This window comes from Pseudophryne corroboree, chromosome 11 (genome assembly GCF_028390025.1).
Source record: "Pseudophryne corroboree isolate aPseCor3 chromosome 11, aPseCor3.hap2, whole genome shotgun sequence".
In the NCBI taxonomy this organism is placed as follows: Eukaryota; Metazoa; Chordata; class Amphibia; order Anura; family Myobatrachidae; genus Pseudophryne; species Pseudophryne corroboree.
The window spans coordinates 353,031,911-353,176,089 of record NC_086454.1 but is presented as its reverse complement, the minus strand read 5'-3'; the positions used below and the strand labels follow the sequence as shown (position 1 = coordinate 353,176,089).

Sequence of the window (144,179 nt, the reverse complement as noted above, 5' to 3'; positions counted from 1 at the left end):
ACCCCAGCATCCACTTAGGACGATAGAGAAATATACTTTCTTTCTAGGAGCTCAGGAGAGCCCCTAGTGTGCATCCAGCTCGGCCGGGCACAAGATTCTAACTGAGGTCTGGAGGAGGGTCATAGTGGGAGGAGCCAGTGCACACCAGGTAGTCCTAAAGCTTTCTTTAGTTGTGCCCAGTCTCCTGCGGAGCCGCTATCCCCCATGGTCCTTACGGAGTTCCCAGCATCCACTAAGACGTCAGAGAAAAGTATATAAATTGTTGTAAGAAGAAAAGACAACTCTTTTTTTAGCCATGTAACATAATGACAATGTGACACTCCCTTCAGATCAACAAATAATATCAATTCTTTTCAGGAGATATTTTTACAGTCGACCTCTAGAACAACATTGTTGCCAAATGTATACTGTATCTCTGCCCTGCGTGGAAAAGAATGATTGTTTCGTGATAACTTATAAGGCTAAAATTCTTTAATGGTAATTACAGTGTAAATTAGCTGCAATCAACTATGGACAGTATAGGATAATATATCTTCTTCCTAAATTGTAAGATTCTAATCCAAATAATTCAAATCATAAAATTAAAGAGAGGACAGAGAAAAAGAGTTAGAAGGAAGTGGGGCACAATATGTAACATATGCCGGGTTTCTGCTTTTGACAATCTGCTACAAGAGCATCGAATTTTCAATGAGAGAACCTCCTGGAGCATATGTACTGGTCCCAAGACCTGTATCTGCTGTTAACCCTCAGTATACCCTGTGTTGGGCATGAGATAATGAGAGTACAGGGGAGAGGTCCCTAAATGAAGATAGATTTATCACCTTAATATGCTCAAAATCAGTATGCCCAAAATTAAAAATAATCATAAAAATGAATAATAAGTAAAAAAATCACCATAGTTGATAAATGTGAAGCAATTGCCACAATTGAAGTGGTATATCGATGGATAGTATTTAGATGTTAATCATTCCATGCTGATGGTGATGCATATCACAAACAAAGAATATCAGAGTGGAAAATCTAGGAAAAATAGAATTCACAAGCGCTAAGCATCCTGGGTTTCTAATGTCCTTAATCGCAGTGGCGTGCGGTGAGGTCAGTGGCTGGAGAGGCACTACAGCCATAATGTCCACCGAATCTGCCGATGACCCCTACCGCCGCCGAGTAAATGCCCGCTACTGACCCTGAGTCGATGCCCTGTTCCACCGCCAATGGCTTACAAACTCACCCACCATCAACTGACCCAGCCCTCCGCCACTAATTTGCATCTCAGTCCGATGCCGCCAATGCCCGCTGCCTGCTCATCATACTTGTGATATATTGTAAATTTTTATAGAAAAAAAAATAGTGGGAGGAGGACATGAATGCAATTTTGTTGTCCAGGGCTTCCATTAACTTAATGGAAAAGGGTCTGAATGGGTTAAAAAAAAATGTGTGAGGTCCCCCCTCCTGAGTATAACCAGCCTCGGGCTCTTTGAGCCGGTCCTGATTGTTTAAATACTGGGGAAAAATTGGACAGGGGATCCCCCGTATTTAGACAACCAGCACCGGGCTCTTAGTCCGGTCCTGGTTCCAAAAAATACGGAGGACAAAAGACGTAGGGGTCCCGCGTATTTTTGAATCCAGCTCCGGGCTCCACTAGCCAGGGACATAATGCCACAGCCGGGGGACACATTTACGTAGGTCCCTGCGGCCGTGGCATTACCCCCCCCAACTAGTCACCCCTGGCCGGGATTCCCTGGAGGTGTGGAGACCCCTTAAATGAAGGGGTCCCCCCCTCCAGGCACCCAAGGGCCAGGGGTGAAGCCCGAGGCTGTCCCCAGCACCCCTAGGTGGTGGGTGCCAGGCTGATAGCCATAAGTGTGTAAAAAAAAAGAGTATTGTTTTTTGTTGTGGAACTACAAGGCCTAGCAAGCCTCCCCCGCTTGCTGGTACTTGGAGTACCTCGAGTACCAGCATGCAGGGGAAATAACGGGCCCGCTGGTACCTGTAGTTCTACAACAACAAAAAATACCCAAATAAAAACACAACTCGCACACCGTGACAGTAAAAGTTTATTAAAAACACACTTACACACTCACACATACTTACCTACATCCCACGCCGAGAATCACGTCCACTTGTCCAGTAGAATCCAAAAGGTGGTTCCTGTAAAAATAAGAGAAAGATTACTTACCTACATTACATCCCACATCGGTCACGTCCACTTGTCCAGTAGAATCCAATAGGTGGTTCCTGTAAAAATAAGAGAGAGATTACTTACCTACATCCCACGCTGGTCACGTAGAATCCAATGGAAAGAGAGAGAGAGTGGAAAGAGAGAGAGAGAGAAGAGAGAGAGATCCCGGGCTCACTCTCACTCACAGACAGCTCCCGCGCCTGGCAACACAAGTCACAGGCAGGAAGGAGGCGGCAGCGGCTGGAGGCGGAGGGCCAGGAGGAGAGGTGAGCACTACGGGGACAAGACAACACAAACATAGAACTCACCCCTCACTCCTGCTTCAGGCCCGTCGCTCCAACGCCAGTCACAGCCGCCGGGTCCCGCCGCCTCTTCCCCCTCCAGCGTCGTGTTGGTGATTGGTCAGCGGATACAGGATCCGCTGCCCAATCACAGGTGCCTCGCTGACATGGGGGTGGTGTCCCTGTCAGCGAGGCACTTGTTTCAGTGTCGCTTTCCTGCTTTGTTTCAATGGGCTTTTACAACCCTGTGTTTGGCCCCACCACCCGCTCTGCCCCGTTCCCATTATCCACGGGAGGCACTGCTATCAGTGCCTCCCAAAGTCATTTAAATGCATAAAATTATTAGAATTAAATAAAGAAGTATCTTCTTTGTATGATTTTAATAATTATTCACAGGGGAGGCACTGCCTCCCCTGACTGCACGTCCCTGCTCAATCGTATCTTAAGACATAGAAAAGAAGATGAGAGGACCCTCAGATGTTTGTGCAGGAGTGAAAATGGTGCAAGAAGTGCGCTTCTGCTGGTGGTATTATATTGAAATAATCCGATGAGAGAGCACAGAATTCTAGGGTGAAAGAATAATATTAACCTTGATATTTATTAATCTCTCATAATAGATTGTATTTATTTATGTATTTTGTGAGGGAAAAAATGAGATTTATGGTAAGAATTTACCGCTGTTAAATCTCTTTCTGCGAGGTATACTGGGCTCCACAAGGATTAAAATCGGGGTGTAGAGTAGGATCTTGATCCGAGTCACCAACAGGCTGAAAGCTTTGACTGTTCCCAAGATGCACAGCACCGCCTCCTCTATAACCCCGCCTCCGTGCACAGGAGCTCAGTTTCGTTAACCAGCCCAATGCAGTAGCAGGTACTAGAGATGACAATCGCTTGTAGCCAATTACACCAAACACCACAGGAGAGGGTGTCAGCGGGCAATTCCACACCAACCCAAAGAAGCTAAGTGTGTCAGGATGGGTGCCTTGTGGAGCCCAGTGTACCTCGCAGAAAGAGATTTAACAACGGTAAGTTCTTACCATAAATCTCGTTTTCTGCTGCGGGGTACACCGGGCTCCACAAGGATTAGCATCGGGGATGTCCTAAAGCAGTTCCTTTTGGGAGGGGACGCACTGTAGCGGGCACAAGAACCCGGAGTTCAAAGGAAGCATCCTGGGAGGCGGAAGCATCGAAGGCATAGAACCTAATAAACATTTTCACTGAGGAACACGTGGCCGCCTTGCACAACTGTTTAAGGGTCACACCACGGTGGGCCGCCCAAGAAGGTCCAACCGACCGAGTAGAATGGGCTGTGATGGTAGCAGAAGCCGGACTACAAGCCTGTACATAAGCATGTGCAATCACCATTCTAATCCATCTGGCCAAAGTCTGCTTGGAATCAGGCCAGCCACGTTTGTGAAAACCAAACAGCACAAAAAGAGAATCAGATTTCCTAACAGAGGATGTTCTCTTCCCATAGATACGGAGAGTCCGTACCACATCCAAAGACCGCTCTTTGGAAGACAACTCAGGAGAATTAAAGGCCGGAACCACAATCTCCTGGTTAAGGTGGAAGGAAGACACCACCTTAGGTAAATAACCTGGCCGCATTTTAAGAACCGCCCGGTCACGGTGAAAAATCAAATGGGGAGACTTACAGGATAAGGCACCCAAGTCCAAGACCCTTCTAGCTGAAGCAATAGCCAGCAAAAACAGCACCTTAAGGGAAAGCCACTTAAGGTCAGCAGAGACAAGAGGTTCAAACGGAGACTCTTGCAAGGCCTCCAAAACCTCCGACAGATCCCAAGGGGCCACAGGTGGCACATAAGGAGGCTGAATCTGCAACACACCCTGAGTAAAAGTATGAACATCAGGTAGGGCAGCAATCTTTCTCTGAAACCAAACCGACAAGGCAGAAATGTGAACCTTGAGGGAGGCCAGATGCAGGCCTAAGTCCAGGCCCTGTTGTAGAAAGGCCAACAGTTTGGCCGTACTAAACTTGAAAACGTCATGATTGTGAGACGCACACCAAGTAAAGTAAGCATTCCAGGCCCCATGGTAAATCCGAGCAGAAGCCAGGTAACGGGCATTCAACATAGTTTGAACGACTGCCTCAGAAAAACCCTTAGCCCTCAGGACAGAAGCTTCAAGAGCCATGCCGTCAAAACCAGATGGGCCAAGTCCTGGTAAACACAAGGGCCCTGAATGAGGAGGGCTGGTCGTTGTGGAAGTAGAAGGGGACGATAGCGATAGGCCATGTAGATCGGAGAACCAGTGCTGCCTGAGCCACGCGGGTGCGATTAGAAGTAGGTTTCCTCCTTCTTGCTTGAACTTCTGTATTACTCTGGGCAGTAATGACACCGGAGGGAACACATACGGCAGCCGAAAGTTCCATGGGATTGACAGAGCATCCACGAATGCCGCTTGAGGATTTCTTGTCCTTGCTCCGAAGACCGGAACCTTGTGATTGTGTTGAGACGCCATCAGGTCCACAGCTGGAAGGCCCCACTTGTCCACGAGAAGTTGAAACACTTCGGGATGGAGACTCCATTCTCCGGCGTGTACGTCCGCTTACCAGTTTAGGACCCCCGGAATGAACACTGCGGATATGGCCGGCAGATGGCTTTCTGCCCACTGAAGAATCCTTGATACTTCCCTCATTGCCAGGGCCGCCTTGATGATTGATGTACGCCACCGTGGTGGCGTTGTCTGATTGTACTTGAACAGGTCTGTTCTGTATCAAATGCTGGACCATTGTCAACGCATTGAACACTTCCCGCAGTTCCAGAATATTTATCGGGAGTAGAGACTCCTCCTTGGTCCACCGACTCTGAAGGGAGTGTTGTTCCAACACCGCGCTCCAACCTCCCAGACTGGCATCCGTCGACAACAGGACCCAGTTGGATATCCAGAAGGGACGGCCCCTGCTCAATCGCTGGTCTTGAAGCCACCAGCTCAGTGACAGGTGGACCCCTGGAGACAAGGAGATCATTTGAGATCTGATCCGGTGAGGCAGGCCGTCCCACTTGGTCAGAATTAACTTCTGTAGAGGGCGAGAATGGAATTGAGCATACTCCACCATGTCGAAAGCCGTCACCATGAGACCTAGCACTTGCATTGCCGAATGAATCGACACTTGCGGACGAGATAGGAAGCATCGAATCCTGTCCTGAAGTTTCAGGACCTTCTCCTGAGACAAGAACAACCGCTGCCTGTGAGAGTCCAATAACGCTCCCAGGTGTACCATGCTCTTGTATTGGGGCTGTTACGTACCTTTATGACCGACAAGGCCAACCCAGACCCCTAGACTTGGGGTTATATGTGGAAGGAAACGTGACCTTCTTGGAGTCTGTTTCTGACTCAGGAATAACTGTTAACTCAAACAGAAAACTTCCAGCCAAGGCAAAAAATTTCCAGAACCTTCTTAGATTCTGAATCAGCTTCCCATGTATGTGAACCAAACTGTTCTTGAACAGCGATTGTTATGCTGATGCCCTAGAACATTAGTGTCCATATGAGCTATATGGGATTCTTACTCCCTTGCAGGCGCTGAAACCTGTCTTCCAGTACCTCAGCCCAATGCACCTGGTATTTCAAGGTGGTCTCCCCTCCAAGAACTAACCAGGCCGAACACTGCTTAGCTTCCAAAATCTAGTGAGATTGGGCCTATCCAGTGTGGTGTAGCCGTAGATTTCAAGGTGAAGTCCTGGCTGGCCTTATGACTGCCCCAGACAAAGACAATATGGTCTTATTCTTTTGATGGCAGAAGCCCTATAGATTTTTGCATTATCAAATGATATGCATATCTATTTTGGGAGGCACTTCCCTATTTTAAACAGTCCCTATCTTGAAAAATATATTGGAATCCCATTTACCGGGCATTCTGCTTTATTGGGTGTAACCCAAACCTTTTTCCTGAATTCTGCCCTCTTGCAGAGGCTGTTTTTGACCCAGGTTGGTCTTCTGGGATGTTTTAAACAGAAGTACCTTATTTTTTTACCCCAGGCTCTGCTGCCTCTATTGACAGACTAGCCTATTTTTGCTCTCATTTATTCAGCTTATTTATTTAGCTGATATCTTTTACCTGTTCTTCGTATGCTGAAGTAGAGTATATAGAGCTTTCATCGTCTGATGATTATCATGTGTAACCTGTGAAGTCGATGATTTATCTACATTTGGTCATCAGCTTGTCTTATTCGAGATGCTGTTGGGGATATACCACAATCAGTGAGCAGTATGTGTTAATGATATAAGAATTAACATTTCAGCTAAACTGTACAAGGTCTGTGCAAACATCGCCTCAATGGGTCTATCTATACCTGATATAGGGGGTAATTCCAAGTTGATCGCAGCAGGAAATTTTTTAGCAGTTGGGCAAAACCATGTGCACTGCAGGGGGGGCAGATATAACATGTGCAGAGAGAGTTAGATTTGGTGAGTTATTTTGTTTCTGTGCAGGGCAAATACTGGCTGCTTTATTTTTACACTGCAATTTAGATTGCAGATTGAACTCACCACACCCAAATCTATCTCTCTCTACACATGTTATATCTGCCTCCCCTGCAGTGCACATGGGCCCTCATTCCGAGTTGTTCGCTCGGTAAAAATCTTCGCATCGCAGCGATTTTCCGCTTAATGCGCATGCGCAATGTCCGCACTGCGACTGCGCCAAGTAAATTTGCTATGCACTTAGTAATTTTACTCACGGCTTTTTCATCGGTCTGGCGATCGTAATGTGATTGACAGGAAATGGGTGTTACTGGGCGGAAACAGGCCGTTTTATGGGCGTGTGGGGAAAAACGCTACCGTTTCCGGAAAAAACGCAGGAGTGGCCGGAGAAACGGAGGAGTGTCTGGGCGAAACGCTGGGAGTGTTTGTGACGTCAAACCAGGAACGACAAGCACTGAACTGATCGCAGATGCCGAGTAAGTCTGAAGCTACTCAGAAACTGCTACGAGGTGTGTAATCGCAATATTGCGAATACATCGTTCGCAATTTTAAGATGCTAAGATTCACTCCCAGTAGGCGGCGGCTTAGCGTGAGCAACTCTGCTAAAATCGCCTTGCGAGCGAACAACTCGGAATGACCCCCCATGGTTTTGCCCAACTGCTAACAAAAATCCTGCTGCGATCAACTCAGAATTACCCCCCTAATCAGGAATGTATTATGCTAAACAGCAAATCATTTTTACACATAACCATCCTGTACCAGATCATAGAGGATAATACAGTTTTTGCTAACAACAACATGAGTGTTTTTGTCAGTATATGCCGCCCTTAGACATGATAAATACTCAGCACTTTCACAGTGTACTACACAATTTGTGACTGTAATCACTTTTCCCTAAAGTGATATGTGTGACCCTTCCCATGCACCTGCATTAAGGATCAGAAGTATCAACCGACAATCATTTTTATTTTTTTTTTAAACACATTTTATTAGATGGATCATTAATGAATTACATTTAACAACGTAGTATAGCACCCGGACAATTTGGGTGTTTAAATAACAAATGTAATTACAGAAGATTACAATGATAACAGAATGGATCCTTTTTTTTTTTTTCCCTTTAATCAATTTTCCCTTATCAAGGGGTTAAAGTTAAGGCATATATAGTGTGGGAGACTCTCGGCAACGGAGTAGCTTTCCGTCATAGAGAGTCAGCAAAAGAAGTCAGAAAAGAAGGGTACTCATAGAGTGAGTAGAAAGGTATAGATAAGTGTGGAAGGCTGAGTGCCTCCAATCGGAAAAGAGAGAGGGGGAATAGATAGGGAGTGGGGGGGGGGTGGCCTTCAGGGGCGGGTGGTGGATCAGATTGTGGCTTACCGTGTCAGGATATGAATGGGGAGGAGGCCCGTTGTAGGTTTAGCCACGGGGACCATACTTTGTCGAATTGTTTTGAGGTGTTACGTATGACCGCGGTCATGTATTCCATTTTGTGGACATACCATATCCGGGATATTATCGCTGGCATTGGTGAGGGGGTCGGGCTCTTCCAGTCCGTAGCTATTTGGCATGTCATTGCCGAGACTACGTGTCGGAACAGTTTGTTTTGGTGTCTATTGAGGGTTGGGAGGGTCATGGGGAGCAAAAAGTATTGGGGGTCAGGGAGAATTGGGGTGTCAAATAAGCGTGAGAGTAAAGTAATGAGTTCACTCCAAATTTTGGAGAGTTTGGGGCATGTCCACCAGATATGTAAGAACGAACCGGTATCTGAACAGCCTCTCCAGCATCTATCTGAGGTGTCTGGGAACATAGTGTGTAAACGAGAGGGGACATAGTACCATCTATATAGTAACTTATAGATATTTTCTTTGATTCTCACACATATAGAGCTAGAGGTCGCGTTGTCCCATATATCTACCCAATCTTCATTATCTATGGTAATTCCCAGTTCCCTCTCCCATGCCGCTTCGTGGGGGGCTCGGAGTGTGATGGGGTGGTCGTCCAGTAGTGTGTATATGTCTGAGATGAGGCCTCTGGTGTTGGTGCGTTTCCAACTAATATATTCAAAGGGAGTTAGATTTCTGTGGAGTAGGGTATCGGAGTTGGTGGAGTGGAAGTGTCTAATTTGCAGGTAGCGAAAGAAGTCTGAAGAGGGGATTACTGTTCCTTCACGGATATCTACGAATTGTGGGAAGGTGGCATTGGATGTGATATCGTTGATGTATAGAATACCAGCCGAACGCCAAGATGTGTGTGTGGTTCTACTCATTCCTGGAGGGAAGGCTGGGTTGTGAAACAACGGGATTAAGGGGGATGGGTGTGGTGCCATACTGAACCTTCTATTTGTCAGGTCCCATATCGCTAGTGAGCGGCTTACTATAGGGTGTGATAGGGCCGCACGCGGGCGTTGGTTCCGGTGGAGCCACAGTAAAGAGGATAGTGTAGCTAGGCCCGTTTCTTCTGCCTCTATCCCCACCCAGACCTTCCGTGTCCCACCCTCATTACACCATTGTGCACATTGCGCAAGTTGCGCGGCGTAGTAGTACTTTCTAAAGTCCGGGATACCCAGGCCTCCGTTTCTAGAGGGGCGTTGAAGCAGTTTAAGTCTGACACGGGGACATTTGTGATTCCATATAAAGAGGGAGGATTGGCGTTGTAGGGATTTGAAGACAAAGGTAGGGACATAAATCGGGAGGGTCTGGAATAAGTACAAGAGTCGGGGGAGCATGCTCATCTTGACGGAATTAATTCTGCCTATCCATGATATAAAGTAGCTAGACCATTCTGCCAGATTCTCCTTTATTGTCTGTAGTAAGCGGGGGTAGTTTGCTTGGAAAAGTTGGTGGTGATGGTGGGTCAAGTACACACCGAGATATTTGATTTTCTTCGTGTGCCAGTTACAGGGGAGAATATTTTGGAGGTCTTGTTTGAGAGTTGCCGGGATATAAAAATTGAGGGCCTCTGTTTTGTTAACGTTTATCTTGTATCCGGAGAGCTGGGAGTATGAGCTGATCTCAGATAAGAGAGCGGGGAGAGATTGGGCTGGGTCTGTGAGGGAGATTAGGATGTCGTCGGCGTATAACGCTATCTTATGTTCGGATAGGCCCGTGGGTATTCCATGAATGCTACTGTTATTGCGGATCTTTGCTGCTAGGGGCTCCATAACTAGTGCAAAGATTAAAGGGGAGAGGGGGCACCCCTGCCTGGTACCATTGGCTATCTTGAAGCTGGAGGAGGAGACACCGTTAACCATAACCCGGGCCGATGGGGAGCGGTAGAGTGCTTTGATCCCTTCTAGAAATTTTCGGGAGAATCCCATTTTGCCAAGGACTTCGAAGGCGAAAGGCCATGATATACGGTCGAAGGCTTTCTCTGCATCGAGAGCCAATATAAGAGAGGGAGATTTCCGTTTCTGAATTGAATGTATTAGATCTATGGCCCTTCTGGTGTTGTCTGACGCCTGGCGTCCAGGGATAAATCCGACCTGGTCTGGGTGGACCAGGCCGGGCATCAAGGGACCCAGACGGTTGGCTAGTATTTTTGCGTATATCTTCAGGTCAATATTCAGCAGTGAAATTGGTCTGTAGTTCAAGCAACTAGTCGGGTCCTTGTCAGGTTTTGGGATTACCACTATGTCGGCTTGGGTTGTCTCTGGCAGAAAGGAGGCGCCCTCGAGGATACCATTAAATAGGGAGGTTAAGTGTGGGGCCAATTCCTTCGCATAGAGTTTATAATATTGAGCTGTGAAGCCGTCCGGACCCGGGGCGGCCGATGAGCGCATAGATCGTATAGCTGCTATTGTCTCCTCCTCCGAGATTCGACTATTGAGAGCCTCTATCTGGTTACCAGAGAGAGTCGGGAGGGGGATGTCAGACAGATATGGGCGTATCCCCCCAGGTTCGTCGGGAGGTGTCGGGGACAGGTCAGGAAGGTTATAGAGGGAGCTGTAAAAAAGACGGAAATCTTCGGCCATCACTTCAGGGTCGTATGTGTAGGTTCCCCTTTGTGATGAATACAGTTTGTCTATTGCACCCAACGCTTGTTTACAACGTAATTTGTTGGCCAATAGGGTGTCTATTTTGTCCATTTTGTCATAGAAACGTTGCTGCAGTTTTCGAAGGATTAGTGCCGCGCGGTTGGAAAGAAGGGTATTGAGTTGTCCCTGGAGGGAATCTATCTGGGTGAGTAGGGGCGTGTTGGGGGATGCTTTATGTTTGGCTAGTAAGATGGCTATTTCTGATTCGAGGGAGGATATCTCCTGTGCAGCTTTTTTCTTAATTGCCGACGATTTTGCTAGTAAGGTGCCGCGAATCGTGGCTTTGTGGGCTTCCCAAAGTATGTTAAATGGAATGTCGGGGGACACATTTTCGGTGAAATAGTGTGTGATCGCCAGTCTAGTTTCCTCTAGTGCTGAGGGGTGTTGTAGTAGCGAGTCGTCAAGGCGCCATTTGTATGTCCTACGAGGTGAGCGATATATGTCTATAAGGAGGTAGACCCCAGCGTGGTCCGTCCAGGTTAGTGGAGTGATGCCTGTATCAGAGATCAGTGGTATAAGAGCCGAGGAGATGTGGATCATGTCGATCCTGGAGTAGTGTTGGTGTGGAGCTGAGAAGTGTGTATAGTCTTTGGTATGGGGGTGTTGGGAGCGCCAAGTGTCACAGAGGCCGTGATGTTTCATGATGGCGGTGAGTGTGCGGGAGGCCCGGGGAAGGGCTGTCACAGAGACGTGAGGTGGGGGGCCAGATCTATCGAGCAGTGGGTCGGTTATGGTGTTAAAGTCGCCACCCATGATTATACTGCCCCGTGCTTCTCGTGAGAGGCGTTTAGAGAGAGAGTCGAAAAACAAAGACTGGTCTTGGTTGGGGGCGTAGACAGAGACCAGAGTAAGGGCCGTAGAGCGGAGAGTACCCATTACCATGAGGAACCTTCCGTCTGGGTCTGTCACCGTCCTAGAATGGATAAACGGGATGTTACGATGGATCATAATGGCCACGCCTCGTTTTTTGCAGTCTGCTGAGGCAAAGTAGGACTGGGAGAACCATTTGCCCTTAAATTGAGAGTGGTGACTGGTGAGGTGTGTTTCCTGAAGGAATGCTATATCGATTTTCTCACGTCTGCAAGCACTCAGGAACACGGTGCGCTTTCTTGGGGAGTTCAGGCCATTTACATTGACCGAGAAAATGTTAAGGGGCATTGTCATTTACGAGGGGGGATATGGTAAGTTGCCAAGTATGGTCCATTAACGTACAGTTTGTATCGGGTAAAGGCCACCCCTCTGAGTCCGATAAGAAGAGGAGAGTTAGGCAGAGGCCAGAAGAGAAAGAAGGAAGGAAAGAACATGGAGAAAGAGAAGAAATACCCCGAAAGGGGAAACGTCCCTGAGGTTGTGGGTCCCACTCTGGGGCCGCTAAGAAAAAACACTGCTTAAGTAACATTGTAAACAACAGTAAGGGATTGCGGGGGGGTAACCAGGCTACCATGCGAGTGAGCGCGAGTCACCCGGGCCATAGAGGTAGAAAGTAGTTATGGCCATTTTCCGTCTGTGTCTAGCATAGTACAATTTGGGACACTGAGATCCGCGTCCAGATTACAAAAGAATAAAGAAAAATTCAAACATATAAACTTAGGATAAAAAAGGGGGGGGGGGAGGGAGGGGAGAGGGAGGAGGCGGGGGGATTGGCGTGGTGGGGGAAAAAAATAAAAGGGAGGGGGGTGGGTGGGGGGGGGAATACCACAGGGGTGCAAGCAATTGTAACTTAATTATAACAACAATAACAGAAGATAATTACGGCTTTGGTGTATGGACTGAAGTCGGTTCTTTCGTTGTCTTCAGGTATGAAGGCCCTACACCAAAAGTTTGTGTACTTTTCCATATCAGGAGGTTTCTCCAGATCAGGGGGGGTCTTTATCCACGTTGCGTTGTCGAGTCACCCGTGTCCAGTCAGGAAGAGGGGATTGAGGATGTGGCGGTTTGGATGCTGAGGCCGCTATGTCAGAGACAGAGGATGCTGGGAGAAGATCTAGTTTTGCCAGTAGTTCTTGTCCTTGGGTCAATGTCTTAATTGAGTGAACCGAGTTGTTGATCGAAACGTGCAATTGGAAGGGGAATCCCCATCTATATCTGATCTGGTGCTGGCGCAGGACTCGGGTGATCGGCTGGAGGTCTCGCCGCTTTTGAATTGTGGATGGTGCCAGGTCCTGAAAGATCTGTATCTGCATGCCTTTGAACAGTATCTCCGGTGAGTCTCGAACGGAGGACAGGATCTTCTCCTTTGTGCGGAAGTAGTGGAAGCGGACAATAATATCCCTGGGTGGTTGGGCGGAGGACGGTTTTGCACGAAGTGCTCTATGGGCCCTGTCACAGTGACACTCTTCGTCCGTGAGGTCTGTTATTAGATGTTTGAAGAATTCTTTCAAGAATAGTGACAGTGATGGGCCGAGGACCGATTCTGGCGCGCCGCGTATGCGTAGGTTATTTCTACGCGAGCGATTTTCTTGGTCTTCTTGTCGCTCTTTGAGGGTCTCCAATTCCTCGCACATTCTAGTGAGCTCACTGTCAAGGCGGTGTTGAGAGCGACAGATGTCGTCCGTCTTTGTTTCTAGTTCGTCCGTTCGGTTGCCGAGAGCTGTGAGGTCCGATTTAAATTCAGCCATAGCATTCGCAAGTTCCTGTTTGAATGCGGACTGCACTCCCTCTAGTAGGCTCAACATAACCGCCTGTATCTGAGGGTCGATGCCCGTTTCCGACGAACACGGAGAGGGGGGGGAGCTTGTGGCCATGGTGGGGTTCTGCGGGCCCTTAGATTTTGAGCCAAAGAAGTTGGACGGGGCTTGCGGTGTTTTTTTGTTTTTGGACATAGCGGCATATATCAGAAAAAGAGGGGTGAATGAAGGTGGGGGTGGGAAAAAAGAAAAAAAAAAAGAGGGAAGATAAAATTTTGATGTTAGGACACAGGTCAAGGTCCGTCTAGGGTGCGGGAAGTCCAGACGGGTCAAGTGTTTCGACCGCGGAGTTGAGGATAATAAGCCAGAGCGTTATATATGAGGTCTGACCATTAAGCTATGGCATGTGTGGTATTGTATTATTTTGCGTTAGATCATCCTGAGCGCCATTTTGAGAGCGAGTCGGAGATGTGTGGGTCCGAGTGTCATAACGCTGAGGCCATGATTCTTCTAGGCGCCAATTCCGCAGTTGGGGTAGCTCATAGCTTGATCCCTCGTTCAATGGCCCGGGTGCACATGGTTGGTATTAGAACACTTTCATGGTCTCCACCAGTGTGGGCAGAAGTGCGAACAAATTCTGTCTTCCTGCCGGTGAGGTATAAGTGATGTAGTGCAACTTGTGCTGTTCCTGGATGGACGCCAACTAGCAGGATGGAGGTTCTAGTGTGTTGTCGCAGGGTTCTGTGGCACTGGGGTGCATATAGGAGAAGGTCGTTGCTTTCTTCACTCCTTTTGTCTCCTGCGGGGCTGTGAGAGATTTAGGGGTCCTCTATACGAGTTTGTGTCAGGGGACTTTCGTGAATCCTCCCCGGGATGGATATACTTCTTTGGTGAAGTGGCCACCAGGGGGAGTGCTCGGTATGAATAATGTCTCTGGGTCCGTGGCCGAATCTCTTTCAGGGCCTCCTGAACGTATATGGGAGTGGAAATTGAGATCCTGGTTTCAAAGGTGGGACCAGGCCGCCGTTTGCTGGGAGGTTTTGAGGCCTCCTCTCGGCACCCCGGGGTCAGTTCCAGTCACCTATGTGATGCCCTTTATCAGGGGATGGAGTAGAAGGGAGGACTGGGTGAGTTTAGGGGTATGGGTGTTTGTCTCCGAGCAGGTGATGGTAGGCCCAGGAGGGGCGAGAAACTCCCAGAGAGCAGGGGGGCACCGGAGACCACCCGTGCAGGGGGCAGCTCGGGCTGTTGGGGCTGCGGTGCTGTGCTGCAGGAGCGTGGGAAGGGCGCTGCTGGCTCGTGTCTATTATGAGTGGGGAGACAGGTCTGTCCGACACCTTTCAATCTTTTAGATTAGGGTTTTAGCCTCCCAGTAATCAGCCGAGGTGCCGGGGGTCAGGGCGGAACAGCGCTTACCTCAGCCGCCGGCCCGTCGCGTACGTCCGTTCCCGGGGGTGGCGGTTCGGGTCTCCTCCGGCTCCAGGCCCTGGCCCTCGTATGGGGAGAGGCCACAGTCGGCTAACGACGGAGGGTGCCACCCGGTCTTCTCCCGCTGTGCGCCGTCCACGGCCGCGTACGGGTTCCAGCGGGAGCAGGGGTATCGCGGGGCCTCCGGATGTTCAGAGGCAGCAGGCAGGAGCACTCGCCAGCCGTCCGGATCCGTCGTCGGTTTCTTGGCCTCCGCGCCACTGCCGCCTGGTCCCGGGTGAGGCAGAGTTGCAGGCTTTGCTTCAGGTGTCTCCAAGGGGGTGAGCTGTTCGGCGTCTCGCTGTTCCGCCGTCCGGGAAGAGAGATCCAGAGTCCGGGGGGGGAGATCCACTCCAGTCCCCGGCTTCAAGGTGGGGGGTAGGCCGCAACCTGCAGGGACCCTTAAAAGGATCCCCCGGCTCCGCAGCAACAGCCCCTCACTCACTGGTGTTATTGGGTGGTATCTGGAGATGATGGGGGGTTGTGGGGATCCCCAAAAGGGTCGATAATTAAGCCCAAGGTGCAGGATTTACAGGAGCTCCCAGGAATCACGTCTCCTCAGCCTGGTGCCTAGGCCACGCCTCCCCGACAATCATTTATTATTATTAAGTCAGCATCACACTAGCAGTCAGTCACATATTATACACATATATATATATATATATATATATATATATATATTTATTTATACACACCTCAAATGAGCAGATTATCAACTACGAACACATCTCAAAGCATGTGGAGTATATATAACTGAATTCTGTTCTATACAGATCTTTAAAGTATTCAGACGCATTGCGAAGAAAACCACAGTAATGTGCATAAAACTCATAAGCAATAGGCACTAAACTTAACTATTCATACTAACAAAAGTAGATAGAATTTTAGTGCTGTATAACCCGTACTCAGTAGAGTGGGATACAGGGAGACTCACCCCACTTCCAGGATCGATCAATACGTTAGCAAACGCTGAGTGGATCCAGACGCTACTAGTGTACACTGCCGCTCCGGCCATTATTTGTGGACACAGATGCTCAGTGAACGTTAGTGCATGCAGAAGCTCATGTCTGCGACCCAGCCTCTTAGCGTTAAACCTTAGTGTATACAGACGCAGAAGTGAGGCAATCAGTTCATGGCGGGAGACGCACGGTAACTGGTCATGAACTGGGGGGAGGGGCGACCAGGAGAGCGTCTGACTCCCGACTGCTGACATCAACCCTAGGGATCGCGGCCTCAAACTAATCCTGGCGCCTTATGATTCCTGGAGCCTAGCGTTATAGCACCCGTGGTGATCGTGCGCCAGCTACTGTTTGGTAGTCTCCTCCCAAATCAGTGTGCCTGTGTCCATATTCGGTGATCGTGCGCCAGCTACTGTTTGGTAGTCTCCTCCCAAATCAGTGTGCCTGTGTCCATATTCCCTTTCTAAGCGGAACCGATGCCTTACCTTCTCCCCGTGCTCCGGCCACAGCCTGGTAACGTCTGTTGGACCTGCTACTAATATCCGACACAGACGCCCGTCGAGACAGCATTTGTACCGTGGGTAAGCGCTGTTGCGACTCGGTGGAGAGTTGTTGGAGCGACTCTTCCCAATATGCATGTAAGACGCTGTTAGGAAAGATCTTTTAAAAAACATAGTAAGACTATAAAAATAAATCAAATAAAACTTAGGGCTGCAAACACAGCAGCCCTGTGACCATGGTCCGGCTCCTGCCGCACCAAACAAAAAACTGATTTGACTGAGTCAGTGGGCGGGATTATATGGATGAGCCCGGTGCATTCTGGGAGGCCAGAAAGCTTGTGATCGTTTGGTGCCAATCTGCTGTCGCTCCATCATATCCCAATGTTATCCTGTGGATAATCTGTGGACCCTGTCGGAGAAACTAGGGGAGTGGCTAGATGACAATAGGGGCATGGCCACATTATGCCAAACACTGTAATGCCCATTACACATTATGCCACACACCGTAATGCTTATTACACATTATGCCACACACTGTAATGCTCATTACACATTATGCGGCACACCGTAATGCTTATTACACATAGGTGGTCATTCCGAGTTGTTCGCTCGTTATTATTTTTTTCGCAACGGAGCGATTAGTCGCTAATGCGCATGCGCAATGTCCGCACTGCGACTGCGCCAAGTAAATTTGCTATTAAGTTAGGTATTTTACTCACGGCATTACAAGGTTTTTTCTTCGTTCTGGTGATCGTAATGTGATTGACAGGAAGTGGGTGTTTCTGGGCGGAAACTGGACGTTTTATGGGTGTGTGCGAAAAAACGCTGCCGTTCCTCGGAAAAACGCGGGAGTGTCTGAAGAAACGGGGGAGTGTCTGGGCGAACGCTGGGAGTGTTTGTGACGTCAAACCAGGAACGAAACTGACTGAACTGATCGCAGTGGCAGAGTAAGTTTGGAGCTACTCAGAAACTGCTAAGAAGTATCTATTCGCAAATCTGCTAATCTTTCGTTCGCAATTCTACTATGCTAAGATACACTCCAAGTAGGCGGCGGCTTAGCGTGTGTAAAGCTGCTAAAAGCAGCCTGCGAGCGAACAACTCGGAATGAGGGCCATTATGCCACACACTGTAATGCTTATTACACATTATGCCAGACACTATAATGCTCATTACACATTATGCCACACACTGTAATGTGTCACAACTGAGGGCCTGAGCTGACGGGAGGCAGCCTCAGTTGTAGGGGCTGAGATGTACCGGAACCTGGGAGGTTGTATCAGACCCCTGGACATGTAAGTAACATGAATAATAACTGCCCGAAGGCGTGACCACGACAACTTGGATAAAAGTCAATGATGTTTATTATGACAACTCCGCAACACAGCAGCAGTAAAAGAAAACGTAAAAGTCAGCAAAGAATAAATACAGTTCCTGGGTACTACAGGATGGCAGGAGCCACAGGGCACTGGTAGTGTGAGATAGTTCTTATGATCTTCTAGATGGAAAGTCCTTACCAGGCCCGACTGTAGCAATGGAGATAACCCAGGATTGTGCCAGCTGGTGTTCCAGGAAAAGCTGGGTTGCTGAAGATAAAACAGCTGCTGTGGATACTGGCTGGAACCAGACTGTTGTTAGCACGGAGTGGATACTGGCTGGAACCAGTTAAATAATAAATGAACTTGGGAGCGATGAAATATGAACTGAAATGTAGAACTTGAGAGCGGAGAAATAATAATACCGGTGGAGAGTGGTAAAGTGTAGAAAGGACACCGGCCCTTTAAGGGAAGCTGTACTCTGCTGGAAGCTGAGCTGGAAGCAGGTAATGTTGTAGCTGGAAACAGATGAATCCACAATGGATTGGAGAGTCAGGCTACACCGCAGGTGGAATGCTGGTGCGGGTCTCTATGGTGGAAGTCTTGAGACAGGAGCTGGAACCTGGAAGACAATCACAGGAGAGAGACAAACAGGAACTAGGTTTGACAACCAAAGCACTGACGCCTTCCTTGCTCAGGCACAGTGTATTTATACCTGCAGCAAGGAAGGGATTGGCTAGGCAATTATGCAGATTATCAATACTAAGAACAGATTGGTGGAAATGATCAGCTGACAGAATCCAAGATGGCTGCGAACATGCAGACACTTGGAGGGAAGTTTGGTTTGTAATCCATGTGGTAATGAAAACAGTAATGGCGGCGCCGGCCACCGGAGACAGGAGGCGCCAGGCTGACAGATGCACATCCAACCACGCGGACACAGCGGAGGCCGCGGCTGACGTAATCGCCACTCAGACACTCTGCATGCAGAAGTTCAGGGACGGCGGCGGAGGCCACGGGAGACGCCATGCCAGGTGTAATATGGCGTTTACTGTGACAGCGTCCCAGAGTGACAGGAGAGGATACAGGAATGTACACATCAGGATAACAGATGGGATCCGGTCCTGGAGCGCTGAGCCAACCTTAGGAGGCATCTGATGGGTAAGAAATGGCGTCCAGATACCCGGATCGTGACAGCACCCCCCCCTTTAGGAGTGGCCCCAGGACACTTCTTTGGCTTTTGAGGAAACTTGGAATGGAATCTCCGGACCAAGGCAGGAGCATGGACATCAGAAGCATTGGTCCATGAACGTTCCACAGGACCATAACCCTTCCAGTCAATAAGATATTGTAGTTGACCGTAACGGTGACGTGAGTCCAGGATCTTGGCCACTTCATACTCAACGCCTCGTTGAGTTTGGACTTTCGGAGTTGGAGGAAGTGAGGAATGAAACCGATTCAAGATCAGCGGTTTCAACAGGGAAACATGGAATGTCCTGGGTATTTTTAAGAAGGGAGGCAACTGGAGTCTGTAAGCAACAGGATTGATGACTTGTTCAATCTTGAAAGGACCGATATAGCGAGGTGCAAACTTCATACTGGGAACTCTTAACCTCAAATTCTTCGTGGATAACCATACCCGATCACCCACCTTGAGAGCAGGAACTGCTCGACGCTTCTTATCCGCAAACTTCTTGTACCTGAACGATGCCTTGAGCAGAGCTGATCGTACGCTCTTCCAGATATTGGCAAACTGATGCAAGGTGATATCCACTGCGGGAACAGAAGTTGCTGGAAGCGGTTGGAACTCAGGGACTTTAGGGTGGAATCCAAAGTTAGTGAAGAATGGTGTTGAAGCAGATGAAGAATGATACTGGTTGTTATGACAGAACTCGGCCCAGGGAAGTAATTGAACCCAGTCATCTTGAGAGGAGGACACATAGATGCGGAGGAAGGCCTCCAAGTCCTGATTCACCCTCTCGGTTTGACCATTGGTCTGAGGATGGTAAGCCGTGGAAAACTTTAGCTTGACTTGGAGGACTTGACATAAACTTCGCCAGAATTTGGCTGTGAATTGAACTCCTCAATCTGAGATAATTTCTTCAGGAAGACCGTGGAGTCGGAAGATCTCTTGTATGAATACTTGAGCCAACTTGGAAGCTGACGGAAGACCGGTGAGAGGAATGAAGTGTGCCATCTTGGTGAACCGGTCAACTACCACCCAGATGGTATTGAACTTGTTACACATGGGTAAGTCTGTAATGAAATCCATCGACAAGTGGGTCCATGGTCGACGGGGAACGGATAGTGGAACCAGTTGCCCCGCAGGCGACTGGCGGGATACTTTATGTTGGGCACACTTTGGGCAAGATGCAATAAACTCCAAGACGTCCTTTTTCAGAGTTGGCCACCAATAGGACCTAGAGATAAACTCCAGGGTTTTTTGGATACCTGTATGTCCGGCAAAACGGGAAGCATGGGCCCAATGCATGAGCTTCTTCCTTAGCATCGGCTTCACAAAACTTTTCCCTGATGGGGGCGTAGAGTCCATCCCTACCGTGGAGAATGCCAACGGATTTATAATAGGATGCTTGTCTGAAGACTCTGACTCATTTTCTTGCTCCCATGAGCGGGAAAGGGCATCGGCCTTGCGATTCTGAGAGCCCGGACAGAACTGGAGTTTAAAGTCGAACCTGGAAAAGAAAAGTGCCCATCTGGCCTGACGAGGGTTGAGACATTGTGCGCCCTTCAGGTATAAAAGGTTCTTGTGGTCTGTAAGTATGGTGATTGAATGAGAAGCTCCCTCCAACAGATACCTCCACTCTTCTAGAGCGAGCTTGATGGCTAGCAACTCCTGGTCGCCAATGGCATAGTTGCGCTCAGCTGGGGAGAACTTCCGGGAGAAGAAACTGCAAGGGTGTAAATGGCCATCTTTAGCCCTCTGAGATAACACCGCTCCTACTCCAACGGAGGAGGCATCCACCTCTAAGATGAAAGGAGAGTCGATGTCAGGCTGTTTCAGAACAGGCGCAGAGATGAACCTTTGTTTTAAAAGATGAAATGCTTGCATGGCTTCTTCAGACCACTTGGACGGGTTAGCACCCTTCTTAGTGAAAGCAGTAATAGGCGCCACAATGGTGGAAAAGTCTCGTATAAACTTTCGGTAATAGTTGGCGAACCCTAAGAACCTCTGGACCCCTTTGAGGGTTAAGGGTACCGGCCAATTTTGGATTGCTTGTAGTTTCTCAGGATCCATCTCTAGTCCGGAACCGGACACAATGTACCCTAGAAACGGAATGGACTTGACTTCAAAGACGCATTTTTCTAATTTGCAATAGAGATGATTGACACGGAGACGGGACAGAACCTCTTTAACCCAAAAACGATGTTCCTCTAAATCGTTGGCAAAAATGAGGATATCGTCTAGATAGACCACGACATGACGGTATAGAATGTCTCTGAAGATCTCATTGACAAAATGCTGGAAGACAGCTGGAGCATTGCTCAATCCGAAGGGCATGACGAGGTACTCATAATGTCCGTCACGGGTGTTAAAGGCGGTCTTCCACTCGTCACCCTCACGGATCCGGATGAGATTGTATGCACCTCGCAAGTCCAGCTTTGTAAAGATGGTAGCTCCGCTAACTCTGTCAAAGAGCTCAGTAATCAGGGGTAAAGGATAACGGTTCTTGATGGTAATGTCGTTCAAACCTCTGTAGTCGATGCACGGCCGCAGACCACCATCTTTCTTTTTTACAAAAAAGAAGCCTGCGCCGGCTGGAGAAGAAGAAGGTCGAATGAACCCCTTTGCTAGGTTCTCTTTAATATATTCCTCCATAGAATGCGTCTCAGGCAGAGACAACGGATAAGTTCGGCCTCGAGGTGGAACCTTCCCTGGAACGAGATCAATCGGACAGTCCCATTCTCTATGAGGAGGAAGGATATCAGCAGAAGCTTTACTGAACACATCCGTGAAATCTTGATATGGAGGAGGTGGAACATCAGACGACCTGGGGGAGGAAGAACAGACAGGCAATACTTTAAACAAACATGTCTCAGCACAGGAGGAACCCCATGCCAGGATTTGCGTAGTCGTCCAATCAATTGTAGGATTGTGAAGACGGAGCCATGGAAGGCCCAGGACCACAGGATGTGTGGCTCTTGGAATCACTAAAAAAGAAATAAGTTCGGAATGAAGAACTCCCACTCTCAGACGAACTGGTAGAGTCCTTAAAGAAATAACTGCATCAAAAATTTTGCTGCCATCCACGGCAGTTAAAGAAATGGACGAAGAAAGTCTCTCGGTGGGTAGGGACCACCGTTTAACATAGGCTTCGGTAATAAAGTTCCCAGCTGCTCCGGAATCAAGGAGGGCAATGACGTTCCGATAACGTTGAGCAACTTGAAGCGAGACTGGGAGACTACAATCTTGAGGAGATGGAGAGGAGATCATTACTCCTAGCCGGCCCTCTCCTTGGCGAGCTAGGATTTGGAGTTTCCCGGACGTTTGGGACAGGCATTAATGGTGTGAGACGGAGCTGCACAATAGAGACAGAGAAACTCGGAGAGACGTCTTCGGCGCTCAGTAGGAGTTAAACGGGAACGGCCAAGTTGCATGGGCTCATCTTTAGATGGTGACAGTTGACGAGGAGGAGGAGCAGAAGATTTTGGAGCAGATGATCTTCCACGCTCAGTTGCTCTCTCTCTGAAACGTAAATCAACTTTCGTGCAGAGTGAGATTAGCTCATCTAACTTAGAAGGTAAGTCTCTGGTAGCTAACTCATCTTTAATACGCTCAGATAAACCATGCCAGAATGCAGCATACAGGGCCTCGTCGTTCCATGCCAGTTCGGATGCCAGGATCTGGAACTGTATCAGATATTGTCCTACAGTACGTGACCCCTGGCGTAAACGGAGAATCTCGGATGAAGCTGAGGTTACCCGGCCTGGCTCGTCGAAGATGCGCCTGAATGTTGACACGAAGGCAGTGTAGGAAGATAGCAGGGTGTCGGACCTCTCCCATAACGGTGATGCCCAATCAAGGGCTGAGCCACTGAGAAGAGAAATAATGTAGGCAATTTTTGTACGGTCACTGGGAAAATTGCCAGGTTGTAGCTCAAACTGAATCTCACACTGGTTGAGAAATCCCCTGCAGAATCTTGGAGATCCGTCAAATTTTGCTGGCGTTGGAAGATGAAGACGTGGAGCAGAAATGGGTAAGGTGTGTGGGGTTATAGCTGGCGTCACTGTGGTTGACGCACCAGACGCGCCTGATCCACGGAGAGTTGTCTGAATCCCATCCAGCCGAGTAGAGAGATCCTGGAGACAGCGGATGATGTGGCCCTGTGCAGCCTCCTGATGTTCTAGTCGGGCTGCCAGTTCTTGCATCGGCCTGGCCGCTTGATCCTGGTCTCCGGCTGGATTCATTAGGTCAGTGCTTACTGTCACAACTGAGGGCCTGAGCTGACGGGAGGCAGCCTCAGTTGTAGGGGCTGAGATGTACCGGAACCTGGGAGGTTGTATCAGACCCCTGGACATGTAAGTAACATAAATAATAACTGCCCGAAGGCGTGACCACGACAACTTGGATAAAAGTCAATGATGTTTATTATGACAACTCCGCAACACAGCAGCAGTAAAAGAAAACGTAAAAGTCAGCAAAGAATAAATACAGTTCCTGGGTACTACAGGATGGCAGGAGCCACAGGGCACTGGTAGTGTGAGATAGTTCTTATGATCTTCTAGATGGAAAGTCCTTACCAGGCCCGACTGTAGCAATGGAGATAACCCAGGATTGTGCCAGCTGGTGTTCCAGGAAAAGCTGGGTTGCTGAAGATAAAACAGCTGCTGTGGATACTGGCTGGAACCAGACTGTTGTTAGCACGGAGTGAATACTGGCTGGAACCAGTTAAATAATAAATGAACTTGGGAGCGATGAAATATGAACTGAAATGTAGAACTTGAGAGCGGAGAAATAATAATACCGGTGGAGAGTGGTAAAGTGTAGAAAGGACACCGGCCCTTTAAGGGAAGCTGTACTCTGCTGGAAGCTGAGCTGGAAGCAGGTAATGTTATAGCTGGAAACAGATGAATCCACAATGGATTGGAGAGTCAGGCTACACCGCAGGTGGAATGCTGGTGCGGGTCTCTATGGAGGAAGTCTTGAGACAGGAGCTGGAACCTGGAAGACAATCACAGGAGAGAGACAAACAGGAACTAGGTTTGACAACCAAAGCACTGACGCCTTCCTTGCTCAGGCACAGTGTATTTATACCTGCAGCAAGGAAGGGATTGGCTAGGCAATTATGCAGATTATCAATACTGAGAACAGATTGGTGGAAATGATCAGCTGACAGAATCCAAGATGGCTGCGCCCATGCAGACACTTGGAGGGAAGTTTGGTTTGTAATCCATGTGGTAATGAAAACAGTAATGGCGGCGCCGGCCACCGGAGACAGGAGGCGCCAGGCTGACAGATGCACATCCAACCACGCGGACACAGCGGAGGCCGCGGCTGACGTAATCGCCACTCAGACACTCTGCATGCAGAAGTTCAGGGACGGCGGCGGAGGCCGCGGGAGACGCCATGCCAGGTGTAATATGGCGTTCACTGTGACAGCGTCCCAGAGTGACAGGAGAGGATACAGGAATGTACACATCAGGATAACAGATGGGATCCGGTCCTGGAGCGCTGAGCCAACCTTAGGAGGCATCTGATGGGTAAGAAATGGCGTCCAGATACCCGGATCGTGACATAATGCTTATTACACATTATGCCACACATCGTAATGCTTATTACACATTATGCCACACATCGTAATGCTTATTACACATTATGCCACACACTGTAATGCCCATTACACATTATGCCACACACGTAATGCACATTACACATTATGCCACACACCTTAATGCCAATTACACATTATGCCACTCACCATAATGCCCATTACACATGCCACACACCATAATGCTCATTACATATTATGCTACACACTTTAGGGCCTATTACATATCATACCACACACTGTAATGCTTATTACACATTATGCCACACACCGTAATGCTTATTACACATTATGCCAGACACTGTAATGCCCATTACACATTATGCCAGACACGTAATGCCCATTACACATTATGTCACACACCATAATGCCCATTACACATGCCACACACCATAATGCTTATTACACATTATGCCACACACCGTAATGCTTATTACACATTATGCCAGACACCGTAATGCCCCTTACACATTATGCCAGACACGTAATGCCCATTACACATTATGGCACACACCATAATGCCCATTACACATGCCACACACCATAATGCTTATTACACATTATGCCACACACCGTAATGCCCATTACACATTATGCCAGACACATAATGCCCATTACACATTATGCCAGACACGTAATGCCCATTACACATTATGCCACACCGTAATTCTTATTACATATTATACTACACACTGTAATGCCTATTACACATTATGCCACACACAGTTATGCCACTGACAACATTTTATGTCCCACACACAAAAATGCCCCTTACAAATCACGCCCCACACTAAGGCTTCTATTTACTTGCTGCCAGGGGTTTCACAGCTTTCTGCATCCTCTCCTGGTGGCAACAGCGTTTCCGGCACTTCTGGGGAACGCTATACATGCAGTGGCGTAATTATACATTTTGCGCCCCCCCCCCCCATGGCATTTTAGTGCTGCTTACACGCATAATGCCCCCTGTAGTGCCGCTTATTATTATTTTATTACTAATACCATGTATTGATATGGCGCCACATGGGATCCGCAGCGCCCAAATACAGAGTAAACAAATAAGCAAAACATGAAGACAGTGAGTTACAGTTCAATACAATATAGGATAAGTACAGGGAATATAAACATGGCTGCGTCAGTGAACCGCACTGAAATAAGTATCAGGTGGCAGAAAACAGAAGGATTTGGGGGCTAATTCAGACCAGATTGCTGCTGTGCGTTTTCACACAGCGGGCGATCAGGTCTGAACTGCACATGTGCATGCTAGAGATGCTATCGGCATCACAGCCCAGCGTTCGCCTCTGAATGACTGACAGGCAGAGGGGTTCGCTGGGCAGGAGGGGGCGGGCCAGCGGCATTTGGCTGCCGTTTTGGGGGGCGTGGTCCGGGAATGCAGGCATGCCTGGACCATGCGGAGGACGGGCCGCGGCAGCTGCGTGACATCACACGCAGCTCCCTGCCAGTGCGCAGATGATTTATTTCATCGTCTTCAGGCATAAAAAGTGTAATACAAACATCTCACCTTATATCCGTTCATCCCCCCCGCGCTGGCAGCGGCCGGAACCGGAAGACTGACGCCCACGCATGATGACGTCACCATCCGTCCGTAACCACAGCAACCAGATACAATACAAATAAAATACATATATGGCTGAAAAGAGAAGAACAGTCAATCAATATAAAGAAACATCAATAAAATAATGTTACCGTTATGCAGCGGACAATCAGAAACAACATCTAGTACCGTAATGATATCGTACAAAAAAAAGGTATCATAAAAACGCCCGTAATCCCAAATGGTCATTCAGACCCTTAGGCACTAGCGTCCCCAATCTGAAGACCACCTCTGATATTCTGTGGAATGTGGTCTATGACCATATAACGCAATGTCGCTAAACTATGTCCAGCAAAATGTTGTATGTGGACTCCTAGCAAAGTGGGAGTACCAGCGGAGGGCACCGGCTTGTTTGGAATTTAGTTATGGGAGTGCTGCCCACTCTGGACATTATATATATATATATATATATATATATATATATATATATGAAAACTACAGAGACATACTATTTCATGCATTATACCAGTGATTTCCAAACTTTTTTTAGATTGTGTTTATATGTCATCCTTAGGGTCAGTTGTGTGGTGAGGGTGAGGGACAAGATTTGCTTCTGTTTGGCCACATATTTTATGACTGGCAGCAGGGCCGTAACTACGTGTGTGCCAAGTGGGCTTGGCACATAGCGCAGTTGCCCTGAGGGCGCACGGCCAGCGGCATGTAATGAGTCAAATTGACTAATTACAAGCCGCCTCTGAAGTCTGTGCCGTGCGCCGCCGCCGCGCTGTGAAGGAGAGAGCAGCGCCGGGCAGGTGAGAAGGAGGAAGGGGGACTGGAGCCGCAGCAGCGCTATTTCATTGGTAGTAAGCAACACTGCAGCATCCCCCTCTCCTTCCGTATAGGCTGCCCGGCGCTGCTGTGGATGCTGGGATGCGGTTCCTCCATCCCAGCATCCACAGCAGCGCCGGGCAGCCTATACGGAAGGAGAGGGGGATGCTGCAGCGGCGCTTACTACCAATGAAATAGCGCTGCTGCGGCTCCAGTCCCCCTCCCTCCTCTTCCTTCTCACCTGCCTGCACCGAGGGAGCTGCACGAGGAGCCTATTAGCGGGGAGATTGTAAGTATGTATCTCTCTCTCTCTCTGGGGGACACCGTCTGCCATAATGTGTAAAAAGGGGGCCTGGCTGCTGCAATGTGTAAAAAGGGGGCCTGGCTGCTGCAATGTGTATAAAAAGGGGCCTGGCTGCCGCAATGTGTAAAAAGGGGGACTGGCTGCTGCAATGTGTAAAAAGGGGGCCTGGCTGCCGCAACATGTAAAAAGGGGGCCTGGCTGCCGCAATGTGTAAAAAGGGGGACTGGCTGCCGCAATGTGTAAAAAGGGGGTCTGGCTGCCGTAATGTGTAAAAAGGGGGACTGGCTGCCGTAATGTGTAAAAAGGGGGCCTGGCTGCCGCAATGTGTAAAAATGGGGACTAGCTGCCGCAATGTGTAAAGAGGGGGCCTGGCTGCCGCAATGTGTAAAAAAGGGGACTGTCTGCCGCAATGTGTAAAAAGTGGGACTGGCTGCCGTAATGTGTAAAAAGGGGGACTGGCTGCCGTAAGTGTAAAAAGGGGGACTGGCTGCCGTAATGTGTAAAAAGGGGGCCTGGCTGCCGTAATGTGTAAAAACGGGGACGCTGTCTGCTGTAATGTGTAAAAAGGGGGACTGGCTGCCGCAATGTGTAAAAAGGGGTCCTGGCTGCCGCAATGTGTAAAAAGGGGGACTGGCTGCTGCAATGTGTAAAAAGGGGGCCTGGCTGCCGCAATGTGTAAAAAGGAGGACTGGCTGCCGCAATGTGTAAAAAGGGGGTCTGGCTGCCGTAATGTGTAAAAAGGGGGACTGGCTGCCGTAATGTGTAAAAAGGGGGCCTGGCTGCCGCAATGTGTAAAAATGGGGACTGGCTGCCGCAATGTGTAAAGAGGGGGCCTGGCTGACGCAATGTGTAAAAAAGGGGACTGGCTGCCGCAATGTGTAAAAAGTGGGACTGGCTGCCGTAATGTGTAAAAAGGGGGACTGGCTGCCGTAAGTGTAAAAAGGGGGACTGGCTGCCGTAATGTGTAAAAAGGGGGCCTGGCTGCCGTAATGTGTAAAAACGGGGACGCTGTCTGCTGTAATGTGTAAAAAGGGGGCCTGGCTGTCGTAATGTGTAAAAAAGGGGACGCTGTCTGCTGTAATGTGTAAAAAAGGGGGCCTGGCTGCCGCAATGTGTAAAAAGGGGGACTGGCTGCCGCAATGTGTAAAACAGGTGGACTGGCTGCCGCAATGTGTAAAAATAAGAATTTACTTACCGATAATTCTATTTCTCGTAGTCCGTAGTGGATGCTGGGGACTCCGTCAGGACCATGGGGAATAGCGGCTCCGCAGGAGACAGGGCACAAAAGTAAAAGCTTTAGGATCAGGTGGTGTGCACTGGCTCCTCCCCCTATGACCCTCCTCCAAGCCTCAGTTAGGATACTGTGCCCGGACGAGCGTACACAATAAGGAAGGATTTTGAATCCCGGGTAAGACTCACACCAGCCACACCAATCACACTGTACAACCTGTGATCTGAACCCAGTTATTAACAGCATGATAACAGCGGAGCCTCTGAAAAGATGGCTCACAACAATAATAACCCGATTTTTGTAACAATAACTATGTACAAGTATTGCAGACAATCCGCACTTGGGATGGGCGCCCAGCATCCACTACGGACTACGAGAAATAGAATTATCGGTAAGTAAATTCTTATTTTCTCTGACGTCCTAAGTGGATGCTGGGGACTCCGTCAGGACCATGGGGATTATACCAAAGCTCCCAAACGGGCGGGAGAGTGCGGATGACTCTGCAGCACCGAGTGAGAGAACTCCAGGTCCTCCTCAGCCAGGGTGTGCCCCTGACCAAGTAGCTGCTCGGCAAAGTTGTAAAGCCGAGACCCCTCGGGCAGCCGCCCAAGATGAGCCCACCTTCCTTGTGGAATGGGCATTTACATATTTTGGCTGTGGCAGGCCTGCCACAGCATGTGCAAGCTGAATTGTACTACACATCCAACTAGCAATCGTCTGCTTAGAATCAAGAGCACCCAGTTTATTGGGTGCATACAGGATAACAGCAAGCCAGTTTTCCTGACTCCAGCCGTCCTGGAAACCTATATTTTCAGGGCCCTGACAACATCTAGCAACTTGGAGTCCTCCAAGTCCCTAGTAGCCGCAGGTACCACAATAAGCTGGTTCAGGTGAAACACTGACACCACCTTAGGGAGAAACTGGGGACGAGTCCGCAGCTCTGCCCTGTCCGAATGGACAATCAGATATGGGCTTTTGTGAGACAAAGCCGCCAATTCTGACACTCGCCTGGCCGAGGCCAGGGCCAGCAGCATGGTCACTTTCCATGTGAGATATTTCAAATCCACAGATTTGAGCGGTTTAAACCAATGTGATTTGAGGAATCCCAGAACTACGTTGAGATCCCACAGTGCCACTGGAGGCACAAAAGGGGGTTGTATATGCAGTACTCCCTTGACAAACTTCTGGACTTCAGGAACTGAAGCCAATTCTTTCTGGAAGAAAATCGACAGGGCCGAAATTTGAACCTTAATGGACCCCAATTTGAGGCCCATAGACACTCCTGTTTGCAGGAAATGCAGGAATCGACCGAGTTGAAATTTCTTCGTGGGGCCTTCCTGGCCTCACACCACGCAACATATTTTCGCCACATGTGGTGATAATGTTGTGCGGTCACCTACTTCCTGGCTTTGACCAGGGTAGGAATGACCTCTTCCGGAATGCCTTTTTCCCTTAGGATCCGGCGTTCAACCGCCATGCCGTCAAACGCAGCCGCGGTAAGTCTTGGAACAGACATGGTACTTGCTGAAGCAAGTCCCTTCTTAGCGGCAGAGGCCATGAGTCCTCTGTGAGCATCTCTTGAAGTTCCAGGTACCAAGTCCTTCTTGGCCAATCCGGAGCCACGAGTATAGTTCTTACTCCTCTACGTCTTATAATTCTCAGTACCTTGGGTATGAGAAGCAGAGGAGGGAACACATACACTGACTGGTACACCCACGGTGTTACCAGAGCGTCCACAGCTATTGCCTGAGGGTCGCTTGACCTGGCGCAATACCTGTCCAGTTTTTTGTTCAGGCGGGACGCCATCATGTCCACCTTTGGTCTTTCCCAATGGTTCACAATCAAGTGGAAGACTTCCAGATGAAATCCCCACTCTCCCGGGCGTCGGAATGAACACTGCTGACAGTGCTATCACCTGATTTTCCGCCCAGCGAAGAATCCTTGCAGTTTCTGCTATTGCCCTTCTGCTTCTTGTGCCGCCCTGTCTGTTTACGTGGGCGACTGCCGTGATGTTGTCCCACTGGATCAATACCGGCTGACCTTGAAGCAGAGGTCTTGCTAAGCTTAGAGCATTGTAACTTGCCCTTAGCTCCAGTATATTTATGTGGAGAGAATTCTCCAGACTTGATCACACTCCCTCTCAGGCTGGCATCCCTGGTCACCAGGACCCTTCCTGAATGCCGAATCTGCGGCCCATTAGTAGATGAGTACTTTGCAGCCACCGCAGAAGAAACACCCTTGTCCTTGGAGACAGGGTTATCCGCTGATGCATCTGAAGATGCGATCCGGACCATTTTTCCAGCAGATCCCACTGAAAAGTTCTTGCGTGAAAACTGCCGAATGGAATCGCTTCGTAAGAAGCCACCATTTTTCCCAGGACCCTTGTGCAATGATGCACTGACACTTTTCCTGGTTTTAGGAGGTTCCTGACTAGCTCGGATAACTCCCTGGCTTTCTTCTCCGGGAGAAACACCCTTTTCTGGACTGTGTCCAGAATCATCCCTAGGAACAGCCGATGTGTCGTCGGAAACAACTGCGGTTTTGGAATATTTAGAATCCACCCGTGCTGTCGTAGAACTACTTGAGATAGTGCTACTCCGACCTCCAACTGTTCTCTGGACCTTGCTCTTATCAGGAGGTCGTCCATTTTCTTTGAAGAAGAATCATCATTTCGGCCATTACCTTGGTAAAGACCCGGGGTGCCGTGGACAATCCAAATGGCAGCGTCTGAAACTGATAGTGACAGTTCTGTACCACGAACCTGAGGTACCCTTGGTGAGAAGGGCAAATTGGGACATGGAGGTAAGTATCCCTGATCTCGACTTTCCAATCTGTACCCCTGGGATCCTACTTGTAGGATCCAGGGGTCCTGTACGGCCCCAGCGTCATGCTGAGAAACTTGGCAGAAGCGGTGGAGGCTTCTGTTCCTGGGAATGGGCTGCCTGCTGCAGTCTTCTTCCCTTTCCTCTATCCCTGGGCAGATATGACTCTTATGGGGACGAAAGGACTGAGGCTGAAAAGACGGTGTCTTTTTCTGCAGAGATGTGACTTAGGGTAAAAACTGTGGATTTTCCAGCAGTTGCCGTGGCCACCAGGTCCGATGGACCGACCCCAAATAACTCCTCCCCTTTATACGGCAATACTTCTTTGTGCCGTTTGGAATCTGCATCACCTGACCACTGTCGTGTCCATAAACATCTTCTGGCAGATATGGACATCGCACTTACTCTTGATGCCAGAGTGCAAATATCCCTCTGTGCATCTCGTATATATAGAAATGCATCCTTTAAATGCTCTATAGTCAATAAAATACTGTCCCTGTCAAGGGTATCAATATTTTTAGTCAGGGAATCCGACCAAGCCACCCCAGCTCTGCACATCCAGGCTGAGGCGATCGCTGGTCGCAGTATAACACCAGTATGTGTGTATATACTTCTTAGGATATTTTCCAGCCTCCTATCAGTTGGCTCCTTGAGGACGGCCCTATCTGGAGACGGTACCGCCACTTGTTTTGATAAGCGTGTGAGCGCCTTATCCACCCTAAGGGGTGTTTCCCAACGCGCCCTAACTTCTGGCGGGAAAGGGTATACCGCCAATAATTTTCTATCGGGGGAAACCCACGCATCATCACACACTTCATTTAATTTATCTGATTCAGGAAAAACTACAGGTAGTTTTTTCACACCCCACATAATACCCTTTTTTGTGGTACTTGTAGTATCAGAAATATGTAACACCTCCTTCATTGCCCTTAACAAGTAACGTGTGGCCCTAAAGGAAAATACGTTTGTTTCTTCACCGTCGACACTGAAATCAGTGTCCGTGTCTGTGTTTGTGTCGACCGACTGAGGTAAATGGGCGTTTTAAAGCCCCTGACGGTGTTTGAGACGCCTGGACAGGTACTATTTTTTTGCCGGCCGTCTCTGTTGACATCACGTAATTCCTTGAATAAGCCATCCATTCCGGTGTCGACTCCCTAGAGAGTGACATCACCATTACAGGCAATTGCTCCGCCTCCTCACCAACATCGTCCTCATACATGTCGACACACACGTACCGACACACAGCACACACACAGGGAATGCTCTGATAGAGGACAGGACCCCACTAGCCCTTTGGGGAGACAGAGGGAGAGTTTGCCAGCACACACCAAAAACGCTATAATTATACAGGGACAACCTTTATATAAGTGTTTTTCCCTTATAGCATTTTAATATATATAGTCATATCGCCAAATAAGTGCCCCCCCTCTCTGTTTTAACCCTGTTTCTGTAGTGCAGTGCAGGGGAGAGCCTGGGAGCCTTCCCACCAGCATTTCTGTGAGGGAAAATGGCGCTGTGTGCTGAGGAGAATAGGCCCCGCCCCCTTTTCGGCGGGCTTCTTCTCCCGTTTTTCTGAGACCTGGCAGGGGTTAAATACATCCATATAGCCCCCAGGGGCTATATGTGATGTATTTTTAGCCAGAATAAGGTACTATCATTGCTGCCCAGGGCGCCCCCCCCAGCGCCCTGCACCCTCAGTGACCGCTGCTATGAAGTGTGCTGACAACAATGGCGCACAGCTGCAGTGCTGTGCGCTACCTTATGAAGACTGAAAAGTCTTCTGCCGCCGGTTTCTGGACCTCTTCACTTTTCGGCATCTGCAAGGGGGTCGGCGGCGCGGCTCCGGGACGAACCCCAGGGTGAGACCTGTGTTCCGACTCCCTCTGGAGCTAATGGTGTCCAGTAGCCTAAGAAGCCAATCCATCCTGCACGCAGGTGAGTTCACTTCTCTCCCCTAAGTCCCTCGATGCAGTGAGCCTGTTGCCAGCAGGACTCACTGAAAATAAAAAACCTAACAAAACTTTTACTCTAAGCAGCTCTTTAGGAGAGCCACCTAGATTGCACCCTTCTCGGCCGGGCACAAAAATCTAACTGAGGCTTGGAGGAGGGTCATAGGGGGAGGAGCCAGTGCACACCACCTGATCCTAAAGCTTTTACTTTTGTGCCCAGTCTCCTGCGGAGCCGCTATTCCCCATGGTCCTGACGGAGTCCCCAGCATCCACTTAGGACGTCAGAGAAAAGGGGGACTGTCTTCTGTAATGTGTAAAAAGGGGGACGCTGTCTGCTGTAATGTATAAAAGGGGCTCTACCTGGTGTAGTGGCGCTACTGTGCAGCGTAATTTGAATAATGGAGACTACTGTGCACCGTTGTATGAATTGCTATTATTTTGTGGCCACGCCCCTTCCCCATGAAGCCATGCCCCTATCTTACATGGGGGGGGGGGGGCAATGTCGATTCTTGCACACAGCTCTAAAATGCCTAGTTACGGCACTGACTGGCAGCCACCAGCACTGGTTTTGCCTATTATATTGACCATGAATAATTTGAATTGGTCCTGGACCACCAACCCAGGGCACCCTTGCAAGTGTCCCAAGGCACCCCAGGGAGCCACGGCACACAGTTTGGGAACCTCTGCATTATACTACAGACTAATTATAGGCTGGAGATGTCTGGCTGCAGCAGAACTACAAGTCCCAGCATGCCAGGAGCTCTCAGGCCGGCTTGTGCAGTGAGAAACCCTTCCCTGAGCCAGGAGTGAGCAGCATGTGCTGCCGGGCGGTTACCATGGAGACCGTCCTCCACCTCCAGGCTCCTGCCCAGCTCGCGTCACGTGGCCGACCTTTGGCACCGCCCGGCCGCCGTAGCCGTCTGGGAGCACAAAGATGGCGGCGCCCGAGAGTGATGGGGAAGAAGATTTGGTCAGCTATGGGAAGCCCCTGGAGCCGTACGAAGAGGGTAAGCGGGGAGTTGTGATGTGCCCCTGCCCTGTGTCAGCGCCTCCTGCCGGCGGTGGGGAGATAATATCAGGCGGTAACTCGGTAGTTTGTGGGCCTCGATTTTACGTGGGACTGCAAGTCCCAGCATGCATTGGCTGATATTGCTTAAACTTTAGCTGGCAGGGCATGCTGGGACTTGTAGTTCTGCCTCTAGTTTAAGTACAGCTTGCATGTTTTTTGTTATTCCTCCCCTGTCCTGTATTGTGTAATAATTGGAGTTTTGCTAACACCTAATACACGTGGTGGGGGGATCAGTACGAGATCCCGGCGGTCAGGAGCCCGACAGCTGGGATCCCGGCATGAGCGCAGCGTGTCCCCTCGTGGGCTCGCTGCGCTCGCCACGCTTCGGGTTCGGTGGCGACCAAAACTATTCCCCTCTGGGTGGTGGCATGGACCACCACCCAAGAGGGGTAACCAGCCGGCAGCCAGGACTCCAACTGCAGGTATTTTAGCTGGTGTCGGTATTCCGGCGTCGGTATCCTGACCGCCGGGATCCCAACAGGCGGTCAATTGACTGCCTCCCGTGGTGGGAGCCCTCAGTGACTGGTGCTAGTGACATTGGCTGATGGCGCTGCGCTTCTCTGAGCCTCCCACAGCGCGTCCCGTCGTATGAGCATAAGCTTGCGCTGCTTTCTAAAATAGTTGTAAATATTTACTATTACCAGTTATTTATATAGCGCACACATATCCCGCAGCGCTGTACAGAGAGTATATCATTTACGTCAGTCTCTGCCACAGTGCAGCTTACAGTACAATCAATAAAAACACAGGTCACGTCTGTAAGCAGAAAAAACTGTATTTATTCAGCGTTTTCAGTCTTTCGGCAACATTGACAGACCCAAATTGTGTTAGGAGTCTATTCATGTAGAAAATGAACTGTTCCTTATCACTATACATCACATCAGTTCGATGCACTATATAGTATTGATAAGGGGCAATTCACGTATACTCGCCTTTATGGCGACGGAATCCGGTATTCAGGGCTCCGGTGGTGACGTCTTCAGCAGCCGGGTCGGTGGGTTCCCAGCACATGCGCCGCTTGCTGAGCTCCCAAGACGCTGCATGGGTTGCTGGGAGGTCAGGGGGCGGACCTAGTGCAACTGTTCAGATTGCGCAATCCCAAGAGGGCGAATCTGAACTCCACGGAGAAGCGCAAAGCGGCTTCGTGAATCGCACTCGCCATACAGACGTCTGATCTCCAAGTGCCGCCTCCGCACGCGTCAGAGGTGACATCACCAACCCGCCATATTGCTGGGTCGGGCTGCCTGTCTGAAAGGTCTCTCGCAAAGTCGCACCCAGGAATGACCCGTGCACAAATCCTGGGTGCGAGACTGAATTTTAGTATAAGAGCGGTATTAGACATAGTAAAAGCTACATTTATATTTTCTTTGATGTTTTAGTTCTAGCTGTATTGGAACTGAAAAAAAAAATCTTGTTTTAATTTCCTAATGCGGTCACACAAGGAGAACGTGGGTGTCTAGTCCTCGCACATTCAGGTGCGTGCTTGTACGCATATTATCGGTGCCATGACTCTGGCAACAGACGCAAGAGCGGACAGCGCACACTCCACCTCTGAATCGCCCCCTCTCTGCTTTTTTCCCCACCCAATAAATTTGTCAACAGGGACTGCTGGTGTGGCAACGAATGAAAGTTTAGGGAGAATACTCATCAATGTAGCAGACACTTTCCCCAGCCACAAGATCTTGTAATCTGCAAACTTTTATACTCTAGGCGGTAAATCTGCTGAGCAGAGGCTTTAACTCCAACATTTAAAACAATCATATTTTTCATTTAATATCATTGCCATTTCAAATTTTGGGGTCAAACCCACGAGAAGCAAGCCGCTGCTAAATACATTTACCCCTAGCCCAGGCATGTCCAAACTGCGGCCCTACATATCCCAGCATGCCCTGACACAGTTTTGCTGTCCGTGAATGCTAAGGCTGTGTCAGGGCATGCTGGGATGTGTAGTTTCTCAACAGCTGGAGGGCCGCAGTTTGGACATGCATGCCCTAGCCGTTTACAGAGAACTCAAATGTTTAGGTTGCGTTTTTCTTACCGTGAGTCAGCCCATTCATCACCCCTCATTGGGGGTCATTCAGACCTGATCGCATGCTAGATTTTTTCGCTGCGATCAGGTCAGAAATGCATATGCGCTGCAATACGCAGTCGCGTCGTACGGGTGCAAAGCGAATCGTTGCTGTGCGGTAGATTTAACAAAGAATCCATTCGCACAGCCGATCGCCAGGAGATTGACAGGAAGAGGGCGTTTGTGGGTGGCAACTGACTGTTTTCTGGGAGTGGTTGGAAAAACGCAGGCGTGTCCAAGCGTTTGCTGGGCGGGTGTGTGACGTAATAGGGCTCGAATAGGCTGATGTGATCGCGGCGGCTGAGTAAGTTCAGACCTACTCAGAAACTGCACAAACTGTTTTTGTACCGCTCGGCTGCACATGCGGTCGCATGCTTGCAAAGCAAAAAAACACTCCCCCATAGGGGGCGACTATCTGATCGCAGCACCGCAGAAAATAGCTAGTGTGCGCTCAGGTCTGAATTAGGCCCATTGTGCGGCGTCGGGAGAGCACCGTGAAAAATGCACCACTTGAAAGATCATTTTCCATTCTTTGGTGTGTCCTGGATGAAGTATGTCTGCATCAGTGAATGTGTTTTATAAGATATGATGCAGTTTTATATGTAGTGGTTTATTGGGCTATAAAATGCACAATGTATGCATATAAAATCTAACAGTATGTCAAGGCATCATCTGAATATATTCAGAAACATACTTGTCATTTTTTCCATACCTTTATAGATCTTGGGACTTCTATCTCAAGTGTAAGTTAATGCTCTGCTGTTTATGCTGTTTCGGGTTCCCACCGTCTGTGCCCTCCTATAGGGATAGATAGGAAGCGTCGCTAGATTTGCAGTATTATCTGGAATGCATACAGTTCTCATAAATACCTGAATGTTTTCCTAGGAATCTGGTCTTTAGGTCGACACTCATTTGGTCGACATGCTCTATATGTTGACATGTCACCAGGTCGACACGGACACATGAAAAGGTTGATATGAGTTTTTCACTTTTTTATTTTTTTATTTTACTTTTTCATACTTTATGATCCACGTGGACTACAGTTGGGAATAGTAACATATGCCGAGCTCAGCGTGCCATGCGAGGGGACACGGTGCACTAATTGGGGTTCCCGGTCACTTTACAAAGAAAACGACACCAGAAAAATGTAAAACAACTCATGTCAACCTTGTTCATGTCGACCTATTCCAGGTGCCGACCTAGTCACTGTCGACCAATAGTGGACGACCTAATGACTGTCGACCTTAGTTACTGTCGACCCAATGATCCACACCTGTTTTCCTATAATGTATATCTGTAGACATAAATAGATGAGTATATTGAGGGCCGCTTGTATTTTAGATTTCATTGCCATTTTAATCATTTTTGTTGTTGTTGTTGAAGAGAAACGTTCCGGTATATTTTGTTGACATTGAGACTGTTGACATGGACAGCGAGTCGCCACTGATGTCGACAAGCACCTTTTAGGCTAATGCTCAAACTCTGTCCCCAGGACCCCACACAGTGCATGTTTTGCAGGTAACCCAGCAGGTGCACAGGTGTATTCATTACTTACAGACACATTTTAAAAGGTCCACAGGTGGCGCTAATTATTTTACTTGGGATTCTGTGAGGAGACCTGCAAAACATGCACTGTGTGGGGTCCTGAGGACCGAGTTTGAGAACCTGTAGGCTAATGCTACCCTAACCCTAGTGTTGACATTTTCACTATGTCAGCATTTTGCAGATGTCTGTATTTTAAATGTGGGCACAGTGAATGGCCGGTCTGACTGCCTATCCTGTTATAAACGTGTAGTTCATATAACATAGCAATACGTATTATTTTGTTAGGTGAACGTCCCAAGAAGCCAATTCCTCTACAAGATCAGACAGTGCGAGATGAGAAAGGGAGGTATAAACGTTTCCATGGAGCCTTCATGGGGGGATTTTCTGCCGGATACTTCAACACCGTGGGCTCTAAGGAAGGTAAATCTTCTATCTTCATAGATCGTTTGTATTCACTAACATTTAAATACTGATACACCAATCACAATTCCGAAAAATTATTTATGAATTACGATCTAAAGGGGGGTACACACGGAGAGATCCGTGCTTAAAATCTAAGCAATCTTGCTAGATTGCTTAGATTTTAAGCACGGATCTGTCGTGTGTATGCCCTCCAGCGATAGCCGCGCATCGTTATTGCCGATGCTAGATTGAGCTGCATGCAGGCTCAATCTAGCGGGTCGCTCACTTCACCGTTGTGTGAAGTGAGCGGCCCCCCGTCGGCTTTCCCCCTCGCTCAGCACATCGCGCTGTGCTGAGCGGGGTGAGAGATGTGTGCTGAGCGGTCTGTGTTAAGATCGCTCAGCACACATCTCTCCCGTGAGTACCCTCCTTAACACTTTGCAGCTTAATTTGTGTGTTGCTTTTGTGTCATCCTGTACACATTTTTGATAGACCCTGTTGGAGATAAGGCTACTTTTATCAATCTCCTTCAATTGTCTGTTCGTTACCCTATGTTTACCAATTGATTGGGAATCCCAGGAAACTGACACCACACAAAGTTATGTCCGTTAAAATGAGACTCCCTTCACTTTATTTAGCATGACATTATATAGAGAAAAAGCTACTTGCATGAACACCTCTCAGGCTGACATCCCGCTACGTGTCCTTCAGAGAAGTCTAAACACACAGAGACTGTCTAACATATTTTCAAGAATTCTAGCTACGACCTTGCTTCGCACAGAATGTACTAACTATGAAATGTCAGCATTATTATGATTAACTAAGCAAAGCATACTTCTACTTCACTACATCATGGCTGCTACATAACAAAATGGCTGACATTGCTTAAGCTAAATTCATCTATCTTCCTCAACCCTGACACCAACCACAAATAATTTTTATTATCTCGTCTCATAGCTGTGTTTCGCCATATTGCTTCATAATTGATGTTTTAAAATAAAAAACTTTTTTTTAAAGAATTTCCTCACCTGCTTTTACGTATAACTTGAAATATTACATTTGATTATTATGAGCGGTTTCGCTGGCTTTGTAGGCTGGACGCCGTCCACCTTCGTGTCCTCTCGCCAAGACAAGTCTGAAAGACAAGGCAGCAGGCCGGAGGATTTCATGGATGATGAGGTAAAAGTTCATGTTAAAGTTTCCGTTTTCCTCTCACACTGCGGTACCCAATAAGCCCTGTTAAATATCGGGCTCATTTTGCGATTTTAGCCTGACGGGGAGTATCGGCCTATCTTATTATAGCCTGCTTTTTACGATCGAAAAAATTGCGGCCTGAGGCACCCGAAGCACAATCACAGATAAGTGTCGGCATCGCAGGATAACAGCTCCAGAATTGGGGCTAATAGGATAGCCCCGGGGGAATCCATTAGCATCAGTAAATTGCAGCTGCTAATTGGATATTCCCCAAAGTATTTTTTAAAGTGTTAATGATTACAGTAATCTGGCATCTACATATAATATGCTGCAACGTGTCTTTATGCTGTGACCAGGGTTGCATGGAATTAGTGCGGGCCTGGGTGCTCGACAAATAGCTGCGATGAATGAATACTAAACTGGGAGCATCCCTCCTCCGTCCTCACTCCTCTTCCTCTTCTTCCTCTTCCGTCCTCTTCCGCCCTATTCCGTCCTCCTCCTCTTCCGTCCTCCTCCTCTTCTTCCTCTTCCGTCCTCCTCCTCTTCTTCCTCTTCCGTCCTCCTCCTCCTCTTCCTCTTCCGTCCTCCTGCTCCTCCTCCTCCTCTTCCGTGGTTGGCCCCAGCGATCCCTCTAGACAAATCCAGACTGAAATAATCACACTTGCCCCTTCCCTGCACCCCTTGCATTAATCAGTGGTGAATAAGAGGCTGTAGATGGGGATCGCTGGCACACTCCACTATACATTAGAGATGGCTACTGACGCAGACGAGGCCGGACCGTGCCGGGGGCGGGCCGTGGCGGCTATATGACGTCACACGCAGCTGCTGCGACCCGGGCAGCAACGAGTAGCTTCCGGCCAGACAGACTAAATAAAAAGGGTGGAGGGGTGTGTCTTTACGTAAAGCCGTTTTTAAAACCTGATATTCAGGAGGATATTCAGGAGATATTCACGAGGGGACTGTAGACACTGTCGAGACGTTATGGGTAGAAATTGCATGCTGGGAAAAAGGAATAAAAAAGTTAGTATTGGGTGTATGCTATAGGCCGCCTGGTATCAACGCATCTGATGAGGAATTGTTACTAAAGCAAATTGAAAGAGCAGCAGGAGTAGGAGACATAGTAGTGATGGGAGATTTTAACTATCCAGAGATAAACTGGAAAAACGATTCATGTGAAACTGCTAGGGGCAATATGTTTTTAAACACACTTAATGATAACTACTTAGTCCAACTAATTGAGGAACCAACTAGGTACAATGCAATCTTAGACCTGGTATTAACAAACAATGGGCATTTGGTATCAGGTATTATAGTAGGGGAACCCATAGGAAACAGCGACCACAATATGGTCACATTCAATATCGGTTTTCATAAACAGCCCTATACTGGCTCAACTAGGACTCTAAACTTTAGCAAAGCGAATTTTGAAAAGATGAGGGTATTTTTCAGGGATATTGAATGGGAAGGTTTGTTTTTAGGAAAAAATACTACGGAGAAATGGGAGGTACTAAAATTCCTGCTAGCAAAAAATACACTCAAATTTATTCCTACGAGCAGCAAAAAAAGGAATAAAAATCATAAACCGATGTGGCTTAACAAAAAGATAAAGAAACTTATGGGCAAGAAAAGGCGAGCATTTAAAAAATACAAATCTGACGGGGAAGCAGAGTCATTTCAGCACTATAAGGAATGTAACGAAATACGCAAAAAGGAAGTAAGAGCGGCTAAAGTAGAAACTGAAAACTAGTAGCAAAGGAAAGCAAAGCGAATCCCCAAAAATTCTTTAAATACATTAATAGCAAGAGATTAAAGAAGGAGAGTATAGGCCCTTTAAAAGACAAGTTGGGAGTCTTAAGCAAAAATGATAATGACATAGCGGACATACTAAATGAGTTTTTTTCAACAGTATTTACTACAGAGGACCCAATTCAGGGACTAACACATAGGGGTATATGCAATTGCAGTCGAATTCCCGAAAATGTCGAAAAATGGGACATTTTCGCCAAAATTTTTTTTTCGACAATGCAATACAGTACTTTTCGCCAAAAAAACAGCCATTCCAAATTCGACTTTTTGAAATTCGACATTTGTCAAATTCAACATTTATGCAATGGTACAAATGCGGCAATTCGACAAAAGTATATTCAATTGAAGATTGTAAATTTGACAACAGTGCTTTTAGACAGTAAATTCGTCATTTTCAATCCGCCACACTTTGCTGGCGGAATCTAATAAAATTTTTTTATTTATTTTTGTGTGTTTTTTTTATTGGTAATAGCATATCTATTTATATTAGAAGGGATTAGGTACTTGGTTTGTCTATTTAGGAGGCACAAGTATTATTTATATATTTAAAAAAAAATATATATATATTTTTTATGTAATGAGGTAAAATTCAGAAAAAAAAATGCGTGGGGTCCCCCCTCCTAAGCATAACCAGCCTCGGGCTCTTTGAGCCGGTCCTGGTTGCCAAAATACGGGGGGAAAAATTACAGGGGATCCCCTGTATTTTAACAACCAGCACCGGGCTCTGCGCCTGGTCCTGGTGCAAAAAATACGTGGGGACAAAAAGAGTAGGGGTCCCCCGTATTTTTTGTACCAGCACCGGACTCCACTAGCTGGACAGATAATGCCACAGCCGGGGGTCACTTTTATACAGCACCCTGCGGCCGTGGCATTAAATATCCAACTAGTCACCCCTGGCCGGGGTACCCTGGGGGAGTGAGGACCCCTTCAATCAAGGGGTCCCCCCCCCAGCCACCCAAGGGCCAGGGGTGAAGCCCGAGGCTGTCCCCCCCCCCCCCCCCAATCCAAGGGCTGCGGATGGGGGGCTGATAGCCTTGAGTAAAATGTAAGAATATTGGTTTTTTTTGCAGAAGAACTACAAGTCCCAGCAAGCCTCCCCCGCAAGCCGGTACTTGGAGAACCACAAGTACCAGCATGCGGGGGGGGGGGGGGGAATGGGCCCGCCGGTACCTGTAGTTGTACTGCAAAAAAAATACCCAAATAAAAACAGGACACAGACACCTTGAAAGTATAACTTATTACATACATGCAGACACACATACTTACCTATGTTGACACGCCGACTCAGAGACCCCCCGTGACTCCTGTCACAGAAAGGTCCCTTCAGCCAATCAGGAAGCGCCACTTCGTGGCACTCTCCTGATTGGCTTTGCGCGTCTGAGCTGGCAGACAGCGCATCGCACAGCTCCCTCCTTTATCTTCAATGGTGGGAACTTTGCGGTCAGAGGTGGGGTTACTCGCGGTCAGCCGCTGACCGCGGGTGACCTCACCGCTGACCGCAAAGTTCCCACCATTGAAGATGAAGGAGGGGGCTGTGCAATGCGCATCTGACAGCTCCGACGCGCATACAGCCAATCAGGAGAGTGCCACGACGTGGCGCTACCTGATTGGCTGAAGAGACTCTCTGTGACAGGAGTCACGGGGGGTCTCTGCATTCAGGGAAAGGGGTCCTATGTGTAAATATGGGACCCCTTTCAGTCCGTCTGGTTCGGGTTAATGCGGTTTGTTGTTTTGCCAACTACGTGGATTATAATAAAAGACCAGGACACTGGATCAGGTGAGTATAATTTTATTTTCAGGTACCCCGGACGTCGACATTAGAGACGAGGCCAGAGACGGCGTGTCAACATAGGTAAGTATGTATGTGTCGGCATGTGTGAAATAAAGTTGTATTTTCACGGTGTCTGTGTCCTGTTTTTATTTGGGTATTTTTTTTGCAGTAGAACAACAGGTACCAGCGGGCCCGTTTCCCCCCCGCATGCTGGTACTTGTGGTTCTCCAAGTACCGGCTTGCGGGGGAGGCTTACTGGGACTTGTAGTTCTTCTGCAAAAAACAATATTCTTACATTTTACTCAAGGCTATCAGCCCCCCATCCGCAGCCCTTGGATGTGGGGGACAGCCTCGGGCTTCACCCCTGGCCCTTGGGTGGCTGGGGGGGGGGCCCCTTGATTAAAGGGGTCTCCACTCCTCCAGGGTACCCCGGCCAGGGGTGACTAGTTGGATATTTAATGCCACGGCCGCAGGGCGCTGTATAAAAGTGACCCCCGGCTGTGGCATTATCTGTCCAGCTAGTGGAGCCCGGTGCTGGTACAAAAAATACGGGGGACCCCTACTCTTTTTGTCCCCCGTATTTTTTGCACCAGGACCAAGCGCAGAGCCCGGTGCTTGTTGTTAAAATACGGGGGATCCCTTGTAATTCCCCCCCCCCCCGTATTTTGGCAACCAGGACCGGCTCAAAGAGCCCGAGGCTGGTTATGCTTAGGAGAGGGGACTCCACGCAATTTTTTTTCGTTTTTTTTAGCGTTTTTTGACCATTTTTTAAAAATCGGATCAAAATCCGTCAAATCGGTCGTTTTTCGACAGCGGGACTGTCGAATCTGTTTTTTATTGAATATATCGAATTCCGGCACCCACCTGCCGGAATTCGACGGTCGAATTGTGTCGAATTAAAAAACGGGCGAAAAATTGCTGTAATTCGCCCGCAATTGCATATACCCCTTAATCTCAATAATGAGAATATCCCACTGATAGGTACTTATTTATGCGAGGAAGTAGTCTGTGACCGATTAAAACATTTAAAGATTAATAAGTCACCAGGTCCCGATGGTATTCACCCAAGGGTTCTAATGGAGCTTCACTCTGAACTTGCAAAACCGCTATTTTTGATCTTTAAGGATTCAGTAATATCAGGTATGGTTCCCAAAGACTGGCGTATAGCGGAAGTAGTGCCTATATTCAAAAAGGGAAGTAAAGCTGAACCAGGTAATTATAGACCAGTTAGTCTTACATCTATAGTGGGGAAAGTATTGGAAGGTATTCTAAGAGATAGTATTCAGAAGTTCCTTGAAGTCAATAAGGTCATTAAAAGGAATCAACATGGGTTTATGAAGGACAGATCCTGTCAAACCAATATACTTGGCTTTTATGAAACTGTAAGTGCAAACCTAGATCAGTGTAAAGAGGTGGATGTAATCTTTTTAGATTTTGCCAAAGCATTCGACACTGTACCACACATGAGACTTATCTACAAGAATCAGGGCTAGGAAGCACAATATGCACTTGGGTCAAAAACTGTTTAGATAGTAGGGAGCAGCGCGTAGATAGTAGGGAGCAGCGCGTTGTGGTTAATGGATCTTTTTCAACTTGGACTGAAGTGCTAAGTGGTGTGCCTCAAGGCTCAGTATTAGGACCGCTATTGTTCAATATTTTCATTAACGACCTAACAGAAGGTCTAGAGAGCATGGTGTCAATTTTTGCAGATGATACCAAATTGTGTAAAGTTATAAATGCGGAGGGGGATGCTGAGTCGCTTCAGAACGACTTAGTTAAATTAGAAGCTTGGGCAGCGAAATGGAGAATGCGCTTCAATACAGACAAGTGTAAGGTAATGCACTGTGGTAACAAGAACAAAAATGACACCTACCTACTAAATGGGGTAAAATTAGGGGATTCTGTACTGGAAAAGGACTTGTGTGTCCTCATAGATAGCAAACTAAGCAGTAGGACTGCAGCAAAGAAGGCTAATAAGATATTAGCATGCATAAAACGGGGAATTGATGCTAGGGACGAGAGTATTATACTCCCGTTATATAAATCACTTGTGAGGCCACACCTTGAATACTGTGTACAATTCTGGGCACCTTACTACAAAAAGGATATCCTGGAGCTAGAAAAGGTTCAGAGGCGGGCGACCAAAACACTTAAGGGCATGGAGACGCTGGAATATGAGGAAAGGCTTGCAAGACTAGGCATGTTTACACTGGAAAAGAGGAGATTAAGAGGGGACATGATCAACATTTACAAATATATAAGGGGACATTATACAGATCTTGCGCAGGACCTGTTTTTGGTTAGATCAACACAGAGAACTCGTGGACACTCGCTCAGGTTAGAGTAGAGGAGATTCCGCTCAGTAAAGGCTTTTTCACGGTAAGGACGATACGTGTTTGGAATTCCCTGCCTGAGGGAGTTGTAATGGCAGACTCAGTCAACACGTTTAAGAATGGGTTAGATAAATTCCTAATGGATAAGGATATCCAGGGTTACGGGGCATAGTCACGCACTATGGTTATTATAAAAAAGAGGGGTAAAACGTAACGACCGTCATCAACTTCAGTCAAAATTTTCTACAAAATAATCGTGCATAGGAGACCACAAATGGGTTGAACTCGATGGACAATTGTCTTTTTTCAACCTTAGATACTATGTTACTATGTTACCCGTGCAACGCGCCTGCGTATTGTGGTGCATACGCATGCGCAGTTTGTGCCTAATTGCACACTGTTTGAAAACACACGGCAGCAACAGGTCTGAATCGTTCCCATAATGCTTTCCAGAGACCGTCCCAGGTTTAAAGATTTGTTCCCAGAAATTTCCCTATTTTGACCAGTTGCACAATAGCGTTTCGGCACCTTTGACGCTATATGGGGTGTAGCTGTAACGTGTTCTTCTCTGGTTGCAGCTCCCTGCAAATATAATGAGGCATTGCCAACTACTTCCCTGAATATTTATAGGTATAAACTACAAGAGAAAAGAAATAACGCCATTTAATGGATGCATAGAAACGCTAATGGTTGTCATTACAATGAATCCACTCTATGTTGCAGGATCTTGGTGAATTCGGGATCGCACCAAAGGAGATCATGCCTACAGATGACTTTGCTTCGAAAACCAAAGACAAAGTTCGGGAAAAGGCCAGAGAGCTCGCGTCAGTCACCGCACCTATCCCCGGAGCTACCATCCTGGAGGATTTAATAGCTCCTGCAAAGTAAGAGTCCTGCTTACAATATGTTCCTTGTGATGAGTTGTGGTCATTGTGTGTTGTCTTGTTCTAGCCCGCAGATGTCAGAGATGTTAGTGTATCTTGCGCTGTTAGTGTCTTATGTGATTTGCTTAAGATGTGAATATTATAAGTTTGATGTAATAAGCACAGATACCTGTGACTCTGCGTATTACGCAAGCTGTGTATTTTATATGGAAATGATTTACAGCACTGCGTGAACCCCTTCACTTTTAGTGTTTTTTAACTCTTCTATGTTCCTCCTGTGTCTTTCCCCTGCTCCTGAGTATGTGTGGAAGTATGATTCCCGTTGACACCGTAAAAAATTCCTTTTCTCTTACGTCCTAGAGGATACTGGGGACTCCGCAAGGACCATGGGGTATAGACGGGCTGCGCAGGAGACATGGGCACTCCAAAGACTTTAGATGGGTGTGCACTGGCTCCTCCCTCTATGCCCCTCCTCCAGACCTCAGTTAGATACTGTGCCCAGAGGAGACTGGATGCACTGCAGGAGAGCTCTACTGAGTTTCTCTGAAAAATACTTTTTGTTAGGTTTTTTATTTTCAGGGAGCACTGCTGGCAACAGGCTCCCTGCATCGTGGGACTGAGGGGAGAGAAGCAGACCTACTTAAATGATAGGCTCTGCTTCTTAGGCTACTGGACACCATTAGCTCCAGAGGATCGGAACTCAGGTCTCACCCTCGCCGTTCGTCCCGGAGCCGCGCCGCCGTCCTCCTCACAGAGCCGGAATTTAGAAGCCGGGTGAGTATGAGAAGAAAGAAGACTTCAAAGACTGCAGAAGACTTCAGATCACACACACACACTATACTGTATGGGTGCAGGGCGCAGGGGGGGCACCCTGGGCAGCAATTATGAAACCTCTAGGGACACTGGCATAGATCTATACTGCGGAGGCAGTATATTACAAAAAAAACCCGCCAGTATAAAGATTTGAGCGGGACCGAAGCCCGCCGTTGAGGGGGCGGAGCTTGATTCCCCAGCACTAACCAGCGCCATTTTCTCCACAGCACGCTGCAGAGAAGCTGGCTGCCCGGACTCTCCCCTGCTGAATACATGTACAGAGGGCAAAAAAGAGGGGGGGGGGGGGGGGCACATTTATTTGACGCAGTGAGTATATTTATATAAAAGCGCTGTACTGACTAGGATTTTATTCCAGTGTCCGGTGGTGCTGGGTGTGTGCTGGCATACCCTCTCTTTGTCTCTCCAAAGGGCCTTTTTGGGGGACTATATATATATAGTCCGTATTTCGGAATATTCCGTATTTCGGAATATTTGGAATATATATATATATATATATATATATATATATATATATATATATATATATATATATATATATATTCCAAATATTCCGAAATACGGAATATTCCGAAATACGGACTTTTTGAGTGAGAGTGAGATAGTGAAACCTTTGTTTTTTGATGACTCAATGTACACAAACTTTGTTTAATACACAAAGTTATTAAAAACATTGTATTAAATTACCTTCAGGCTGTGTTTATAAAGTGTATATGAAACATAAATGAAATGTGTGAATGTAGACGCACTTTGTTTAATGTACAAAGTTATAAAAAATATTGGCTAAAATGACCTTCAGGCTGTGTGTATAAGGTGTATATGAAACATAAATGCATTCTGTGCTTAGATTTAGGTCCCATCACCATGATATCTCATTATGGTATGCAATTATTCCAAAATACGGAAAAATCCGATATCCAAAATACCTCTGGTCCCAAGCATTTTGGATAAGGGAGACTCAACCTGTATATATATATATATATATATATATATATATATATATATATATATATAAATGCGGTTCAATCCGGCACTCAGTATATTATGGTCTCCTTATATGCTCGCTCTGGTGCCCTCCCTGGGTTAGCAACCCTATTATAGTAGGCAAGAAGGATGGGCGGCACTCTCCAGACTTTAAAGTTTCAAATAATGTCCTTTAATCCTACGTTTCGGGCTCGCGCCCGTCGTCAGGGACAATCATACACCAAGTAACATACATGAATACAAACATTTATACCCTATCTAACATGTACACAGATTGCATAAGTTACCTCACCTGTTCCACGCCGCTCGGTGCAGCCGGGTCCGTGCGCTCATGATTGACGTCACTGGTTCCCGACGTCACCAGGCGGCGCCGAGTCGCGGTCTCACATATTCTCAGTTGCCTAGCAACCTGACAACACAACAAAGTACGAACATTTAAAAAGCAATCCGCATGATAAAAACTGGAAATATTCATCACATATAGGATGTAGGGATGATTTATGATCTTTCTTTGATTAGTATTAGGTGCAATATTCTTTTTTCTACCGCGTAACATTACCAACATATAGGGAACTAGATCACTACGTTTGTCCCGTATAATAAGGCAGTCCATATGTTATGTATCCAAGTATTGTCTTATACCACTTTACTATATTATTGCACTGGTTATTATTTACCCCCCTACAAGTAGCACTGTAAGCCCAAATTTTCGTTTAACCCCTTAGGTGCCAGCGTATTCAGCATGAAGATCCACCTACATTCCCTTCTAAGTAAGATTTTAGCGCGGTTACCACCCCTGGGTAGTGCTGGTATGTGGTCAATGATGATGCTCCTCAGTGTTGCCATGCTATGTTTCGCTAAGGCAAAGTGCCTGGCCACAGGCTGATCGCTATTACCTGATTCTATTGCCTGTCTTATTGCCATACGGTGCATCGCCATGCGCTCCCGAAATTGGCGCTGTGTTTTGCCCACATATGATAGCCCACAAGGGCACGTTAGAAGGTAAATTACATATGTGGTCGTACACGTGACCGCATGCCTTATCTGGAATTTCTTTCCAGTGTGTGGATGAGGGAATGTGGGGCTAGCTACCATGGATCTGCATGTTGTACAACCGAGGCATCTAAAACACCCCGGTTTCCTGGTCAAGAAGTGTGTTGGCTTTTTCTTGTCCATGCCCGTTATGTCTAACTTGACAACCTTGTCTTTTAGATTACGGTTCCTCATATAACTGGGCATGAGTTTTGAACCCTGAAGTGTTGGCAGGTCTTTATCAGAATTAATAATGGGCCACCAATTCTTGGCCCTTTTTGTGAGATTCTCACTATGTATATTATACCGATTGGGCCATGGTATGTTTGTCCCACTTTGTATTTGTTTGGGCTTAGGTTGTAATAGTGTGGATCTGGGGATGTCCATCACTCTATTTTTAATTTGTGTTAGTTGATCTTTATTATATCCCCTCTGTCTGAACCTCTCAACCAATAAGACAGGCAATAGAATCAGGTAATAGCGATCAGCCTGTGGCCAGGCACTTTGCCTTAGCGAAACATAGCATGGCAACACTGAGGAGCATCATCATTGACCACATACCAGCACTACCCAGGGGTGGTAACCGCGCTAAAATCTTACTTAGAAGGGAATGTAGGTGGATCTTCATGCTGAATACGCTGGCACCTAAGGGGTTAAACGAAAATTTGGGCTTACAGTGCTACTTGTAGGGGGGTAAATAATAACCAGTGCAATAATATAGTAAAGTGGTATAAGACAATACTTGGATACATAACATATGGACTGCCTTATTATACGGGACAAACGTAGTGATCTAGTTCCCTATATGTTGGTAATGTTACGCGGTAGAAAAAAGAATATTGCACCTAATACTAATCAAAGAAAGATCATAAATCATCCCTACATCCTATATGTGATGAATATTTCCAGTTTTTATCATGCGGATTGCTTTTTAAATGTTCGTACTTTGTTGTGTTGTCAGGTTGCTAGGCAACTGAGAATATGTGAGACCGCGACTCGGCGCCGCCTGGTGACGTCGGGAACCAGTGACGTCAATCATGAGCGCACGGACCCGGCTGCACCGAGCGACGTGGAACAGGTGAGGTAACTTATGCAATCTGTGTACATGTTAGATAGGGTATAAATGTTTGTATTCATGTATGTTACTTGGTGTATGATTGTCCCTGACGACGGGCGCGAGCCCGAAACGTAGGATTAAAGGACATTATTTGAAACTTTAAAGTCTGGAGAGTGCCGCCCATCCTTCTTGCCTACTATAATAGGGTTGCTAACCCAGGGAGGGCACCAGAGCGAGCATATAAGGAGACCATAATATACTGAGTGCCGGATTGAACCGCATTTGTATTACTAGCAGTGTCCACTACGGCTGTGCAACGGTGGACACAAAGCTGAATCAAGGCACCGGTGGTAAATATTACCTTATTTGGGACATGTCACAGCTTCTATTTTAAAGATACTGGAATATATCATCACGTGTGTGGACTGTTTGGATACACCTCCTTTTGGTGTTGCTGCATTAACACTCCAACACAGACATGGCAGCCTCTAGCAGTGAAATAGAACAAGTGGTGGATTTAACTTACTTGGATGCGAAAGAAACATTCAGCTATTCAGATGCTGAGGCAGAATCTATCCTATATAAGGAGGGCTTGGACGATGACCCTCTAGCAACGGACCCTGACACGCTATACCGCCATTGGTTGAAACTTAAACAAAAGGAATGCGATTTCCTATACCACGGCATCAGTCTGTCAGACTATTATAAGAATAAATGGATACCTAGGGGATTTCGCATCCATAACACCCCCACTATAGGGAGACACGACATAGCCTTCTGCCGGAAATGGGTATCTATATTAAATAAATGCTCGTTGGACTTACTTCTATTGGTAATAGAAGAATCCACTAAGGAGCTGGCATCAATTAAGCAAAAGATCGCCGCATTTGAGGAGACCCACAAGACCACATTATTGGCAGAATCGGATAATACATGGCGCACCAAGATGACGGCACAAATGGAAAAATATAGGAAAGACCTTATAGCATTTAAAAAGGAGAAGCTTTACAAAGTCCAGCAGGACTATGAGCTCAGACGTGTATACCCGTGGGCAAGTAATAACAAACCCTACAGGGAAAGAATTAAATACTTCAGGAAGCGAGGACAACCGTTCAGACAAGGAGAGTCAGAGGACTCTAGTGCCTCACAGAATGAGAATGAGCAACAACCAACTAATGAGGAGGGCCGCCCTTTAGGGCTACAGACCCGAACCACTCTATATGCCCCACCGACAAAAGGAAGAGGCCGACAAGGAGGGCGAGGCAGAACGAGAGGGGCCACAAGCAGGCGACCGCCACGCCGGTAGAGAATCTGGTTTTCAACCTATCCACAACTCCATTGACAGAGATTGAAAATAAAGTACTATCAAGAGGTCTGACTTTTGTACCTACAGCTAAAATGGATGCCTTCCAATGGAAGCTGGATGTCTATAAATTAAACAGGACATTGAGATTAAAAGATCATTTCTCTAGAACCCCGCATGTCCCTGGAACAAGGGGTGAAGATATACCGGAACAGCTTAAAAGAATTTTACCTAGGTCAAAGTTTGACCCTATTACACAAAATCCATCAATAAAGACATTCACCAGATTATTGGAGAATGAAGGTGCACGAGTGGCAAATGTAAAAACCACACATAATAACCTTTCTTACGAAGAAAGACAGGCACTCAAATCCCTGTCGCAACGCTCGGACATCATAATTCGCCCAGCGGATAAGGGGGGAGCGGTGGTGTTACAGGACCTGGCGGACTATAAAACCGAATGTGAACGCCAACTGAGGGATAACGTAACATATGAACCACTACCCCGAGACCCAACAGAAATATACAAGCGGGAAGTGGATGAGGTGTTAACAGATGCTCAACAGCAGGACATTATCTCCACAGAATTACAAAGAGCATTAATGGTGGAATTCCCCATTGCCCCCCTCTATTATGTGGTCCCAAAGATCCACAAGAGCCTACAAACCCCCCCAGGGAGGCCGATAATATCGGCATGTGGATCCCTCTTTGAACCGATATCTATTTATCTGGACTCACTGATTAACCCATGCATACAGGGCATACCGTCCTACTTGAAGGACACTAATATGTTGTTGCTTACCTTGAATTCTTTAGCATTGCCAACTGAAGAAATTATCATGTGTAGTGCAGATGTGACAAGCCTCTACACCTGCATCCCCCATGATGCAGGTGTGCAGGCGGTCAGGGATCTTATATCTGATAACCCTTTATACAAAGGACCGTCTGTTCAATTTGTGCTGCAACTCCTAAAATTGGTACTGACAAAAAACTATTTTTATTATAATGGTCAATTCTTCTTACAACGCACTGGCTGTGCGATGGGGTCCTCAGTGGCCCCATCGTACGCCAATGCGTATATGTACGCAGTGGAGAAATTATTGTTTAATGTTGGGAATGAGTTAAATCCTCAGATACTAATGTATCGTAGATTCATAGATGATTTAATAATCTTCTGGATAGGTTCTGAGGAGAACTTAAAGGAGTTGTTAGATTTACATAACAACTCTCCAAGTAATGTTAAATTCACGTATAAAACAAGCACCACTGAAATTCAATATTTAGATGTGGATATACACATTGTGGGGAAAGAACTCACCACGTCCCTTTATAGAAAAAGCACTGATAGAAATACTCTCCTGCAATATGAGAGTTTTCACCCTTTGCCTTTAAGAAAAAGCCTGCCCTATTCGCAGCTACTGAGAGCAAAAAGAATAACATCTAAACCCGAGCATGTGGAACCAGCACTCAACACAATGGTTGAGAGGTTCAGACAGAGGGGATATAATAAAGATCAACTAACACAAATTAAAAATAGAGTGATGGACATCCCCAGATCCACACTATTACAACCTAAGCCCAAACAAATACAAAGTGGGACAAACATACCATGGCCCAATCGGTATAATATACATAGTGAGAATCTCACAAAAAGGGCCAAGAATTGGTGGCCCATTATTAATTCTGATAAAGACCTGCCAACACTTCAGGGTTCAAAACTCATGCCCAGTTATATGAGGAACCGTAATCTAAAAGACAAGGTTGTCAAGTTAGACATAACGGGCATGGACAAGAAAAAGCCAACACACTTCTTGACCAGGAAACCGGGGTGTTTTAGATGCCTCGGTTGTACAACATGCAGATCCATGGTAGCTAGCCCCACATTCCCTCATCCACACACTGGAAAGAAATTCCAGATAAGGCATGCGGTCACGTGTACGACCACATATGTAATTTACCTTCTAACGTGCCCTTGTGGGCTATCATATGTGGGCAAAACACAGCGCCAATTTCGGGAGCGCATGGCGATGCACCGTATGGCAATAAGACAGGCAATAGAATCAGGTAATAGCGATCAGCCTGTGGCCAGGCACTTTGCCTTAGCGAAACATAGCATGGCAACACTGAGGAGCATCATCATTGACCACATACCAGCACTACCCAGGGGTGGTAACCGCGCTAAAATCTTACTTAGAAGGGAATGTAGGTGGATCTTCATGCTGAATACGCTGGCACCTAAGGGGTTAAACGAAAATTTGGGCTTACAGTGCTACTTGTAGGGGGGTAAATAATAACCAGTGCAATAATATAGTAAAGTGGTATAAGACAATACTTGGATACATAACATATGGACTGCCTTATTATACGGGACAAACGTAGTGATCTAGTTCCCTATATGTTGGTAATGTTACGCGGTAGAAAAAAGAATATTGCACCTAATACTAATCAAAGAAAGATCATAAATCATCCCTACATCCTATATGTGATGAATATTTCCAGTTTTTATCATGCGGATTGCTTTTTAAATGTTCGTACTTTGTTGTGTTGTCAGGTTGCTAGGCAACTGAGAATATGTGAGACCGCGACTCGGCGCCGCCTGGTGACGTCGGGAACCAGTGACGTCAATCATGAGCGCACGGACCCGGCTGCACCGAGCGGCGTGGAACAGGTGAGGTAACTTATGCAATCTGTGTACATGTTAGATAGGGTATAAATGTTTGTATTCATGTATGTTACTTGGTGTATGATTGTCCCTGACGACGGGCGCGAGCCCGAAACGTAGGATTAAAGGACATTATTTGAAACTTTAAAGTCTGGAGAGTGCCGCCCATCCTTCTTGCCTACTATATATATATATATATATATATATATATATATATATATATATTATCCCTGAGTGTGTGGGGGTGTCGGTACGTGTGTGTCGGCATGTCTGAAGCGGAAGGCTCATCTAAGGAGGAGGTGGAGCAGATGATTGTGGTGTCTCCGTCGGCGACGCCGACACCTGATTGGTTGGATATGTGGAATGTTTTAAATGCAAATGTGTCTTTATTACATAAGAGAATGGACAAAGCAGAGTCCAGGGAAAAAACAGGGAGTCAATCCATGGCTTTGGCTGTATCACAGGGCCCTTCAGGGTCTCAGAAACGTCCCCTGTCCCAAGTAGCAGACACTGATACCGACACGGATTCTGACTCCATTGTCGACTACGATGATGTGAGGTTACACCCAAGGGTGGCCAAAAGTATTCATTATATGATTATTGCAATAAAAGATGTTTTGCATATCACAGAGGATCCCTCAGTCCCTGATACGAGGGTATGCATGTTTAAGGAAAAGAAACCTGAGGTAACCTTTCCCCCATCTCATGAGCTGAACGTGTTTGAAAAAGCTTGGGAAACTCCAGACAAGAAACTGCAGATTCCCAAGAGAATTATTATGGCGTATCCTTTCCCCTCAAAGGACAGGATACGGTGGGAATCTTCGCCCAGGGTGGACAAGGCTTTGACACGCTTGTCCAAAAAGGTGGCGCTACCGTCTCCAGACACTGCGGCCCTAAGGGATCCTGCGGATCGCAGACAGGAAACTGCCTTAAAATCAATTTATGCACATACGGGTGCCTTGCTCAGACCGGCAATAGCGTTGGCTTGGGTATGTAGCGCAGTAGCAGCATGGGCAGATAACTTGTCAGCTGACATTGATACCCTAGATAGGGATAGCATTTTATTGACCTTGGGTCACATTAAAGACGCAGCCTTATACATGAGAGACGCTGCTGGAGACGTTGGCCTGTTAGGTTCAAGAGCCAATGCCATGGCAATTTCTGCTAGGCGAGCCCTGTGGACCCGCCTTTGGACGGGTGATGCCGACTCAAAGAGACATATGGAAGATTTGCCTTACAAGGGTGAGGTTTTATTTGGGGAGGGTCTCGCGGACCTGGTTTCCACAGCTACCGCGGGTAAATCTACTTTCTCTGACGTCCTAGTGGATGCTGGGAACTCCGTAAGGACCATGGGGAATAGCGGCTCCGCAGGAGTCTGGGCACAACTAAAAGAAAGCTTTTAGACTACCTGGTGTGCACTGGCTCCTCCCACTATGACCCTCCTCCAAGCCTCAGTTAGATTTTTGTGCCCGGCCGAGCTGGATGCACACTAGAGGCTCTCCTGAGCTCTTAGAAAGAAAGTATAATTTAGGTTTTTTATTTTACAGTGAGACCTGCTGGCAACAGGCTCACTGCAACGAGGGACTAAGGGGAGAAGAAGCGAACCTACCTGCTTGCAGCTAGCTTGGGCTTCTTAGGCTACTGGACACCATTAGCTCCAGAGGGATCGACCGCATGGAACTGGCCTTGGTGTTCGGTCCCGGAGCCGCGCCGCCGTCCCCCTTACAGAGCCAGAAGCAAGAAGAAGTCCGGAAAATCGGCGGCATGATGACTTCTGTCTTCACCAAGGTAGCGCACAGCACTGCAGCTGTGCGCCATTGCTCCTCATACACACTTCACACTCCGGTCACTGAGGGTGCAGGGCGCTGGGGGGGGGGGCGCCCTGAGCAGCAATAAAAACACCTTGGCTGGCAAAACAATCACAATATATAGCACCAGAGGCTATATATGTGATAATTACCCCTGCCAGAATCCTTAAAAAAGCGGGAGAAAAGTCTGCGAAAAAGGGGCGGAGCTATCTCTCTCAGCACACTGGCGCCATTTCTCCCTCACAGTTCCGCTGGAAGGAAGCTCCCTGGCTCTCCCCTGCAGTCTACACTACGGAAAAGGGTAAAAAAGAGAGGGGGGGGGGCACTAAATTCAGGCGCAGTAAATATTATAGCAGCTATAGGGGGCATAATTCAGTTAGTCCCTGCATTTTATAGCGCTCTGGTGTGTGCTGGCATACTCTCTCTCTGTCTCCCCAAAGGGCTTCTGTGGGGTCCTGTCCTCTATTAGAGCATTCCCGGTGTGTGTGCGGTGTGTCGGTACGGCTGTGTCGACATGTTTGATGAGGAAAATTATGTGGAGGCGGAGCAGATGCCCATAGAAGTGATGTCACCCCCTGCGGGGCAGACACCTGAGTGGATGGTTTTATGGAAGGAATTACGTGCAAGTGTCGACTCCTTACACACAAAATTTGACGACATGCCAAATGCGGGACAACCGGCTTCTCAGCTCGTGCCTGCCCAGGTGTCTCAAAGGCCATCAGGGGCTTTAAAACGCCCGCTACCTCAGATGTCGACACGGATACTGATACCAGTGTCGACGACGATGAGTCAAATCTAATGTCCACTAGGGCCATTCGTTGCATGATTGAGGCAATGAAGGAGGTATTACACATTTCGGATATAAACCCTGGTACCACTAAAAAGGGTATTATGTTTGGGGAGAAAAACTACCCGTAGTTTTTCCCCCATCTGAAGAATTAAATGAAGTGTGTGAAGAAGCGTGGGCTTTCCCCGATAAAAGATTGGTAATCCCTAAAAAATTACTAATGGCGTTCCCTTTCCCGCCAGAGGATAGGGCACGTTGGGAAACACCTCCTAGGGTGGATAAAGCGCTCACACGTTTGTCTAAAAAGGTGGCACTTCCGTCTCCGGATACGGCCGCCCTAAAGGAGCCTGCGGATAGAAAGCAGGAGGCGATCCTGAAGTCTGTATATACACACTCAGGCATTATACTTAGACCAGCTATTGCATCAGCATGGATGTGCAGTGCTGCCGCTGCATGGTCAGATTCCCTGTCAGAAAATATTGACACCCTAGACAGGGACACTGTTCTCCTAACCATAGAGCATATAAAAGACTCAGTCTTGTACATGAGAGATGCACAGAGGGAGATCTGCCGGCTGGCATCTAAAATAAGTGCATTGTCCATTTCTGCTAGGAGAGGCTTATGGACTCGGCAGTGGACAGGGGATGCAGATTCCAAAAGGCACATGGAAGTTTTGCCTTATAAGGGTGAGGAGTTATTCGGGGATGGTCTCTCAGACCTAGTTTCCACAGCGACAGCTGGGAAATCAGCATTTTTACCCCAGGTTCCCTCACAGCCTAAAAAAGCGCCGTTTTATCAAGTACAGTCCTTTCGGACCCAGAGAAACAGGCGAGGAAAAGGCGGGTCCTTTCTGTCCAGAGGCAGAGGTAGGGGAAAAAGGCTGCAACAAACAGCAGGTTCCCAGGAGCAAAAGTCCTCCCCCGCTTCTTCCAAGTCCACCGCATGACGGTGGGGCTCCACAGGCGGAGCCAGGTACGGTGGGGGGCCGCCTCAAAAATTTCAGCCATCAGTGGGCCTGCTCACAGGTGGATCCCTGGATCTTGCAAGTAGTATCTCAGGGGTACAAACTGGAATTCGAGGCGTCTCCCCCCCGCCGTTTCCTCAAATCTGCCTTGCCAACGACTCCCTCAGGCAGGGAGGCTGTGCTGGAGGCAATTCACAAGCTGTATTCCCAGCAGGTGATAGTCGAGGTGCCCCTACTTCAACAAGGACGGGGTTACTATTCCACACTGTTTGTGGTACCGAAACCGGACGGTTCGGTGAGACCCATTTTAAATTTGAAATCCTTGAACACATACATAAAAAAAGTTCAAGTTCAAGATGGAATCGCTCAGGGCGGTTATTGCAAGCCTGGACGAGGGGGATTACATGGTATCCCTGGACATCAATGATGCTTACCTGCATGTCCCCATTTATCATCCTCACCAGGAGTACCTCAGATTTGCGGTACAAAATTGCCATTACCAATTCCAGACGCTGCCGTTTGGACTGTCCACGGCACCGAGGGTGTTTACCAAGGTAATGGCGGAAATGATGATACTCCTTCGAAAAAAGGGAGTTTTAATTATCCCGTACTTGGACGATCTCCTAATAAAGGCGAGATCCAGGGAGCAGTTGTTGGTAGGAGTAGCACTATCTCATGAGGTGCTACACCAGCACGGTTGGATTCTGAATATTCCAAAGTCACAGCTGGTTCCGACGACACGTCTACTGTTCCTGGGAATGATTTTGGACACAGTCCAGAAAAAAGTGTTTCTCCCGGAGGAGAAAGCCAAGGAGCTGTCATCTCTAGTCAGAGACCTCCTGAAACCAAAACAGGTGTCGGTGCATCACTGCACGCGAGTCCTGGGAAAGATGGTGGCTTCTTACGAAGCAATTCCTTTCGGCAGGTTCCATGCCAGAATCTTTCAGTGGGACCTGTTGGACCAATGGTCCGGATCGCATCTTCAGATGCATCGGCTAATAACCCTGTCTCCAAGAACCAGGGTGTCTCTGCTGTGGTGGCTGCAGAGTGCTCATCTTCTAGAGGGCCGCAGATTCGGCATACAGGACTGGGTCCTGGTGACCACGGATGCCAGCCTTCGAGGCTGGGGGGCAGTCACTCAGGGAAGAAACTTCCAAGGACTATGGTCGAGTCAGGAGACTTCCTTGCACATAAATATTCTAGAACTAAGGGCCATTTACAATGCCCTAAGTCAGGCAAAACCCCTGCTTCAAAACCAGCCGGTACTGATCCAGTCAGACAACATCACGGCGGTCGCCCATGTAAACCGACAGGGCGGCACAAGAAGCAGGACGGCAATGGCAGAAGCCACAAGGATTCTCCGATGGGCGGAAAATCACGTGCTAGCACTGTCAGCAGTGTTCATTCCGGGAGTGGACAACTGGGAAGCAGACTTCCTCAGCAGGCACGACCTCCACCCGGGAGAGTGGGGACTTCATCCAGAAGTCTTCACACTGATTGTAAATCGTTGGGAACGGCCACAGGTGGACATGATGGCGTCCCGCCTAAACAAAAAACTGGAGAGATATTGCGCCAGGTCAAGGGACCCTCAGGCGATAGCGGTGGACGCTCTAGTGACACCGTGGGTGTACCAGTCAGTTTGTGTTCCCTCCTCTGCCTCTCATACCAAAGGTACTGAGAATAATAAGAAAACGAGGAGTAAGGACAATACTCGTGGTTCCGGATTGGCCAAGAAGAGCTTGGTACCCGGAACTTCAAGAGATGATCTCAGAGGACCCATGGCCTCTGCCGCTCAGACAGGACCTGCTTCAGCAGGGGCCCTGTCTGTTCCAAGACTTACCGCGGCTGCGTTTGACGGCATGGCGGTTGAACGCCGGATCCTAAAGGAAAAGGGCATTCCGGAGGATGTCATTCCTACGCTGATTAAAGCCAGGAAAGATGTAACGGTTAAACATTATCACCGCATATGGCGGAAATATGTTGCTTGGTGTGAGGCCAATAAGGCCCCAACAGAGGAATTTCAGCTGGGTCGATTTCTGCACTTTCTACAGGCAGGAGTGACTATGGGCCTAAAATTAGGCTCCATTAAGGTACAGATATCGGCTCTGTCGATTTTTTTTCCAAAAAGAACTAGCTTCACTACCTGAAGTTCAGACATTTGTAAAAGGAGTGCTGCATATTCAGCCCCCCTTTGTGTCTCCAGTGGCACCCTGGGATCTCAACGTGGTGTTGAATTTCCTAAAATCACATTGGTTTGAGCCACTAAAGACCGTGGATCTAAAATATCTCACGTGGAAAGTGGTCATGTTATTGGCCTTGGCTTCGGCTAGGCGTGTATCAGAATTGGCGGCTTTGTCATTTAAAAGTCCTTATCTGATTTTCCATATGGATAGGGCAGAATTGAGGACTCGTCCCCAGTTTCTCCCTAAGGTGGTATCTGCTTTTCACTTGAACCAACCTATTGTAGTGCCTGCGGCTACTAGCGACTTGGAGGATTCCAAGTTACTGGACGTAGTCAGGGCCTTGAAAATTTATGTTTCCAGGACGGCTGGAGTCAGGAAAACTGACTCGCTATTTATCCTGTATGCACCCAACAAACTGGGTGCTCCTGCTTCTAAGCAGACTATTGCTCGCTGGATTTGTAGCACAATTCAGCTGGCGCATTCTGCGGCTGGACTGCCGCATCCTAAATCAGTAAAAGCCCATTCTACAAGTAAGGTGGGCTCATCTTGGGCGGCTGCCCGAGGGGTCTCGGCTTTACAACTTTGCCGAGCTGCTACTTGGTCAGGGGCAAACACGTTTGCAAAATTCTACAAATTTGATACCTTGGCTGAGGAGGACCTTGAGTTCTCTCATTCGGTGCTGCAGAGTCATCCGCACTCTCCCGCCCGTTTGGGAGCTTTGGTATAATCCCCATGGTCCTTACGGAGTTCCCAGCATCCACTAGGACGTCAGAGAAAATAAGAATTTACTCACCGGTAATTCTATTTCTCGTAGTCCGTAGTGGATGCTGGGCGCCCATCCCAAGTGCGGATTGTCTGCAATACTTGTACATAGTTGTTGTTCACAAAAGGGTTATTGTTATGAGCCATCTGTTGAGAGGCTCAGTTAAATTTCATACTGTTAACTGGATATGGTATCACGAGTTATACGGTGTGATTGGTGTGGCTGGTATGAGTCTTACCCGGGATTCAAAATCCTTCCTTATTGTGTCAGCTCTTCCGGGCACAGTATCCTAACTGAGGCTTGGAGGAGGGTCTTAGTGGGAGGAGCCAGTGCACACCAGGTAGTCTAAAAGCTTTCTTTTAGTTGTGCCCAGACTCCTGCGGAGCCGCTATTCCCCATGGTCCTTACGGAGTTCCCAGCATCCACTACGGACTACGAGAAATAGAATTACCGGTGAGTAAATTTCTTATTTTTTTACCTTATGTTCCCCCACAGCAAAAGAAAACGCCTCAATATCAGATGCAGTCCTTTCGGTCGCATAAGTCCAGAAGAGGTCGGGGCTCTTCCTTCCTCGCCAGAGGTAAAGGTAGAGGGAAAGAATGCCTGCTACGGCTAGTTCCCAGGAGCAGAAGTCCTCCCCGGCTTCTTCTAAATCCACCGCATGACGCTAAGGCTCCACTGAGGGAGTCCGCGCCGGTGGGGGCACGTCTTCGACTCTTCAGCCAGGTCTGGGTTCAGTCAGACGTGGATCCTTGGGCGATGGAAATTGTATCCCAAGGCTACAAACTGGAATTCGAAGAGGTGCCTCCTCGCCGATTTTTCAAATCGGCTTTACCAGCTTCTCCACCAGAGAGGGAAATAGTTTTAGCTGCAATTCAAAAGCTGTGTCAACAGCAAGTGATTATCAAGGTTCCCCTAGTCCAACAGGGGAAGGGGTACTATTCAACCCTGTTTGTGGTCCCGATACCGGATGGTTCGGTCAGACCAATTCTGAATCTAAAATCCCTAAACCTGTACTTGAAAAAGTTCAAATTCAAGATGGAATCGCTCCGGGCAGTTATCTCCAGCCTGGAAGGGGGGGATTTTATGGTGTCACTAGACATAAAGGATGCATACCTTCATGTCCCCATATATCCCGCTCATCAGGCGTACCTGAGATTCGCTGTACAGGACTGTCATTTACAGTTTCAGACGTTGCCGTTTGGGCTTTCCACAGCACCGAGGATTTTCACCAAGGTAATTGCGGAAATGATGGTGCTCCTGCGCATGCAGGGAGTCACAATTATCCCGTACTTGGACGATCTCCTGATAAAAGCGAGATCGAGAGATCAATTGCTGAAAAGCGTGTCGCTCTCCCTGAGAGTGCTGCAGCAGCATGGCTAGATTCTAATCTACCAAAGTCACAGTTGGTTCCGACGACTCGGCTATCTTTCTTAGGCATGATTCTGGACACGGAACAGAAGAGGATTTTACTCCCGATGGAAAAAGCCCAGGAACTCCAGAACATGGTCAGAGACCTGCTAAAACCAAAAAGAGTGTCAGTCCATCAATGCACTCGAGTACTGGGAAAAATGGTGGCGACCTACGAGGCCATCCCCTTCGGCAGGTGCCATACGAGGATGTTTCAGTGTGACCTTCTGGACAAGTGGTCGGGGTCCCATCTACAAATACATCGGAAAATAAGCCTGTCCCCCAGGGCCAGGGTGTCTCTCCTGTGGTGGCTGCAGAGTGCTCACCTTCTCGAGGGTCGCAGGTTCGGCATTCAAGACTGGGTTCTGGTGACCACGGACGCGAGCCTCCGAGGATGGGGAGCAGTCACACAAGGAAGAAATTTTCAGGGACTGTGGTCAAGCCAAGAGGCTTGTCTACACATCAATGTGCTGGAATTGAGGGCCATATACAACGGCCTATGACAGGCGGAGAATCTTCTTCGCGACCTACCGGTTCTGATTCAATCAGACAACGTCACAGCTGTGGCTCATGTAAACCGCCAAGGCGGGACAAGGAGCAGAGTAGCAATGGCGGAAGCCTCCAGGATTCTTCGCTGGGCGGAAAATCACGTAAGCGCTCTGTCAGCAGTCTTCATTCCGGGAGTGGACAACTGGGAAGCAGACTTCCTCAGCAGACACGATCTCCATCCAGGAGAGTGGGGACTTCATCAAGAAGTTTTTACAGAGATAACAAGTCATTGGGGACATCCTCAAATAGACATGATGGCGTCACGCCTCAACAAAAAGCTTTGGAGGTATTGTGCCAGGTCAAGGGACCCTCAGGCAGTAGCGGTGGACGCCCTGCTGACACCATGGGTGTTTCAGTCGGTCTATGTGTTCCCTCCTCTTCTGCTCATCTCAAAAATATTGAGAATCATAAGACGAAAAAGAGTGCAGACAATACTCATTGTTCCAGATTGGCCTCGAAGGGCCTGGTATTCAGATCTTCAGGAAATGCTCACAGAAGATCCGTGGCCTCTTCCTCTCAGGGAAGACATGTTCCAGCAGGGGCCCTGCGTGTTCCAAGACTTACCGCGGTTACGTTTGACGGCATGGAGGTTAAACACCAAATCCTAGCTGGGAAAGGTATTCCGGAGGAAGTCATCCCTACTCTGATAAAGGCTAGGAAGGAGGTGACGGCGAAACATTATCTTCGTATCTGGAGGAAGTATGTATCTTGGTGTTAAGCCAAGAATGCTCCTACGGAAGATTTCCATCTGGGCCGTTTTCTCCACTTTCTACAGACAGGATTGGATATGGGCCTAAAGTTAGGCTCCATTAAGGTACAGATTTCGGCCCTATCAATCTTCTTTCAGAAGGAATTGGCTTCTCTCCCAGAAGTCAAGACTTTTGTAAAGGGAGTGCTGCATATCCAGCCTCCTTTTGTGCCCCCAGTGGCACCATGGGACCTTAACGTGTTGTTACAGTTCCTAAAATCTCACTGGTTTGAACCTCTTCAAACAGTTGAATTAAAATTTCTCACTTGGAAGGTGGTCATGTTGTTGGCCTTGGCATCTGCAAGGCGGGTGTCCGAATTTGGCGGCTTTGTCTCACAAAAGCCCCTATCTGATTTTCCATGTGGATAGAGCAGAATTGAGGACTCGTCCTCAATTTCTGCCTAAGGTAGTTTCATCGTTTCATATGAACCAACCTTTTGTGGTGCCTGTGGCTACAGGGGACTTGGAGGATTCCAAGTCTCTGGATGTAGTCAGGGCCTTAAAAATTTATGTAATCAGGACGGCTCGGGTTAGGAAAACAGAGGCACTGTTTGTCCTGTATGCAGCCAACAAGGTTGGCGCCCCTGCTTCTAAGCAGACTATTGCCTGCTGGATCTGTAACACGATTCAGCAGGCTCATTCTACGGCTGGATTGCTGGTATCAAATTCGGTAAAGGCCCATTCCACTAGGAAGGTGGGCTCTTCTTGGGCGGCTGCTTACTACTTTGCCGAGCAGCTACTTGGTCGGGTTCAAACACTTTTGCTAAATTCTACAAGTTTGATGCCTTGGCTGAGGAGGACCTCGTGTTTGCTCAATCGGTGCTGCAGAGTCATCCGCACTCTCCCGCCCGGTCTGGAGCTTTGGTATAATCCCCATGGTCCTTACGGAGTCCCCAGCATCCTCTAGGACGTAGGAGAAAATAAGATTTTAAACCTACCGGTAAATCTTTTTTTCCTAGTCCGTAGAGGATGCTGGGCGCCCTTCCCAGTGCGGACTAAATTCTGCAAGGCTTGTATATAGTTATTGCTTACATAAGGGTTATGTTACAGTTTTGATCAGTCTCTGACTGATGCTGTTTTGTTCATACTGTTGACTGGTTCGTATCTTCCAAGTTGTACGTTGTGGATGGTGTGGGCTGGTATGTATCTTGCCCTTAGATTACAAAAATCCTTTCCTCGTACTGTCTGTCTCCTCTGGGCATAGTTTCTCTAACTGAGGTCTGGAGGAGGGGCATAGAGGGAGGAGCCAGTGCACACCCATCTAAAGTCTTTGGAGTGCCCATGTCTCCTGCGGAGCCCGTCTATACCCCATGGTCCTTACGGAGTCCCTAGCATCCTTTATGGACTAGGAGAAAAAGATTTACCGGTAGGTTTAAAATCTTATTTTTAATAAACTGTTTTCCTCTAATTTTCCACAGGATCACCATCGGGGTGCAGTTATTGCGGCAGATGGGCTGGAAGGAGGGGCAAGGAGTGGGTCCTAGGACAAAGAGGGCTGCGCGGAAACAGAAGTCTGGTAGGTGGAAATGTGTTGTACAATAAGCCTGAAATTAAAAGGAGTGATGACTGTAGCGGGTGTGCCGGGAGACTGTAGCGGGTGTGCCGGGAGACTGTAGCGGGTGTGCCGGGAGACTGTAGCGGGTGTGCCGGGAGACTCTAGGCGTTGTGACCGTAGGGGGTGTGACGGGAGACTGTATGGGGTGTGACGGGAGACTCTAGGGGTTGTGACTGTAGGGGGTGTGACGGGAGACTGTAGGGGGTGTGACGGATTATTTAAGGAGGTGAGGTAGAAACTGAAGATTCCCCTGTGCGGTATAGTTGTATTCAGTTCCAGCACTTATCATATATCATCCAAATCTCATACAACTGAATAACGTTGGACCGGGATTGATGGAAAACCAGGTAAAATGATGATTTGTTTTCAGATTGGGTTTGTTCAGCTGGTCCAACACAACACTAACAACCACAGTGATGCAGGTTTCTCTAGCATCCATAAGGGATATTGGGGGAATCTAGTACGATGGGGTATAGACGGGGTCCAAAGGAGCCGGTTCACTTTAAATTTCTTCACTGGGTGTGCTGGCTCCTCCCCTCTATGCCCCTCCCACAGCCAGTTTAGAAAACCGTGCCCTCAGGAGAGGATGCACACTCTGCAGCTCCAGAGACTTTTCTTCAGTTTCTTTTAAATTTTTATTTTCAGTACGCTGTTTGGGCAACAGTATACCTGCACCGTGGGAGTTGGTAGGGAGGGGGCAGTCACCGACCTTGCGAGGTGTCGGAGCCGCTTCCCCGCTGCAGGACCACCGTCCTGAGAGGTTGTTGTACAGCGGGACACTGCGCCTTAGCGGTCACAATCGCTGCACGCCGCACACCCCTAACATTGTCTGAAGGTGACGACAGTTGTGAGTACAAACCGGGGGCCCCGCTAGGGGGGTCCCCCGGTTATTGGTGCGGCAAAAACGCAGGGGCGGCGTACGGGGCCCTCCTGGAGGGGACCTGCTATAACCCCCCTGTGTACACTGGCAAGCGGTTGTGAAAACAGGTATTTATTTTATGTTTTACACCAAAAGGAGACATTTGCCAGTATAAATAAGTGTATAGCTCCGGCGCCATTGCAGGGGGCGGAGCTGCCTCAGAGCGGGACCAGCGGCTTCTTGGCGCCTTACTCTGCTTCCAGTAGCAGCAGGCACACAGCTCCTCCAACACTCCAGGTACATTTATGGGTGTTAGAAAGGGGTAGAGCAGCTATTATACTGGTAAATAGAGTCCTGATAAGGACAAAACACCGGTGTTCCACTGAGTCACAGTATAAAGTTACAGCCTGCAGTCTCCCTGAGTCTGCTAGGCTTGGTGTGCTGCTCATTTCTCTGGGTCTCCTACTCGCATACCAAGGGCAGGCTTGCTTGTACAGTGTCTGTGTGAGAGCTTGTCTCCTGTGAATATGGTAAACACCATTTATGCACATGCAGATTCTCCCCCCTTCTCATGAACAATGTTACAAGTCCTCACAGGCTTGTGAGGAGGCGGGGGGGAGGAGGTGCAGCAGCCATCCTGGTTAAACCCCCTGGATGGTGGACATGTTCTCTCAGCCCTCTGCAAATAGTCATAAGACACAGCGACTGCAGCAGGCTGTAGCGGACCTGGCTGCAAGAGGCAGAGGGCAGAGCCTTCTCCCTAGCTCTGGTCCACATACACGTGGGCTGCCTGCTTACTCTCAGTAACAGATGAAGAGGGACAGAAGGGGGGGGGAGCTGGACCCTATTATTGAGGATTCATCTCCTGCACAAGGACTTGAGCCCCTCATTATTACTATCAGGGATGTGATAAAACTCCCAGTAGAAGACGATGCAGTAAAGCAGTCATCTTTCTCCTCACAGAAAAAAGGTTAGCGTCACTTTCCCTAATTCTAAGGAATTAGACGATATGTTTAAAGTTGACCTGGAAAAATCCTGATAAAAAATTCCAGGTGGCCAGATGCTACTTAACACTTTCCCAATTTCTCCTGAAGGCATGAAAAACTGGGAAGATCCCCCGGCTGTTGACGTCTCTGGCTCACGCCTGTCTAAAGAGGTGGTGTTACCGGTCCCTGGCTCCCCTGGGCATAGAAAGCTAGAAGACTACACTGAAGTCTATTCCACAGCAGCTGGTATATCACAAAGACTTGTGACAGCGGGTTGCTGGTTGACACGTGTCATTCACACTTGGGCGGGCCATTTCAAGAGTGCCTCGCGTGGGATATGTCTCTGATGAGTATGGTCACTCTGATCACACACATTCAGGATACTGCACTCGTCCTGCGTGTGACTCTATTAAAGAGATGGGCGCTATTAATGTGAGTACTACTGCCATGGCAGTGTCGGGTATGGCTGCGCCAGAGGATAGCGGACGCAGATTCCAAGCGTAGTGTGGGGTTTCTCCCTTTGTCAGGGGAGTGGTTGTTCGGGGTTGAGTTGGTTTCATGGATTTCCAAAGCTACTACGTGGAATTCTACGTTCCTCCCCTCTGGGGCCCCACCGGCTAGGCGCTCCTACTCGGACCGCTGTGTTTCGATCTTGAACCAGAGGCACCTCAAACGCTGCACGAGGCACCAGAGGTAAGGCAAAAAAGCCAGCAGCTGCAGGTTCCCAGGAACTCAGCACCAGTTCAGCTTCCACTAAGGCCTCAGCATGACTGTGCCCGTCCACCCCGAGGGGATGTTGTGGTGGGAGCTCGGCTGCGTCACTTCAGCCACATCTGGGAAAGTTCCTGCCAGGATACCTGGGTACAGGTCCTCATTTCTCAGGGCTACAATCTGGAGTTTGACGATGCTCCTTCCCACCGATTTTTCAAATCAAGTTTAACAGCTTTGGAGGATACGCGTGTTATGCTGCAACAGGCCATCCTAAGATTGGTCCAGTTCCAATTCAGTGTTCCAGTGCCACTGCAACAACAGGGAAAGGGTTATTACTCCAACCTGTTAGTGGTACCGAAACCGGGTTGTTCGGTAAGACCCATTTTGAATCTGGAATCCTTGAACCCTTACTAAAGGTTTTCGGGTTCAAGATGGAATCCTTGCGAGCAGTGATTGCGGTTCTGGAATAACAGGAGTTCATGGTCTCCATGGGTATCAGGGACGCCTATCTCCAAAGCCTGACTTGGCCTCCTCATCAGGCTTACCTGAGGTTTGCCCTGCTGAACGATCACTACCAGTTCCATGCGCTACTCTTCAGCCTGTCCACAGCTCAGAGGGTGTTTTCACGAAGGTGATGCGGGAGATGATGTTCCAAATGTGGGTCCAGGGGGTCAATATTGTCCCTTACCTGGACGATCTGCTGATAAAAGTAAGATCCAGGGAGCTTTTATTGCTGCATATAGACCGCACTATCCAACTTCTGTCACACCATGGGTAGATCCTCAATTTACAGAAGTCCCATCTGGAGCCAACTCAGCGGCTTCTGTTCCTGGGAATGTTGCTGGATACTGTGGCCCAGAAAGTGTTCCTCCCAGAAGACAGAGCGAGAACACTTCAGGAGATGGTCCGCATGGTGCTCCGACCTGCTCGAGTGTCCATCCATCTTTGCATAAGATTGTTGGGGAAGAAGGTTGCCTCGTACGAGGCGATCCAGTATGGAAGGTTCCATTCCAGAACATTTTGATTGGATCTCCTGAGCAAGTGGTCCAGATCACATTTTCAGATGCACCGGATAATACGGCTGTCACCTCAGGCCAGGATTTCCTTCCTGTGGTGGCTGCAGTCCTCCAACCTACTGGAAGGCTGAAGTTTCGGGATTCAGGATTGGATCCTCCTCATGACTGATGCGAGTTTGAGAGGATGGGGAGCTGTCACCCAGGTGGCTCAGTTCCAGGGCAGGTGGTCAGCCCACGAAGCCCTCCTTCCGATCAACATTCTGGAACTTCGGGTGATCTACAATGCTCTGATTCAGGCCTCTCCTCTGCTCATGGATCACGCTATCGAAGTACAGTCGGACAACGCCACGGCAGTAGCTTACATAAATCGACCAGGAGGAACAAAAACAGGGCCTACATGCAAGAGGTGTCAAAGATACTCCTCTGGGAAGAAAGAAATGCAAGAGCACTGTCCGCAATCTTCATTCCGGGAGTATCTTCATACTGGGAAGCGGACTTCCTGAGTTGTCACAATCTCCACCCGGGAGAGTGGGAGCTTCACCATCAGGGGTTTCAGCAGATCATCGACCGGTGGGGCTGCCCACAAATAGACATGATGGCTTCTCGACTCAACAAGAAGCTTCCTTGGTATTGCTCACGAACCAGGGACCATGAGGGGAGGGCAGTGAATGCACTACCTGTTTCCTCCGATTCCATTGCTCCCAAGGGGTGCTCAAGCGAATCAGGAATCAAGGAGTCCAGGCAATTCTGATTGCCCAGATTGGCCTCGGAGGAAATGGTACGCGGATCTTCTGAGACATGTCCGTCGGAGACCCTTGGCCTCTGCCACTGAGAAGAGATCTTCTTCAACAAGGTCCGTTCGTCTACCCGGACTTACGGCGACTTCATTTGACAGGATGGAGGTTGAGTGGAACATCCTAGCTCACAAGGGCCTTTCCAAAAAGATCATTGCTACCATGGTTCACGCCAGGAAACCTGTGACGTCAAAACACTATCATCATATCTGGTGAAGCTATGTCTCTTGGTGCGAGGAACGCACGTGTCCGCCTGCGGAGTTCCACTTGGGACGTTTCCTCCGTTTCCTGTAGCCTGGTGTGGATAAGGGCTTACGTCTGGGTTCCATTAAGGTCCAGATTTCAGCTCTCTCAATTTTCTTCCAGAAGAAATTGGTAGTATTGCTAGAAGTTCAGACCTTCTTGCAAGGGGTGCGTCACATTCAACCTCCTTTTGTGCCGCCCACGTCACCCTGGGATTTGAATGTAGTGTTGGACTTTCTACAGTCCTCCTGGTTTGAACCTCTGATGACGGTAGAAGACCAGTACATCCGTGGAAGACGGTGGTATTCTTGGCCCTGGCTTCTGCTAGACGTGTCTCAGAATTGGAGGGGCCTTATCGTGTAAAAGCCCTTACTTGGTCTTTTATGAGGACAGAGCGGAGCTCAGGACTAGGCAGCAGTTCCTGACGAATGTCGTCTCTGCGTTCCACTTTGCGTATGTGAGGATGGGCCATTCCTTTTATATCACTGAAACGGAATCCTTCCTGCTGACCATGTTCACTTAGAGAACTCACAGGGACTTTGCATGCAATACCGGTGTTATAACAGTGGTTGGTAGATGTGATCCCATTATCCCTTATCACCCAGACAGAGACGTACATCAGCCTGTATAATGTTACTCCCAGTTACAGTAATCAGTGCTAGTAAAAGTAAGATAGTACTTGATAAATGTCTGTAGATGAAGGGGTTAATTTGTAAACATGTACAGCATGTAGATTGTAGACTTTAAGGAGGGTACTTGACAGCCGATTATTAATATAAGGGGAGCGTCTGGTAAATACGTGGAGACATAGCAGGGTGTCGGGAAATACTGTAGAAGCTCCTTTGTGCATAGTGAAACCCATTGTACCACTACGTGTGACGGATCTCGCAGCTGCTTGTAAAGCCAAATCTCATTCTTCCGTTTACGTTCACAAGAGGCACTGACCAATTGGGCTCTGTGTCTTATATTATAACACTAACTAAACAAAAAAATCAGTGTTTAGCGGCGTTTAATGGTCTATGCTATCATACAGAATGCTACTTACCTGCTGTCTGGCATTGCACCCGATCGGTCGGCTTCGCCATTACCTGTATCGGTTAAACCGTCCTTTCTGTGATCTCGCTGACACTTTGCTATATTACACATTTAGTAGTCTGGTCAGTGCCCCTCCCATGTGAAAGACGCTTCCTGTATTCTGGTATCATACAGTATTCTGGGGCTACCGGGATCTTGTTGCAGTATAGAGGCAGTAAATGGCATGCCTGTATATCATATGTATATCCTATGTACATGTGTCAGGGGTGGCGTTCCTGTGACCATGTGATCACTCGGCTTAATGATGTCACATGACGTTTCCCAGCCACTCACTGAGCATGCTCCTGCCAGAACACGAACTGTTCATACTACAAAGTTATGTAACCATGGGGGTAATTCAGATCTGATCGCTAGCAGGCGATTTTTGCAGCCGTGCGATCAGATAGTCGCCACCTACAGGGGAGTGTATTTTAGCTGTGCAAGTGTGCGATCGCATGTGTAGCAGAGCTGTACAAACTGATCTTGTTCAGTCTCTGCGCAGCCCAGGACTTACTCAGCCGCTGCGATCACATCAGCCTGCCCGGGGCCGGAATTGACGTCAGACGCACGCCCTGCAAACGCCTGGACACGCCTGCGTTTTTTCAGACACTCCCTGAAAACGGTCAGTTGCCACCCACAAACGCCTTCTTCCTGTCACTCTCCTTGCGAACACCCATGCGATCGGATTCTTCGCACAAACCCTGAACAGCGATCCCCGTTTCTGCGGTCCGTCGCGCCTGCGTATTGCGGTACATGTGCAGTTCAGGCCTGTGCGAAAAATCAGTCTAGCGATCGGGTCTGAATTACCCCCCCATATGTCTAGTTATATTATGGGAAACAGGAGTGTGAATATGTTCCCTGTAAGTGTGAGATGCGTTCTATTGGGATGTAGAATATGTTCCCTGCAAGTGTGAGATGCGTTCTATTGGGATGTAGAATATGTTCCCTGCAAGTGTGAGATGCGTTCTATTGGGATGTAGAATATGTTCCCTGCAAGTGTGAGATGCGTTCTATTGGGATGAAGAATATGTTCCCTGCAAGTGTGAGATGCGTTCTATTGGGATGTAGAATATGTTCCCTGCAAGTGTGAGATGCGTTCTATTGGGATGTAGAATATGTTCCCTGCAAGTGTGAGATGCGTTCTATTGGGATGTAGAATATGTTCCCTGCAAGTGTGAGATGCGTTCTATTGGGATGTAGAATATGTTCCCTGCAAGTGTGAGATGCGTTCTATTGGGATGTAGAATATGTTCCCTGCAAGTGTGAGATGCGTTCTATTGGGATGTAGAATATGTTCCCTGCAAGTGTGAGATGCGTTCTATTGGGATGTAGAATATGTTCCCTGCAAGTGTGAGATGCGTTCTATTGGGATGTAGAATATGTTCCCTGCAAGTGTGAGATGCGTTCTATTGGGATGTAGAATATGTTCCCTGCAAGTGTGAGATGCGTTCTATTGGGATGTAGAATATGTTCCCTGCAAGTGTGAGATGCGTTCTATTGGGATGTAGAATATGTTCCCTGCAAGTGTGAGATGCGTTCTATTGGGATGTAGAATATGTTCCCTGCAAGTGTGAGATGCGTTCTATTGGGATGTAGAATATGTTCCCTGCAAGTGTGAGATGCGTTCTATTGGGATGTAGAATATGTTCCCTGCAAGTGTGAGATGCGTTCTATTGGGATGCAGAATATGTTCCCTGCAAGTGTGAGATGCGTTCTATTGGGATGCAGAATATGTTCCCTGCAAGTGTGAGATGCGTTCTATTGGGATGCAGAATATGTTCCCTGCAAGTGTGAGATGCGTTCTATTGGGATGCAGAATATGTTCCCTGCAAGTGTGAGATGCGTTCTATTGGGATGCAGAATATGTTCCCTGCAAGTGTGAGATGCGTTCTATTGGGATGCAGAATATGTTCCCTGCAAGTGTGAGATGCGTTCTATTGGGATGTAGAATATGTTCCCTGCAAGTGTGAGATGCGTTCTATTGGGATGTAGAATATGTTCCCTGCAAGTGTGAGATGCGTTCTATTGGGATGTAGAATATGTTCCCTGCAAGTGTGAGATGCGTTCTATTGGGATGTAGAATATGTTCCCTGCAAGTGTGAGATGCGTTCTATTGGGATGTAGAATATGTTCCCTGCAAGTGTGAGATGCGTTCTATTGGGATGTAGAATATGTTCCCTGCAAGTGTGAGATGCGTTCTATTGGGATGTAGAATATGTTCCCTGCAAGTGTGAGATGCGTTCTATTGGGATGTAGAATATGTTCCCTGCAAGTGTGAGATGCGTTCTATTGGGATGTAGAATATGTTCCCTGCAAGTGTGAGATGCGTTCTATTGGGATGAAGAATATGTTCCCTGCAAGTGTGAGATGCGTTCTATTGGGATGTAGAATATGTTCCCTGCAAGTGTGAGATGCGTTCTATTGGGATGTAGAATATGTTCCCTGCAAGTGTGAGATGCGTTCTATTGGGATGTAGAATATGTTCCCTGCAAGTGTGAGATGCGTTCTATTGGGATGTAGAATATGTTCCCTGCAAGTGTGAGATGCGTTCTATTGGGATGTAGAATATGTTCCCTGCAAGTGTGAGATGCGTTCTATTGGGATGTAGAATATGTTCCCTGCAAGTGTGAGATGCGTTCTATTGGGATGTAGAATATGTTCCCTGCAAGTGTGAGATGCGTTCTATTGGGATGTAGAATATGTTCCCTGCAAGTGTGAGATGCGTTCTATTGGGATGTAGAATATGTTCCCTGCAAGTGTGAGATGCGTTCTATTGGGATGTAGAATATGTTCCCTGCAAGTGTGAGATGCGTTCTATTGGGATGTAGAATATGTTCCCTGCAAGTGTGAGATGCGTTCTATTGGGATGTAGAATATGTTCCCTGCAAGTGTGAGATGCGTTCTATTGGGATGTAGAATATGTTCCCTGCAAGTGTGAGATGCGTTCTATTGGGATGTAGAATATGTTCCCTGTAAGTGTGAGATGCGTTCTATTGGGATGAAGAATATGTTCCCTGCAAGTGTGAGATGCGTTCTATTGGGATGAAGAATATGTTCCCTGCAAGTGTGAGATGCGTTCTATTGGGATGAAGAATATGTTCCCTGCAAGTGTGAGATGCGTTCTATTGGGATGTAGAATATGTTCCCTGCAAGTGTGAGATGCGTTCTATTGGGATGTAGAATATGTTCCCTGCAAGTGTGAGATGCGTTCTATTGGGATGTAGAATATGTTCCCTGCAAGTGTGAGATGCGTTCTATTGGGATGTAGAATATGTTCCCTGCAAGTGTGAGATGCGTTCTATTGGGATGTAGAATATGTTCCCTGCAAGTGTGAGATGCGTTCTATTGGGATGTAGAATATGTTCCCTGCAAGTGTGAGATGCGTTCTATTGGGATGTAGAATATGTTCCCTGCAAGTGTGAGATGCGTTCTATTGGGATGTAGAATATGTTCCCTGCAAGTGTGAGATGCGTTCTATTGGGATGCAGAATATGTTCCCTGCAAGTGTGAGATGCGTTCTATTGGGATGCAGAATATGTTCCCTGCAAGTGTGAGATGCGTTCTATTGGGATGCAGAATATGTTCCCTGCAAGTGTGAGATGCGTTCTATTGGGATGCAGAATATGTTCCCTGCAAGTGTGAGATGCGTTCTATTGGGATGTAGAATATGTTCCCTGCAAGTGTGAGATGCGTTCTATTGGGATGTAGAATATGTTCCCTGCAAGTGTGAGATGCGTTCTATTGGGATGTAGAATATGTTCCCTGCAAGTGTGAGATGCGTTCTATTGGGATGCAGAATATGTTCCCTGCAAGTGTGAGATGCGTTCTATTGGGATGCAGAATATGTTCCCTGCAAGTGTGAGATGCGTTCTATTGGGATGCAGAATATGTTCCCTGCAAGTGTGAGATGCGTTCTATTGGGATGCAGAATATGTTCCCTGCAAGTGTGAGATGCGTTCTATTGGGATGTAGAATATGTTCCCTGCAAGTGTGAGATGCGTTCTATTGGGATGTAGAATATGTTCCCTGCAAGTGTGAGATGCGTTCTATTGGGATGTAGAATATGTTCCCTGCAAGTGTGAGATGCGTTCTATTGGGATGTAGAATATGTTCCCTGCAAGTGTGAGATGCGTTCTATTGGGATGTAGAATATGTTCCCTGCAAGTGTGAGATGCGTTCTATTGGGATGTAGAATATGTTCCCTGCAAGTGTGAGATGCGTTCTATTGGGATGTAGAATATGTTCCCTGCAAGTGTGAGATGCGTTCTATTGGGATGTAGAATATGTTCCCTGCAAGTGTGAGATGCGTTCTATTGGGATGTAGAATATGTTCCCTGCAAGTGTGAGATGCGTTCTATTGGGATGTAGAATATGTTCCCTGCAAGTGTGAGATGCGTTCTATTGGGATGCAGAATATGTTCCCTGCAAGTGTGAGATGCGTTCTATTGGGATGCAGAATATGTTCCCTGCAAGTGTGAGATGCGTTCTATTGGGATGCAGAATATGTTCCCTGCAAGTGTGAGATGCGTTCTATTGGGATGCAGAATATGTTCCCTGCAAGTGTGAGATGCGTTCTATTGGGATGCAGAATATGTTCCCTGCAAGTGTGAGATGCGTTCTATTGGGATGCAGAATATGTTCCCTGCAAGTGTGAGATGCGTTCTATTGGGATGTAGAATATGTTCCCTGCAAGTGTGAGATGCGTTCTATTGGGATGTAGAATATGTTCCCTGCAAGTGTGAGATGCGTTCTATTGGGATGTAGAATATGTTCCCTGCAAGTGTGAGATGCGTTCTATTGGGATGTAGAATATGTTCCCTGCAAGTGTGAGATGCGTTCTATTGGGATGTAGAATATGTTCCCTGCAAGTGTGAGATGCGTTCTATTGGGATGTAGAATATGTTCCCTGCAAGTGTGAGATGCGTTCTATTGGGATGTAGAATATGTTCCCTGCAAGTGTGAGATGCGTTCTATTGGGATGTAGAATATGTTCCCTGCAAGTGTGAGATGCGTTCTATTGGGATGTAGAATATGTTCCCTGCAAGTGTGAGATGCGTTCTATTGGGATGTAGAATATGTTCCCTGCAAGTGTGAGATGCGTTCTATTGGGATGTAGAATATGTTCCCTGCAAGTGTGAGATGCGTTCTATTGGGATGTAGAATATGTTCCCTGCAAGTGTGAGATGCGTTCTATTGGGATGTAGAATATGTTCCCTGCAAGTGTGAGATGCGTTCTATTGGGATGTAGAATATGTTCCCTGCAAGTGTGAGATGCGTTCTATTGGGATGTAGAATATGTTCCCTGCAAGTGTGAGATGCGTTCTATTGGGATGTAGAATATGTTCCCTGCAAGTGTGAGATGCGTTCTATTGGGATGTAGAATATGTTCCCTGCAAGTGTGAGATGCGTTCTATTGGGATGTAGAATATGTTCCCTGCAAGTGTGAGATGCGTTCTATTGGGATGTAGAATATGTTCCCTGCAAGTGTGAGATGCGTTCTATTGGGATGTAGAATATGTTCCCTGCAAGTGTGAGATGCGTTCTATTGGGATGTAGAATATGTTCCCTGCAAGTGTGAGATGCGTTCTATTGGGATGTAGAATATGTTCCCTGCAAGTGTGAGATGCGTTCTATTGGGATGTAGAATATGTTCCCTGCAAGTGTGAGATGCGTTCTATTGGGATGTAGAATATGTTCCCTGCAAGTGTGAGATGCGTTCTATTGGGATGTAGAATATGTTCCCTGCAAGTGTGAGATGCGTTCTATTGGGATGTAGAATATGTTCCCTGCAAGTGTGAGATGCGTTCTATTGGGATGTAGAATATGTTCCCTGCAAGTGTGAGATGCGTTCTATTGGGATGTAGAATATGTTCCCTGCAAGTGTGAGATGCGTTCTATTGGGATGTAGAATATGTTCCCTGCAAGTGTGAGATGCGTTCTATTGGGATGTAGAATATGTTCCCTGCAAGTGTGAGATGCGTTCTATTGGGATGTAGAATATGTTCCCTGCAAGTGTGAGATGCGTTCTATTGGGATGTAGAATATGTTCCCTGCAAGTGTGAGATGCGTTCTATTGGGATGAAGAATATGTTCCCTGCAAGTGTGAGATGCGTTCTATTGGGATGTAGAATATGTTCCCTGCAAGTGTGAGATGCGTTCTATTGGGATGAAGAATATGTTCCCTGCAAGTGTGAGATGCGTTCTATTGGGATGAAGAATATGTTCCCTGCAAGTGTGAGATGCGTTCTATTGGGATGTAGAATATGTTCCCTGCAAGTGTGAGATGCGTTCTATTGGGATGAAGAATATGTTCCCTGCAAGTGTGAGATGCGTTCTATTGGGATGAAGAATATGTTCCCTGCAAGTGTGAGATGCGTTCTATTGGGATGTAGAATATGTTCCCTGCAAGTGTGAGATGCGTTCTATTGGGATGTAGAATATGTTCCCTGCAAGTGTGAGATGCGTTCTATTGGGATGTAGAATATGTTCCCTGCAAGTGTGAGATGCGTTCTATTGGGATGTAGAATATGTTCCCTGCAAGTGTGAGATGCGTTCTATTGGGATGTAGAATATGTTCCCTGCAAGTGTGAGATGCGTTCTATTGGGATGTAGAATATGTTCCCTGCAAGTGTGAGATGCGTTCTATTGGGATGTAGAATATGTTCCCTGCAAGTGTGAGATGCGTTCTATTGGGATGTAGAATATGTTCCCTGCAAGTGTGAGATGCGTTCTATTGGGATGTAGAATATGTTCCCTGCAAGTGTGAGATGCGTTCTATTGGGATGTAGAATATGTTCCCTGCAAGTGTGAGATGCGTTCTATTGGGATGTAGAATATGTTCCCTGCAAGTGTGAGATGCGTTCTATTGGGATGTAGAATATGTTCCCTGCAAGTGTGAGATGCGTTCTATTGGGATGTAGAATATGTTCCCTGCAAGTGTGAGATGCGTTCTATTGGGATGTAGAATATGTTCCCTGCAAGTGTGAGATGCGTTCTATTGGGATGTAGAATATGTTCCCTGCAAGTGTGAGATGCGTTCTATTGGGATGTAGAATATGTTCCCTGCAAGTGTGAGATGCGTTCTATTGGGATGTAGAATATGTTCCCTGCAAGTGTGAGATGCGTTCTATTGGGATGTAGAATATGTTCCCTGCAAGTGTGAGATGCGTTCTATTGGGATGTAGAATATGTTCCCTGCAAGTGTGAGATGCGTTCTATTGGGATGTAGAATATGTTCCCTGCAAGTGTGAGATGCGTTCTATTGGGATGAAGAATATGTTCCCTGCAAGTGTGAGATGCGTTCTATTGGGATGAAGAATATGTTCCCTGCAAGTGTGAGATGCGTTCTATTGGGATGTAGAATATGTTCCCTGCAAGTGTGAGATGCGTTCTATTGGGATGTAGAATATGTTCCCTGCAAGTGTGAGATGCGTTCTATTGGGATGTAGTCTCTATCCCGGCCGGCAGTCCCACTTGTGGATGTCCACGACACCAATAGAGTTAGAATAGAACCTGAGTCCGCAGAGTGGTGAGCGCATCGTGCCTGCAAGAGGTTTCGTTGCGCTCAGCCCACTGCCGGCATTCTGGTGAATGGGATTACGGCGTCAGTATGCTGACCGCTACGTTCCCATACCCAAACCATTCTAGTGACTTGGAGTGAAACTGGTAACGTAGATAGACAGGAATTCCTGGGCTCGGTCATGCTGTGAACACTCCGCCATCTGCAGCTGCTGCACTGACACTATTCATCTACAGCAAGCAGCCCATCCTAAGAGAAAGTACCTGGCTATAACACCTATCCTATACAATAAAAGGCTAACACGGCTCCTCACCTCCTGTGGGGGGAATTCAAGTGTTTTGCTAGATGGCGCTCTGCGGAGCAATTCAAGTGCTCCGTTCAGCCGCAGGTGCTGATATTACGTTTATGATGTTCCATCATGTTGACAGGCTGGGTACTAGTGATTAATAATCTCTGTTTAATCTAAGTAAGTAATTCCAGGTGACTTGCTGTCCGTCATACATGTATTTGTGTATCGCATGAAACGGCCAAATGGAACCAGTTTATCCGGATGGCCGCAAACTCTCCAGCAGTTACTGTTGCGGCATTACATTTACTCTGTTTATATATAATATTTGCTATTTCTAGTGTATTACAGATAGTGGGTTAAAGGTTACTTGTATTTCCATGCTGAATTCTGGACGTTCCAAGGCTGAGATATTATTTTCTGTAACCAGCTATTTTACTCTGTGACTGGTTATCTCTGAAAGCCATACATACAAATATGTACATTTGTGTGGGTTTAAATTATATATACAGGGTGATTCAAAAGTCGCAGTACACCCTTATGTTTCACAAACTGTGCAGGAAATGGGAAAACTGAATACTCCAGTAAGGTACGGGTGAGGTGGGCGATCTTTTAGGGTGTGTACCGAACATGGGCGCCATCTTCGATCTAAGTCCGTTTTCCTGTTTCCAGCACAGTTTTTGGAAGAAAAGGGTGTACTGCGACTTTTGAATCACCCTGTATAATATATGTGTGTTTATGTAATAAATAAATAAATATATATATATATATATATATATATATATTGTAATATCTGATGTAAAGCTCGTCTCTGTTCTTTCTCCTGGTCTCTGGGAAGGTGGCGGTATGAAGATGTACGGCTGTGCGCAGCTCCCTGCCGGCTCGGAGGAATCGGAGGTAGGTGTAACAAGGTTCCGGTACATTAGTTGGATCAGTGGATAAGGGCCGGTTGCTGCGTGTTCCAGGGGGTCAGGCTTTATCTTTGCTCAGATACTTGATCACTGTAGTTGCACGTAAGTCTACTCTGTGGATGGATCTCACGAGTTTTAGCAACTGCACGTGTGTGGAAGCCTGCATACACACCTATGAGTAACTATGGGCAATTCAGAGTCTTACGCATTCTCCCCTTGTGGCCTATTGGGAGGCAGCTGAGCGATAGCTTGTAGGATAAGTGTTCCGTGGATGTGTGCTATAGTCGGGGCGAGCGCATGCAGAGAGCTGTCTAATTTCAGTCGTATCCCCTTGCACTAAGGATAGGGTCAGTGACATCTGTCTTTGATGACGACAGGTGGACGGGGGCAGCGCAGAATACAGACGATTATCTTCCATTATGTCCGAGCAGCAGTGCAGCTGCAGTGGGTGCTTTCTGAACCAGGCCCTGGCCATCTGCTGTAGCTTCCTATCTCAAAGTCCTCTTCTCATACCCACTGATATTATATTGTACACGTAGGTGAAGACCTCATTCTGTCCACTCTGTGTTCTTTTATTGATTAGGGGCGAGGCCGCCCACCCACCCTCCAAAGAATTCAGATATCAATGGATTGTTGGGAATCGGGACAAGTTCCCGTCATTCTGCCAGTCCTTAAGTAGAGGCTAGGGGGAAAAAAAAGTTACAGACAACATTCTGCACGTGTCTTTTATCCTAGGATGAAGAAGAGGAGTATATGCCGGAGAACGTAACGTTTGCGCCCAAAGATGTGATTCCCGTAGACTTCTCCGTGAAGGACAATGTGCATGGTCTTGGTTACCGGGGGCTGGATCCTCATCGGGCATTGTTTGGCAATACGGCCTCCCATATTAATCTGTTCGGTGATGCCTCTGACAGGACAAGCAATATACTTGGTGATGTACGGCACAGCAAAGGGAGGAAGGTCGGGATCTCCGGCCAAGTGAGTGTTGTTACTGATATAAAGGACCTTATACAGTACTGCTAGTGCGCTCGCAGGTAACCTGCGCCTGTGTAGTAATACTCGTGTCCGCTGCATGCACCGCTGGTTCTCCTCCTGTACTAGGAAGCTGCATGTTCCGATGAGAGCTGAGCGCGTTGTGTTTCCTCTGCAGGCGTTTGGTGTGGGAGCCATGGAGGATGACGATGATGATATATACGGCACAGACTCTTTGTCTAAGTACGATACCGTCCTGCGAGAGGAGGAGAGCGGAGACGGACTGTTTGGATGGACGGCACCAAAAGAATATAAAAACAAGAAAGGTGATTAATGAGGAAATGTTGTAGGTGAAGATCAGGCTGCTTATGCTCTCTACATAACTAATGGCGCCTCTGACGACGCAGAAAGTCGGCAAGAATAACTGATTCTTCAATCCTGCCCCCAAATAAACTTCTGTGATATTTATTCTCCTTCCTTATCACAATTGCAGCAGCGCTACGGTCCCCCATAGTTCCCAATATAAATATTAATTACAAAAACAGGCTACAACAGTGTGGCCGTGTGAAAAGTACCCGTTGCCTACAGAGGGGGCAGCCATTCACAGGATCTCGGGGGTCTGATTCAGCGATTGACGTAACGTCTGTGTTGTACGCTGTGGACAATTGTGTGACGGTTGCAGTGAGAATTTTTATGCAAATGTGTGTTAGGCAGGGGAGCATTTGTCAGAGGTAACGGGGGAATGGCCACTCAAATGCAGGCATATCGTGACCGTTTCGGGGGCGTGACACAGCGATCCTGTACGCAGTTACAGTGGCTCCGATGTCTTATTTCTGGCGGCCATGCTGCATGACCATAGAGTTACACCAATGTGCGTCTGCTGTCTTCATACACAAGCGGCGGATGTGAGACCCCTCAGTGGTGGGCGTCTCAATACAAATCCCAGCAGCTGCATCATTTGCATATTGACACACAGCCGCTGCGTACTGAATTGCGGCGGCGTTTGTGTACATCTCCGGACAGGCTCTCGAGCATCCAGCACGTGGTTCCTTTAGAATTGTATAGGCTACGTTCTCAGTAACAGAATAGTGACGCTGTCTTGGTATAATTGTATAATTTAGGAGCGCATCATAAATTCCATTTATGTAATACCAGAAATGAACCATTATTTCTCTAACGTCCTAGTGGATGCTGGGAACTCCGAAAGGACCATGGGGAATAGCGGCTCCGCAGGAGACTGGGCACAACTAAAGAAAGCTTTAGGTCACCTGGTGTGCACTGGCTCCTCCCACTATGACCCTCCTCCAAGCCTCAGTTAGATCTTTGTGCCCGGCCGAGCTGGATGCACACTAGGGGCTCTCCTGAGCTTCTAGAAAGAAAGTATATGTTAGGTTTTTTATTTTACAGTGAGACCTGCTGGCAACAGGCTCACTGCACCGAGGGACTAAGGGGAGAAGAAGCAAACCTACCTGCTTGCAGCTAGCTTGGGCTTCTTAGGCTACTGAACACCATTCTACTGAACACCATTAGCTCCAGAGGGATCGACCGCAGGACCCGTCCTTGGTGTTCGATCCCGGAGCCGCGCCGCCGTCCCCCTTACAGAGCCAGAAGCAAGAAGAGGTCCGGAAAATCGGCGGCAGAAGACATCAGTCTTCACCAAGGTAGCGCACAGCACTGCAGCTGTGCGCCATTGCTCCTCATACACACTTCACACTCCGGTCACTGAGGGTGCAGGGCGCTGGGGGGGGCGCCCTGAGCAGCAATAATAAGACCTTGGCTGGCAAAATAATCACAATATATAGTCCCAGAGGCTATATATGTGATAAATACCCCTGCCAGAATCCATAAAAAAGCGGGAGAAAAGTCCGCGAAAAAGGGGCGGGGCTATCTCCCTCAGCACACTGGCGCCATTTTCTCTTCACAGTGCAGCTGGAAGACAGCTCCCCAGGCTCTCCCCTGTAGTTTTCAGGCTCAAAGGGTTAAAAAGAGAGGGGGGGCACTAAATTTAGGCGCAATATTGTATATACAAGCAGCTATTGGGGAAAATTCACTCAGTTATAGTGTTAATCCCCACATTATATAGCGCTCTGGTGTGTGCTGGCATACTCTCTCTCTGTCTCCCCAAAGGGCTTTGTGGGGTCCTGTCCTCAGTCAGAGCATTCCCTGTGTGTGTGCGGTGTGTCGGTACGGCTGTGTCGACATGTTTGATGAGGAGGCTTATGTGGTGACGGAGCAGATGCCGATAAATGTGATGTCGCCCCCTGTGGGGCCGACACCAGAGTGGATGGATAGGTGGAAGGTATTAACCGACAGTGTCAACTCCTTACATAAAAGGCTGGATGACGTAACAGCTGTGGGACAGACGGCTTCTCAGCCCGCGCCTGCCCAGGCGTCTCAAAGGCCATCAGGGGCTCAAAAACGCCCGCTCCCTCAGATGGCAGACACAGATGTCGATACGGAGTCTGACTCCAGTGTCGACAAGGTTGAGACATATACACAATCTACTAGGAACATCCGTGACTTGATCCCGGCAATAAAAAAAAAAATGTGTTACACATTTCTGACATTAACCCAAGTACCTCTAAATATGGGTTTTATGTTTGGGGAGAAAAAGCAGGCAGTGTTTTGTTCCCCCATCAGATGAGTGAATGAAGTGTGTGAAAAAGCGTGGGTTCCCCCGATAAGAAACTGGTAATTTCTAAAAAGTTACTGATGGCGTACCCTTTCCCGCCAGAGGATAAGTTACGCTGGGAGATATCCCCTAGGGTGGATAAGGCGCTCACACGGTTGTCAAAAAAGGTGGCACTGCCGTATTAGGATACGGCCACTTTGAAGGTACCTGTTGATAAAAAGCAGGAGGCTATCCTGAAGTCTGTATTTACACACTCAGGTACTAGACTGAGACCTGCAGATCGTGCTGCTGCAGCGTGGTCGGTGACCCTGTCAAACAGGGATACTAGTTTGTTAACATATGAACATATTAAAGACGTCGTCTTATATATGAGGGATGCACAGAGGGATATTTTGCCGGCTAGCATCCAAAATTAATGTAATGTCCATTCTGTCAGGAGGGTGTTAGAGACCTGTCACTGGACAGGTGATCCTGACTTTAAAAGGCGCATAGAGATTCTGCCTTATAAGGGTGAGGAATTATTTGGGGATGGTCTCTGGGACCTCGTATCCACAGCAACAGCTGGGAAGAAAATTTTTTACCTCCGGTTTCCTCACAGACTAAGAAAGCACTGTATTATCAGGTACAGTCCTTTCGGCTTCAGAAAAGCAAGTGGGTCAAAGGCGCTTCCTTTCTGCATAGAGACAAGGGAAAAGGGAAAAAGCTGCACCAACAGCCAGTTCCCAGAATCAAAATTCTTCTACCGCTTCCTCTGAGTCCACCGCATGACGCGGGGGCTTCACAGGCGTAGCCAGGTACGGTGGGGGGCCGCCTCAAAAATTTCAGCGATCAGTGGGCTCGCTCACAGGTGGATCCCTGTTTCCTTCAAGTAGTATCTCAGGGGTACAAGCTGGAATTCGAGATGTCTTCCCCCCGCCGTTTCCTCAAATCTGCCTTGCCGACAACTCCCTCAGGCAGGGAGGCTGTGCTAGAGGCAATTCACAAGCTGTATTCCCAGCAGGTGATAGTCAAGGTACCCCTACTTCAACAAGGACGGGGTTACTATTCCACACTGTTTGGGGTACCGAAACCGCAGGGTTCGGTGTGACCCATTTTATATTTAAAATCCTTGAACACATACATAAAAAATTCAAGTTCAAGATGGAATCGCTCAGGGCGGTTATTGCAAGCCTGGACGAGGGGGATTACATGGTATCCCTGGACATCAAGGATGCTTACCTGAATGTCCCCATTTACCATCCTCACCAGGAGTACCTCAGATTTGTGGTACAGGATTGCCATTACCAAGTCCAGACACTGCTGTTTGGTCTGTACACGGCACCGAGGGTGTTTACCAAGGTAATGGCCGAAATGATGATACTCCTTCGAAAAAAGGGAGTTTTACTTATCCCGTACTTGGACGATCTCCTTATAAAGGCGAGGTCCAAGGAGCAGTTGTTAGTCGGGGTAGCACTATCTCGGAAAGTGCTACAACAGCACGGTTGGATTCTAAACATTCCAAAGTCACAGCTGGTTCCTACGACACGTCTACTGTTCCTGGGGATGGTTCTGGACACAGACCAGAAAAAAGTGTTTCTCCCGGAGGAGAAAGCCAAGGAGCTGTCATCTCTAGTCAGTGGCCTCCTGAAACCAAAACAGGTATCGGTGCATCATTGCACGCGAGTCCTGGGAAAAATGGTAGCTTCCTACGAAGCAATCCCATTTGGCAGGTTCCATGCAAGAACTTTTCAGTGGGACCTGTTGGACAAGTGGTCCGGATCGCATCTTCAGATGCATCGGCTGATAACCCTGTCTCCAAGGACCAGGGTATCGCTACTGTGGTGGCTGCAGAGTGCCCATCTTCAAGAGGGCCGCAGGTTCGGCATACAGGACTGGGTCCTGGTGACCACGGATGCCAGCCTTTGAGGCTGGGGGGCAGTCACACAGGGAAGAAACTTCCAGGGACTTTGGTCAAGTCAGGAGACTTCCCTACACATAAATATTCTGGAACTGAGGGCCATTTACAATGCCCTGAGTCAGGCAAGGCCTCTGCTTCAAAACCAGCTGGTACTGATCCAATCAGACAACATCACGGCAGTCGCCCATGTACACCGACAGGGCGGCACAAGAAGCAGGATGGCGATGGCAGAAGCCACAAGGATTTTCCGATGGGCGGAAAATCACGTGTTAGCACTGTCAGCAGTGTTCATTCCGGGAGTGGATAACTGGGAAGCAGACTTCCTCAGCAGACACGATCTACACCCGGGAGAGTGGGGATTTCATCCAGAAGTCTTCCAACTGATGGTAAACTGTTGGGAAAGGCCACAGGTGGACATGATGGCATCCCGCTTAAACAAAAAACTAGATAAATATTGCGCCAGGTCAAGAGACCCTCAGGCAATAGCTGTGGACGCTCTAGTGACACCGTGGGTGTACCAGTCGGTTTATGTGTTCCCCCCTCTGCCTCTCATACCAAAGGTACTGAGAATAATAAGAAGGCGAGGAGTAAGAACGATACTCGTGGTTCCGGATTGGCCAAGAAGAGCTTGGTAACCAGAACTTCAAGAAATAATATCAGAGGACCCATGGCCTCTACCGCTCAGACAGGATCTGCTACAGCAGGGGCCCTGTCTGTTCCAAGACTTACCGCGACTGCGTTTGACGGCATGGCGGTTGAACACCGGATCCTAAAGGAAAAGGGCATTCCGGAGGAAGTCATTCCTACGCTGATTGAAGCTAGGAAAGAAGTAACCGCAAACCATTATCACTGTATTTGGCGAAAATATGTTGCGTGGTGTGAGGCCAGGAAGGCCCCAACGGAGGAATTTCAGCTGGGTCGATTTCTGCACTTCCTACAGTCAGGAGTGACTATGGGCCTAAAATTGGGTTCCATTAAGGTCCAGATTTCGGCTCTGTCGATTTTCTTTCAGAAAGAACTGGCTTCACTGCCTGAAGTTCAGACTTTTGTAAAGGGAGTGCGGCATATTCAGCCCCCTTTTGTGCCTCCAGTGGCACCTTTGGATCTCAACGTGGTGTTGAGTTTCTTAAAATCACATTGGTTTGAACCACTTAAAACCGTGGATCTAAAATATCTCACGTGGAAAGTGGTCATGTTATTGGCCTTGGCTTCGGCCAGGCGTGTGTCAGAATTGGCGGCTTTGTCATGTAAAAGCTCTTATCTGGTTTTCCATATGGATAGGGCGGAATTGAGGACTCGTCCCCAGTTTCTCCCTAAGGTGGTATCAGCTTTTCACTTGAACCAACCTATTGTGGTGCCTGCGGCTACTAGGGACTTGGAGGATTCCAAGTTACTGGACGTAGTCAGGGCCTTGAAAATTTATGTTTCCAGGACGGCTAGAGTCAGGAAAACTGACTCGCTATTTATCCTGTATGCACCCAACAAACTGGGTGCTCCTGCTTCTAAGCAGACTATTGATCGCTGGATTTGTAGCACAATTCAGCTGGCGCATTCTGCGGCTGGACTGCCGCATCCTACATCTGTAAAAGCCCATTCCACAAGGAAGGTGGGCTCATCTTGGGCGGTTGCCCGAGGGGTCTCGGCTTTACAACTTTGCCGAGCTGCTACTTGGTCAGGGGCAAACACTTTGCAAAATTCTACAAATTTGATACCCTGGCGGAGGAGGACCTTGAGTTCTCTCATTCGTGCCTGCAGAGTCATCCGCACTCTCCCGCCCGTTTGGGAGCTTTGGTATAATCCCCATGGTCCTTACGGAGTCCCCAGCATCCACTAGGACGTCAGAGAAAATAAGATTTTACTCACCGGTAAATCTATTTCTCGTAGTCCGTAGTGGATGCTGGGCGCCCGTCCCAAGTGCGGATTGTCTGCAATACTTGTACATAGTTATTGTTTAACTAAAGGGTTATTGTTGAGCCATCTGTTGAGAGGCTCAGGTATATTTCATACTGTTAACTGGGTATAGTATCACGAGTTATACGGTGTGATTGGTGTGGCTGGTATGAGTCTTACCCGGGATTCAAAATCCTTCCTTATTGTGTCAGCTCTTCCGGGCACAGTATCCTAACTGAGGCTTGGAGGAGGGTCATAGTGGGAGGAGCCAGTGCACACCAGGTGACCTAAAGCTTTCTTTAGTTGTGCCCAGTCTCCTGCGGAGCCGCTATTCCCCATGGTCCTTTCGGAGTTCCCAGCATCCACTACGGACTACGAGAAATAGATTTACCGGTGAGTAAAATCTTATTTTCAGCCGTGTACATATTGATAATGAGGAGGAGGCCCCAGCTATGGTAACAGGCAATGGTGAGATTTCCGTGTAAGGACCATAAATGTAACTTCATTCATTAGAGAAGGTTGCTCTGCCCATTCTTAATCCTGACTCACTGCCGACAGGGATGGTTTATACCAGGGGGTCACACCACTATCCCCATGTACCGCTAACAGATGGAACGTAAAACGGGAATGTGCGCAGTGACCTATCGCGCCCTCATAGTAAGGAGACTGAATCTCTCTCCCTTACAGTTCTAGTAGGAATTACCAGCCCGGGTGCCACCCTCCTATAATTGTTACCCACATTTAGGGGGTCATTCCGAGTTCATCCCTAGCTGAAAATGTTCGCTGCGATGCAATGAAGCCAAAAAAGGCACTTCTGCGCATGCGGCGCAATGCGCACGCACGACGTACTATCACAATGGCCGATGTAGTTTCACACAGGGTCTAGCGAAGCTTTTCAGTCGCACTGCTGGCCGCAGAGTGGGCGTTTCTGGGTGTCAACTGACCGTTTTCAGGGAGTGTTCGTAAAAACGCAGGCGTGCCAGGAAAAACGCAGGCGTGGCTGGGCGAACACAGGGCGTGTTTGTGACGTCAAAACAGGAACTGAACAGTCTGAAGTCATCGCAAGCGCTGAGTAGGTTTTGAGCTACTCTGAAACTGCATTTAAAAACGTTGCCGCCGCTCTGCGATCCTTTCGTTCCCACTTCTGCTAAGCTAAAATACACTCGCAGTGGGCGGCGGCATAGCGTTTACACGGCTGCTAAAAACTGCTAGCGAGCGATCAACTCGGAATGACCCCCTTAGTCGTGCCATCGGGGGTAAAATGAACCGTTTCAGGGTTAATGTTCTCGTCTCTCCCAGCAGCCATAGTGCGCAGCGGGGGAGTTACCTGGGAAGGATTTATATTGTATGAAGGTGGAGAGTGCAGCCATTGTCTATAGCAGGACACGAATCAATCACCAGCCCTTTCTCTCTCTCTTCATGTTACCGTCACACACTCACATTGGTGTCTGCTGTGTGCCAAGTGCTTGTGTCAATAGAGGCGTGCCCGTTGTTGTGCTTGTTTGCGTAGCTGGCGTGTTTGCAGTGTACCTGTGTTTACATCTGTGTTCCGTCTATGAGAATAACCTGTGTCTGTGTAGTCCTCTCTCTCCCCGCCACGCGGTGCCGGCCAATTAGACGCATTGACATATTGTCCGTTGCAGCTATATTTAGAGCTTGTTTCAAAGCTGGAACCTTTTTGTCCGCAGGGTGAGCGTAATTCGTAATAAAACGGTCTGGGTGGAATTCATCCCAGGCGGCTACAGGAACTGCCCCGGTTTTAAGTTGAGAAAATGCCCCCTGGCCTTATGACGTCGCTCTGCTGAAGCAGTCTGCCCTATGCCACCTCCACTCGTGGGCTGCAGTATCCCGTGGTTGGGAAAAGTGGCGGCTTTATTCACAGAGAGTGGAGAGCATAGGGGCAGGCAAGCATTCCCGTAAGCACTGGGCACACCCCCAAAAGTGTTGAATTGCAAGCCACGCCCCCTACATTTCTGACCACGCCCCTTTACAGACACGCAGATGTGCTCGATTTTCCCTGATGGCGTCCTGTCTGCTGTCCGCTGTAGAGTGAACACTATATATAGTGCATTGTAAAAATATAAAGATGTCCAGCATGTGTGGGCTACATGCAAAAGCAGCCAGTATTTACCCTGCATGCAGGTATCGGCACCCGTTGCACTGGAACGTGGTTTGTTTGATGATTTCAGAGTCCGCTACAATATTCTAATACTGTGTCGTGTAATGTTTATTATTATATTGCTTCACCTTTTGTCGTGGTAACAACTGTGTCGTCTTTTCAGCATCTTCCAAAGAACTTCAGTATATTGGTAAAATGCTGGACGGCTTCTCGCTGGCAGCAGAATCCCCTCCATGTAAAAAGGTAACTATGACTGTGCGTCACTCGCTGGACGCTGCGTCAGGTGTGCTAAGCGCTGGTCTGTATTGGACAGTTCCCTTTGTCCATTAGAATTCTATGTTGTATGCTCTTACTGTTACTCATTGTGGGGTCTATTCATGAAGCGGTGAAAAGAATGGAGAAGTGAGCCAGTGGGGAAGTTGCCCATCGCAACCAATCAGTGTTGAGGTCCACATTTATAAAATGCATTCTGTAAAATTATAGGTAGCAGCTGAAAATTGTCACCGGGCCCGAAGCGCGGCGAGCGGACATACTGCGCTCGAGGTCCGGGTTCCTGCGTCTGTATTTCGACCACTAGTCGGGATTTCGTACTGAAACCACAGAAACAATATAACCCACCCAAATCTAACTCTCTCTGCACATGTTACATCTGCCCCATCTGCGGTGCAGCTTGGTATTGCCCGATGGCTTACCATGTTGGTTTGCTAACAAACCTGCATAATCCCCATAGTCTCATATGTGCAGTGCCAGACTACAGGCTGCTTCTTTATGTGTGGTCTGCCTGACTCATAACCCAGTCATGACCATGCACAGAGCTATATGGAACAGACGCATTACTGGGCAGCCTCTTCTCATGCACAGAGCTATAGGGAACAGACACATTACTGGGCAGCCTCTTCTCATGCACAGAGCTATATGGAACAGACGCATTACTGGGCAGCCTCTTCTCATGCACAGAGCTATATGGAACAGACACATTACTGGGCAGCCTCTTCTCATGCACAGAGCTATAGGGAACAGACGCATTACTGGGCAGCCTCTTCTCATGCACAGAGCTATAGGGAACAGACACATTACTGGGCAGCCTCTTCTCATGCACAGAGCTATATGGAACAGACACACATTACTGGGCAGCCTCTTCTCATGCACAGAGCTCTATGGAACAGACACATTACTGGGCAGCCTCTTCTCATGCACAGAGCTCTATGGAACAGACACATTACTGGGCAGCCTCTTCTCATGCACAGAGCTATATGGAACAGACGCATTACTGGGCAGCCTCTTCTCATGCACAGAGCTATAGGGAACAGACGCATTACTGGGCAGCCTATTCTCATGCACAGCGCTATATGGAACAGATACATTACTGGGCAGCCTCTTCTCATGCACAGAGCTATATGGAACAGACACATTACTGGGCAGCCTCTTCTCATGCACAGAGCTCTATGGAACAGACACATTACTGGGCAGCCTCTTCTCATGCACAGAGCTCTATGGAACAGACGCATTACTGGGCAGCCTCTTCTCATGCACAGAGCTATATGGAACAGACACATTACTGGGCAGCCTCTTCTCATGCACAGAGCTATAGGGAACAGACGCATTACTGGGCAGCCTCTTCTCATGCACAGAGCTATAGGGAACAGACACATTACTGGGCAGCCTCTTCTCATGCACAGTGCTATAGGGAACAGACACATTACTGGGCAGCCTATTCTCATGCACAGCGCTATATGGAACAGATACATTACTGGGCAGCCTCTTCTCATGCACAGAGCTATATGGAACAGACACATTACTGGGCAGCCTCTTCTCATGCACAGAGCTGTATGGAACAGACGCATTACTGGGCAGCCTCTTCTCATGCACAGAGCTGTATGGAACAGACGCATTACTGGGCAGCCTCTTCTCATGCACAGAGCTATAGGGAACAGACGCATTACTGGGCAGCCTCTTCTCATGCACAGAGCTATAGGGAACAGACGCATTACTGGGCAGCCTCTTCTCATGCACAGAGCTATAGGGAACAGACGCATTACTGGGCAGCCTCTTCTCATGCACAGAGCTATAGGGAACAGACACATTACTGGGCAGCCTCTTCTCATGCACAGAGTTATAGGGAACAGACGCATTACTGGGCAGCCTCTTCTCATGCACAGAGCTATAGGGAACAGACACATTACTGGGCAGCCTCTTCTAATGCACAGAGCTATAGGGAACAGACGCATTACTGGGCAGCCTCTTCTCATGCACAGAGCTATATGGAACAGACGCATTACTGGGCAGCCTCTTCTCATGCATAGAGCTCTATGGAACAGACACATTACTGGGCAGCCTCTTCTCATGCACAGAGCTATAGGGAACAGACGCATTACTGGGCAGCCTCTTCTCATGCACAGAGCTGTATGGAACAGACACATTACTGGGCAGCCTCTTCTCATGCACAGAGCTATATGGAACAGACGCATTACTGGGCAGCCTCTTCTCATGCACAGAGCTATAGGGAACAGACGCATTACTGGGCAGCCTCTTCTCATGCACAGAGCTATAGGGAACAGACGCATTACTGGGCAGCCTCTTCTCATGCACAGAGCTATAGGGAACAGACGCATTACTGGGCAGCCTCTTCTCATGCACAGAGCTATAGGGAACAGACGCATTACAGGGCAGCCTCTTCTCATGCACAGAGCTATATGGAACAGACGCATTACTGGGCAGCCTCTTCTCATGCACAGAGCTATAGGGAACAGACGCATTACTTTGCAGCCTCTTCTCATGCACAGAGCTATAGGGAACAGACACATTACTGGGCAGCCTCTTCTCATGCACAGAGCTATAGGGAACAGACGCATTACTGGGCAGCCTCTTCTCATGCACAGAGCTATAGGGAACAGACACATTACTGGGCAGCCTCTTCTCATGCACAGAGCTATAGGGAACAGACACATTACTGGGCAGCCTCTTCTCATGCACAGAGCTATAGGGAACAGACGCATTACTGGGCAGCCTCTTCTCATGCACAGAGCTATAGGGAACAGACACATTACTGGGCAGCCTCTTCTCATGCACAGAGCTATAGAGAACAGACACATTACTGGGCAGCCTCTTCTCATGCACAGAGCTATAGGGAACAGACACATTACTGGGCAGCCTCTTCTCATGCACAGAGCTATAGGGAACAGACACATTACTGGGCAGCCTCTTCTAATGCACAGAGCTATAGGGAACAGACGCATTACTGGGCAGCCTCTTCTCATGCATAGAGCTATAGGGAACAGACACATTACTGGGCAGCCTCTTCTCATGCACAGAGCTATAGGGAACAGACGCATTACTGGGCAGCCTCTTATGCACAGAGCTATAGGGAACAGACGCATTACTGGGCAGCCTCTTATGCACAGAGCTATATGGAACAGACACATTACTGGGCAGCCTCTTCTCATGCACAGAGCTATATGGAACAGACGCATTACTGGGCAGCCTCTTCTCATGCACAGAGCTATATGGAACAGACGCATTACTGGGCAGCCTCTTCTCATGCACAGAGCTATATGGAACAGACGCATTACTGGGCAGCCTCTTCTCATGCACAGAGCTATATGGAACAGACGCATTACTGGGCAGCCTCTTCTCATGCACAGAGCTATATGGAACAGACACATTACTGGGCAGCCTCTTCTCATGCACAGAGCTATAGGGAACAGACGCATTACTGGGCAGCCTCTTCTCATGCACAGAGCTATATGGAACAGACGCATTACTGGGCAGCCTATTCTCATGCACAGCGCTATATGGAACAGATACATTACTGGGCAGCCTCTTCTCATGCACAGAGCTATATGGAACAGACACACATTACTGGGCAGCCTCTTCTCATGCACAGAGCTATATGGAACAGACACATTACTGGGCAGCCTCTTCTCATGCACAGAGCTATATGGAACAGACGCATTACTGTGCAGCCTCTTCTGATGCACAGAAAAACACGTCCTAAGTACGTGGCATGCAACTAGTGGGAACAAAATGCATCAAATGCATTCGCTGCATCAACACATTACAGATATTGGGGGTCATTCCGAGTTGATCGCTCGCTGCCGATTTTTCGCAGCGCAGTGATCAGGTAAAACAGCATTTATGCACGTGCGTATGCCCCGCAATGCGCACGCGCGACGTACGGGTACAAATCCCTTTGTGGTTGTGCTGTGGTTCTAGCGAAGTTTTTCTTAGCACTGACGGCTGCAAGAAGATTGACAGGAAGGGGGCGTTTCTGGGTGTCAACTGACCGTTTTCAGGGAGTGTTTGCAAAAACGCAGGCATGTCTGAAAAAATGCTGGCGTGGCTGGGCGTTCGCTGGGCGGGTGTATAAGTCAAATCTGGACACGAAAAGACTGAAGTGATCGCAAGCGCTGAGTAGGTTCAGAGCTACTCAGAAACTGCACAAACTGATTTTGCAGAGCTCGGCTGCACAAGCGTTCACACTTCTGCTAAGCTAAAATACACTCCCCAGTGGGCGGCGGCATAGCGTTTGCACGACTGCTAAAACTAGCCAGCGAGCGATCAACTCGGAATGACCCCCTTATGCGCTTTTTGTTACTAGTATTTTGGACCTGTCATTACCTGGGCTGCTACCTATCACTCCGGGGGGTGGTATTCATGTGACCGGCGGTCAGGAGCCCGTTGTCACATGACCTCCCTCCAACATCCCGCCCCCTCACTATTTCGATGGTCAGCATGCTGACCAACAGGGACTATTTCCACTTGTGGGTGTCCGTCGCCACCGAGCCCGCAAGGGGCTTGCTGCACTCACCCCTCACCCCCTTCGCCGGGATCCGGGCGTCGGTATGCTGACTGCCGGTCTCCTGTCCGTCGGTCAGCCATACCACTCCGGGGGGTGCAGGGATTCCTCTTCCTCCATCTTCCCGTCTCTCTCCCTCACTCTTCACATACAATAGCTTCTCATCCCCACATCTGTCTTCCCATGTCACATTACTGTCAGCTGCAGGGAGCTGTCACCAGGGGGCGTGTGTGCGCTGTCTGCTCCACTGGGCGTGCCTTAGGCAGACACCATAGCATATTATGGGGTCTATTTATTAAGCCCTGGATGGAGATAAAGAGGTTGGAGTTTAAGTACCAGCCAATCAGCTCCTAGCTGTCATGTTACAGGCTGTGTTTGAAAAATGACAATTATGCGCTGATTGGCTGCTACTTTATCTCCAGCCTTTTTATTGCCACCCAAGGCTTAGTAAATAGACACCCCATTACAGATTTTTCACACCCTCCCACTGTGTCCACCCAACTTTATTATGCTGTGTAAACAGGAGAACATTATCTAATTTATGTATTTAATGCGGTAATTCTGAAGTGCAAGCAGCGGGCTCATCCCAGGGCGGGACGCAATGGTCACATGTTCAGCTACGATTGCGCTCCTTCCTTGGGCAGGTACACCCCACTGCTGCCACCTTCCTCTGCGGCACCATGGTACATATCACAGTGCAGTTGGGGTCTTTTTACCAGTTGTGGGTTTTTTTTAGATTGTGGTGACCCTGTCTCTTTAATGCCCTCAGATTTACCCACCCCCTGAGCTGCCAAGGGACTATCGGCCGGTTCACTACTTCAGACCGGTACTGGCTGCCAGCAGTCAGGGCTCTGCCACCTTGCAGGCCATGCTGGACCGCTCGCAGAAACCCCCGGCTGTACCTAATGAGCAGGCGCCGAGCAGACACCAGCTTAGTTCTTCCCGGAGACGGGACCTGCTGGGAGAGGCAGCGCTGCAAGGTGAGTAACCTGTGGCCCACGCCTGTCGCCGCGGTCTGTTATTAGCGTGCCGCGGACGATGGCTTGCTGCGTACTTGCTGAGCTGGCCGGTTACTAAATGGGGAATATTGGGGGTGTATCTGCCCAACGCAAAAACGTCTTCCTTATCCACACACAGGGGTCAACTGTATTTACTAGTCACTAAAGCAACATAAATGTATATGGAAGGCTCTGCCTCGCTAATGCTATCCACCATGACGTCTCCCCTTCCCCCGGGATTTGCTTCTCTGTCTCTCATGCAGATTGCGAATGACCGCATTGCAGACTTTGAGACACGCACAGTGTTGATTGGTTGATACACTGGGGTGGGCCAGTGGGTTCTGATACAGAAGATAGACATTAATAAGATAGTCATTAAGTCGACAGGGTCACAAGGTCAACACGCATAAAGAAACTTTTTGGTGTTTTTGAAAAAAAATTTACCCCGATTTGTTGAAATGTGTCCCCTCGTGGACTCACTTCGCTTCGCTCGCCATAAGGTTACTAAAGGTAATAGTCTGTGACATGGATAAGAAATGCAGCAAAAGTTGTCAAAGTGTAAAAAAAAAAAAAAAAAAACCCTACAAAAAAAAAGTCGACCTATTGACTGTAGATTTTTTAATTGTAGGTTTATAGACCAGATACCGAGCCAGTGATGGCAGCATCCTATACCCCTTTCACATCTCCAATGTCGGATCCCACCCGGGAATTGGAAACGGACACTCTCCTACCCCTTTTGGCTGTCTGTCTGACCCAGCAATATGCCGACTCTGTTGCCATAGCGGGGGGGGGGCAGAGCTGGCAGCGGGGGCAGAGGTGGAGGCGGCGCTGGGAGATGAGCTCATCTCCGCGCCACCTCTCCCTCTCTTGTAAACGGGTCCCGGATCAGCTCGACCCAGGAATCCGTTTACAGAGCCACTGACCCGGTATTCAACCCGGGAATAACGCTGCTTATAACCCGGGTCAAATTACCGCGTTAGGCGACCCGGGAATTTGGACTTGGCGCTTTCACACCGCACACTGACCCGCGTCGACCCGGCAATATGCACGGTTGATACCGGGTTATTTGTGCGATGTGGAAGGGTTACTAGCCTCTGCTTTTTGCCTTAGATCTCATCGGGACACTGCTAAGTATGGGTGGCGCTTCAGTCATCTGTAATGTGCGGAGATGACCATTTACTGCAGCTTAAAACTTAGGGTGACGCTGTATTTTACCTTCATGGTTTAATATTAGAAAATTAACTCAGGGTTTTATTCTTTACAATATACTTATGTACGGTATGTGGTTCCCAGTTGCATTAATCCGGGATCTGGCCGTCCTTTCCATATTCAGCTGTGTTCTTCAGGCCAGATTCACAATGAGGTTTAGTTTCTATTCTCCTAAGTATATTGTTTATGTATTTTTATAAATAATTAGGACCTACGTCGGTGCTGGAACTTCTCTCTGATAAAGACCGGGAGCGGATCAGGGACGTGAAGCAAACTCTGGAAGTAGAGAAGGTTAAAGCGCAGAAACTCGCCCAGGAAGCTTTGAAGAACCGTTTCCAGGCGGCCTCAGCTGAGGAAACCCAAACCAGGATTCAGAATGACCTGCTGGACAGGCAGCTGGTTCCGATGGATGCTGAAGAGTTCCGTCCATTCGAGAAAAATCCTGAAAAACAAAAAAGATATGAAAGTTATATCCGAAACCTCCACAAGGGACAAAAAGGTAATACTGGTGGCAAGTGGCTGATCTCGGGTGGGTCACATCCGAGACAATGCAATCTGTGTTTACCACGTTAGGACAATTACGTGGTCAGTGCTGAAATTTGTACAATTCATTAAGGTGTAAGATGTCTACCGCTGACTTCTGCTCATCTTCCAGATGCTCTGGAGAATTGCGTAGACCCCAACATGACGGAATGGGAATGCTCCCGCGAGCGCGAGGAGTTCATGCGATCCGCTATGTTGTACAAACCCTCCAACTCATCTCTCTCCTCCCGGTTCACGCGGGGCAAACACGAAGATGATTCAGGCAAAGTCGAAGTTCCAAGGGATCAAGAGGTGGGCGCTGATTGTATGAGTGATATAGGGGCCTATTTACTATTTATCGTTTTTTTTTATATGGCGTTAGTTACAGGGGCCAAGTGCATTCCGGAGCTTGGTAAATCCGGCCACACAACAGCCCCCATAGGTTTCTATGGGGTCCGCTCTTGTTGTCGAAAACGGGTCTGCAGCAGATATCGCTGCAGTCCCTTGTAGATACATTTGGGAGATATGTATTATTTGCAGGAAGATGGGGAAAACCCTGCAAATACTATTGATAAATAGGCCCCTTATTGCTGACACATTAACTGGTTTGCTGAAATATTTAAACTGCTGATCACTCGCAGAACCCACGGCTCGCAGCGGTGAGTGTCCGCGCTGTTCCGGTGCTGTCTTTGGTGTTTGCTATCACAGCGCTGTTCCCTCCTGTGTCTCACCCCGCAGGGCGATCTGGATGACAAGGCTGCCGCAGTGAAAATGAAAATGTTTGGAAAACTGACCAGAGATAAATTTGAGTGGCACCCGGACAAACTGCTGTGTAAACGGTTTAACATCCCAGATCCTTATCCCGGGTAAGCTGCTGGGGAATGGTAACTCACGGGGACTCGGCATGCCCTGGCATGTTGCCACATCCGGTCATCCCAACACATAAGCTTGGTAATAGCTGCTCGTGTATGAAGAGTCTGAGGGGGTCATTCAGACCTCGCTTGCGTTTTTTGCAGCGCTGCGATCAGGTCAGAACTGTGCATGCGTTTGCACCGCAATGCGCAGGCGCGTCGCACAGGTACAAAGCAGATCGTTGCTGGGCGATGGGTTTTTGAGAAGAATCCATTCGCACAGCTGATCGCAAGGAGATTGACAGGAAGAGGGCGTTTGTGGGTGGCAACTGACCGTTTTCTGGGAGTGGTTGGAAAAACGCAGGCGTGTCGGAGCGTTTGCAGGGCGGGTGTCTGACGTCATTTCCGGCCCCGGATAGGCTGAAGTGATCGCAGCGGCTGAGTAAGTCCTGGGTAACTCAGAAACTGCACAAAGTTTTTTTTAGTACCGCTCGGCTGCACATGCGATCGCACACTTGCACAGCTAAAATACACTCCCCTGTGGGCGGCGACTATGCGAACACAGGACTGCAAAAAACTGCTAGCGAGCGATCAGGTTTGAATTACCCCATAAGATTCCAGAGCTGTTTTCAGGTTTACCCTCGCGTACTTGTTGTGGTCTAGACTGTCTTTTTATAAATTCTTGAATGAGAAACCGTCTAATAAGGGGGTCGATTCAAGTCACCGACAGTTGAATAGTCGCTATTCAATTCAGCTCAAGTTAAGTTGGCGAAGGCCCGTTTTCCCGGACTTAACAGGTTGAATTGTCGGGAGAACGGGCATTCTCTGACTTAACTCCCCGCCGCGATGCTGATTCCCGACGGAATCAGCCTCGCGCCGGCTGCGCGGCAGCACTTTTGTCGGATTTCCTCTCTCATCCCCCGGGAGTGAGAGCAGAATTCCTGACAATTGAGGGTCACTTGTCGCTGTATTGAATCTGCGCTATTCAACTGTCGGTGAGTTGAATCGACCCCAAAGTGGCAATAATAATACTTTTTCTTGAGTTTGGGCTCACCCCTGATAGAAGTTGTATCTCTTAGCTGTTAAGTATCCGCGCTTGTTAGGGCTGACGAAAATGCTGCTGAACATGTGTGGTTATTTCTCTGACGTCCTAGTGGATGCTGGGAACTCCGTAAGGACCATGGGGAACAGCGGCTCCGCAGGAGACCGGGCACAAAAAGTAAAAGCTTTAGACTAGCTGGTGTGCACTGGCTCCTCCCCCCATGACCCTCCTCCAAGCCTCAGTTAGATTTTTGTGCCCGAACGAGAAGGGTGCACACTAGGGGCTCTCCTGAGCTGCTTAGAAGTAAAAGTTTAAATAGGTTTTTTATTTTCAGTGAGTCCTGCTGGCAACAGGCTCACTGCATCGTGGGACTAAGGGGAGAAGAAGCGAACTCACCTGACTGCAGAGTGGATTGGGCTTCTTGGCTACTGGACATTAGCTCCAGAGGGACGATCACAGGTTCAGCCTGGATGGGTCCCGGAGCCGCGCCGCCGGCCCCCTTACAGAGCCAGAAGAGCGAAGAGGTCCGGAGAAAGCGGCGGCAGAAGACGTTCCTGTCTTCAAATAAGGTAGCGCACAGCACTGCAGCTGTGCGCCATTGCTCTCAGCACACTTCACACTCCGGTCACTGAGGGAGCAGGGCGCTGGGGGGGAGCGCCCTGAGACGCAATAAAAATGATATAAAAACCTTATATGGCTAAATAAAATGCATCACATATAGCTCCTGGGCTATATGGATGCATTTATCCCCTGCCAGTTTCCTGAAAAAAGCGGGAGAAAAGGCCGCCGTGTAGGGGGCGGAGCCTTTCTCCTCAGCACACAAGCGCCATTTTCTTTCACAGCTCCGCTGGAAGGACGGCTCCCTGACTCTCCCCTGCAGTCCTGCACTACAGAAACAGGGTAAAACAGAGAGGGGGGCACTATTGGTAGCTAATATATAAATACAGCAGCTATAACGGGGAGTAACACTTATATAAGGTTATCCCTGTGTATATATATAGCGCTCTGGTGTGTGCTGGCAAACTCTCCCTCTGTCTCCCCAAAGGGCTAGTGGGGTCCTGTCCTCTATCAGAGCATTCCCTGTGTGTGTGCTGGGTGTCGGTACGATTTTGTCGACATGTATGAGGAGAAAAATGATGTGGAAGCAGAGCAATTGCCTGTGTTAGTGATGTCACCCCCTAGGGAGTCGACACCTGACTGGATGGTAGTAATTAAAGAATTACGTGACAATGTCAGCACTTTGCAAAAAACTGTTGACGACATGAGACAGCCGACAAATCAATTAGTGCCTGTTCAGGCGTCTCAGACACCGTCAGGGGCGCTAAAACGCCCGTTACCTCAGATGGTCGACACAGACCCTGACACGGATACTGAATCCAGTGTCGACGGTGATGAGACAAACGTAATGTCCAGTAGGGCCACACGTTACATGATCACGGCAATGAAGGAGGCATTGCACATTTCTGACACTACAAGTACCACAAAAAAGGGTATTATGTGGGGTGTGAAAAAACTACCAGTGGTTTTTCCTGAGTCAGATGAATTAAATGAGGTGTGTGATAAAGCGTGGGTTTCCCCCGATAAAAAACTGCTGATTTCTTATAAATTATTGGCACTATACCCTTTCCCGCCAGAGGTTAGGGCACGTTGGGAAACACCCCCTAGGGTAGATAAGGCGCTCACACGCTTATCAAAACAAGTGGCGTTACCGTCTCCTGATACGGCCGCTCTCAAGGAACCAGCTGATAGAAGGCTGGAAAATATCTTAAAAGGTATATACACACATACCGGTGTTATACTGCGACCAGCGATCGCCTCAGCCTGGATGTGCAGCGCTGGAGTGGCTTGGTCGGATTCCCTGACTGAAAATATTGATACCCTGGATAGGGACAGTATATTGTTAACTATAGAGCATTTAAAGGATGCATTACTATATATGCGAGATGCACAGAGGGATATTTGCACCCTGGCATCTAGAGTAAGTGCGATGTCCATTTCTGCCAGAAGAACGTTATGGACGCGACAGTGGTCAGGTGATGCAGATTCCAAACGACATATGGAAGTATTGCCGTATAAAGGGGAGGAGTTATTTGGGGTCGGTCTATCGGACCTGGTGGCCACAGCAACGGCTGGAAAATCCACCTTTTTACCCCAGGTCACCTCTCAGCAGAAAAAGACACCGTCTTTTCAAACCCAGTCCTTTCGTCTCTATAAGGGCAAGAGGGAAAAAGGCCGCTCGTTCCTGCCCCGGGGCAGAGGAAGGGGAAAAAGACTGCACCATGCAGCCTCTTCCCAGGAGCAGAAGCCCTCCCCCGCTTCTGCCAAGTCCTCAGCATGACGCTGGGGCTCTGCAAGCAGACTCGGGCACGGTGGGGGGCCGTCTCAAGAATTTCAGCGCGCAGTGGGCTCACTCGCAAGTGGACCCCTGGATCCTGCAGGTAGTATCACAGGGGTACAAATTGGAATTCGAGACGTCTCCCCCTCGCCGGTTCCTGAAGTCTGCTCTACCAACGTCTCCCTCCGACAGGGAGGCAGTATTGGAAGCTATTCACAAGCTGTATTCCCAGCAGGTGATAATCAAGGTACCCCTCCTACAACAGGGAAAGGGGTATTATTCCACGCTGTTTGTGGTACCGAAGCCGGACGGCTCGGTGAGACCAATTTTAAATCTAAAATCTTTGAACACTTACATAAAAAGGTTCAAATTCAAGATGGAGTCACTCAGAGCAGTGATAGCGAACCTGGAAGAAGGGGACTATATGGTATCTCTAGACATCAAGGATGCTTATCTCCATGTCCCAATCTACCCTTCTCACCAAGGGTACCTCAGGTTTGTGATACAAAACTGTCATTATCAGTTTCAGACGCTGCCGTTTGGATTGTCCACGGCACCACGGGTCTTTACCAAGGTAATGGCCGAAATGATGATTCTTCTTCGAAGAAAAGGCGTATTAATTATCCCTTACTTGGACGATCTCCTGATAAGGGCAAGGTCCAGGGAACAGTTAGAGGTCGGAGTAGCACTATCTCAGGTAGTGCTACGTCAGCACGGGTGGATTCTAAATATCCCAAAATCACAGCTGATTCCAACAACACGTCTACTGTTCCTAGGGATGATTCTGGACACAGTCCAGAAAAAGGTGTTTCTCCCGGAGGAGAAGGCCAGGGAGTTATCCGAGCTAGTCAGGAACCTCCTAAAACCAGGACAAGTGTCAGTGCATCAGTGCACGAGAGTCCTGGGAAAAATGGTGGCTTCTTACGAAGCGATTCCATTCGGAAGATTCCATGCAAGAACTTTTCAGTGGGATCTGCTGGACAAATGGTCCGGATCGCATCTTCAGATGCATCAGCGGATAACCCTATCTCCAAGGACAAGGGTATCTCTCCTGTGGTGGTTACAGAAGGCTCATCTTCTAGAGGGCCGCAGATTCGGCATTCAGGATTGGATGCTGGTAACCACGGATGCCAGCCTGAGAGGCTGGGGAGCAGTCACACAGGGAAGAAATTTCCAGGGCTTGTGGTCAAGCATGGAGACATCTCTTCACATAAATATCCTAGAGCTAAGGGCCATTTACAATGCCCTAAGTCAAGCAAGGCCTCTGCTTCAGGGTCAACCGGTATTGATCCAGTCGGACAACATCACGGCTGTCGCCCACGTAAACAGACAGGGCGGCACAAGAAGCAGGAGGGCAATGGCAGAAGCTGCAAGGATTCTCCGCTGGGCGGAAAATCATGTGATAGCACTGTCAGCAGTGTTCATTCCGGGAGTGGACAACTGGGAAGCAGACTTCCTCAGCAGACACGACCTCCACCCGGGGGAGTGGGGACTTCATCCAGAAGTCTTCCAAGTGATTGTAAACCGTTGGGAAAAACCAAAGGTGGACATGATGGCGTCCCGTCTCAACAAGAAACTGGACAGATATTGCGCCAGGTCAAGGGACCCTCAGGCAATAGCGGTGGACGCTCTGGTAACTCCGTGGGTGTTCCAGTCGGTATATGTGTTCCCTCCTCTTCCCCTCTTACCAAAAGTACTGAGAATCATAAGAAGGAGAGGAGTAAGAACGATACTCGTGGCTCCGGATTGGCCAAGAAGAACTTGGTACCCGGAGCTGCAAGAGATGCTCACGGAGGACCCGTGGCCTCTACCTCTAAGGAAGGACCTGCTCCAGCAGGGACCTTGTCTGTTCCAAGACTTACCGCGGCTGCGTTTGACGGCATGGCGGTTGAACGCCGGATCCTGAAGGAAAAAGGCATTCCAGATGAAGTCATCCCTACCCTGATCAAGGCCAGGAAGGATGTAACTGCAAAACATTATCATCGCATTTGGCGAAAATATGTTGCGTGGTGTGAGGCCAAGAAGGCCCCTACGGAGGAATTTCAACTGGGTCGTTTCCTACATTTCCTGCAAGCAGGATTGTCTATGGGCCTAAAATTAGGATCCATTAAGGTTCAAATTTCGGCCCTGTCGATCTTCTTCCAGAAAGAACTGGCTTCAGTGCCTGAAGTTTCAGACGTTTGTCAAAGGGGTACTGCATATACAGCCTCCTTTTGTGCCTCCAGTGGCACCTTGGGATCTCAATGTAGTTTTAGGGTTCCTAAAATCACATTGGTTTGAACCACTTGCCACAGTGGATTTGAAATATCTCACATGGAAAGTGGTAATGCTGTTGGCCCTGGCTTCAGCCAGGCGCGTATCAGAATTGGCGGCTTTATCCTATAAAAGCCCTTACCTGATATTTCATTCGGATAGGGCGGAATTGAGGACTCGTCCTCAATTTCTCCCTAAGGTGGTTTCAGCGTTTCACATGAATCAACCTATTGTGGTACCTGTGGCTACAAGGGACTTGGAGGACTCCAAGTTGCTGGACGTAGTCAGGGCCCTGAAAATATGTTTCCAGGACGGCTGGAGTCAAAAAATCTGACTCGCTGTTTATACTGTATGCACCCAACAAGCTGGGTGCTCCTGCTTCTAAGCAGACGATTGCTCGTTGGATTTGTAGTACAATTCAACTTGCACATTCTGTGGCAGGCCTGCCACAGCCAAAATCTGTAAAAGCCCATTCCACACGGAAGGTGGGCTCATCTTGGGCGGCTGCCCGAGGGGTCTCGGCTTTACAACTTTGCCGAGCAGCTACTTGGTCAGGGGCAAACACGTTTGCTAAATTCTACAAATTTGATACCCTGGCTGAGGAGGACCTGGAGTTCTCTCATTCGGTGCTGCAGAGTCATCCGCACTCTCCCGCCCGTTTGGGAGCTTTGGTATAATCCCCATGGTCCTTACGGAGTTCCCAGCATCCACTAGGACGTCAGAGAAAATAAGAATTTACTTACCGATAATTCTATTTCTCATAGTCCGTAGTGGATGCTGGGCGCCCATCCCAAGTGTGGATTGTCTGCAATACTTGTATATAGTTATTGTTACAAACAAATCGGGTTGTTTATTGTTGGAAGCCATCTTTTCAGAGGCTCCTACGGTTATCATACTGTTAACTGGGTTCAGATCACGAGTTGTACGGTGTGATTGGTGTGGCTGGTATGAGTCTTACCCGGGATTCAAGATCCTTCCTTATTATGTACGCTCGTCCGGGCACAGTATCTTAACTGAGGCTTGGAGGAGGGTCATGGGGGGAGGAGCCAGTGCACACCAGCTAGTCTAAAGCTTTTACTTTTTGTGCCCGGTCTCCTGCGGAGCCGCTGTTCCCCATGGTCCTTACGGAGTTCCCAGCATCCACTACGGACTATGAGAAATAGAATTATCGGTAAGTAAATTCTTATTTTTGTTGTTCTGTTTAACGTGCGTCTTTTCCGAAGTCTGCTTGGCGCGCAGATTGTGGTAGATGAACCCCACGATGTAACATACCAAAAGTAATTTATATGGTTGGGGCAATAGCCACTGTAGTTTCTTACCATTTTAATACTATTTTCTAAAGACAAAGTTTGGATTCTAGGTCATCTGCTATTGGGCTTCCAAAAGTGAAACGGGACAAGTTTTCTGTGTTCAACTTCCTGACTGTTCCTGAGACACAAAAACCTGCAGTTGTGGCCCCACCAAGACCGTCCTCTGACATTAGTAAGTGTCCGTCTGCTATAGTGTCATTTATATCACTCTAGTGGGAGGTGACCCGGGTATACATAACCGCAGATACGCCCCATCCATCAACCTTAAAATCGAATTAAGTGGAAATTACTTTCTTCATACATCCCCCAAAAGACACCCGTTTCCGCTCATGCTCGATTCTCAGTCGCTCACAGGTCCGGTTACCGCTACGTGTAATGAGTCTTGGCGAACTGCATGCACAGTAGTGAATATGCGCCTCTTTGCGTATCTCCGGGCAATTTGGAGTCGCACAGATCTCGCCCGTTTCTCTCAGTACGTGAAAAGTGCATTCCTGGGTGTTAACTGTGCGGTTGCACGCAAAAGTGCCATCTTGTGGGCGTGTAGCCAGAATTCCGTCGTATTCTGCGGCGTGCTTTGCCGAGGGGACAGCGGCTTCTGACGGATGTCTTGGCACCCAGTATGGAGTACGTGTAAGTGCCGGTAATGACAACTGAAGATGGAAAAATAGGGTGACGCGACTATATGGATGTAGATGTACATATAGTTGCATTAGCATATCGGTCAAAATCTGGTCACAGCGGCCATTTTATACGCGACTAAAGAATCAGGCACTTTGTCTCCTCCGGTTATTGTGCGCACGCTACAGCAGGAAACATCCGGCGTTACCTCCGTCTTGCCGCAGTCTCACTGCGAATGCGCCACACTCCCAGCCTATCCCATTTGTCCTAACCCGGATAGGAAAGTACAGCGTGTACTCGGCAGATCACCGCGTCTCATAGTCCGCCTGGAAACGGGGTCTGTAGGTTGTGGCAGAATTGCCGTTCTCCAACGTGACCTTTATTTTGTGGTTTCAAATATTTCAGAGCCTAAGAAATCCTCCCGGTGGGACGTGCCGGCTGCCGAGGAGAAGGATTCGCTCTCTCAGTTTCTGAGCCAGGCTCGCAGCAGCGTAAAGGAGGAACCTGACCCACCAGAGAAGGATTCGCGGCCTCATGGGGGCGCTGCTGTCCCAACCCAGGTATTCCTCACAGTACTGTGTGCAATGTCTTTGGCCGCTGCTTCTGGTATCCCTGCTGCATCGTGCCCTGTAATAGGTTATATTGCGCTTTGTGTAGAATCTTATTATATCATGTCACAACTCCCTATTACCTACAGTATAGGTGTCTGCTGCTACTGCTTTGGCTGCAGTGACATCACATGACCAGTTGGGGGCAGTAATCAAGTGCTGAGGCTGTAAAAGGTACACAGGCAGATCTGGCCCCTCGGCCCGACCACTGAGCAGCTGCATATGTCAGCTAAGGTCATGTGACGGATCGCTGTATGTCACATGACGGTATCAGCAGGGTCCCGTATACAGTCTCGTGTGTTTACTGCCCATCCCACACAGCATATGATGGATCCCTGCTTGCCGAGCCTTATTTCTGGTACACAGTTGCAGTGTGTATGGGGGTGGGGTGGATCAGACATTGGATGTGGAGGTGTTGGACCTTTCATCTCTGTTTATTAAAGGTGAGCGCTTGTTGGTTGTGCAGCATTAAATACATAATTTACTTATATTATGTGTGTATTCTATATCCCTTATTATACCGTACAAAGAACTAAGGATCAAATAGGGTTGAGGTTAGTGAAAGGTATAAAAGGGTCAGACTAGATGGGGAAGGGGTTCTTATCTGCCGTCACATTCTGTGGGCGTAATTCAGACCTGATCGCTAGGCAGCGGATTTTTGCAGCACTGTGACCAGATAGTCTCCGCCTACAGGAGGAGTGTATTTTCGCTTTGCAAGTGTGCGATCGCATGTGTAGCAGAGCTGTACAAACAGATCTTGTGCAGTCTCTGCGCAGCCCAGGAGTTACTCAGCCGCTGCGATCACATCAGTCTGTCTGGTCCCGGAATTGACGTCAGACACCCGCCCTGCAAACGCCTGGACACACCGGTGTTTTTCCAACCACTCCCAGAAAGCGGTCAGTTGCCACCCACAAACGCCCTCTTCCTGTCACTCTCCTTGCAAACGCCTGTGCGAATGGATCCTTTGCACAAAACCATCGCTGAGCGGCGATCCGCTGTGTACCCGTGCGACGCGCCTGCGCAGTTTAGACCTGATCGCCCGCTGTACAAAAACGCAGCCTAGCGCTCAGGTCTGAATTAGTCCCCGTATTCCTATGTAAGGTGGAAGAATGCGTCTCTAGGTCGCTGTAGCTGCTTTATTTTCACTTTAAATCTGTTTTTAGATTATTAAGCGCAAATGCATGAGGGCGAGTGTGTGTGAATTATGTTGAACAATGCATGGTCTAAAGCAGTGTTTCCCAAGCACGGTCCTCAAGGCACACTAACAGTCCTGGTATTAGTGATATCCAGGCTTGAACACAGGTGATGTAATTAGTACCTCAGTTATTTTGAATTAACCGTCTGTGCTGAAGCCTGGATATCACTAAAACCTGCCCTGTTGGTGTGCCTTGAGGACTGCGGTTGGGAATGCCTGGTCTAAAGGCTACTAGAATAAACGTAGTAATACGGCTCAGAATCACATGAGTGTGGCTGGTCTGCCCTCTAGTGGTGGACAAGAGATGTAAATTGTACAGAGTGGGAAGTGGTTGTCAGTAATGGTACAGGGTAGGGATGACCATCGATGAATCAAAATCAACGATGATCAATGCACGATGCCAAATACTTTCTCTTACGTCCTAGAGGATGCTGGGGTCCACATTAGTACCATGGGGTATAGACTGGTCCACCAGGAGCCATTGGCACTTTAAGAGTGAGAGTGTGGGCTGGCTCCTCCCTCTATGCCCCTCCTACCAGACTCCGTTTAGAAAATGTGCCCAGAGGAGCCGGTCACTGCTAGGGGAGCTCTACAGAGTTTCCCTAGAAACAACAGCCTCCGTGCAGCGATGGACTAAGGGGGGGAGCAGTGTCCGCCCTGCGGGGTCTGAGCCACTGTCTTCGCTGACCGAACACTGAGCTCCAGAGGGGATAGATCGTTCCCCGCCACAGGGGATCGCTCGCCCCAGCAGAGCATGCCGCCACCCCCTTACAGAGCCAGACGATCAGTGGTGAGTGAGTCACCAGCCCCCATAGCAAGTGGGGGACCGGTGTGAAGATGGCGGCAGCAGGGTAGGAGCGCAGTATTAATGGCGCTTCGGGAGGCTCAGCAGTACATGGTGTCGTGCTGTGAGGAGCGCCCTGAGCCAGCGCTACACCCTACACTGGTCCCAAAGCCTGTCGGGGTCCTTGGATATCAGCCAGCACTCAATCCTCAGACCAGTATAATCAGTGGAAGAGCAGGAAGACGGCACCATTTTAGGGGCGGACCCAGCAGCGTTTCAGCGCCATTTTCCTGCCTGCACAGCGCTGATCAGAAGAAACAGGTCCCTCCACAGCAACTCCAGCTATCTGTAAACGGTACCAGGGGGTTGTAGAAGGGAGCGGAGGCTGTAATAAGACTGTGTATCCTATTAAGGTGCACAGTCAGCACTGACGAGGGGTCTCCCTTTAGTTAGAAGCGCTGTGTGTGGGTGGCTCCAATCTCTGTGTGTCTCTTGCCATTCTTGGGGGGGGGGAACTGTCTGCCCTCACCTGTGTGTGTGTGTGTGTGGTGTTTGGTGGTCTCCTTTAGCTATGTCCAGGGACACTGTGTCATATGCTGCGGAGGATATGTCCTCCCAGGATAATCCCATTCCATGTAATCAGGATAGCACTGGTTTAGCACATATTCCAGCAAGGGAACCTGAGTGGTTTTCCTCTATCAAATCTTGGATTTCTCAGATTTCAGATAGGGTTGCAAGTATTGAATCTGCAACCCAGGTATTACAGAACTCTGTGGCAGTATGGCCCGATTCTGGTACCTCAGGCCGTAATGGGGATGTGTTACGGGGGTCTGCCTCTCTTGCAAAGGGGGTGCAATTGTTGATAGAGGCTATCATGGATGTGTAAATGTTAATGATACCACACCTGAGCAGGTTGAGAAGGCTTTTTTCACTGAAAATAAGAAAGCCTCGCTTACCTTCCCTGCGTCTAAGGAATTAAATGCTATATTTGAGAAAGCATGGGAAAACCCTGAGAAAAAATTCCAGATCCCTAAAAGGATCCAGGTGGCGTTTACTTTCCCTGAGGAGGATAGAAAAAAATGGGAAAACCCGCCGATTGTTGACGCATCTGTGTCCACACTCTCAAAAAAGGTGGTTTTACCTGTTCTGGGATCTACCGCCTTAAAGGAGCCGGCTGATAGGAAAATTGACAATACACTTAAATCAATGTACACCGCTTTAGGGGCCATATTACGTCCCACTATTGCTAGTGCGTGGATTGCAAAGGCAATAGTAAAGTGGTCGGCAACCTTACTTGAGAATTTGGATACGATGGACAAGGGTGATGTTGAATTGTTTTTACGTTACATTTCACGATTCAGCAAGTTTTATGGTAGAATCCATGAAAGACCTGGGTTCCATGGCTGCGGGAATCTCTTCCATGTCTGTTTCAGCTCGTCTGGGACTGGCTGCGCCAGTGGTCGGCCGACACGGAATCCAGGAAAAGTGTGGAGTCCCTACCCTAAACAGGACAGGCTCTCTTTGGAGAAGCTTTGGATGCGTGGATATCCACCGATACAGCGGGTAAGTCTCCGTTTCTTCCCTCAGCTGCACCTGCTCCGAAGAAATCCTTCTCTTCATCAGCATCACAGTCCTTTCAGCCTAACAAGCCTAGAAAGGCCAGACCGTCCAATACCTTCTTTAGGGGAGGTAGAGTTAAATCCTAGAAACCTGCTGCTGCAGGTTCCCAGGAACAAAAGCCTGTTTCAGGTACGCCAAAGTCCTCCACACGACGGTGGACCACGCGGCCTGGAGGTGGGGCCAGTGGGAGCGAGACTCACAGTTCAGTCACGTCTAGGTATCGTCCGGCCTGGATCCCTGGGTGATAGATATTGTGTCACAGGGATACAGGCTGGAATTTCAGAATCTCCCACCTCACCGATTTTTCAAATCAGGCTTGCCAGTTCTACTGGCAGACAGGACTGTCCTACAAGAGGCTGTCCAGAAGTTGGTGGAGGCACAGGTTATTGTGCCAGTTCCTCCTCATTTGCAAATCACAGGTTACTATTCAAATCTTTTTTGGTACCAAAACCGGATTGTTCGGTCAGGCCCATTCTGAACCTAAAATCACTGAACCCCTTTCTAAAGGAGTTGAAGTTCAAAATGGAGTCTCTCCAGGCAGTGATATCCGTTTTGGAAGAGGGGGAATTCCTGGTATCCCTGGATATCAAGGAGGCGTACCTCCACATTCCAATTTGACTGCCGTATCAGGCTTATCTCCATTTCGCATTACTGGACTGTCTTTTCCAGTTCCAGGCCCTGCCATTCGGCCTCTCAACAGCACCGAGGGTGATCACCAAGTTGATGGCAGAGATGATGATTCTCCTCCGCAAACAAGGGGTGAACATAATTCCATATCTGGACGATCTGCTGATAAAGGCATCGTCCAAGGAGAAGCTGTTGCAGTCCATTGTTCTCACAACCCACCTACTCAGTCAGACTCCACGGTTGGATTCTGAACCTTCCAAAATCACATTTGGAACCAACCCAGAGGTTGTCTTTTCTGGGGATGATCCTCGACACAGAAGTGCAGAGGGTGTTTCTTCCGCAGGAAAAAGCGTTGGTGATACAAACAATGGTCTGGGATGTCCTGAAGCCAGCCCGTGTGTCGGTTCATCAATGCATTCGCCTTTTGGGAAAGATGGTGGCCGTTTACGAGGCTCTTCAGTACGGAAGGTTCCATGCTCTGGCCTTCCAACTGGATCTCCTGGACAAGTGGTCAGGATCTCATCTCCACATGCACCAGAGAATTTGTCTGTCGCCAAAGGGCAGGATTTCACTCCTCTGGTGGCACCAATTGCCTCACCTTCTGGAGGGCCGCAGGTTCGGGATTCAGGACTGGGTCCCTCTAACCACGGATGCGAGCCTTCGGGGCTGGGGCGCAGTCACTCAAGGGGAGACCTTCCAAGGTAGGTGGTCAAGTCTGGAAGCCGGCCTGCCGATCAACCTTCTGGAACTAAGAGCCGTCTACAACAGTCTTCTTCAGGCAGCCCATCTTCTAAGAGATCGGGCCATTCAAGTACAGTCGGACAATGTAACGACGGTGGCTTACATAAACCGACAGGATGGAACGAAGAGCAGAGTGGCAATGTCAGAGGTGACCAGAATCATCCTCTGGGCAGAAAGACACGCGTTGGCGCTCTCAGCGATCTTCATTCCGAGAGTGGACAACTGGGAAGCAGACTTCCTCAGCAGACACGATCTCCATCCAGGGGTGTGGGGTCTCCATCCGGAGGTGTTCAAGGAAATAACCAGACCTTTGGGGGTTACCCCAAATAGATATGATGGCCTCTCGTCTCAACAAGAAGCTTCAACACTATTGTCCCAGGTCGAGGGACCCACAAGCAGTGGCAGTGGACGCCCTGGTGTTTCCGTGTGTGTTCCAGTCAATGTACGTGTTTCCACCACTTCCACTCATTCCAAGAGTTCTAAAGCTCGCAAGGAGAACAAGAGTTCAAGCGATCCTCATTGCTCCGGACTGGCCAAGGCGGGCTTGGTACATGTACCTTCTGAATCTCTTGCAGGAAGAGCCAAGGCCTCTTCCTCTTTGGGAGGTCCTGCTGCAGCAGGGCCGTTCGCCTATCAAGACTTACCGCGGCTACGTTTGACGGCATGGAAGTTGAGCGCCTGATACTTGTTCGGAAGGGCATTCCATAGAAGGTCATTCCTACCCTGATACAGGCTAGGAAAGGGGTAACGTCTAAGAATTACCATATTTGCCTCTTGGTGTGAGTCCAAGAAGTTTCCTACGTTGGAGTTTCAACTGGGACGTTTCCTCCTCTTCCTGCAAGCAGGTGTGGATATGGGCCTGATGTTGGAATCTGTGACTGTCCAGATTGCGGCCCTGTCCAATTTCTTCCAGAAACAATTGGCTGCCCTCCCTGAGGTTCAGACCTTTTTGAAGGGAGTTCTGCACATTCAACCTCGCTTTGTACCGCCTATGGTGCCTTGGGACCTTAACGTGGTGTTGAAGTTCCTCCAGTCAGACTGGTTTGAGCATCTACAGGAGCTTGAGGTCAAATTTCTTACGTGGAAGGCTGTCACGTTGTTGGCCTTAGCTTCTGCTAGACGTGTGTCAGAATTGGTGGCTTTGTCTTGTAAAAGCCATTATTTGATCTTCCACGAAGATAGAGCTGAGCTCCGGTCACGTCAGTTTCTTCCAAAGGTTGTGTCAGCATTTCATATCAACCAGCCTATTATGGTGCCAGTGGCTACTGACGCCTGAATTTCGTCAAAGTCCTTGGATGTTGAGCGGGGTCTGAAAATCTATGTGAAGAGGACTGCTCGTCACAGAAAATTGGACTCTTTGGGGTAAATTTTCTAAGGTGGGAGATTTTTAGAACTGGTGACGTTGCCCATGGCAACCAATCAGATTCTACTTACCATTTATCTAGCTGCTTCTAGCAGATAATAGATATAATCTGATTGGTTGCTATGGGCAACATCACCAGTTCTAAAAATCTCCCACCTTAGTAAATTTACCCCTTTGTTTGTCCTGTATGATCCCAAGAAAATTGGGTGTCCTGCTTCTAAGCAGACTATATCTCGCTGGATTAGATTCAGTATCCAGCATGCTTTGTCTACGGCAGGATTGTCGTGTCCAAAATCTGTTAAGGCCCACTCTACTCGTAAAGTGGGGTCTTCCTCGGCGGCTGCCCGGGGTGTCTCTGTGTTACAACTTTGCCGAGCCGCAACTTGGTCTGGGTCAAACACGTTTGCTAAGTACTGCAAGTTCGATACTTTGGCTCTGATGATCTGAAGTTCAGTCAATCAGTTCTGGAGGATCCTCCGCGCTCTCCCTCCCGTTCTGGGAGCTTTGGTACATCCCCATGGTACTAATGTGGATCCCAGCATCCTCTAGGACATAAGAGAAAATAGGATTTTAATTACCTACCGGTAAATCCTTTTCTTGTATTCCATAGAGGATGATGGGCGCTCCCCAAGCGCTTTGTTTTCCTGCAACCGTTATTTGGTTCGGTACTACTATGTTTAGTTGAGTACTGCATGGTAACTTTTCAGCGGTTGCTGAATTTCAAGCTAGTTAGCTTGATGTGCCTTGTATGTGTGAGCTGGTATGAATCTCGCCACTATCTGTGTATAATCCTTCTCTCGAAGTATGTCGTCCCCTCAGGCACAGTTTCTAGACTGAGTCTGGTAGGAGGGTCATAGAGGGAGGAGCCAGCCCACACTCTCAAACTCTTAAAGTGCCAATGGCTCCTGGTGGACCCGTCTATACCCCATGGTACTAATGTGGACCCCAGCATCCTCTACGGACTACGAGAAAAGGATTTACTGGTAGGTACCAAAATCCTATTTTTGCCATCGATGGAAGAGAACCAAATAGTTTCCCTCCATCGATGGTATAGAAAGTACTATGAGATGTTTTTTTCTATGAGTGCTGGAACACGTAGCATAGCTCCACCACTGACACCCGCAAAGCCCCTCCCACGAGCTGTTATTGGCCCACGGGCCAGTCGGTTAATGGACTGGGACAATCGAGGTGTGTATTAATTGATGGTCCTTCATAGCATATTATACCATTGATGGCCACTTACAACTTTACCATTGATGGTGCCCATCGATTGAGAGCACACCGATGGCCAATTCCTAGTACAGGGTCTCTGGGTGTCATCTTATCTGAGCAGGAAGACCATTGATGAGGCATTGCTTTTCCCAAAAATTACTTAGAATGGTGTTCTAAAGAATTCCATCAATCCTAATAAAACCACAAAACCTCTACCTCGCATTACATCGCTGTACATTATACGCGGATGAAGGGCGGAGGTTACCAGCAGAAGGACCAAGGGTATATGGTGCCAGCAGGAGGACCAAGGGTATAGGGTGCCAGCAGGAGGACCAAGGGTATATGGTGCCAGCAGGAGGACCAAGGGCGTAGGGTGCCAGCAGGAGGACCAAGGGCGTAGGGTGCCAGCAGGAGGACCAAGGGCGTAGGGTGCCAGCAGGAGGACCAAGGGCGTAGGGTGCCAGCAGGAGGTCCAAGGGCGCAGGGTGCCAGCAAGAGGGGTAGGATGGTAGGTGCCAGGGCAGAGGGTGCAAGCAGGAGGGGCAGGATGGTAGGTACCAGCAGGAGGGGCAGGGGTGGAGGGTGCCAGCAAGAGGACCAAAGGCGTAGGGTGCCTTCAGGAGGGGCAGGGCGGAGGGTACCAGCGGTAAGGGCAGGATGGTAGGTACGAGCAGATATAGTCTTGATTGCTCTAAATTACTTATTTCTAGGTTCCCACAGAGCTGGAGCCAGAAGAGGAAGAAAAGAGGCCTCCGATAGACTTATTTAAAGCGATCTTTGCAGATTCGTCAGATGAGAAATCCTCCTCGTCAGAAGAGGAAAGTGATGAGGATGAAGGCCCTGCTCCGGAGACGGCCGCTGTGACCAGCCAGCAGGAGACGGCCGCTGTGACCAGCCAGCAGGAGACGGCCGCTGTGACCAGCCAGCAGGAGACGGCCGGTGTAACCAGCCAGCAGGAGACGGCCGCCTCCTCTGCGGTACAAGGTGACTGGGGCTTTGGTACGGAGACGCGCCTCACACTGATGAAAGCTAGCTCATACAATAACTATACATATAATTAGGAACATAAACATTTGCCTTGTTATCAGGTCAGATCCACTTTATAGTGTCTCGTAAAATTCCACGTTATTGTCTGGGCGACTGGATAGAAAACGTTGTCACTGCCTCAGATGTCAAAGCACGTCTACACCGTTCCCTCTTTACATGTCTCACACGTATGACGTTATACAGGGATTCCCACCGTCTCCGTGTTACATGCCTTGTTACATGTCTCACACATAGGATGTTATATTGGGATTCTCATCGTCTCCGTGTTACGTGTCTTGTTACATGTCTCACACGTATGATGTTATAAAGGGCTTTCCATCGTCTCCGTGTTACGTGCCTTGTTACATGTCTCACACGTATGATATTATACAGGGATTCCCACCGTCTCCGTGTTACATGCCTTGTTACATGTCTCACACATAGGATGTTATACAGGGATCCCATCATCTCTGTGTTACATGTCTCACACGTATGATATTATACAGGGATTCGCATCGTCTCCGTGTTGCGTGCCTTGTTTAGCTTACATAAAGGTTTCCTTTGTTCTGTTATTTTGTTCATCGTGTCTCAGTAACTCGTAGTTTTATGTTATTTCTGTCACGGTTACGCCACCGCGGTGGTGTCCCCTCCCCTCCGGAGATTTAGTAAATAGTTGGCGAGTATATTGTATGTGCTCTCTTGATTCATGACCAGGGGGCTGCCTCTGAGGTGGGACAAAGTAAAAATATACATTTTAGTTTTAGCGTCAGTTGTATTTCAGTATAGTTAGTGCTCTGAAGGGCTGATGTATTAAGCCTGGAGAAGTGATAAGTGGAAGGTGATAACGCAGCAGCCAATCAGCTCCTAACTGACATTTTTCAAACCTGTAAAGATTGGCTGGTGCGTTATCACCTTCCACTTGTCACTGATTTATCCCTTCTTCAGGCTTAATACATCTGCCACTGAGACCGGTTTTCCCTGTATGCTCCGCAGAATTATAAAATGCCAAATCAGAATGACCAGCCCCCATTCCCCAACTAGCGGTCACATGGCTGCGTAGTGTCAGAGACCCCTGCAGCTCGGGGATACTCTCCCCCAATGGGGCTGCGCTGGATCTTCTACAAATGTCAGGGGGAATGTGAAAACCAGTGTTTTGTTTAGCTCTACTAGTGTTAGGTCTACCCACTGACCCGGGGAGCTTACAGGTGCGAGTATGATCCATCTAGGGATCCCTCTTGTCTTGCTACTTCAGGGGATAGAACTGCGGAAATTTACTCTGGTCCCACTGAGAACGGCAGCTGCAGGAAGTTTCTTCCCTGCAGTTGCACACGCTGTGTATCTGACTGGTGGCATCACGTGCAACCAGATCAGATAATGCACTTGCTGATGTGTTCGCATCTGATGCCACCATGCCAGGCAAGTGGTTAAGTTGATCCATCTGTTTGTGTGACCTGTGAACCGTACATACAGGGCATGTCAGTCTTATTCTTATGAACAGCCAGGTGCATTTATTGTCTGTTCCCAGAACCTGCACCGGTGCTAAATCCACATGTTCCTCGTGTCCTTCCTGCGGTGACAGAGAACCTAGAGGAGATGGACTCTGAGGCATTTGGTCCTAAGCTGCCGCCAGCCCTTCCCTCAGGTAAGTCACTCTGAAGGTGTGCTGTGTAATTATTTATTACATTTGTATATAATACATTTAGTTAGTACATAATAGACGTAGCTGCTTGTCTAAGTGTGGGAATCGGGTGGGGTTGCCCAATCTCTAGTTTCTCAATTGTGCGCTACAGAAACAACACGTGTAAATGTCTCAGTAATTGATGACGGGCAGCGTAGGAAGGCGCCAGAGTCGCGGAGTCACATACACATCATGTATTTTGGTTTTGACGGACTATTAGAAGCCATTCATACTGCATACAGTACCTCCATACCGTCCTGGTTTTAGCAGGACAGTCCTAAATTAAGGACTTTGTTCCGCTGTCACAATCGAGACTGTATTATCTTCTTGGCAGAACTATGGCCCTCATTCCGAGATGATCGTAGCTGTGCTAAATTTAGCGATGATTCACACCGACATGCGGTGGGACGCCCAGCACAGGGCTAGTCCGCCCTGCATGTCAGTGCTGCCCCAGCCCCCCCCCCCCCACCCCCCCGCAGAAGTGCACTTCAAGAGTAGCTCCCGACCAGCGCAGTTTTAGCGTGCTGGTCGGGAGCTACTCGACGCTCCCCGGACCGCAGCGGGTGCGTATGATGTCACATAGCCGCTGCAGCCCGCACCCCGCACGGTCCGGCCATGCCTGCGTTGGCCGGACCACGCCCACGAAACGGCAGCCAAATGCCGCCGTTCCTCCCCCTCCCACCCAGCGACCGCTTCTGCTTGTCAATCAGGCAAAGGCGATCGCAGCCCAGCTACGGCCATCAGGCATGCGCCGGCGCACTACGGCACCGGCGCATGCGTAGTGGGTACCCGTTCGCTCGGCTGCGATAAAAAGCAGCGAGCGAACGGGTCAGAATGACCCCCTATGTCCATTATGTAGGACTTGCCTCCGGTGCATACAGCAGAAAAGAGGTGATTACAGGGGAATGGGCAGCCTAGCGCCATGATGGGCCCCGTCCGCTCCAGCCCCGATCAGCCTGATGTGACCGCACTGGAGCAGCAAGTCCTGGGCTGCGCACACACTGCACACACTGGATTTTTGCAGCTCTGCATACACATAGGAGCGCACAGTTAGCAGCGCAGTGATCAGGTCTGAATCACTCCCCTAGGGCGAAAGTCACTGGCAAAAGCTTCTCCGTTATCTATGAAATGCCTCATTTTCCCCTATTTTATCGCAGGTGACCCTCGGATGTCGGGTAGTTTTCCCTCAGGGAGTCTGGATGAGAACGCTAAGAAACAGAAGCATAAGAAGCATAAAGAAAAACACAGAGGGAAGAAAGAGCATAAACATAAGAAGGAAAAGGTGAGACACCTGGGGGGGGGGCGTAATGAGAGGGTCCCGGGGGCCAGCATAGGGGACGGTCCTTTCATTTATATCAATATATCCAGACACTCTGGTTCCTTATTCTGTGCATGTTACCCTCCATGCCACACGCTGCCTACTATACCCGGGCGTCATTGGGGGCTGTGTGTACCTCAATTGGGAAGAAAGGAGAAAAAGACAAAAGACCTCTTTTTGGGAGCACTCCTTTGTTATATTAGAAATAATATGTATGATGAACAATAATAAAATGTAACCTTTAATCAACCCTTAAAATAAAAACCCTTTTATAAGAATTTAAGACTAGTGTCTGTAGTTATATATAAAATCTTAGTTGACCTTTTTAGCAAATGAGGTATAAGATGAAAAGGTGAAAATATCAACGATGTTATAGAAGATACCGAAGTATCTAGAGGTCCCTGTCACTATATATGCCTGGATTATGGATGTTAAAATTGAGGACTTCCCTTAATGGTAGTGGGGGGGGGGGGGGGGGGGAGAGGGGGGGAAGGGGGGAGAAAAGGAAAAAGAGGAAAAGAAAAAGAAAAATGGTGGGGGCTGGGGAAAAAAAGGGGAGAAGGAAGCCACCACAGATTCTATATTCTGGTGAAGCGATAACACACTGATCAATAGGTTTTTCCAAACTAGAGAGTGTTTAGATAATAATCTCTTTTCCTTGAAAATGGCCCACTGCACCTGGTACTCTCAGGAGGCCTCCCCTCCCAATACCGACCAGGCCATATCTGCCTAGCCTCCGAGACTGGACAAGATCGGGCGCATTCAGGGCAGCATGGCCGTGGGCCGTCCGGTAAAGGAGAGAGATAAATCACACTCTGCTTAATTTGTACTTTGCATAGATCAAGACAAAAATGGTTAAACAAAAATAATATATTAGTAGAGAGATGTATATCTCTCTGAAATGTGAAAATCACAGCGAAAAAATCGCTCAAGTGATATCTGAGGGATAGTGTGAGGAATGTATTCTCTGAGTATGTTATATATAGCTGTTTCTGTACAACAGGTAAATTAAGAGCTCAGGGCTGGCTCACATGCAGTTGTAAAAATAATTAATCAATGAGAACACTAGTAATGAAGATACTAAAGAGTGTACATCATTCTTTGCTCTATAAATATAGGAAAAAGGTAGATCAAGGAGGTGTGGATTTAGAGCTCAAGGCTGGCTCACAGAAAAAATCACTTGAATCATATAACCTCCTGCTTGGAGAATAACATAGCATTGTATGGAATAGAGAAATTATTTGAGCCTAATAACTCACAAGGAAAATGATTTTGAGCTCAAGGCTGGCTCACAAAGAAAAATACCTGAACCTTAGGACCTGACGTAACATAAGGGAAAAATCTACCAATCTGAAACTACTGTTGGACTAAAGTATACAGTAGTGGATAGTTCATAGTGGATAACATAAATAGTATATCATAGATTAACATCCATGAAAGGCATAAGCGGGGAGATGGTAGAGTCACTAAATAATTTGTACAAAAAATCCTGTGGCTGTTAATGCTGCTGCAGGAATAATGTTAATAATGTTTGTAAGGGAGAAAATGATAAACAGCCAGGAGAATAGTCTGGTTGGTGATTGAGGAATATATTACCGCGACCACGCTGTAATGTTTGTCCAAATGTCTCCCAGATCTGTCCCGCCAGGTTGCTTTTTAGTGATCTGTTTCTCCTACCTGAACGTAAGTACATACATACTTGATGTTGCTGGGACACCCTTAAAACAGCTCTGTACGGATAATCCTTGTAAATAAGTACTTTATAACGGGATTCAGTCAATTTCCCGAACAACGGGATCACGGCAGTCGAAATACCGACGCTGGAATCCTGACAGTAGGGGAAATGCCAGCAGTCGGAAACTCCGACCTCAGTCCGATATTCTCACTCAGGTGGTGGGTCCACACCACCACCCGAGGGGGAGTATAATTGTGTGGCGAGCAAAGCTTGCCAGCGGGCCCGAAGCGTGGTGAGAACAGTGTCTAGTACATGAATATTAACCATCCAGCGTTCCTCCCCTAACACTTATCGCTTTGATCCCATTGACGTGACCTTTCTTTGGTGCTGATGGCCTGGAGTTGGGGTGGCGGAACGGGAGGTATGTTACTGGTTTCACACGTTTTCATAATTCCGCAGCGTGATAAGCAATTACAGAGGAAGTAAATAAACGTATGGCGATCCCGGCCACTCTGTATAATTCCGTATTACTGAGCTTTGCTGTTTCTCTAATACAGAAGAAAAAACACAAGAAGCAGAAACACAAAAATAAACACAAAAGTAAGAAAACAGACGTCAGCAGCGCAGAGTCTGATAGCAGCGCCAGTCACAGCGACACGGAGCCGACTGCCGAGATCACGCCAAGGGAGCTCTTGAAGAGGTTGGTAGTGATCGGAAAGAAGCGTTTTACTTGTGTGTTTTTGTTTTTAAAAATTAAAGTATAAGAAACCTTAAAAAGTAAAAAAATCAATGATTAAGATTCTTTCCAGTTTCGTTAAAGTGCAGCCGTCGCCTGCGCTTGGCGGAAGCAGACATTTTGGAGCTGTACGAATATTCAGTCTGTCAGTTCACTATGAACTGAATACACTGATGTAACTAATGACTGTGATATAATGACAGTCCTACGTATTGGCTGAGCCCATAAAATGGCCGACTTCGCTGTCTGTAATAAATGTGTAACTGCATGTTTATGGGGCAGATTCAATGAAGCATAGAAGCTACCGAAACGGGTCCCGGCGGCTCACACACGTTAACTGCCGTCAGAAGATTCTAATAGCAGACTACGGAGCTGCAAACACAATCTGACTACTATACTGCGCAGACCATTGTCACTGGCAGCTCGCAGTTAATTGAATCTGCCCCTTAGTGTGGTTCAAAGTAATATACTTCCAGTCTTATTATGGTTAACTCCTAGAAAACCGGATTTGACATAATATATAATTTCGTTACAGGTTGAAAAATCTCCCAATTCCTCGTTAACAGTGATGAGGAAACAGTCGGCTAATCTGCCAAGCAACGACCCACGCGTTTCTCCTCCTCCAGTGACGATATAGCAAGCTTTGCTGTAAATATATTTATGTACAACATGATTAAAGTGCTGTAAATTTGTATATTGTAAGGAACTACGTTTTATTACAGAAAATTATGCTGTGTCATCGCTGGGGGGGTGTGTGAGTTTTTTTCTATAGGCTGGACGCCGCGTTCCAACTGCATTGTTCTCAGCTGTGCGATTATGCATTGCACGTCGTTAGAAGATAGGATACGGCACCGCAGGTTCGTCAGGGATATTGCGCCAATGTCAAAAAATAAGTTTTTAATTTTTATAGATTAAATGAATTCAAAACATTCAAAGGATCATCTGTAATATATTGAGTTTACATTTGGTTTAAGCAAGAGCAAGATGGATTGTTATAAAAGGATCAATGAAAAACTGTTGCCCCGTAGTACAGGTTGAGTATCCCTTATCCAAAATGCTTGGGACCAGAGGTATTTTGGATATCGGATTTTTCCGTATTTTGGAATAATTTCATACCATAATGAGATATCATGGTGTTGGTACCTAAATGTAAGCACAGAATGCATTTATGTTCCATATACACCTTATACACACAGCCTGAAGGTCATTTTAGCCAATATTTTTTATAACTTTGTGCATTAAACAAAATGTGTCTACATTCACACAATTCATTTATGTTTAATATACACCTTATACACACAGTCTGAAGGTCATTTAATACAATATTTTTAATGTGTATTAAACAAAGTTTGTGTACATTGAGCCATCAGAAAACAAAAGTTTCACTATATCACTCTCGCTCAAAAAAGTCTGTATTTCGGAATATTCCGTATATCGGATATTTGGATATGGGATACTCAACCTGTATAATCCTGTAGCGGCTGTATACTGTTGGTACACAGCAGCAATTGTGGCACTAACAGTAAGAGATACATCTGATTATCTGAACGCCTGCTCTCCCCCTACCCTTCCCTTCCTTTACCCCTGACCCTTCACCTTTCCGTGGATTATTTAAGATTGAAATGGGAATTCCATAGAAGGTTGGGGTTTTTTTTATTTTTTTTTATTTCATTCAACTGGGCTTTCATACTTCTGCAATGTCCGCCAGCCAAGATTACTTACATAATTTGTGGGGCATCGCGTTTAGAGTAGGCACGGCCATTTAAAGGGTTCGCCATCTTTGGTTGGAGACCAGGGACAGTTTACACCAGAACTGGCCAACCTGTGGCTCTCCAGCTGTTGTAAAACTACAAGTCCCAGCATTGTCTGCCCCGTTTCAGCATTCCCAACAACAAAACTCTAGCAGGGCATGCTGGGACTTGTGCGTCTGTATATTTTCACAAATCTAAAACCTGCAGGACCTATAAATAGATGACACTGAAGGAGCTGCCTCTTTATTTTTAAAGAGTACAGCCACCTTTTATTAATATCCGTAATAAATCTTATATTTCTCCAAGCAATGTCTGTTGTGTTTTTATTACTGAGAAATGTTGGGATTTACAGAATTTCCTCCGAATTGTAACAGGTTCCTGGCTTTCTGTCTTGTCGGGGTGCATTCTTAAACCGCGTACACACTGAACGATATATCGGCCGTTCGATGTCGTGAACGCGTCGGCAGGTGTGTACCAGAGATATGTCTCCTCCCTCTGACATTATCACGAAGATTCCTATTGGTTGTTTTCATGATCTATGGAGTCAGTGCTGCCCGCTAGAGTTAACCATTGACTGTCACCATCGCTGGTGCCATAGGTCCATGGCATGAAAACATAGCAAACCATTGATGGCTTCAACCATTGAGATATATATCTCTGCTTTGGCACACGGTAGACAGTGAGCCAATCAGGAAGGAGGGCGGGCGGAATTATGCAACAAGGGCGGCATAAACGCCATGTTTTCTGGGCAAGGGTAAAACCATTGAACATTAGAGGCAAACCATTGATGGCTGGCCATGCCTACTGCCTGCATAGACCGCACAGTGGGGGAGAAGGTAACATAAATGGAAGTGTGAGGTGGGTGCGCCACGCTGTACTGAAGCCGCTTTCTAAGAGAAACTGCGCCTGCCACAGGGCCTGTACGAGTATTAATGGTTTAACGTTTGGCGTCTAAAGCCATACACCTGGGAAGGGCTTTGTAGCGCCATTAGCATTAAGTCCCAGAAGTCACCGCGGGAAAAGTCGCAAGGACAGCCATGACTGCGGCCAACTCAGAATCCGCCCCATAGTGAGCAAACAGGGGCACTTTCATGTGCAGATCTCCAAATCCCATGAGCGTCCTACAGTTGTCGTCAGTGCAGCGCCTCTCACCCAGAGCAGCCAATCTGAAGACTTACTCCCAACATCCTGTGAGTAGTGGCTATAAGGGGAGTATTTACTATGCGGCAGCTGCAAAAGCCGATGCTTCACACCGTGTTTAAGCCCCAAATTTAAAGCACCAATGATTTTATTAGCAGAACAGGCCGTGAACCGCGTTAGGGTGCAAATACATTGGCCCTCATTCCGAGTTGTTCACTCGCAAGGCGATTTTAGCAGAGTTGCTCACGCTAAGCCGCCGCCTACTGGGAGTGAATCTTAGCTTCTTAAAATTGCGAACGACGTATTCACAATATTGCGAACACAAACTTCTTAGCAGTTTCAGAGTAGCTCCACACTTACTCGGCATCTGCGATCAGTTCAGTGCTTGTCGTTCCTGGTTTGACGTCACAAACACACCCAGCGTTCGCCCAGACACTCCCCCGTTTCTCCAGCCACTCCTGCGTTTTTTCCGGAAACGGTAGCGTTTTTTCCCGCACGCCCATAAAACGGCCTGTTTCCGCCCAGTAACACCCATTTCCTGTCAATCACACTACAATCGCCTGAGCGAAGAAAAAGCTGTGAGTAAAAATACTAACTGCATAGCAAATTTACTTGGCGCAGTCGCAGTGCGGACATTGCGCATGCGCACTAAGCGGAAAATCGCTGCGATGCGATGAAATTTACCGGGCGAACAACTCGGAATGAGGGCCATAGTTTTTCCAGGTATTCTCTTTGAGCGTAAGTCACATTATACACTTACATAATATGATAACTCAGATTACAGTTGTCCTATCTCTCATTATGAAGGAGTCCCGTCTGCTCTCAGTAGAAGTGGTACCCAGGCTACGGATGACCAGAGACGCATCACATATGGTCTGGTTATTGGAATGGAGATTGCTCCTATGATATCCTGAAACAGCGATTTTGTGACAGAAAAGTGAGTCCTCCTCCAAACTAATAAAATGATTGGTGCGTCGCAGCAGTGTGTGTACGACGTGACTGTAAGCAGCCTGGGACATGCCTGACGTCACTGTGTGTGTGATGTAGCCCTCACTGTCCACCTCTAGAGCCCTACACTTACTGGCAAGCAACACGGCTCCAGACTGGGTGCAGTGCTCTGCAGCACCAAGTGGGTGCAGTGCTCTGCAGCACCAAGTGGGTGCAGTGCTCTGCAGCACCAAGTGGGTGCAGTGCTCTGCAGCACCAAGTGGGTAGACAGTATTATTATTTGTAAGCTCACTAAGGGGGTAATTCAGACCTGATCGCAGCAGCAAATTTGTTAGCAGTTGGGCAAAACCACGTGCACTGCAGGTGGGGCAGATGTAACATGTGCAGAGAGAGTTAGATTTGGGTGGGTTATTTTGTTTCTGTGCAGGGTAAATACTGGCTGATTTATTTTTACACTGCACTTTAGATTTCAGTTTGAACACACCCCACCCAAGTCTAACTCTCTCTGCACGTGTTACATCTGCCCCACCTGCACTGCACATGGTTTTGGCCATTAGCAAACACATTTTCTGCTACGATCAGGTCTGAGTTACCCCCTAAGTGCAGGACACACCCACATACAGAGCTGATGGGGGTGTCCTTTCGGAAGCCCAGTACAGTAATCACACACATGCAGAGCTGGAGAAAGGCGGAGATACAAGCAGAAAGCAGAGATGATTGGTCAGGCTCTGGCCTAAATAGTGGATAATAGGCTGACTGTGCCAGATATAGCCACTTATGACCGGCCACTCGGGAACAATCTATGGACACAGACTGGCATTTCTAAATATGCTATAATGAATGTATTTCAGAGATTTTATTTTTGGGGTGTTAATGCCGTAACTCGGGAGCATATGCAGCGGATGTAGAGCGGAACACCCCTTGATCGCAACAGAAACTGGGCATATGGGTGAGAATGTGCATCACAGACTGCGTAATCCCCATGCACCTGTTGTAATACACAAGGCATCTGCAACCGCACTGTGGAACCAATATACAGTATACGGGAAGGTGGTATAAAAATGGAACTTTAGTTTGATCAGTGGAAATGGTAACTAAAGCTTCCAGCTGAATGGTGTTGTGGGCAGAAAGCATTTTGCTTTGAAGACACCTTACATTACCCGGTGGCGTATGGTTCTGCAAACCTCATGTAGCCGTTGGTGCTGTAAACATCACAGTATAGGTATTTCTCTGACGTCCTAGTGGATGCTGGGAACTCTGTAAGGACCATGGGGAATAGTGGCTTCGCAGGAGACTGGGCACAACTAAAGAAAGCTTTAGGACTACCTGGTGTGCACTGGCTCCTCCCCCTAGGACCCTCCTCCAGACCTCAGTTAGAATCTTGTGCCCGGCTGAGCTGGATGCACACTAGGGGCTCTCCTGAGCTCCTAGAAAGAAAGTATATTTCTCTGACGTCCTAAGTGGATGCTGGGGACTCCGTCAGGACCATGGGGATTAGCGGCTCCGCAGGAGACGGGGCACAAAAGTAAAAGCTTTAGGACTAGCTGGTGTGTACTGGCTCCTCCCCCTATGACCCTCCTCCAAGCCTCAGTTAGGTTTTTGTGCCCGGCCGAGAAGGGTGCAATCTAGGTGGCTCTCCTGAGCTGCTTAGAGTAAAAGTTAGACTTGGGTTTTTTATTTTCAGTGAGTCCTGCTGGCAACAGGTTCACTGCATCGAGGGACTAAGGGGAGAAGAAGCGAACTTACCTGCGTGCAGAGTGGATTGGGCTTCTTGGCTACTGGACATTAGCTCCAGAGGGACAATCACAGGCCCAGCCATGGATGGGTCCCAGAGCCGCGCCGCCGGCCCCCTTACAGAGCCAGAAGAGTGAAGAGGTCCAGAAATCGGCGGCAGAAGGCATCTTGTCTTCAATAAAGGTAGCGCACAGCACTGCAGCTGTGCACCATTGCTCTCAGCACACTTCACACTCCGGTCACTGAGGGTGCAGGGCGCTGGGGGGGGGGGGGCGCCCTGAGACGCAATGTAAACATTATCTGTGGCTAAAAATACATCACATATAGCTCCTGGGCTATATGGATGTATTTAACCCCTGCCATTTTTCCTCATAAAAAGCGGGAGAAAGGCCGCCGTGAAGGGGGCGGAGCCTATCTCCTCAGCACACAAGCGCCATTTTCCCTCACAGCTCCGCTGGAAGGACGTCTCCCTGACTCTCCCCTGCAGTCCTGCACTACAGAAACAGGGTAAAAAAGAGAGGGGGGGCACTAATTTGGCATATAAACATATATAGCAGCTATAAGGGGAAAAACACTTATTTATAAGGTTGTCCCTATACATATATAGCGCTGGGTGTGTGCTGGCAAACTCTCCCTCTGTCTCCCCAAAGGGCTAGTGGGGTCCTGTCCTCTATCAGAGCATTCCCCGTGTGTGTGCTGTGTGTCGGTACGTGTGTGTCGACATGTATGAGGAGGAAAATGGTGTGGAGGCGGAGCAATTGCCTGTATTAGTGATGTCACCCCCTAGGGAGTCGACACCTGGACTGGATGGTCTTATTTAAGGAATTACGTGATAGTGTCAGCACTTTACAAAAAAACTGTTGACGACATGAGACAGCCGGCAAATCAGTTAGTGCCTGTCCAGGCGTCTCAAACACCGTCAGGGGCTCTAAAGTGCCCATTACCTCAGTCGGTCGACACAGACACGGACACCGACTCCAGTGTCGACAGTGAAGAAACAAACGTATTTTCCAGTAGGGCCACACGTTACATGATTACGGCAATGAAGGAGGCTTTGCATATTTCTGTACCACAAAAAGGGTATTATGTGGGGTGTGAAAAAACTACCCGTAGTTTTTCCTGAATCAGATGAATTAAATGAGGTGTGTGATGATGCGTGGGTTTCCCCCGATAAAAAATTGCTAATATCTAAGAAATTATTGGCATTATACCCTTTCCCGCCAGAAGTTAGGGCGCGTTGGGAAACACCCCCCAGGGTGGATAAGGCGCTCACACGCTTATCAAAACAAGTGGCGTTACCGTCTCCAGATACGGCCGCCCTCAAGGAGCCAGCTGATAGGAAGCTGGAAAATATCCTAAAAAGTATATACACACATACTGGTGTTATACTGCGACCAGCAATCGCCTCAGCCTGGATGTGCAGCGCTGGGGTAGCTTGGTCGGAGTCCCTGACTGAAAATATTGATACCCTTGACAGGGACAGTATTGTATTGACTATAGAGCATTTAAAGGATGCATTGCTATATATGCGAGATGCACAGATGGATATTTGCACTCTGGCATCAAGAGTAAGTGCGATGTCCATTTCTGCTAGAAGATGTTTATGGACACGACAGTGGTCAGGTGATGCGGATTCCAAACGGCACATGGAAGTATTGCCGTATAAAGGGGAGGAGTTATTTGGAGTCGGTCTATCGGACCTGGTGGCCACGGCAACAGCTGGAAAATCCACCTTTTTACCCCAAGTCACCTCTCAGCAGAAAAAGACACCGTCTTTTCAGCCTCAGTCCTTTCGTCCCATAAGGGCAAGCGGGCAAAAGGCCAGTCATATCTGCCCCGGGGTAGAGGAAAGGGAAAAAGACTGCAGCAGGCAGCCCCTTCCCAGGAACAGAAGCCCTCCACCGCTTCTGCCAAGTCCTCAGCATGACGCTGGGGCCTTACAAGCGGACTCAGGTGCGGTGGGGGGTCGTCTCAAGAGTTTCAGCGCGCAGTGGGCTCACTCGCAAGTGGACCCCTGGATCCTACAGGTAGTTTCCCAGGGGTACAGATTGGAATTCGAGACGTCTCCCCCTCGCAGGTTCCTGAAGTCTGCTTTACCAACGTCTCCCGCCGACAGGGAGGCAGTATTGGAAGCAATTCACAAGCTGTATTCCCAGCAGGTGATAATCAAAGTACCCCTCCTTCAACAAGGGAAGGGGTATTATTCCACACTATTTGTGGTACCGAAGCCAGACGGCTCGGTGAGACCTATTCTAAATCTGAAATCTTTGAACACTTACATACAAAGGTTCAAATTCAAGATGGAGTCACTCAGAGCAGTGATAGCGAACCTGGAAGAGGGGGACTATATGGTGTCCCTGGACATCAAGGATGCTTACCTCCATGTCCCAATTTGCTCTTCTCACCAAGGGTACCTCAGGTTCGTGGTACAGAACTGTCACTATCAGTTTCAGACGCTGCCGTTTGGATTGTCCACGGCACCCCGGGTCTTTACCAAAGTAATGGCCGAAATTATGATTCTTCTTCGAAGAAAAGGCGTCTTAATTATCCCTTACTTGGACGATCTCCTGATAAGGGCAAATTCCAAGGAACAGTTGGAGGTCGGAGTAGCACTATCTCGGGTACTGCTACAACAGCACGGGTGGATTCTAAATATTCCAAAATCGCAGCTGATCCCGACGACACGTCTGCTGTTCCTAGGGATGATTCTGGACACAGTCCAGAAAAAGGTGTTTCTCCCGGAGGAGAAAGCTAGGGAGTTATCCGAGCTAGTCAGGAACCTCCTAAAACCAGGAAAAGTGTCAGTGCATCATTGCACAAGGGTCCTGGGAAAAATGGTGGCTTCCTACGAAGCGATTCCATTCGGCAGATTTCACGCAAGATCTTTTCAGTGGGATCTGCTGGACAAATGGTCCGGATCACATCTTCAGATGCATCAGCGGATAACCCTGTCTCCAAGGACAAGGGTGTCTCTTCTGTGGTGGCTGCAGAGTGCTCATCTATTAGAGGGCCGCAGATTCGGCATTCAGGACTGGGTCCTGGTGACCACGGATGCCAGCCTGAGGGGCTGGGGAGCAATCACACAGGGAAGAAATTTCCAGGGAGTGTGGTCAAGTCTGGAGACTTCACTTCACATAAATATACTGGAGCTAAGGGCAATTTACAATGCTCTAAGCCTAGCAAGACCTCTGCTTCAAGGTCAACCGGTGCTGATCCAGTCGGACAACATCACGGCAGTCGCCCACGTAAACAGACAGGGCGGCACAAGAAGCAGGAGGGCAATGGCAGAAGCTGCAAGGATTCTTCGCTGGGCGGAAAATCATGTGATAGCACTGTCAGCAGTGTTCATTCCGGGAGTGGACAACTGGGAAGCAGACTTCCTCAGCAGGCACGACCTCCACCCGGGAGAGTGGGGACTTCATACGGAAGTCTTCCACGTGATTGTGAACCGTTGGGAAAAACCAAAGGTGGACATGATGGCGTCCCGCCTCAACAAAAAACTGGACAGGTATTGCGCCAGGTCAAGGGACCCTCAGGCAATAGCTGTGGACGCTCTGGTAACACCGTGGGTGTACCAGTCAGTGTATGTGTTCCCTCCTCTGCCTCTCATACCCAAGGTACTGAGAATTATAAGACGGAGAGGAGTAAGAACTATACTCGTGGCTCCGGATTGGCCAAGAAGGACTTGGTACCCGGAACTTCAAGAGATGCTCACAGAGGACCCATGGCCTCTGCCGCTAAGAAGGGACTTGCTTCAGCAAGGACCCTGTCTGTTCCAAGACTTACCGCGGCTGCGTTTGACGGCATGGCGGTTGAACGCCGGATCCTAAAGGAAAAAGGCATTCCGGAAGAGGTCATCCCTACCCTGGTCAAAGCCAGGAAGGAGGTGACCGCACAACATTATCACCGCATTTGGCGAAAGTATGTTGCGTGGTGTGAGGCCAGGAGGGCCCCCACGGAGGAATTTCAACTAGGTCGATTCCTGCATTTCCTGCAAACAGGAGTGTCTATGGGCCTCAAATTGGGGTCCATTAAGGTTCAAATTTCGGCCCTGTCGATTTTCTTCCAGAAAGAATTGGCTTCAGTTCCTGAAGTCCAGACGTTTGTCAAGGGAGTACTGCATATTCAACCCCCTTTTGTGCCTCCAGTGGCACCGTGGGATCTCAACGTAGTTCTGGGATTCCTCAAATCACATTGGTTTGAACCACTGAAATCTGTGGATTTAAAATATCTCACATGGAAACTGACCATGCTGTTGGCCCTGGCCTCGGCCAGGCGAGTGTCAGAATTGGCGGCTTTGTCTCACTAAAGCCCATATCTGATTTTCCATTCGGACAGGGCAGAACTGCGGACTTGTCCCCAGTTTCTTCCTAAGGTGGTGTCAGCGTTTCACCTGAACCAACCTATTGTGGTGCCTGCGGCTACTAGGGACTTGGAGGACTCCAAGTTGCTAGACGTTGTCAGGGCCCTGAAAATATATGTTTCCAGGACGGCTGGAGTCAGGAAAACTGACTCGCTGTTTATCCTGTATGCACCCAACAAGCTAGGTGCTCCTGCTTCTAAGCAGACGATTGCTCGTTGGATTTGTAGTACAATTCAGCTTGCACATTCTGTGGCAGGCCTGCCACAGCCAAAATCTGTAAATGCCCATTCCACAAGGAAGGTGGGCTCATCTTGGGCGGCTTTATTTTTCCAGGACGGCTGGAGTCAGGAAAACTGACTCGCTGTTTATCCTGATGGCACCCAACAAGCTGGGTGCTCCTGCTTCTAAGCAGTCTATTGCGCGCTGGATTTGTAGCACTATTCAGCTGGCGCATTCTGCGGTAGGATTACCGCAGCCTAAATCAATAAAAGCCCATTCCACAAGGAAGGTGGGCTCATCTTGGGCGGCTGCCCGAGGGGTCTCGGCTTTACAACTTTTCAGAGCAGTGCGGATTGTCTGCAATACTTGTATATAGTTATTGCCTAACTAAAGGGTTATTGTTGAGCCATCTGTTGAGAGGCTCAGTTATATTTCATACTGTTAACTGGGTATAATATCACGAGTTATACGGTGTGATTGGTGTGGCTGGTATGAGTCTTACCCGGGATTCAAAATCCTTCCTTATTGTGTCAGCTCTTCCGGGCACAGTGTCCTAACTGAGGTCTGGAGGAGGGTCATAGTGGGAGGAGCCAGTGCACACCAGGTAGTCCTAAAGCTTTCTTTAGTTGTGCCCAGTCTCCTGCGGAGCAGCTATTCCCCATGGTCCTTACGGAGTTCCCAGCATCCACTACGGACTACGAGAAATAGATTTACCGGTGAGTAAAATCTTATTTTTTGCTCACTGTTTTTGGCCCTTGTGTACAAATAACTTATTTCCAAAGGTAAAGGGACGTTGGTTTAGCAGATATCTGATGGATTGTTTCTAAAGAAATGCAAATTACGGGGGTAATTCTGAGTTGATCACAGCAGCAAGTTTGTTAGCAATTGGGCAAAACCATGTGCACTGCAGGGGGGGGGCAGATAACATTTGCAGAGAGAGTTAGATTTGGTGGGTTATTTTGTTTCTGTGCAGGGTAAATACTGGCTGCTTTATTTTTACACTGCAGTTTAGATTTCAGTTTGAATACACCCCACCCAAATCTAACTCTCTCTCTGCACATGTTACATATGCCCCCCCCCCCCCCCCCCCCCCCGGAAGTGCCCATGGTTTTGCCCAATTGCTAACAAATTTGCTGCTGTGATCAACTCAGAATAACCCCCACATGCAGCAATCTTCTACAAATTATTCAAGTTTCAAAACATTCCTGACAAATCCACAATGGTGTGTGTGTGTGTGTGTGTGTGTGTGTGTGTGTGTGTGTGTGTGTGTGTGTGTAAGCGGAACCAGTGCTCGTCATTCGGTTACGCTAGCATGCTGGGTGCCAGATATCCGCCAGTCACCGGCTTTCCTTCCCCAAACACACAACTCAAAATTCGCAGACCACAAGTCAGGGTGGTCACTTGCGATTACTGTGTCACCACCGGGTTAATGCTTCAAAATTTAATTCTCCGGGTTGTTTGCTATTATGGTGCTATATAAACTCCTCTCCAGCTCAATCCCTCAATGTTCTCTACAGCCTCAAGCCACCCTATGACTATTCAGCCTCATGCCTCCCCCTGTGTCTCTACATCCTCATGCCTCCCCCTGTGTCTGTCTAGCCTCAGTCTCTCCCCCCAACCCCCGTGTCCCTCCAGTTTCATACCCTCTTGTGTCTCTCCAGTCAAAGCCCCCTTGTGACTTTCCAACTAGGGTGGATCTGTTGGATCACAGGATTTTGTCCTAACATTGCCTAGGATTGAATCTCGGGATTGGAGTTTCCAGTCCCGGGATTTCGTGATTAGCCAATAGCTGCTTTCTTTTAAAGCCAAGCAGTGTTGAGCATCTTCACCAGATGATTCAGACACTGTCCAGCTCCCCTGCTCCCGGCTGTGTGCACTGCTCAGCATGACGTCATGTCAGAGGTCATACTGTGCAGCCTGACACCAGCCGCGCACGTCACCTGCACTGTCCGCACCTCCCCCTGCTGCCCACAGCCCTCTGCAGAGGACCCACCTCTTCCACCCATCCATCCAGAGAGGATAGGGAGTTATTGCGGGGGCTGGGCGGGGGGCCATTGAATAACAATCCTGGGTATCCCAGAAATCCTGGCATTGATCGATTTTCATTCCCATATCCCAAAATTGAAAAAAATGGCCCGGGATTGGCCTCCTTATCTCCAGCCTCAGGCCTACCCCCTCTATCTGTCCAGTCTCAGGCATTCTCCTGTGTTTGTCCAGCCCCTTGCCTCTGTTTCTCTCCAGACTCATAACCCCTTGTGTCTCTCCAGTCTAAAGCACCCTTGTGACTCTCCAGTCTTATGTCTCCCCCTTTGTCTGTCCAACCTTATGCCACCTTCTGTGTGGACTCCCAAACATAAAAGTTCATTTGCATCTGGCCTCAAGTCAAGTACCAAAAGATCTTGCTACAAATCTTTGGTAGATTAAATGAGGAGCAATCCCTAAATCAGTCAAGATAACGGGAGTGGATGGCCACCAGAATACTTAGATTTAAAGTGCCGAGCATAAAATTTGCCCCATGGTTTATCAGTTCTTTAAGTTTCTTCAGAATATTAACAATGTGGCATTCAGGTTAGATTTACAAGTTTACTTTGAGTTTATCTAAAGCATTTCATGTATCCCTGCTTACAATCTACTGCTTCTCTTCCACTGGATCTCCTCCAACAACAGGACGGGTATGGAGTCATCTAGATCTTGATCTCCCATATTTCCAGAGGGGCTGGCACTGAAGACATTGTGCTGTCAAGGCCAATGATATCCACACTCTGGTTGGATACGGGATCCCGATGGTCGAAAGCGGTCACAATACCGATGCCGGGATCCCGACTGCCAGAAAGCCGACAGGGAAGCGAGCAGAACGGAGACCCTTGCGGGCTCGGCTTGCTATGCGCGCCACAGGTTCTGTTCCCACTCCGCGGGTGTCATAGACACCCAGGAGTGGGAATAGCTGTGGCACCGCTGTCGGCACTCTGACATCAGTATTCTGGCCGTCAGGATTCCAACTACATCACCCACACTCCATGACCTCTCAAGAAATTTTGTAAAAAACATGCTGATGAGTTTTTCTGTTGAGTGTGTGGAGTCCACCTATAAGAATGAATAGTTTATAGTCCCTCGCGGTTAGTGTAGTGCCAAATCTATTATTGTCTGACTGATGTCCACTATGACATAGCCCAATGGCATTGCCTATGCCTACATGGACTTTAGGAGCTTGGAAATTTACCGGGCAGATTTTCAACTTGAACCTTAAATTTGCAGGTTGCTGTGATGATGTATTAACTTACTGTAGTCACGGAACACACACAATTCCAGAATGTTTTTCTGTATGAATTCGGACCGAGTCCACCTCAATCACAGACAGCTGCTCACCTCTACAGCCCACAGGTAAGACTTTACAGCTTGCACAAGGCAGGTAGGTACTACATGACAGATGGTAGTGGCTGATGGCACAGTGGCATCCTCTGCTCATATGTCCGGTGTAAGTCGGAGTTCCTCGTCCTTTGTATTGCTAAGTCCCAGTGACCTGAGCTGTAAGGAGGTGCAGATCTTCTCCAAACCAGTGACGCAAATGTGGCAAAAGATAGATAGGCCTTATTCAGAGGCGGCTACAATTAGAGTTGCAAAATGAATCTAAATTAGGCTTTTTTCTGCAGCAGGGTACATGGGGTTCCACAGGGAAACACAGGGGTGGAGGGGTGGATGAGGCATCCGGGCATCAACAGTCAAAGCAAGCTTAGATCATTTCCTGGGATCGCGTGGCAAACACAGGGGGGCAGGTAAAAGGGTCTCCTCGCGGGACCCGCCTTTAAATCGCAATCTGCCTCAGTCTAGTGAGAAGGACCGTGGCACTGGCGTGGTCACTGTCTGTGAGCAGGGACCCCACTACACCACCAGAACAGAAGGGCACAGGTCTAGGTGTATTAACACCTGTTTAATGAGGCCCGCAGTACCTAGGGTCCAGGACCAGCATAGGGGAGGGGACGCTTGACCTGTACTCCCTCCCCGGCTCTGGGCGCCATTACAAGCAGATTTCCCACCCTTGAGCTGCCTAATACCCCTTTCACACTGCCAATGCCAGATCCCACCCAGGAATTGGAAACAGGTCCTTCCCGGGTGGGATCCGGCATTGGCTGCTGCTGCTGGCTTCCCCGACCCGGCAATATGCCGGGCGGGTTGCCATAGCAGCGGGGGGCGGGGCGGAGGAGGCACTGAGAGATGAGATCATCTCTGCGCCGCCTCTCCCTGCTATAGTAAACGGGTTCCGGGAAGCCCGTTTTACGCAGCCACTGAGATGGTATTCAACCCGGGTATAACACTGCTTTATTCCCGTGTTGAATTGCCGGGTCAGGCGACTCTGGATTTCGGCTTTGCCCCTCTCTCACCGCACGCTGATTCGTGTTGACCCGGCAATATGCCGGGTCGATACCGGGTTATTTGTGTGGTGTGAAAGGGGTATATTTCTCCCTCTTCCCCCACAGAGACCGGGCAGCCATCTTACAGCATAGCAGCAGCAGGTCTCCGTGTTAACTGGGCAAAATCTCCCTGTAAAAATGCTTAATGCCCACGCCGACCTTCAGTGGTCGACCTAATGACTGTCGACCTAACGACCGTATCCCGTTAGTGATATAAGGGTCCACTGCAGTATTATTGTATAATCTTCTGCTTCTGCTGTTTGGTTTCACTTTCAGTGTATCCCAGATACTGGTCATTGTTATTCATACCCTGGGCTAAGGTGCTGTTTGGGTTGGTAAGTTACAGATTATATCTGCGGTATATAGAATTATATAAGTATATTAGATCTGTGTTACAATCACAAAATTACCTGTACTTTATACCTTTCATTGATTGTACTATACTTGCTCATTTGTAGTTCTACAATGTCTAACAAAAAAGGGCACAAACAGGGTGAAGCCCCTGTATTACTCTCATGCAGAGTATGCACAGCCGGTTTATCTAAGGAGGATATGTTACATGACTGTCTGTGTGTTGTTTGTTATGCACCTTCCAGTCATTACATGACTGTCTGTGTGTTGTTTGTTATACACCTTCCAGTCAGTCTGCTGTTCCTGGCCCTATACAGGAGCCCCCATGGGCAGCCTTTTCCGCACACCTGGGTACCCTAGTGGATCGCCTAGCGCCCCCTATGCATCCGCCTGTGGATTTACACCCTAATGTGGTTCCTATGGTTACTTTGTCTTGGGCGGATAATTTATCTGGTCAACTGCAGCAACTAAATCCGTCTCTAACTAAGCAAAAGGCTCTCATAGGACACAAAGGTGATTCTAGTCGCTCTAAGCGGGTTACTTCATCCTCTACAGTGCTACCTGATGTCTCATCAGAAGAGGATGGGGAGCATACGGTTCTTTCTGACACAGGCTCCTGTGTTGCAGAGGAGGATGTTCCTATGTCTGTAGATGTCCCTGTCCTTGTGGATGCTATTAAGCATATCCTGCAACTCACAGATGAGGAGGAATCCACTACTGTGGCCAAGAAAACTGATATGTTTAATAAAAAGCAGAAGGTGGTTAAAGCTGAATTACACCACTCTATTTGCTGGACATCAAACGGGAACCCTGGGCTACCCCGGGAAAGAAGGTCCCTGTCTCTAAAAGGGCTTTGGCCCTGTTACCCCCTTCCTACCAAAATTTGTAACAAATGGGAAAACCCACCGCCTGTGGATTCTCATGTCATCCATCTAGTGGTATCCTCCATTTTACCGGTTATGACTGTCACTTCTCTGAAGGAACCAACAGATAAACGTATTGAGGGTTGCCTGAAATCTGTTAACTCCCTTACAGGGGCCATTCATAGACTCACTATAGCTGCCTCTTGGGCCGCAAAGGCTATAGAAGCTTGGGCTCTGGCACTGTAAGAGGAACTGCCCATAGAAGCTTCTGAGGAAAGCAGACAGTAAACTGCTTCTTATTATATTCAAGAAGCATCCTCTGAGGTGGGTGTGTTGGCCGTTAAGGTGTCTGCCACGTCCATTCTGGTCCGCTGTTTCTTATGGCTAAAGCCTTGGAAAGTAGACTTTGATTGCAAGATGACCTTGGAAATACTCCCCTTCACAGGGTACATACTCTTTGGGGAAGAATTAAACAAAATTGTGTCCTCATTGGCAGCTGCCAAAACTGCTTTCCTTCCTCAGCATAACCCTGCACAGAAAGCCAAGAGTACTGCTTTTCGCTCCTTTCAGCCTCAGGGGAGAGCAAAAGTTCAGTCATTCCCCAGACAATCTCGTCAGCCTAAACCTTCCAAGCCCAAGGCCAAACAGCAGTCCTGGGTTGCACGCCAGCCGGCTGCTAAATCAGACAAGCCTGCAGCCTGACGGAACGGGCCTCCTCCTGGGGGACCCCAGGGTGGGAGGCCAACTTCTGCACATTGCTCAGGTTTGGAACACAACTACTTCAGATGTCTGGATGCTAAATCTCATCTCTCACGGGTACGGTCTCATTCAAGGGAGGCCCCCCTCACCAATTCTACACCACGGGCCTACCAGCGGACCCGATAAAGGCGCACACACTGCAAACTGTAGTTGGCTCTCTACTGCTCCCGGGAGTGATTGTGTCGATTCCTCGACTACAGATGGGCAAAGGTTATTACTCAACCCTGTTTTTGGTCCCAAAACCCAACGGGTCCCACCGACCCATCCTCACCCCAAATGTTTGAACAAGTTTGTGAGGGTGTCCAAGTTTTGTATGGAAACTTTACGGTCAATAGTTCAGGCTCTGGAGCCAGGGTACTACAGTATCTGCGTTTTGCTATTGGCGACCTTTCAGGCTCTGCCATTTGGCCTGGCCACGGCCCCTCACATCTTCACGAAGGTGATGGCCATTAAGACAGCACATTTCCGTCGTCGGAGAGTGCGGATCCTGCCGTATCTGGACAACCTACTGATCATGGCGAACTCGCAGGAAGTTTTACTCAGTCATCTCTAGTTGACCGTTACCTTCTTTCAGGCCCACGGTTGTCTGATACATTGGAATAAGTCCTCCTTGGTTCCATCTCAGACCATGGTACACCTAGGAGCACTTTTGGACACTCATAGACAAAGGCTGTATCTGTACCCAGACAAAGTTATGAAGCTGCAGTCCAGAATACGTCACTATCTTCACCCTGTACGAGTGTCTATACACTCCCCAATGCAGACTCTCAGCCTGATGGTGTCATCCTTCAACATGGAGTAGTACGCTCAGTTACACTCTCGCCCTCTGCAACACTTGATTCTTTCCAAATGTAACGGCCTACCTCATCGGATCAGATCTCAAATGATCTCCCTGACTCCAGAGGTTTGCTTGTCGCTGACTTGGTGGCTTCAGGACCAGAGCTTAAGCATGGGCCATCCCTTCTGGGTCCTACTGATAACGGCCGCTAGTCTTCGTGGCTGGGGAGCGGTGACGGACCATCACTTGTTTCAAGGTCATTGTACAAGGTCGGAATCTCTACTTCCAATCAATATTCTGGAGTTGAGAGCAGTGTTCAATGCAAAACAGGCTTGCTCTAGTTCAGTTGGACAATGCCACCACGGTGGCCTATATCGACCATCAGGACGGCACTCAAAGCCGCATGGCAATGTTGGAAGTGTCCAAAGTCCTGTGTTTGGCGGAACGTCATCTTCCAGCCATATCAGTGGTATTTATCCCGGGTGTACTCAACTGGGAAGCAAACTTCCTCAGTCATCAGGTTGTTCATGCCGGATAGTGTGCTCTTCATCCCGAGGTCTTTCAACTCTTGGTGGACAGATGGGGTCTACCAGATGTGGATCTCATGGCCTCTCGACACAATCACAAAGTTCAGGTCTTCGGATCCCGAACCCGGGATCCCCAGGTAGCGTTCATGTCCGCTCTAGCGGTCCTCTGGACCTTTCGCCTGCCTTACATCATCCCGCCGGTGTCTCTTCTACTCTGGGTACTTCGGAAGTTCAAGCTAGAAGGCGGTCAACTCATTCTCATCGCTCCAGTGTGGCCCAGACATCACTTTTCAGATCTCCAGGGACTCTCGGCGGAGCAACCCCCTCTACTTCCTCAGCGACGGGACATGTTATCTCAGGGGCCCGGCCTTCACCCGGTTGTAGCTCGACAGTCTTTGACGACGTGGTTGTTGAAGCTTTGCTTCTAAGTTCAAAGGGTTTCTCTGAGGTGGTTGTTCAGATTCTAATGCTGAAATCACGCAAACTGGCCTCAGCCCGGATGTATTGTAGAGTATGGCACACTTATTTTGCGTGGTGCGCTTCCAAGCATTATGATGCCTCTAAATTCAGGACTTCACAAATTTTGGTATTTCTTAGGTCTTAGTCTGGCTTCTCTCAAGTTACACATTTCTGCCTTGTCTGTTTGGTTTCAGAGCATGATCACTTCCATACCTGATGTACACATGTTTCTTCAGGTTGTTATTCGCAATCAGCCTCCCTATGTCGCTGTGGGATCTGTAGGTCATGTTGGAGGCTCTCCAAGAGGCTCCTTTTGAGCTTCTTGAATCTGTGGATCTCAAATGGCTGACTGCCAAAGTCCTATTTCTGCTGGCTATTGCCTCTGCTAGTGCCTCTGCTAGTGCCTTGTCCTGTCGTCACCCCTTTTTGAATTTCCACCACGATAGGGTCGTTCTCCGGACTAGGCCTGGTTACCTACCTACAGTGATTTCCTCCTTTCATCTTAACCAGGAGACTGTGGTTCCGGCCATTATATCTCCAGACTTATCACTTAAAGAGCGTTCAAACAAGCAGACGCTGGCCAGATGGATTAGAATGGGGATTGCACATGATTACGCTCGGGCTGGCCTTCCAACTCCAGCCTCGATTTATACCCATTCTACTCAGTCTGTAGGACCATCTTTGGTGGCACGTTTCTTAGGTTCTATGTCTTTGATACCGTCGCCTCACAGGATGCTTCCATTGGACGCCGGATTCTTTTATCCGTTCAGGCGCATCCCCTCTCTTGATATACTACTTTGGGACATCCCCAATGTTCCCTGTGGAACCCTAAGTACCCTGCTGCAGAAAAGGAGAGTTATGGTAAACTTACCTTTGTTAACTCCCTTTTTGTGAAGTACATAGGGTCCACAGGGCACCCACCCTGACGCACCTGGCCTCTCTGGGTTTGTATGGCATTGGCCACTGGTTCCTTCTCCTGTCTGTGAGAATGTGTTCTTATCTGCCCAATATCTTTCTTCTCTCCTTCCTGCTTGGTGCATTGGACTTGTTATCAAAACTAAGCTACCAGAGCCTTGAGGCGGGGTTATAGAGGAGTGAAGCAATGCATACTGGGATATCTAAAGCTTTGACTGTTGCCTCATCCACCACTACACTCTGTGGATCCTATGTACTTTGCAGAAAGTGAGGTAAGAAAGGTAAGTTTACCATAACTCTCCTTTCTCTTACGTCCTAGAGGAGGCTGGGGTCCACAATAGTACCATGGGGTATAGACGGGTCCACTAGGAGCCACTGGCACTTTAAGAGTTTAATAATGTGGGCTGGCTCCTCCCTCTATGCCCCTCCTACCAGGCTCCGTTTAGAAAATGTGCCCAGAGGAGCCGGTCACAGCTAGGGGAGCTCCATAGGAGTTTTTCTTATTTTATTATTTTAATTATAGTTAGGCACAGGGAGGCTGCTGGCAACAGCCTCCGTGCTTCGTGGGACTTAGGGGGGGAGTAGTGTCCAACCCTGAGAGGTTAATGGCCACTATCTCCGCTGACAGGACACTGAGCTCCTGAGCGTAATGATCGTTAGCTGCCCTAGGCGACCGCTCACTCCCGCAGCATGCCGCCACCCCCTAACAGAGCCAGAAGATTCCAGTGGTGAGTGAGTCACTGGCTACCCTGGCAAGCGGGCAGCCGGTGTGAAGATGGCGGCAAAAGGGTGGGAGTACTAACTGTGCTCCAGAGGCTCAGCGGTACACAGTGCGGCGCTATGAGGGGCGCCCTGAGGCAGCGCCTATACCCTACACTGGTCACTCAGGCTGTCAGGGACCTCAGTAACGCTGACAGCACCATTCCTCATGCCAGTATAAAGATATAAATTGCGGGAAACAGCGCCATATTCAGGGGGCGGAGCTTCTCCTCAGAGCAGACCCAGCAGCGTTCAGCGGCATTTTCCTGCCTGCAGTTCTTGTACACAGACGCTGACAGGGAGAGCTGTCCCTCCACTCAACTCCAGCTCTTCTGTGTGGTACCAGAGGGTTGTAGAAGGGGGGAAGGGAGGCTGTGTAATTACTGTGTAGTCTATTAAGGTACACAGTCAGCGCCAGTTAGTTGTATTATATCAACCTGGGGAAGCGCTGTGTGGCTCCAAGCTCTGTGTTCTCTGTGGCATTCTTGGGGGAACCTGTGTCTGACATTTTCGTGTGTGTGTGTGTGTGTGTGTGTGTATTTCTCACATAGCCATGTCAAGGGACTCTGGGGGTCTTTCCGAGTTGATCACACGCTGACGATTTTCGCTGCACTGCGATCAGGTCTCTACTGCGCATGCGTAAGCACCACAATGCACACGCGCGTCGTACGGGTACAATGCGGATTTTTGCTGAGCTATGGATTTAACAAAGAATCCACATAGGCGTGCACAGCTAATTTATTAGGGGGTGCACCGCAGGAGGGGCGCGTCTAGAACTATTTTACATTCTCTCAGTAAAATCACATAGCTTAATATAATTTCTCCCTACTTCCTAATAATAAAGTAGATATAATACACCCCAGAGAAATAAAATGAAACAAAATGGTGTGACCACCGTCTGGTACTGACTGTCTGCTACAGTATAACCGCTGAGCTGTGCGAATATGTGTTTGTGTGTGGGTGCTGTGTGTATATGTGTGTGTGTCAGCCGATGTGTGTGTGTGTGCCAGGCCGCTGTGCGTATATGTGTGTGTGGGTGTCAGCCACTGTGTGTATATATGTGTGTCAGCCAATGTGTGTGTGGGTGCCAGGCCGCTGTGCGTATATGTATGTATGTGTGTGTGTGTGTGTGTCAGCCGATGTGTGTGTAGGTGCCAGGCTGCTGTGTGAATATGTGTGTGTGGGTACTGTGCGTATATGTGTATGAGTCATCCGCTGTGTGTGGGTGCCAGGCCGCTGTGCATATGTGTGTGCGTGTGTGCGTCAGGCCACTGTGCGTATGTGTGTGTGTGTCAGGCTGCTGTGCGTATATGTGTGTGTGTGTGTCAGGCCGCTGTGTATATATGTGTGTGTGTGTCAGGCCGCTGTGTATATATGTTTGTGTGTGTCAGGCCACTGTGTGTATATGTGTGTGTCAGGCCACTGTGTGTATATGTGTGCATGTGTGTGCCAGGCTGCTGTGCTGTGTGCAATGTTGGGTGTGGTTCATCAAATCGACAGTGTCTAGGTCGACAATGTTTAGGTCAACCACTATAGGTCAACAGTCACTAGGTCGACATGGATGGAAGGTCGACAGGGTTTCTAGGTTGACATGTGCTAGGTCAGCAGGTCTAAAGGTCGACATGAGTTTTTTTTTTTATTTGTGTCGTTTTCTTCTGGGAGTGACCGGGATCCCAAATTAGTGCACCGCGTACCCTTGCATGCTTCGGGCATGGTGCCTTCGTTCCGCTACCGCTTCGCTCGGCACACACTACCGTTCCAATCGTAGTCCACGTGGATCGTTAAGTATGAAAAAAAGAAAAAAAAAGTGAAAAAATCATGTCGACCTTTAGACCTGTCGACCTAGCACATGTCGACCTAGAAACCCTGTCGACCTTCCATCCATGTCGACATAGTGACTGTCTACCTATAGTGGTCGACCTAAACATTGTCGACCTAGATACTGTAGATCTTCAGACCGGATCCCGTAATGTTTTAGAGAAAGAGGTTTTTTTTTGTTTTTTTTTCAAATTGTTTTTATTATAATCTCATACCATACAGAGTAGATATATAGCATTTCGAGACATCGAATGGAAGAGAAAGAGGTTTTGATGGGAACCGCACAAGTCCAAAATCAAACAGATAATAACCTCTGAAAAACGGAATTTATACGGAATTACTTCTGGATATAGCAACCATGTACATACGGATAATCTATCCTAATACCTATATTTGTTGCTTTGGGTGGTGCTCCGTAGAGTCAAAAAATGTCAAACAGGAGAAACCAAAATAAGAAATATTGGAAAGTAGACTCTTTTGTGGGAGCACTCTAATTCAGAGGGTGAAATATAACATATTTAATACTGGTAAGAATATTTTTAATAGATAAATATTAAAATAAAATTTTAGGAGTGATTATATGTGAACAAAATAGCTTCGCGAAAATATGAAAATAAGTTCTATATCATTGGTGATATCAATATCACAATATGCGAAATGCAATAATCTACTGTAAACCTGTGTGTATGTAGCAAATAAAACATTGGGGATTTTGTCATATTTTGATCAAAACATTTAAGCTTGCAGCCCACGTCAGGGGCCCCAACCATTCTGCTAGTCCCTACACTAGTCTATATGCTGAACTCACCATTACATTGCAGTTACATGTACTCCCCTCCTAGTTACAGAGTGGAACATCTATACAGAGCTGGCATGTGATCCGCACCTAATTAGGCCTGTCATAGCCTTAATTGTAAGCTGGTACCAGCTGCGTGGCAGTGTTAATGCCATATATTTTTATAAATCTGAAAGACGTTTTATGTGGGCTGTAACAATAATATACTGCAAATCTGTGTGCATATAGCAAATAAATTAGAGGGGGATTTATCATGTTTTGATCAAAATATTTAAGCTTGCAGCCCACGTCAAGGGACCCCAATATTCTGCAAGTCCCTCACCTGGCCTATATGCATTTAGGCAGCAGGTGGTGCTTCTACCGGGAGCAAAAGGCAGCTGGTATTGCTACTGCCAGGATGAGGAGGCAGCAGGTGGTGCTTCTACCGGGAGCAGGCGGCAGCTGGTGGTGCTGCTGCCGGGAAGAGGAGGCAGCTGGTGGTGCTTGTGCCAGGAGGAGGAGGCAGCTGGTTGTGCTGCTGCCGGGATGAGGAGGCAGCTGGTGGTGCTTGTGCCAGGATGAGGAGGCAGCTGGTGATACTACTGCCTAGAGGATGATGCAGCGGCTGGTAGTTCGTCTTACGCAGTTCATTGTTGTCCACATGTCACTGGTAAAGGAGAATCCTGTTAACAGGCTCTCATCCTCTGCAGATATTGCAGATTCTGTAGGTGAGAGCAGGTCATCCACCGGTATAGCTTCAGCCATTGTCACTGGAGTAGGATACATGGTAAATGGGGGAGTTATCCTGCCGGCCTCTAGTTTCTCCCAGTTTATGGACTTGAAGAATGGATGACATGAGATGTTACTACAGCGATTCAGTCTCTCCTCTGGGTGTTTGCATAAGAGTCTTTCAAGGAGGTCCCTAATCTCTGGATGGAGATTGCTCGGATAGCATGGAGCATCACGCATGATAGACAGCGCAACCTTGGTGGCATCATCGCCAGCATGAAAGGGGTATAATCCAGTAGCCATTTCAAATAATACTACCCCAAATGAAAATAGGTCTACCATGAAGTTATATGGAAATTTACAGATAATCTCTGGAGCCATGTAACACAGAGTCCCAGCTTGTCCTGAGATTTTCTTATCGCCATGGACATTCATCACAGAGAGGCCAAAATCTGCGATTTTCACATGGCCAGCTGCATCCAGAAGTATATTTTCTGTCTTAATGTCCCGGTGGACAATGCCTCTTGTGTGCAGGAACTGCAGCCCACAGAGTATTTCTGCTGCAAAAAATCTGATGGTAGGAACATCAAATGGGCCTCTGCTCTGTATTAATTTGCAGAGGTCTCCACCACTCAGGTACTCCATTACAAAGAATACATGGCCTGGTGTGTGGAAGGCAGCATATGTGTGCGGAAAGAGTGCACTCTCCCCAGTTATTTTCATCACCTCTTTCTCTACACACATAAAGTATTTCTTAATGCTGTTCACTACTGTCCTCTTTTCTATGACTTTCACTGCCAGACGCTGTTTGCTGATGGTATGGGAAGCTAGGAACACCTTCCCGAAGGCACCTTCTCCAAGCATTCTGTGGAAGGTCAAACTGGCCAGATGGTGAGACGCAGCTGATGTCTCTGGGGTACTGGCTACGGATATCCCACTTGCATCTGCTGATCTCTTCTTTTTGGGGCCAGTTTCCTCACTTATACGAGTTCTCTTTATGCCCCTCCGTCCAGATGCCTGGGGTATGATGGGCACGCTGGGTCCCTCGCCTGGACTGTCATGATGTTCCTCCTCTTTCTTTTTCTTACACGGTCCACTGTCCTCTGCCCTGTCTGAGGATCTTTTAGTGGCCACTCTCTTAAGCATGGCCTCAGTTTTGCCGCTGCTGGTCTTTCTCACCTTCCTCATAGTTGGGGACTCATCTGATGACTCTCTTTTTCTCTTATTTTGAAGAGTCTTTGATGCTTTCTCAGATGACCGGTTCTCCTTGCGCACCTGAATGTCTCCTGATGTTACGGTTTTGAAAACATCGCCTTTCTCCTCGCATCCATCCTCCTCCTTCTTCCTCTTGCTAGGAGCCGCTAGCTCCTTTGTAGCAGACCCGTTGTTATTTGGTCGCTTTCTTTTATTTAGACTCATATTGTCGAAACAATACAAACAATTTTGCCAAGGGCAAAGAAATGCAGCTTC

The 144,179-nt window shown here is 48.2% G+C and overlaps 2 protein-coding genes across 4 annotated transcripts in view; one reads left to right on the top strand and one right to left on the bottom strand.

Annotated features, from left to right (window-relative positions):
* The first annotated feature begins 34,149 nt into the window (after positions 1–34,149).
* Positions 34,150–121,468, top strand: GPATCH1 (G-patch domain containing 1). Of its 3 annotated transcripts, none has more exons than XM_063945993.1 (20): positions 34,150–34,286; positions 38,247–38,381; positions 39,457–39,542; positions 46,191–46,351; positions 64,851–64,948; positions 79,314–79,372; positions 80,122–80,364; positions 80,537–80,684; positions 89,060–89,139; positions 94,461–94,671; positions 96,107–96,397; positions 96,554–96,732; positions 97,159–97,286; positions 104,262–104,383; positions 105,235–105,389; positions 113,690–113,963; positions 115,531–115,647; positions 116,841–116,965; positions 119,234–119,376; positions 119,948–121,468. In XM_063945993.1, the coding sequence occupies exons 1-20, from the start codon at positions 34,214–34,216 to the stop codon at positions 119,973–119,975; spliced, it is 2,856 nt and encodes a 951-aa protein (XP_063802063.1). In that variant the 5' UTR covers positions 34,150–34,213; the 3' UTR covers positions 119,976–121,468. The 3 variants fall into 3 exon arrangements, with proteins under 3 accessions (XP_063802063.1, XP_063802062.1, XP_063802064.1); XM_063945992.1 differs by having other exon boundaries at positions 113,690–113,978; XM_063945994.1 differs by lacking the exons at positions 34,150–34,286; positions 38,247–38,381; positions 39,457–39,542; positions 46,191–46,351 and adding an exon at positions 54,131–54,226 and having other exon boundaries at positions 113,690–113,978.
* A 20,878-nt stretch (positions 121,469–142,346) lies between these two features.
* Positions 142,347–144,179, bottom strand: part of LOC134970265 (protein kinase C delta type-like) — a 1,869-nt gene continuing 36 nt past the window's right edge. Inside the window, exon 1 of the mRNA XM_063946258.1 lies at positions 142,347–144,179. This exon is cut by the window's right edge and continues 36 nt beyond it. Coding sequence (XP_063802328.1) covers positions 142,587–144,128 — 1,542 coding nt within the window. The 5' untranslated portion in view covers positions 144,129–144,179 and the 3' untranslated portion in view covers positions 142,347–142,586.

What these genes read in the sequence shown, in the direction of transcription:
- GPATCH1 (XM_063945992.1), top strand. Translation starts at nt 34,214, where the DNA reads ATGGCGGCGCCCGAGAGTGATGGGGAAGAAGATTTGGTCAGCTATGGG. An exon ending in AATCCCCTCCATGTAAAAAG is followed by an intron (nt 89,140 to 94,460) that starts GTAACTATGACT and finishes TAATGCCCTCAG; the next exon opens with ATTTACCCACCCCCTGAGCT. An exon ending in ATCCCAGATCCTTATCCCGG is followed by an intron (nt 97,287 to 104,261) that starts GTAAGCTGCTGG and finishes TTTGGATTCTAG; the next exon opens with GTCATCTGCTATTGGGCTTC.